This window comes from Ixodes scapularis, unplaced genomic scaffold (genome assembly GCF_016920785.2).
Source record: "Ixodes scapularis isolate PalLabHiFi unplaced genomic scaffold, ASM1692078v2 PGA_scaffold6__148_contigs__length_123643588, whole genome shotgun sequence".
NCBI lineage: Eukaryota > Metazoa > Arthropoda > Arachnida > Ixodida > Ixodidae > Ixodes > Ixodes scapularis.
The window spans coordinates 12,031,991-12,176,169 of NW_024609881.1; positions in this window are offsets into that span (position 1 = coordinate 12,031,991).

The window sequence follows — 144,179 nt, forward strand, 5'->3', positions numbered from 1 at the left end:
CTTAGACCTAGAGGAGATTCCTTAAAATTAATTATAGACTGCTGAGTGTCGCCATTGATGGTACAATTGACGGCACCTATGCCCAAAATCGCAGGGAACGCCCCCTTTTTTGGCTGATTCTCACGTCTGGGGCAAATTTTGGAGAGCGATAACTAAATAAATTCTGGGCCGCTTCAAAAGCACTCGGGCATATGCGTCACAGACCTAGAGGAGATTAATTATAATAAATAATAGTCTGCTCAGTGTCGCCATTGATGGTACAATTGACGGCGCCTATGCCCAAAGTCGTAGTAAACGCCCCCTTTTTGGCTGATTCTCACGTCTGGGGCAAATTTTGGAGAGCGATAACTAAATAAATGCTGGGCCGCTTCAAAAGCACTCGGGCTCATGCGTCATAGACCTAGAGAAGATTCCTTATAATTAATTATAGACTGCTGAGTGTCACCACTGATGGTACAATTGACGGCGCGTATGACCAAATTTGTTGGAGACGCCCCCTTTTTGGCTGATTTTGGCGTCTGAGGCAACATTTGGAGAGCGATAACTAAATAAATTCAGGGCCGCTTCAAAAGCACTCGGACATATGCGTCATAGACCTAGAGGAGATTCCTTAAAATTAATTATAGACTGCTGAGTGTCGCCATTGATGGTACAATTGACGGCGCCTATGCCCAAATTTGTGGGAAACGCCCCCTTTTTGGCTGATTCCCACGTCTGGGGCAAAATTTGGAGAGCGATAACTAAATAAATTATGGGCCGCTTCAAAAGCACTCGGGCATATGAGTCACAGACCTAGAGGAGATTAATTATAATAAATAATAGACTGCGCAGTGTCGCCATTGAGGTACAATTGACGGCGCGTATGCCCAAATTTGTGGGAAACGCCCCCCTTTTTGGCTGATTCTCACGTCTGGGGCAAAATTTGGAGAGCGATAAATAAATAAATTCTGGGCCGCTTCAAAAGCAATCGGGCAGATGCGTCACAGACCTAGAGGAGATTAATTGTAATAAATAATAGACTGCTCAGTGCCGCCATTGATGGTACAATTGACGGCGCCTATGCCCAAATTCGTAGGAAACGCCCCCTTTTTGGCTGATTCTCACGTCCGAGGCAAACTTTGGAAAGCGATAACTAAATAAATTCTGGACCGCTTCAAAAGCACTCGGGCATATGCATCATAGACCTAGAGGAGATTCCTTAAAATTAATTATAGACTGCTGAGTGTCGCCATTGATGGTACAATTGACGGCGCCTATGCCCAAATTTGTGGGAAACGCCCCCTTTTTGGCTGATTCCCACGTCTGGGGCAAAATTTGGAGAGCGATAACTAAATAAATTATGGGCCGCTTCAAAAGCACTCGGGCATATGAGTCACAGACCTAGAGGAGATTAATTATAATAAATAATAGACTGCGCAGTGTCGCCATTGAGGTACAATTGACGGCGCGTATGCCCAAATTTGTGGGAAACGCCCCCCTTTTTGGCTGATTCTCACGTCTGGGGCAAAATTTGGAGAGCGATAAATAAATAAATTCTGGGCCGCTTCAAAAGCAATCGGGCAGATGCGTCACAGACCTAGAGGAGATTAATTGTAATAAATAATAGACTGCTCAGTGCCGCCATTGATGGTACAATTGACGGCGCCTATGCCCAAATTCGTAGGAAACGCCCCCTTTTTGGCTGATTCTCACGTCCGAGGCAAACTTTGGAAAGCGATAACTAAATAAATTCTGGACCGCTTCAAAAGCACTCGGGCATATGCATCATAGACCTAGAGGAGATTCCTTAAAATTAATTATAGACTGCTGAGTGTCGCCACTGATGGTACAATTGACGGCGCGTATGCCGAAATTTGTGGGAAACGCCCCTTTTTGGTTGATTCTCACGTCTGAGGCAACATTTGGAGAGCGATAACTAAAGAAATTCTGGGCCGCTTTAAAAGCACTCGGACATATGCGTCATAGACCTAGAGCACAGGAAGCTACGCACAGCCGTGAGTTGACTGGAATGTTCGCCGGACGAGATACTCTTGTCGTCTTTTATTGTGCGGTTCAGTAAAGAGCGTGCTCTCATTAAAGGTGGGATCGGTCAGTTCTGCGTGCAGATCAGTTGCAAATGGCCTCCTCGGTTCCGCCGAACTTGCACGCCTGTCACACCCAATTTTTTGCTTTCAAGTGCAGTGAAGTATTAAGCATTGAACACCACGACTGAGGCCGGACAGGACGAACGTACACAGATATCTGGGAATATGCCTGTGTATTTGAGTGTTTCTCTGTCTTGGGATATATGATTCGCCTTCACTGGCTCATTGGCACATTTCATCGAGCATACTGGATAAAAAATGCTTCAAACAAGTGTGTTGTCATCCAAGGTGTAGTACTTTGAAGGGGATTAGGATTTCAGGCCTCTCGGCACGCGTTCCTTTTACCTATATAGAGGATTCCAAGTAAATTTCCAAAAAGTAAGTGGTTGGCAAACATACACGTGCTATATGGATTAGATTTTTTTTAGAAAAAGTACTGCTGGGAGAAGCCAGCAGGTGCAGCGCAGAGAACTATATTCTCGGCGTTCTTTGATACTTGAGGCCGGTTCAGACACCTGAGTTTGAATGCGTTTGACAGCGTTGCATCGAGAACCAAAAGCGACTCCGGCACATGTGTGCTTCGTATGAAGCGTGGAATCCAATTCAAGGAATCGTCTTGGCACGCGATATAAGCAGCAGGGATGTGCTGGTTTCTCGCTGCCGCAACGCAGTCAAACGCAACTGTCTGAACCAGGCTTCAGATAATTTGGCACACGTATTTCGCGTTCGCTGTAGGTGAAGGCACGGGCCCGAAAACGGCAATTCTGCACTGTCCTCTTGGCGCGAGCGCGAGCGCATAGAACACATATTTGAAAGACACGCGCTTGAGCAGAAACAATTTGGCGAAAAAAAGAAAACTGAAACGACACTTCGGGGAGGACCGGCGGACGGGCTTCGCTATAAAATAAACTGCGCGCGCTCAGTGTACTCAACATTTACTCAACAGCCGCTGAAGTCATTCGGATATGTAAAAAGAGAAAAGAAAATGCATTAGCGTGTTCAGAAAGTTGGGATTGCAGAAATTGGTTTGGATAATTAATACAATTAATTAAACAGGCTTCTGTATACTTGAAGTGTAGGCAAGCGAGAAAACAAAACTGATCAAAACGTGGCGTGTAGCGACTATTCAATTTGATTTATAAGCTGCAGTTCTCTTTTTCAATGGATAACATAAGAGATACGAGCGCTTTCGTTAGGGCAGTAGAGGAAAATAATATATACGAATAAATCTTGCACAGTCTTTTCGCATTGATGCAAAATATGACAGTGTTCACCATCCTAATCGGTCACGGAAAATACAGCAGTATATAAGCTGGTGCTGTCGACTAGTCGTGTATATAGGAATGTAGAGTGTCACTATATCATGTTGTACCTTGTGCCACGGTGGAAAAAATACATTTAGGTGATGACTCTCTGTCTCGCGCGGCGACCACATTGTGTTCGACGCACCGAGCGCGCTTCACTCGTACGGGAATAGATGGCGCGCAAGTAAGAGGGGCTTGTGAAGGCTTGAATCGAGGGCTTGTGAAGGAAATCATGCATTCTTTACTCGGTCCCTGTGTACTGTGTAGTGAAATGATGGATTTATGTTGGCGCACTGGCAGTGATTGCCTTTTCCCCCGTGCGGTTCCTGTTTTTTTTTTGTTTTTTTTTCCAAACGAGAATATTTTGATGATGATTCAACGTGAAAAAAATACTCGTATAAATATAAAACTTCCCGGCATAATCTACTGGGCATTCAATAATTTAGAGTAATTTAGAGTAAACACCAGGGTCGTGCTCGCATGTTTTGTCAAACGACATGTTTGGTAACAGTTCCGTAAATTGTTTACACACATTGCGTGGCTTTATATAAGTTTTTCCACCCTGCTCCTGCCTTATTGAAAAACATAATTCTAATAATGTTACATACTGGGGCCTAGATAGTTGTTTACATGCGCATAAAGGTTTCAGCATTACAAATGGTTTATACATACAATGTCAACTTGTACTGTGAAACATGCAAACCTTGTGAGCAGAAAAAAAAAATTCCTATTTATGATCACATAGTGACTGAAACGATTCCACAGTGTGATGACATACTGACTTACATTTGACACAGTGACTGAAAGTCAAACAATAGTAGCGGTTATGAGACATAAATCACTTTTCATCTATATACTCTCACAATATGGTGTCACCCCGTCTTAGAGGTAAAAAAATACCTGACAAATATTTTTGCTTTAAAATATACATAAAAGCTGAATTCACTGCATAGTACCAAAGAACGCCATCTCCTACATCCTGTGTGTCTCGCCCATGCCCTTAAACAAAGACGAGCGCTGCTTTGCTCATTTCTTTATTTCTTGAGCTTGTTTGTTCCTACTCATCGTAATATGCTTACAGTGTTGTCGCACGCGCATGCTAAAGTAGTAGTGGAGCAACTGGGCAATTGTTTCTTCTTTGTGTTCAACGTATGGAAACGTTATTGTGCATGTGTCAAGAACACTGTCGATTGCGTCCAAGTAGACAGTCTGGTAGCTTTTATTTTTCATGAAGAACTGTTTTGCTTTCGTCAGTAGCTGGAAAAGGTTCTTGGTGAGGTGTATAAGGCCTCCTCTGTTCTTCACGTTTGTCAGAGCTGCTTCAGTCGAAGTGTTCTTGTCGATGCTGAAAGCGTATCGGCATGCAGGGCAGCGTGTAGCTTTTTTTTTATTTTCACGCTCATAAACCCAGTTACATAATATAGCATGCAGTCCAGAACCTTGGTTTCTTGAGCCTTTTTTGCCCAGACATCTTCGCATTCCCAGTTTTCGACAGAAATTAGACTGTCAAGCCTGGTCTTCACTTGGTCAACGAGACGAGGAGACTAGGTAGTAACTTTAGAGTGACCACCAGTCCCGCGACTCGCGGGACTGCCCCGCATTGAGGGTTCGTGTCCCGAGTTTCACAAGAAATACCAAAATCTTTAAAATATCCCGCATTTTGCATTGTTGTAGCATTCGACCACGCAAATTATGGCGCTTCCAAAGAACGGGCCATGGGGTTGCGCGGAGGTCGCTGATAAACGTGCGAATCTTGGTGGTATGCTATTTTCTATACAAGCCCTGCGGGAAGCGACCGCTGTTCCTGCAAGAGTTGGACGCGCATGTGCCGTTGTGGCTCTACCTTTAATGGCAAAATATTGCGAGCGAAAATTGCTCTCTAAAAGTTGAAAAATGAACTATTGTAATTATTTGCAAATCATATAGTGTCGTGCGAAAGGGTTGTTATGGAAAGCATTTTTTTAGTGAAGACAGCCACACAAGGCGAAAAACCTGCAACTCATACGGGTCGTAAAAACAACAACATAAGGTTCTAATTTTGTGCAAGAGCATGTTAGTATAAGATTATATATTAGTATATATATATAGTTAGTATATATCGACAGGAAACAATAAGTCGAAAATGATATATTGTTTCTTATTTTCCTTTCATGTATTGGGGTCTGCTGCAGTCGATTTATATGTTTTCAAGTTAGGCACTCATAATAAAATATTTACCGTTACAATTGCACAAAAATATATCACTGTGATTGAAAATTATTTTAGCTTAATTGCCGCCACACAATTTTCAGGTGTATAATATGCTTTCGGACTGCACAGGATATGGGGTGTGCGGGATGGTTAATTTTTTGAATACTCATTTCTTGAGTCGTGAAAATACCCTCCTCCCCTATTCCACCCTACCCTCCCTCCCCGGTCACTGTGTCCCGCACTTCGCCTTCAGGAATGTGGTCTCCCTAAGTAACTTGCGATCTGCCCTCGGGATCGCATGGCACAACTGCTCCAGGCGAGCGTCATTCAATGGAGCTTTAAACAAGGACACTCGCTGTGCGCAGTTCCGGTACCCCGAATTGCAGTTCGGAACGAAGCACGTTTTTCCCATCCCTATAGCATAACTTCTTCTTTGGGTTAAGGCTCATCTTCGTGCACGATGGTGGCACCGGTGATTGACACAGCACCAAAGCAAAACATGAGGCCAGCCACTGACCGCACACCACGACCACACCGCGAAAAAGGCGAGCAAGCTACGCCCCCGACACCGTGGCCACCGAGGAGAGAACTCATACCCACGGTGCTCACACCTCAGCGCCCTCCGCGGCGGCGCAGAGCAACTACAATACGTTTCACCTTATGTTGTACCGCAGCGAAAGCTAGAAGCGCGAGGTCATGGCGTTGGCAGCTGCTCTTAAGTCACGAGAGCTTGTGCCGCCGGAATGTGCCTCAGAGCAAGGAGCTCGCGCTAGTAGCCTTTCCTGCGGTACATCATGAGGTGAAACAGAGTATACTCCTGAGTCTAGCTCCGAACACGATCTGGTCGCTCGCTCCCCGTGGGAAGAGCGGCCAGAGTCAAAACCTAAATGTATTTCTTCCACCGTGCTTGTGCTGTTTGTGAACGCGTTCATGTATAATATTGTATGGTGTCTGTATGTCGCGTATCTGTCAAGTGTAGTGTGGAATATGTAGGACGTGCATGTCAGGCGAGGCGCTCAGAGCAAAGACTGTTGGTTTCTTTTTTCTTAGTTTGAGCGCTGTCCGTTAGGTGGCGCGTGTCGCCGCCCAATTTAAGGAGTCGCGCGTTTATGTGTCTACTTATATGAGTGAAAAACATGGAGGCGCTCCATAGCTCCACGGAGCAGCCACAAAGGGTTCCGTTCTCGGCCTCTCGTCCCAGTGGGATCAGTGGATCAGTCCCATAGCCAGTTGAAAGGGTGTTCTTCGCGGTGAATAGTGCGTGCACAGACGCGGCGGGGATTACCAGGGACTTGAAAGTGGATAACGAATGCTAACAGGTGTGCTGGAGCGTTGAACGATCGGAACCGAAGCCGCTTGAATCGGTGATGCCTCGCCTCGCCGCTGTCACCCGAAAACGCCGGATCACTTGCGGCAAGCACAGCAAGCAGATTCTCTGTTCAATAAAGACATCATTTCATTTGTCGCTATACGATTCCTTCTTTGAATGTTTTGTGGCCGCAAAGTAAATGCAGCCGGCCGCGCCAAAAGCAGTCCCGGACAAACCCCTCGAATGCCCCCCTCACATCGCCGCCCCTACTCGTAATAGGTGCGGTGCCTGTGCATCGAGACGCGTTTCGGAGTGTTTTAGGGCACACGGAAGGCAGCGAACGGGCATGCGCACTTGAGAGTCGTATTTTAGCAAAAAGCAGTCCAGCTCGCTAGGCCTTACTCGTATTGCTCCATTGTCGCTTGCCAACCGCCATGTTGCTTTTGGGGGTGCTCACTGTGACTACCTGTTGATTTCATGCCGCGTGACTACGCATGGGGTTGTTAGTATTACTAATAGGGGTAGCGATATCTGTGACGGCTTCTGACTACCCCAAATGTAGTAGCCTACGACTACCTTTTTGTTGAGAGTGTACGGGACGCATCCGGGAGCGAGAGTTGGGAAGAATTTTAATTTATGCTTTGCTTAAGACCACAAAAGTAAGTTAATTGCTTAGTATGTTTACATATTTTGTGTTTATAAAGAAGCATTAGAACATAACATACATGTTGCGATTTCAGAAACGAACGTAGCTCGTACTTTTTCTTTAAACGTAAATTAGCCGGCAATATAGCCGTTATCGCCCATTCTGTATCCATTTCAAGCCCTTCCGAGTTTGTTGTTCTAACGCCGCCGCCACCGCTCCATCACTTCCTGTTTCAATTCCTTCTGTTGCTTTTTTTGTTATTACTTGCCGTCCTGTTTTTGTTCCTTTACAGTTTTCATTTCTATAGCGTGTAATGGACGAGGCCAAGGCACCCGCTGCGCAGTTCCAAAACACGAAAAGTCAATACTCACGGAACATTTATTGGCATACAAAAAAATCATCGATGGCAAAAAGACCGACGGATTGTCGTTAAACAGAAAAAAGAGAAGTTGGATTCGACTCTGCAAAGAATATAACTGTAACTACGGGGTATGTCGACGGGACGTTAAACAGCTCAAAATATGGTGGGAAATGTGAAGGCCAAAGCGAAGAACGACCATTCCAAAAAAAAAAAGAAAACAAGGCTACAAAACACGCAAGTCTGTCGTTCAGGTTTCTCATGGCACTGAAAGTGCCTCGAAGTGAATGATGGGCCATATTTGTAGCCCGAGCTGTCGGTCACAAGTTCGCCCTTGTTTCGGACTGGTGCTTCTGGAATACCTGTCATGAGGGATGGAGCTTGAACATGCGCAAGGAAGTCGTTCATGCCACCAAATTCTGTCAGTTAAATTAGCCACCTGACAATGAATGAGCAATAAAACCGCAGGACAATATAGTACTAACGTTAAATTAGTAATTTTACTTGCAATTTTTGCGGCGGACCTGTAAAGTAGATCACAACTCACCACTTCCAGATGCTCAATTTTTCACTGCATTACGGATGGGGCAGAAGGAATGAACATTGCCTATGAGCAAATGCATGCCTATGTAAATTGGGGTATATTTAAAGGGGAAAACAGACCTTAGATAACATTTAAACTTCGAGTTCCTAGAATAACTATTGTTTGCTTGTTTAGGAGGGGGACCACCTGGCAAGCCAATGAGCGCCACCTTCATGCTGGTCGGGGTGGTGACCTTACACGTGTTCCACAGGCAGGAGAACATGGGGGGCAGCGATTGGACACCCTATCTGCCCCCCGTTTGCAGCCTCTCAGTTCTCCAACCACTGCAGCCGATACTGGACGGCGTGGAGGAGCCTTTTGATGTCGACTTGGGTAGAGCACTTGAACCGTTTTCATGTCTTGACCTGTACTTTCTAAACTGGTACCCCTTCATCTTGACCCACTAATCTTCTCATGGATACGCGTGCAAAACGGTTACAGATTATCATGAGTCTGCCTTAACAAGCGTTTCGTCTAGTGTTCCTCAGGGGCCTTCCGGCCACCATCTCATCAAATATTCGTCTGTTTGCAGATAACTGTGTCGCCTATAACAAAGTAGAAAGTGTGCATGACAACATTCAATTAAGTAAACATTACCAAATGGTGCGAACAGCGTAGTGTACTGCATATGTATTATTTACTTACAAAGTAACATGCATTATTGCAGGGCTGGGTTCCATACAGCTTCAAAACAGTACATGGCAACTACTGCAGATTTACAATGACCATACTCCCTTGACAAAAAACAAAGCACAGGGTATTAAAATAGTCATAGCATGATTTCTGTCAAGGAATATCAATACCAAGCACTCCAAAAAGTGGCAACGGCTAAGCCATCCAGTGATCTAGTTGCATAGTCTCAAGTTCAAAGTGAATGAAAGCATTGTTTCACATTAGATCAGCAATACAAAGGCATCAAATATTTCAAACTGAAACGGCAGGCAAAACAAAAATACAATCTCAAACTTTCAAAAACCTGGAAGGCTTTTTACTTTGCGCAATAAAACCTCAGCGAGGTTTGGAACGTTTGAAAACTTTTTGTATCTCCCATTGTTCACTTCATAACTTCTTCATGTCTTTACCACTGCAGAGAAGCCCGGTTCACCAGCTGGGCCGGCCTCAGACGTCGGTGCAGCACCGTCACCAACTGCTGCTGAGTACCGAGACATGTGCTGCAGGGTCACCAGCTCCTACAGCTGCGGCTGCTGCAGCGTGCAACATTGGTGCTGCGGCAGCAGCTGTAGGCAGTGGTGCCCGCCAGTTTGGACGACGCATGGCGCTCCTTAAAAGGAGCCTAGCAGATGAAAATGATGTGAGAATGGCGTTCGTACACAAGGAGCACACCCTGCGCTGCAACTTCCTTGGGCAGGATCACCGCGATGCACTCAGCAGGAGCGCTGCACTGCATGAAATGGAAATTATGCTGCGCGAAAACGAGCTGTAAAAGAAAAATTCAGTTCACAAAATGGAGATGAAGCTCCTGAGTATCAAGGAAAAAATACTGCTGGAGGAGCTGAGCCAGAGGGCTGCGCAACAAATCATGTTCAAACTGCTAGCCTGCTTTACTGATGGTTGCCTTACAAAGTCAAACCGAAATCGTATCACACACTTCAAAGTATGACTCCTCACTTTCCTGACATGTGTGATGGTCCTCTTGAGCCTACTTGCATTGCTCCGCTCTGCTCGGTGAAAATGGTTTGTAATCTAAAGCTCGAGCTTGCACCAAGCCTCGTCGAAACCAGTGTTGTACGAAACGGCGTTCCAAGGAACGACATTCATGGAACGAGTTCATTTTAGGAGGAACGAAGGAACGGCGCCGTTCCACTTTTCATCGGTGGAACTCGGACGGGAACCGTTACATTATTACGGGAACGGAAGAAGGAATGGTGTTCTTTTTTCTTCTTTAAGCGGGAAAATTTTTATTTCATATCTAAGAGGAGAGTTCTAAAAAGGGTATAAAAACAATATATTTATAAAGAGCAGGATCTCTTTAACGTTTTTGTTACTTCAGCTTTATTTGGTGGGGTCCTCGCTTGGTAACAGTCGGCGGCAGGAGAGATAGTGGGCATTGATTCGGTTTTCAGTGCCCAAGACTGCGGTAGAGAAACGAACACATTTAGTCGAAGGAAAAGACAAAAAGGGACATGTCAAATTCAGCTGCTTTATTTGCTTCCACGAATCTTCATACACCCAGAAATCTAAGGTCGACTACAGCCAGCACTAAACTTTCACAAAGAGACCTACAGTTACCATAAAAAAAAACAGGTTAACAGATATCGAACGCACCATTTTATCCAAAACATTAGCCAGATGCGCGAAAATCAACCACTATCCTCTTTCCTCGTTTCCCACTTTCAAACTGAACAACAAATGCAACCTTCACGGAGAACTTGTAGTTTTCAAGACTGGCCTTCAAAATTCAAGACCTACCCTCTTTTCCACTTGCTTGTATCGTGGACAGCAACATCGAGGAGCAACTGTTATTAAGTTCGAACAAGGGACTTTGTTAAATTAGAACACGTGAGCTTCTTGTAAAGTGCTCGTGCAATGTACATTTGGGTCGTCTGCATTGCCTGCCACAAGCATGATTATGACAAAACGCTGAGATTTTTAAAAGTTAATATACGTACAAATAAAATCTTTCCGCTCGTTTTTTTCTCTTGGTGTCGTTCCATTAGAGCATTCAAAATCGTATGTTGCTATTTGATGGAATAAAAGATAATAATAAAAAAAAACTTAGTTTGATTGCACCAAATATGGTGATTTGGAAAATGCAGAGGGAACGTCTATGTAACGATATGTTCCTTTTTCAAATTGTAAGGGTAACGAGTTCCTTTCTCACAGGTGGAATATTTAACGGGAGCGCGTTTCAAAAACTAAAAGGAACGAGGAACGAGCTTCCGTTCCTTTTTCTGAGGAACGTGAACAACAGTGGTCGAAACCACCAACAGTTCGGCAAGCTAGGAAAGCACATTGGATATCAACAAAGTTATTTGCCATGAAGCGTTTGAAGAACTGGTTGCCACCGGCAATGACTGTCTGCTATTACAGACATTAGTTATTTTGTCAGTGCAATACCGAAACAGATCTTATACTTCTGCCGATGATTTGGCTTACCTGCCTCCGGGACTATTGTCGCTCCAGGGTTTGCGAGCAGGGTCATGAGGAAAGGGAGACAGGCATAGCCCATATCCCCCAGCAGGACGCCGGGCACTCGGCTCTCCTCTTAAAGGGCCCGTGCACGATTGCCATCAGAGATGCGGCTCTCGTGCACAGATTTTGGCCAAATTGACAAAACATTAAAGAACTGTAGCTGTGGACCGGTGATTGCCTGCAGGTAGATAACATAGCATTAATACGGCAATTTGGGCCAGTTGGTTCATGGTCGAAGACAGGTGCCGAAAAAACACAAGGACAAGAAGAGACGTACACACGGCATCAGTGTTAACGTTTCTTGTCCTTGTGTTTTTTCGCCGCCTGCCTTCGATAGATAACATCGATTTGTAAAACCAGTGATCTATACAAGCCCTAGAACGCACCTGCTAAATGCAAGGGAGTACATGAAACCTACAGTACCATTCGTAACTCACCCAGTTTCAACCTCAAGAATTTGTAGCACCTGCCGGATTGACGCTTCTTGTCCATCCCTCGTTTATTAGATAGCTGGCAAGCGTCGCCATTGCTGGGAACTGACGGTTATTTCTACTTACTGGTTTCTTCGAAGTAAAACTTCTGCGGTGTGAAACTAACACGGCGAAACGAACACTCGCGACCCATCAAATACTGCCAAGGTCAGTAAATAACGTCACATGCGAGCTATGTATACACTGCGCAATGATTATTTCGAATGAGCCCAGAGGTGCACGGTGAGCAGCACCCACACAGTTCATGAAAGGGTTTCCTTATAATTTACCATATTCGGGTTGAACAGCTGCAATTGTGTTGCGTGAGTATTACCCATGCTTGCCAGTCTGGCAGTTTAGACGGCAAGCTACGCCCATAAAGGGGACATAAGAAATATGGACTCACCTGGACGTTTATGAGAAGACCACTTTTCAATTGCGGTAAACTTCGGCATCATCTCCACCTGGCTCCTGATGCGCACGTGGGTGCAGTCGATGCAGCCCGTGACGCCAGGAAACCGCTCCATTGCGTGGAAGTCGCGCACAACGCCGTGGTACTCCGACGCCGCCGGGAAGTTCACCAGCCTTCTGAAGATAACCCTCACGATGAGCGTCGTTACCGTCCTGACTGTGCGGCAGACCTTCGGCTGGGAGACATGCTCCAGGTCTCTTGTTACCATCTGGAAGGTGCCGGCGCTGTAAAAGCGAAGAATGACAAGCAACTAAAGGGGGGGTGAGCGGCAGTCCTCGGTTGTTGCCGCTTTACTAGAGAGACAGCAGTGTCATCAGTTCCGTCATCGTCGGCTTCGTAAAGCGATATCTCGAGATGAACTGGCGGTCATTGTACAGCTCCATCGGGTTCAGGCGGTCCGACAGATTCCGCCGCGGCACCGATGGACCGAGCGGGCACATAACGCCGAACACAAGGTAGCACGCACGAGTCGTGAACTCAAAAGACGCGATCCTGTGAACGGCATCGCTCTGGTGACCCGGGTGACCCGCCATCATTTGCGATGAAGGGAGCTCGACGCGTTCAACGCGAGTTGAAGGGCGGCGCCACCGCTCACTTGAATTTTTTGGAGAAAAGTTCGAGTGAAGTGCGAGGCGAGGGAGAGTTTCGACGGAAGGGGGATTTATGCAACGTAATGACACCCACTTAAGGTCGTTGGAAGTGAAGTTCGAGTGAAGTGTGATCTATGCATTTGGCGTTTAGTGTTTTTGGGGGGAAATGCTTTTCCACAACCATTAGAGACCAGGCGACTAACGGGGATCGAAGCAACGTTTGCGTCTCTTCCGTTAGTACCTCATAATTGAACCCCAAGGGCAAACCTTTGCACCCTTGTATTTAGATCACTAGGGCTATATTTTGCTCCTTTACATATAGACCGCCTAGTCCGGTTTTCTTGTCTCGCGGCTGCGGCCGCAGCCAGGAAGGATTTTTACGTTGCGCGACCAGCTCCATGGGGTCATGGAACTTTCTCGCGTCCTTGCTTAATTACAGAAATCCGCATAATTTCAAGCTCAAATGTTCGATTTCGCTTGCAGACACTTAGCATAAAGGCCTGCGATTTGAATCCAAGTAACCCCAGCCTTACACTTTAGAAGCGGCAGGTAAAACTTCAGCCGGGAAAGGGATATTCGAGCCAAAATAAAAAGGAAATAACTCGAGATAAAAGCAGTGTCGTTACCGGAAGCTCTGCGCCAGCGACGGAGCTTCCGGTAATTTGAGTCCCCTTTCATTTGTATATTTTTTGTATGCAACAGGTTTTTGTTCTAATATATGGCATCTTTTTTGTAGTGTGTACCTATTATGCAAACAAATGTTATGTTGGAAATATAAAAAATAGATATATTTTTATTTGACTGGTACAGAGCCTAAACTTTGCGCAGCGTGGAAGTTGGGTGCTCAAATCGCGCCATGACAGCATCTTTTTATGAATTTATATTTTGCGTTATCTCTCACTTTTTAACTGTGATAATAGACAGTTTTAGTGTAGCGTTGCCGGCTCTAACGTACGCTATATGCAATAGTATAGCGTACGCTAAAAACGACCTGCTCGGACCGACTTTAGTTCTGCGTTACGTTTCCGAGTGAACACCTCGCATGATCTTGGTTAAATTTGGAAGAGCCTTAGAATTCCGCGTGCCTATAGCGTCACCATGCTCCTGAAAAGAAATATTGAAAATTAGACCGTGTCTAATCATTTTGTTTCAAATCAAGCCAAGCCGCAGCTGCCTCGCCAAGCGCGCTTTTCTGCGGGGTACAGAGGCTACGAGTACGAGAGCGTAGCCAAATTCGACCACGGAGCCTCCGTCAGTCGTCCCGTAGAAAGGGCACCTTTCATGAATGCTATCGCGGAATCAAACCTATGACCCGGTGATGTCCAGTGCATAGCGATAACTTCGGCGATTTCTAGAAGAGTCGTTCGTCCGTCGGCGATCAACTGTGCGAATAGGCTTCTGCGTTGAGATCGCAGATCGCAGCGTTGACGCACATTGCGAGCGGTGAACATTTTCACTGTGCACTCCTTCAGCTGCACAGCGATCTGATTTGACCGCGGTAGATCCCGGAAAGAATTACCGAGCTGAACACCACGCAATTTCACGTAACACAAAACTTCTAGAACACCACGGCACCCTTGCTGCCCCCTGTCGCGGTAACCGCCTTATTGAAACTGGCGCTCTTGTTTGGCCCGAGATTTTTCAAGAACGTCCCGCAAAGCCCGCTAGCCGGCAACGCGAAATCACCAGCGTTGTGTGCGTACGCAATACGCTAGCCCTTCTATTTCGTTCTGCGCATGCGCACTCACGACCCGCAATTTCCTTGCGTACGCAAAGGTACAGCGTACGGTCCACTAAAACGGTCTAATTTTTAGAGCGCAGCTCTTAGGGGCCCGTTTCCAGCCTGAGCGGTGTCGGCGTCGGCGTCGGCGTAGTCGCGCCCCTCCCCCTCCTTCTCCTCCTCCCCCTCCTTCTCCTCCTCCTCCCCTCATTTAGTATGGTCCGGGGGGGTCACGTGACCTCGGGGGAGGGGGTCACATGACCTTGGGGGGGGGCGAGGAGGAGGGGGTAGAGGTCCGGGGGGTCACGTGACCTCGATGGGAGCGGGTCACGTAACCTTGGGCGGGGCGTCACGTGACTTCGGCGGAGGGAGGCGAGTCACCCCCCGGGGTCACGTGACCTCGAGGGCAGGGGGTCACATGACTTCAGCGGGAGGTCACGTGGCCTCGGGAGGGTCACGTGACTACCCCCTCCCCTCCCCCTCCCCCCCGAGATCACGTGGCCCCCTGCGAGGGGAAGAGGAAAACGCAGCGGAGTTCCGCATGACGGAACTCAAAAGTTCCGTCATGAAACCATCGAAGCAGTACTTATCCCTGTTCTTCTCAGCGAAGACTCACAAACCGGAATTACCCTTCCGCTCCATTGTTTCGGAAGGCGGAAGCTGGCAGAAGCCCCTTGCGCTTTTTCTCCAAAAACACCTCTCCCTGCTCACCCCTTCCCAGCCGTTTCGAATTCGTAACTCTAACGAGCTAATTACGGTTTTGACCCCCCTACATAACTCGCCCGTTCCACTGTCAGTGTTTTCTTTCGACATCGAGGATATGTAGTATAGTTTAGACATTCCTTTCCTAATTAAGTGCGTTGATGATGCCATCAATGAGTTCGGCCTATGCAGGTTTCAAAACGCTTCAGGCATTCCACTATCCGGGTTTATCCAGTGCTCCAGCTTTACCTCCGCTCTACAATGATTTAGCAGAACGGAGAAGTGTTTATTCAAAAATCAGGTGTATGCATTGGGTCCTGCCTGGCACCAGTGCTGAGTGAAATCTATCTTTCCTTCGTTGATAGAATAATCGACGAGGAACTACGGAGCATCGTGCCCGGATGTCAGGTAGTGCGCTATGTGGATGACTATCTTGTAATTCACCCCACAGGGACCCCGGTCCATTCTATTTCGCCTTGTTTTCTCAGCGCGGCAGGCAGCCTCAACTTTAAGAGAGAGGACCCCACGGAGGAGGGACTGCAGTACTTAGACATCAGGTTGCATACGACAGCGACGGGTATCTGCTGGGCGTTTTGGCAACGTTCGGAGAAACCAGTTCTTCCCTTTTCCAGCTCCCATTCCAGTTCCGTAAGACGGGGGTGGTCACTTCGTTGATCTCCTCTGCACGCAGTAGGCCATGCAGTCACCACTCAACCTCGAGTGTGAAAACACAATGTAACCGCCTTCTCCAAGGCAGTTTACCTGATGAACCTACTCAGTTCTGCCACGCAGAGGCTCATCGTAAATCGAACTCCCCGCACTTCACGAGCTGCTCCGGGCGGGGGGATTGCCTGCATTCCCTACATGCATAATGTGGCGCACCGCGTCAAGGCTCTCGCGTCCCGCTTTGGCATCAAAGTCATTTTCAATTGCAGGTTCAAACTGGGTTCCATGTGCAAACTGGTTAACAACGCCAGTTCCTCCCCCAGCATGTGCAAAAAAACACGGCTCTTAATTCGTTCGATGCGCAAAAGAAAAAAGTCTACTCGGTTTCCTTAACCTGCGGTGCGGAATATATCAGCCAAACAGGCCGATGCATAAATGATCGCCTCCGAGAACACCACACTGAATGCGCGTCACAGCCAGAGGGGTCATTGCATCCTATTATAGTTCACGGTAAGGAGTGCCAAGCTTGCACGCCTTTCTTCAACGAGACCAAAGTGGTTGGGGGGCACCGGGAGCGCTATGGGAGGGAGAGAATAGGGAGTTTTCGTAGACCGTGCTACCCCCTCCGCTAAGCGTTCCGCTACGAAGAAGTCGCTACTGCGCCTGCGCGCCGATAGCCTTGACTGTGGACTTCCCGCTATCGTAGCGGATTGCGGAGGGCCTTGCGGGACGGCGAAAACGATCTACGAAAACTCCCTAATGGACCTTTTTCCAGTAAGCGTCTGCGCACGCGCACACCCTTTTCCCTTGACCTTGACCGCCCTTTCGCCATTCTTGGGGGGCACTGTTTTCTTGCGACACTAATCTGTTCCTATGGGAGAAGGCGAGTCCGGTTGCCCTCCATTTGTAGTAGGCGGCGAAACCGTCATGAGGCACTCCTTACAGGAAAAAGGTCCATTGAAGCTGATAGGATGACTACCACCAAGAAAAACATAGCTTCCCCATCCCTCTCGTTGACAAAACCAGAACTGGTGTTTCTGAGGCCGGCGTTTTCTCGGACTTCAATTGCACAACCTTGAACAACAAGACCCCCCTTCGGCCAACGGCAGTCAATCCGCTTCGTATGCGGAAACGCTGTCTTCCCTTCCCTCCCCCTTTTCTTCGCTCTCAACCTTCTCCCCCTTCTTTTCTCCCTCTTGCTCGTTCCCTCCTTCCCCACCGACGGTTGTTGGTGCAGACTTCGCTGGCGTCAAATATATGTTGTTGTAAACTGAAAGATTGTACATGTGTTTTCGTCCCTCTGTTTGTTTTGTGCTTTCTTACTGTTGCAGAAAGTTAAAAGCCTGATTTTCGGTACGAAAATTCGAAAACGTAGCGAACTGTTTCGTACCTCCTTCCCTTTGTAAGCTCTCTGCCTTTTCACAGTGATACATCCGCGGACCCCGCAGCGCGTCGCCGGGCCCAAACGCAGGTCAGACGGCACCGGACCTCACTTAATTCCTTCACCCCTAAGCTGACATTGTGGTGGAAGCTACGCGGTTGCCGGACCAATCAGCCGCCTCCCTTTCATCACCTGACCTCATTCTCTGCGCGTGGGTATGCGCGAGAGAGCGTGATCGCGCGACAAAAGTGTGGCTGGTGCAACGAGCACATAGCTCCAACAGCACTGTCAGCTTCGGGTTTAACGAGGTGGGGAAAGCAACTTTTGTCTGAATTTTGAGCCACGGGCTAATCTTCTAGGAGGGCAATGGCTGTGTCCGGCAACAGAAACGAGATTGCGAGCAAGAGGGGACTCCCCCCTTTCCGTCTTCTTGAACTCTTTGAAAGCATGCGCGATTTATGAGTTGAGGAGGAAAGCTAAACAGGAAAAAGTTGGAAAGGCGTTTTTTTGCATAATTCGAGACCGCTAACAATAACCAGATTAGTCGGTCTGGAGCGCAGTCATGGACTTGTCCTTCCGTTCCCCTTCGAGGGATTGGACACCGACGTGATATTTTCCTTCTTAGAATGGAAAGACGAATTCCTCACAGACATGCTCCTCAATCTGTCTAAAGAGTCATTTGGGTGGCGAAAGTGCCTTACCAAACATATTGAGCCGTGTTATTTATGTGTACGTCCAGCTTTACGGGAGACATACTCGTTGGTTTAGTTTGTTTTAAGTTTATTTATTTCTCTTCATTGCCCTGACATCCGGTTTGATATTAAGCGGATTGTAGTGAGAAGTAAGAAAATTACGGGGGTTCAGTCAAAAGTAGGAATAGGTTTTGTAGTGGTTTGGGGGATGTGTCCTTTCTGGGCATTTGCGTGCCCACTTTCCGTCTAAGTGGCGTGGTGAACCTAAGAGAGGATTAACCAGCCGGACTACCGCCTGTAAACGCTCTGAGCTTTGGGACGTGTTTTTTTTTTTTTACCTTTTGCCGGAATGTGTATTCACAATAAAACTTTGGTTGGGGCTAGTTGGTTCATTCCTATTAAAAGGTTAAAAGGCGCGAACAAACAGGACGAAAAAAGACACACGTACGACTTGTACAGGCGCCACCTTCGAACTGATTTATTGAAATATGAATCATCGTCAAACTTGATCCCAATCGCACCTCTCGCAGCCGCTGTGTGTATACACATTTGTGTATTTGTATTTGTGTATCTGTATACACAAAGCGGCTGACAGATGCCTAGGCATACCATCTCTTTGTCTGCTAACTCAAAGAAATTGCGTTTCTTGAAGCATGTATGTAATTAGCGATAAGAATTTTTTATCAGTTGCATATGTTTAGGCAATTGAGATCGAGTTTGACGATGATTCGTACTTCAATAAATCAGTTGGAAGTTGGCGCCTGTCCGTGTCGTACTCGTACGTGTATCTTTTTTCGTCCTGTTTGTTCGCGCATTTTAACCTTTTAATGCGTATCCACTCACACTTGGTGGTGAATAAACCCCCAGCTGCGTTTGCCTTGACCGTTTTTGTTTTAATTTCTCATCTCGAGTTTCATCGTAGTGTAGGCGAAACACGTTCGCAGCGTCAGAAGGCGGGTGCTCTTTAAATAAAATGAGAGGCCGCGAACTCATAGCGACCGCAACACGCTGGCAGTTCACGGCCAGCGATATTACAGAGTTTAGTGGGCCATTATCTAGAGCTTTGCGTACGCAAGGAAATTGCGGGTCATGAGCGCGGATGCGCAGAACGCAATAGAAGAGCTAGCGTATTGCGTACGCACGCAACGCTGGGGATCTAGCGTTGGGGGCTAGCGGGCTTTGCGGGAAGCTCTCGAGAAATCTCGGGCCCAACGAGAGCAGCAGGTTCAAGATGGCAGTTACCTCGACTGGTGCAGCAAGGGCGACAGGGAATTCGGGAAGTACAGGGTTACGTTTAATTGTGTGGTGTTCAGCTCGGCAATGCATTCCGGGACCTACCGCGGTCGAATCAGATCGCCGTGCAGCTGAAGGAGTGCACAGTGAATATGTTCAACGCTCGCGATGTGCGTCAACGCTGCGATCTGCTCAACGCTAAACCTATTCGCGCAGTTCATCGCCGACGGACGAACTTCAAGGAATCGCCGAAGTGGTCGCGATGCACTGGACATCAGTAGGTCATTGATTTCATTCCGCAACAGCATTGATGAAAGGTGCCGTTTCCACGGGACGAATGACGGAAACTCCGTGATCGAATTTGGCTACGCACTCGTACTCGTAGCCTCTGTACCCCGGAAAAAAGCTCGCTTGACGAGGCAGCTGCGGCTTGGTTTAATTTGAAATGAAATGAGGTCCCACGTTAACATTTTCATTTTTTGAGGAGCATGGTGGCTTTATAAGCACGCGGAATTCTACGGCTCAGGCGAATTTAACCAAGGTCACGCGAGTTGTTCACTCGGAAACGTAACGCACAACTAAATTCGGTCCGAGCAGGTCGTTTAGCGCACGCTACATTATTGCGTATTGCCTACGTAAGAGCCAGCAACGCTATACTAAAACTGGATATAGTTAGGAAATGTCAACTACAGCGCTATCGCTATCCTCTTGTACCATTTGAGCGTGTTGGTGCATTTTAAACATTTAGAAAGTGGAGACACATAAGGGACGATGCAGACAAGACAAACTTTCAACTTCAACAACATTTAATTTTCCCCTTCAAGCTCAAAGCCCTACCGCTCCGTGGGGGTGCGGGAAAGAGAAATCTTGGGGGAAGGCGACGAGGTGGAAGAAGTGAGGAGGTTGCCAAACCAGGACGGGAGAGGAGGGCAGGAGGCTCAATTATTTCTCTTTTTGAGAGAAATAATTGAGGCCCATCAGATGGCGACAAGCCCGAAAACAATAAGCACCCCTTCATCTCGCTCTCAAGAAAGGAGATTATCTTTCTGAGGCCCACAATGGAAGCCGAACGCTGACAGACAAGACGAGGCCACAAGGTCACCGGCAGAAGCGCCCATCCTTTCTTTCCGTTATCCCGCACATCCAGTCTCCGAGCCCCCTTCCCTGCTCTCCCTTCCTCGTTTCGCAACCTCCTCACTTCCTCCACTACCTCTCCTTCCCCCAAGATTTACCTTTCCCGCACTCCCACGGAGCGTGCGGGCTTTGAGCTTGAAGGCGAAAATTAAATGTTGTTGAAGATTAAAGTTTGTCCTCCCTGTATCGCTCTCCTCTGTTTTTTGTTTGTTTTTTTTCCCCCACGTTTGCGGGTCTGCTCGTTAAGACCAGTTTCATGGCCGAGTGTTCCAACTACCCCTCACAAGGCAACTGTATCCATAGTAAAGAAAAGATTGAGCCGCCATCTTGGCACCTCGTGCCTGGGTGTTTCGGACTCTGGGAACGTTCAGCGACAAGCAGATAGCCATATGAAGCTACTTTCATGTTTCAACTCGACGCTCAAGGGTGGAACTCCTATCGTGCTTAGTATAATTCCTCCTCTCCCTGCGTTTTACTCCTTTCCATCAAAAGTTATCCTCCTTGCTCTCCTTCCGCGCTACGCCCCCCACCGCCATGTCTGGGAGAGGCCCACAAGGCGCTGCGCCTGCGTGCCGGGTCGTACTTGTTTGCTATTGCAAATGACGGACTAGAGTTTTTTTTTTCTTTTTTTTTTAATATGAAGACAGTTCTGTTTTCTAACGTGAAGGAACTAGCGTTTGTGCACATTTATTGGAGCTCTAAAGCACGTGAAGAAGTCTAGATCAGCAAATATAATAACACGAGCAGAGTTGGAATCGCTTTCTTTCTCCGAGCTTTCTACGATTCCGCTAAATACAAAACATAAAAAAATGCCAATGTAGTCTTGAATATTTTGGAACATCGGCATGCACTGCAAAAATATATTTTGTTTGCCCGTTTATTGCAGCAAGAGGTGAGAGCATGCACACGATAGACTGCACCTCTCCCTGAGTGTAAAGAGGTTCGTAGGAGGACTGCGTTGGCTGGCGGGAGCTCGTGCCGTCGCTTTGAGCATGGATTGGCACGCGCCCGCAACGCTCGCAGTCCGTAACGTACGTTCTGCAAAAACTTTTCATTTTCTTGAACAAAGTACATTTGTATACTCGGCATCACTCGAGTTAGGCAAATAAAAGACACCACAACGCGCGCAAAACCAGGGCTTTTAGGTAATTTTAAGCGATACCGCTCGTTTTGCCATTCCAGCAGCTTGATTTACTTCGTACTCATTTTATAAACGTCGAATACTACCTAAGACTGTGCACGTGCGACGACTGCTATTTATGCGCCTCGTGCATATAACTGCTCACCAAATACACTCACTTGTATCACCTCGGTTAAAAAAAATAGCGTGATCGGTTCCCTTGGCAGTGGGTTTCTCATTTCGCCCATTTATTAGTGAGGCTCTTTTCATCCTTAAGGGCCCGACACATGGACGGCAGAATCGTCCGATCCGACAGACCGAACGCCGCTACCAATTGAGACACACGCTTCCGACCTTGCAAGCGACACGACGATCCGTTCGGCTCAGCTCAGGAGATCCAACTTCCAAGCACTCCAGCGGAGGTCCGCCTTCATAGATCTCTTGTCCCAAATTGACGGTTTAGCTCGCACAAGCGAAGTTAGAAGCTTGTTCTCGCTAGCGCGTGCATTCTTTGCCGGGGTCACCTTTTTTGAATGGGTCAGCGGGATCCACGCGTCCGGCTCTCCGTCGCCCGTCCCGTTTTCTTGTTCGACCCGCCAGACCCAGTATCTCAACGTGACATCCACGCTAGCTGTGCTGTTACTGGCTGGACGCTTCCGACAGTCCGTACGCCTTGCGAAACTATCTGGCACGTTGCACGTACGCCGGATCGCCGATTAGACATCTGAAGCGACCACATTTTTTCGGATTAGGCAGTCGTATTGCGAGATCGGGGTTCGGATCGGATGGATATTTCGCGCATGTGTCTCGCGCTTTACTCTGTTTCGAGGTATTGTTTTGACGTCATCACGCGCAAGGTACACCCTTGAGTTCACTTGCAAGGCATATAAGCTTTGCCGTACACGTGCGGGTGTGCCTTACTGCATGAGTTTCCTTCTCTCCTGCCATCCTTTCCTCCCTTCACCGCTTTCCGCCATCTGTTTACCGCCCTCCCCCGAGGAGCCAACACGGAGAATGGATTAGGAGACGCCTCCGTTAAATCCGGCTTAACCCGCCGAAGAGGGGGCCTACTGCTTGACTAAAAATTATTTCGCTGCTAAAAAAAAATAAAAAAAAATAAAAAAAACGTTGCCGGCAGCGAGCGAATGCGCTTTGCCGGATGCGCAACGCTCCGTCCGCCTTGAACAAGCTTGTATGCATTGGACTAGCATTTTTCAAAGCGCGGCAGGTTTAGTGGAGATCCTGTCATATGGTCCAACAAGACCTCCCTGTCCGCCACAAGCTAGCGAATAATTCAAGGACATAACGACGGCAGCGTATTCAAACAGTGTAAAATAAAATGCATATAATATTTATAAGAACACCATTGCCTTCACTGCTTGGCTTTCAAATTTTCAGCGCTGCAATTAATCGTAATCGAAATATTTTTATTATTGAAGACCCCTCGTCGTGCATCGAACCCAAGATTACGCTTACGTGAAACATGATTCGGCGCAGGAGTGGCTCGAGTCACCGTAAACTTTTCTTTTTTTTTTTTCAACGTGGATTTTGTTTTTTAATCTAGCTGAGTTACCACTGGCAGAACACGAATCGCATACTTGGAAGGTATATACCGTTCTATTTGCGACTCCAACTAGCTCTATTTGGCGCCACTAATTTTCCAAAATGGCGGTTATAGTGAGAGTCGGAGATGCGTGCCGCTGTTGGGCCTGTCTAGTGTGCTGGCTTCACTGAGCGACACAAATTATTTCTGGCAATACGAGGAAGCTAGGGTGTTATCAGCGCAGGTCACCTTCTTACCCTGAAAAAGAAGAACGGTGTTTAGTGTAATATTTACGCAAGGATATGCATTTTAATTCTGGAGCTAAACGAAAACTATAGTCTCTATTTTGGGTTTAATTTCTTGATATAGGTCTTAATTTCGGATTCTTTCATAACTCAAGATGTGTCTCACATCGTAATTACTTAGAGACGTTGTTCGCGAAAACTTTATTTTGTGACATACATGTTCGATCCAGGCTGGTATGTGTAGTTGTTGGAGTTGTTGGAAACATCAGAGCTTATATTTGCGCGTTCTCGCTGCCTTTGCTAGCTCAGATAATTGTCATGGGAAATTATGAACTGCGGGCTTTTTAATGGGTTTTTGGGTACGTAGATGATTAACTGGTTTAACATTATTCCCAGCACAAGAATAAGAGAATGATTCAAATTTTTACAATATGTCCACAACACGTATAAAGTAACAAACACTGTCCTCACTGCAACAACCCAAAGATTGAATCCATGCCAGACAGCTGAAACGTGTGTATGTGTGTTTGTGTTTTTATAGCAACGCGTGACGGATATGACTTCATAGTAAGTACATCCAGTGTTTGATTGTTTGTCTATCTTGATAACGATGTCAGAGTTTTTTCATATGCTCAAAAAATATATACCTTTCTGCAAAGACTATTATGGTTAAATGGCGTTTTTTTTTTGTGATCTTGGCATATATTGCTGCGATTTGTATTATAATAATATTAAAATTAAGAGCTTTAATCTAATTCTTTTTTTGATCTAATTTCAAAAGCGCGAACACATGACAATCAAAAGTGCGCTGATAATCATCACTGGTGCCAATTGCAGCATTTAAGTATTAAGTAATAATATAAAAATAATCTAAAATCAATTAAAACATTATAGCTAATGTGGAAAATCCATGTAAACTTACATTAATTGTGGGTAAAGTATATTTTCCTATCAAAGTCGCGAGTTTTATCAATGGGCAAAAGTCCAAAATCGGCGCCAATATTCAACCAGACAAAATGCCCCCCAAAAAATAAATGAAGTGTTTTAATTACCAATTTTTTCATAACGTTTAGGTACTTTCATTTTTAAGCTCCGTCGTCTTGACAATCTCAGCCTTTCCAGTTCGAACGAACGCCTGCGTGTTTGCACCTCGGTTCACTGCAGCACCACGTGTTTTGTTGGCGTTGGAAGCCGGTCAAACAGTAGTAAGTTTTAGTATTGCGTATACGAGCGAACGCAAGCGCTGGGTGTTTACGTTAGCTTTGCGTGTTCTACACTGCGCGTGCGCGGAGTCCAAAACTACGGTCTTGGATGGCGCATGGTGATGAGGCGCACACACAACGTGGGGCACACAACTCTAACGCAACCACATACTCCTTGCGTTTGCTTCTACGCGCAATACTAAAACTCTCCAGTAAGGTACAATCCCATACCGGCTTCAGCACTACGTTAGGACAGCGAAGAGTGTTGTTTTCATTCAGAAATGACAATTCGCAAGCCATGATCGCGAGCAGCTCCACCATGCCCGCTGAGCCGGAGAATCGGGAGACCCTCACTAGAGAGCTTCCCGTTTCCGCCGCGGGAGGGCGAGCGTCGAGCTGGAGACGCGAATACTTTATCTGAAAACTCATATAGCTGGTTGGGTGAATGCAATACTGTCGCATTCGTTGAAGCTCAATTTGTTGATTTGAACTTCAACCAAATCACACGCACCCATTCGCCCTATTCCTGTTTACTTAGTCATAGTCGTTCCCTCACGATGCAATACGAGTACAAGTAACGGCAGTTTATGCAATGTTGACGTTGCACAGCCGTGATCGCACGGTTTTTAGAAGCGCTATAGAACGAGCACAAGCGTCGAATTTCGGTATACACTGATTGATTTCCCCGCAGGCGGCACCTGTGAAAGCAGGTGTTTGGAGAGTGGCGTCTCCACGGACCCCGAGCCATGCGGGTTCGCCCGCCCACGTATGGCTGTGCGCGGCTTACCCGTGTCCGGGGAAAAGGGCATCCTGGTGGTTGAGCCGAACCCGGGGTAGGTTTGGACCCTTCGGGGCCCCCCGGGTGAGGCAATACACCACTTCGGCCCCTGCTTCTCGTAGACGGGAGTCCTGATAAGGCCCGGCCAGGATGATTCAGTCAGTCGCCACTCCTACTATCCCCTCTCTACTTTCACCCTTGTCTTCTCCTCCTTTTCACTCTTCTCATTTCTCTTCTTTCCTTTTCAATTCTTTTGGCGGCAAGGGCTAACCTTGGGTGGCAACAGACACCTTGTCCAGAACCACACTTGGTTATAGAGACTGGGCAGCACTAATAGAGTAACGTCTTCAGCCAAACCATACTTGTTATGGAGCGTAACCTATTCCCTTGTTGGGCTCGGTGGTGGGCGGTGCACCACAGTTTCTGAAAACCCTCCCCCTTTATATGGGTTCCAAACTTAAACCTTTTGATCGGCCCCCCAAAAGGGGCCGCACCGAAGCTCAAGTCACTCCCGAGACATCCAAAGTACTCGAAAATTTTCCAAAAGTCCTGGTCTTACACTCTGAAGAAGAAAAACCACTTGCTAAACTGTCCCCTTTCTTAGTCGCCAAGGTACTGGAAGGAATCGTTGGGAAAGATTACTCTGCCGAAAATATGCCATCCGGTGACCTTCTTGTTGAGATCAGCACCAAAAAGCAAAGTGATGCCCTTCTTTCTCTCAACGCTGTGTCTGAATACAAAGTAAACGTTACTCCACACCGCAGACTTAATACAGTTCAAGGAGTTATCTCGGAGGACGACCTAATGGACTCGTCTGAGGATGAGCTCGTTGAAGGCCTTTCAGACCAAGGAGTTGTTGCCGCTCGTCGCATCACCCTTCGTCGTGAGGGTGTAGAACGTAAAACGAGACACATTATACTGACCTTCGACACCACCACTCTCCCAGAGGCTATAAAGGCAGGCTACCTCCGGTGCCGTGTTCGCCCCTATGTGCCGAATCCCCAGCGGTGCTTTAAGTGCCAAAGGTTCGGCCATGGGTCACGGAGCTGCCGGGGAAGCGACACTTGCGCGAAGTGCTCCAGTAAGGAGCATGTTGCTGACAGTTGCGAGAGTGAATCGAAATGTGCCAACTGTGATGGCCGTCACCCAGCATACTCGCGCTCTTGTCCAAAATGGAAAGAAGAAAAAGAAATACTTACTTTGAAAACCACAGAAAACATCTCCTACCATGAGGCGAAAAAACGTTTCTCCTTCCTATCGAAAGGAGGGTATGCCGAGGTCGTGCGCAGGGGACCCGCACGACCTGTGATGGCATCGGCGGGAACACAGACCCCTCCAGGGGGGGTGTGTCTCCCACCAGTGTCCCCTTTGAAACCCGCGGGTGCAGTGCCAGCTGCACTGCACTCCAACCACACGGTGGACGCTGTTCCTTCAACGTCCACCCTGAAGCAGGGGGCGGCACCTCCCGCCGCCCCTACCTCCCTGCCTCCTCGAGGCCGGGCACAACCCCGCGTCTCGACCCAGCAGAGACCTAGTGAGCCGTTAAGGCTACCAACCCCACCGGGTCTTCCTCCGGCTCCCCCTGAAGAGCCTATGGACGAGGGTGGACCCAAGTCCGGCGAGGAAAGTTTCCTCGCTGGATCTGACTCCTCTCTTTCTGCCACCAGTGACTCTACTGGCCAGCAGAAAGAGGCTGTAAAAAAAAAATGCCCCGCGCAAAAAAAAATAGATTTTAAGCCATAGTCACCTAATTTTACTTTTTTACCAGTTTTTATATTCACTTTTGCACTGGCTAAGCATATAGGCATTATGCAGGGGAACTGTCGCGGCCTTCTACGTAACATAGATGACATATTCATTTTTTGATGAGCTCCGTCCTGTTGCTATTTGCCTACAGGAGACGTACCTGACTGATTCGCACATGCAGGTATTGCGTCATCAACAAGTTTTTAGGAAGGACCGCCATTCCTCAAACCCTTCGGGTGGTGTAGCAGTGGTGGTTCAAAGTGGAGTGGCATGTGCTGAAGTTCCTTTACAAACTTCATTCAAGGCAGTTGCAGTTCGCATCCTTCTTAACCGCCTTATCACTCTAGTATCACTCTACTTACCACCTAATGTTCCGCTGCATCTTCACGAACTTCAAGCACTCATCAAGCAACTTCCCAAACCTTTTTTTAATTCTTGGTGATTTTAATGCCCACCATCCTTTGTGGGGAAGCTCTCGTCAAGACTCTCGAGGTGGAGTTATTGAAAGGCTTTTATTATCAACTGGAATCTGCCTGCTCAATAAGAAAGAACCAACATTTTTTAGTGCTGCCCACAACACTTTTACATCAATTGACCTATCATTATCATCACCATCTTTACTTTCATGCTTTTCATGCAACGTTTTAAACAATCCTTTTGGAAGCGACCATCTACCCATAATTTTAGAGAGCGTTTTACCAGTTTCATCGATACCAACCCGCCTTCCACGATGGAAGTTGGAAAAGGCCGACTGGTCTATTTTTGGTCTAGAAGCTACACTTGATCCCTCCATGTTTCTTCATATGCCTCCTGAGGATGCAACGCTTTACGTTACAGAATGCACTATAAATGCTGCTTCTGCTTCAATTCCACAGACCTCAGGAAATCTTCCCCGGAGGTGCAAGCCCTGGTGGAATGAGGAATGTACTTCCACTCGGAAAAGCCAGAACAAGGCGTGGGGAACTTTTCGTTGCTATCCAACTTTCCGTAATTTGATAGAGTTTAGGAAAAAAGAGCACAAGCTCGGTGGACGCGAAGACGGGCGAAGTGGGCTTTATGGACAAAGTATGTTTCATCCTTAAATAGTTTTGTTACTGGTGAAGAAGTATGGGATCGTCTCAAAAAAGTTCGTGGGCAGTACCACGCGTTCAGGATTCCACTTTTTCCTTCAATCTCAGCATCGCTAACAGGACAAGCAGACTTCCTCGCAGAACATTTTCAGCATGTCTGCAGCTCTTCCAATTACAGTACGGAGTTTTTAAAGTACCGGTCTACCGCTGAGAAGCAGAAAATCGCTATGTCAGGCTTCAACTCTGCTGCATACAATAGACCGTTCACAATGTGTGAACTGGAAGTTGCTCTCAGCCTAAAAAAGCAATCTGCACCTGGGCCAGACAGAATTCACTACGAGATGCTTAAGCACCTGTCTCATGAATCTTTGTCCCACCTGTTGTCCTTTTTCAACTACCTATGGGAAGCTGCTGCTTTCCCACATTCTTGGAGAAGTGCCGATGTTATACCTTTGCTGAAACCTGGAAAATATCACTCTCTGGCTACCAGCTACCGCCCCATAGCACTTACAAGCTGCTTGGGGAAAACTTATGAAAGGCTTATAAATCGCCGCCTTATGTTCCTTTTGGAAGAGAAAAACTTTTTTGACACTAAGCAGTGTGGCTTTCGTGCTGGACATTCCACCATGGACCATCTGGTCCGACTTGAGACCGTCATACGTGAAGCCTTTCTACACCGGCAGCATTGCGTGTCGGTGTTTTTTGATCTAGAGAAGGCATATGACACTACCTGGAGGTATGGTATCCTTCAAGATCTATACAACTGTGGAGTGCGTGGCCGTATGCTTCGTTGCTTGCAGAATTTTTTAAGTGAGCGTACATTTCAAGTCCGATTAGCCTCGACTTTATCCAATGTCTTCTTGCAAGAAAATGGTGCCCCCCAAAACGCAGTCTTAAGTGCCACCTTATGTGCAGTTAAGACAAACAGTCTGGCTTAAGTTATACCGTCATCTGTTTCATACTCGCTCTACGTGGATGATGTGCAAATATCTTTTTCGTCCTGCAACCTCTCTAGTTGTGAACGGCAACTGCAGCTCACAATAAACAGAATGACCAAGTGGGCAAATGAAAATGGTTTTAAGTTTTCCGCAGAGAAAACTGTGTGTGTGCCGTTTTCCCTGCGACGAGGTTTGACTTTGGACCCAATCTTACAATTGAATAACATAGAAATATTATTGAAGCAGGAACATAATTTTTTAGGCTTCGTCTTCGATAAAAAGCTTACATTCAAATCTCATTTCAAGGAAGTAAAGCAAAACTGCTTGCGATCCTCAAACATCCTTAAGGTTCGGTCACAAATATCTTGGGGGTCTGACAGGCGATGCCTCCTACGTTTGTACAATGCTTTAGTTCGGTCACGTCTGGATTATGGAGCAGTTGTTTATGGTTCGGCACGACCTTCCACTCTAAAGATGTTAAATCCGGGTCATCACCTCGGACTCCGGCTAGCCACTGGGGCATTTCGCACGTCACCCGTATTAAGCTTGTATGTGGACACGCATCAGATGTCTCTGGAAAAACGCCGACAGTACTTGAGCCTGTGTTATTATTACAAAGTGCTTTCGGATCCGAAAAATCCTGCTTATAGTGTTTTACGAATTCCTCAGTTCTGTAATTTGTTTGAAAACAAGCCAACAATTGTGCGCCCCCTAGGTTTTCGAGTTCAAAGTGTTTGTAGCTCTCTCAACCTCCCTGTCCCTTCCACAAGTGGTGTTAACTTGCTAAATCTATGGAGAGAATTGCCCCTCGGAATGAGCTACCCGTATGTTGTGACTGGTCTTTCACCAAATACAGTAAGAAGACCGTGGCTCCACAGTTTCTTCAGCAAGAGTTTCTATATTTGCAAGAAAGGATATCTAGCGGTTGCGCCGAATACTACACCGACGGATCGAAACCTTTACGTTCCGTTGGTTTCGCAGTTTATTTTAGTGGCTTTCGAAGAGCTGTGCAGCTTGACTCAATGGCAAGCATCTTCACTGCAGAGCTCTGTGGTATTTTATTAGCCACTGAGCATATTCTGGATAACAGTGTATTGAATGCAGTCATTTTTGTCGATTCACAATGCGTCTTAGCTGCTATCTCTTTCAGACTTTCCACAAAGAATGTACTTACACAACATGTTCGTTTTAAAGTAAACAGAGCTCTGCGCCGTGGAAGTAATATCAAATTTTGCTGGGTACTAAGTCACGTGGGAATTGCAGGGAATGAGAGTGCGGATCGCTTGGCTGCATCTGCCACAGATTTAATAGCATCTTTTGGCCTGCCCTATCAGGATTTTAAACCACTTTTAAAGAAATCTCTTTTAAAGACTTGGCAGCTAGAATGGGACACTGAAACCAACAACAATCTCCACGTGATTAAACCAATGATAGGCATCTGGGAAAGTTCATTTCACAGAAACCGTCGTCTCGAGGTTATGCTTTGTCGCTTAAGAATCAGCCACTCACGTCTGACACATATGTACCTCCTCTGTGGCGAAGAAGTTGCACTTTGTGCCCATTGTGGGGAATTACTTACAATTTTACACAATCTATGGGAGTGTAGGTTTTATCATCAACTGCGCGTATCATGTTTTCCTGAACTTTTTAAAGACTATCTACCCTTTCATCCCATGTTTTTACTTGGTGACAGTGCTTTAGTACCACATAGACGAGTTTTTAATTTTCTTAACAAAACTGGTTATCTACGCAAGTTATAAAAATCTTCTCTAGTCTAGCATCTGTTTTGCTGAGTTTTAATAAACATTTTGTTTGGCGCATTATGGCCTCCGTTGCTGCTGCGCCATTAAAACCTTAATCTTACTTACTTACTTACTGATTGATTTCTGTCTCCCCACCGTGACGCCACACGAGAAAAGCGATTTCGTTCTGTCTGTGATATCAGGAACACAGAAATCAAGATATAATCCCGGTAATAAAATAAAGCGAAATGAATCTCTGCAGCCAATACCCTACCGTTTGCGAGGTGACTAGGCAAAAGCATATATTACCTCCGTGCCTTAACCCTCTGCACACCACAAGAGAGAGTCATACAAACTCCTTTGCGCTATTATCAACCTGATTGCGTTTGCGAGCCGGTAGTTTGACTCGGCTGGGATTCATCCCTTCTGGCTTTCATAGCTCTCTATGAAACCAGAAAGGTAGGATACTTTTCTATATTGGGTGGGTTTGCCCGGAGCCGCAGTTATTTACGGCCAAAATCACACTGGAACCGCTTCAGCAATGTTCACTCTGGTCGACACACGTGCTCTCTAAAAATGCCTGTCGTCTACCTTCCCAAAAGATACTTGAAGAGACAATCATAGAGATCGACGGATAACGAGACCGGAATTATGCTTATACCTAAAAACAATATATATATATATATATAACACACATTCGGCCTCGTCATTCCCAAACTGGTTGCCGGACGAAATTCTCTATGCGAATTGCAAGCCAGGGTTGGTAATAGTAACATAAGCTACGTACGGCAGAATTCCCTGCCATAAATAAAATGGTTTGGCCAACGCCAAAGTAACGCGAAATAGGTGCAATGAGTTTGCGAAAGAGAGCGTAAACCAAAAAGAAAAAAAAGACAAAAGAAAAGGAGAAATAAGAAAAAATATCTCTGGTGACGTGGCCGAAAAGATGTCTGTTCTTGTGACTTTTCTTGTCACGTCACTGAACAAAAAAAAAATAAACGAAATAAAAGGGAACACGAGAAAAAAACCATCCCCTGCCCGGTTTTGAAGCTAGGCCCTCATGATCGCGAAACTAGCGCGATATCCGTTGCGCCAACATAACTTTTTTTTTTATTTCTTTGTTGTAAGTTGCGACAACATAACTCTGCCTGTAATGCTCACGCATTCTGACATCATAGGCGAAAGCTTAGGTGCCTTCGTAGTTTTTCATGCATGTGTTATTTGTATTTGTGGCAAGAGTTCACGTACCAGAATGATTTTAGAGTTTTGGAGCGAAACGCGTTTTCTTCAACCGAGTCATCTTCTAGAGCCAGTAGACCGCACTGGGTCGTCCAGCTAATCAAGCAGCTATTTTCAAATTCACTGACGTGCCCGTCCTCGCATCTGAGGTCGCCGTTTGACAAGCTTATCTTTCGTCCACCTGGAAGCCGGAACCCCCACGGCAGCTTTGTTCCGTCCCCACTCCCTTTCGAGAGGATGGCTCACCCCGAGACTAATCCCATTCTCTAGACGCTCTTTCCATCTAACGCTGGCCCTCTCCCTCCCCGTCCCCCAGCTTCGGGAGAGAAGGTTCTCCCCTGCAGAATGTCCCGTTTGTACAGCGGCCTTTAAAAACACAATAGCATTTTTTTTAATTGTGAATAAAGAATGTTTTATTAATCACAGATGAAAAATTACAAATATGGAGACAAGAAAATATATATTGTTACAAGGTAAAATATTGCACGTTCGGAAGAGGTCGTTGTGAAAAAATGGAAGAATTTGTAAATGGCTTGAGCTTCCTGAGGCCAGTCTTTGCCAAGATCACTGGCTCAAACTGATCGTTCGTGAAGTGAACCCGAAAAATAAATGCAGCATAGCATATTTTAGTTGCCACTTGTGAAGTATCGATCGCGGAAACACGTTGCACAACAAAAGTGCGAGTTACTCGATCGTTGGTGACTCTTCTTTCACTGACACAATATGGTCCTGGTAACACTAGAAGCCTCTTTATTTTAGTGGCACTTCAGTCTCTCATGTATTGTTAATTCGGCCGACTCAGTGCAAGCCAGGGAGTTCGCCTTCATTATCAAATACGCGGGAAAAGACGTGCCAAAGTTCTTTGTGCCGGTAATTTTGTTCCGTGTTTATCTCGTCTCAAGCTCTTATTAGTCGATCTTCAATGGCGAGACCGAAAGAGACGGGTAATACGATTCAGAGTTTTATAATGACTTACCTAGCAAAGTCCCCCTCCGGAGGCAGTGAAAACGTTTCCGGCCGATCCGGTTGAGCCATTCGAGTGTTTTAGTATATCGTTCAAGGCCCGTTCACACATGCAGCGGAGCGCTACAAGCATAGCGCTAACCTCGCGCTTTGCGCGTGCTGACGGCAAAGTTAACCAGGTTTGTATCGCACCGTCAAAACTGTTGCTCATGGCCATACCTCGGCAAACCTCACTCAAGAGGGCCCTCACTCACCCTCAACTCCACAGGTGAGGTGAGGGTGAGTGAGTTTCTGAACCAGGAAAATTTATGAGTGTGAGGGTGAGTGAGGGCTGTGAGGGCGGTGAGGGCCGTGAGGGCTGTGAGGGTCGTGAGGGCGGTGAGGGCCGTGAGGGCCGTGAGGGCCATGAGGGAAATGAGGGCGGTGAGGGCGGTAAGGGGTATGAGGGCCATGAGTGCGTGAGGGGCGTGAGGGCGGTGAGTGACGTGAGGGCCATGAGTGCGTGAGTGGTGTGAGGGCGGTGAGTGCGTGAGGGGTGTGAGGGCCATGAGTGCGTGAGGGCAGTGAGTCACATGAGAGGCGTGAGGGGCGTGAGGGCCGTGAGGGCGGTGATTGCATGAGGCGGTGTGAGGGCCATGAGAGCGTGAGGGCGGTGAGTGCGTGAGGCCCTCTTCAGATCGAGCATCTTTCTCAGCAATATTGGTGTTAATGGCGTTTTGCTCTCTAGCTTTCCCTAAATGGACACGAATTGCTGAGATCGGGTCCGGCTCGAAAAAAGAAAGCATCTCGGAGCAATGCGAATACTTTTGAAGCTGCTGCATCCAATCAGGGACGCAAAATTTTCACGTGATACCTCGTGCCGATGATGATGGCACCGAAAGACTTGGTTCTAGTTTGAAATCGATCGTTTTTTGGAAATAAACTGTTTCAGAAAGGTGCATTAGTATGCTTAACGAGATTTAAATGCATAAAACACGTTTATAACGCGTAATTGCGTCTAAATAGTGCAAGAAAAATAAAATTTTATGATCACGATGGCAAATTGCAGCAATTGGTTGCTGCGTGTGTTCGCGGGTGGCCCGTGTTGCTGGTGTTGCGACGTAAAGTTTCTGGGCGAAATCGCCGTATCTGAAGCTGGCCTGAGTGGCGTGAGGGCCATCAGTGCGTGAGGGGCGTGAGGGGTGTGAGGGCCGCAAGGGCGGTAAGGGGCGTGAGGGTGGTGAGTGGCGTGAGGGCAGTGAGTGGCGTGAGGGCGGTGAGTGGCGTGAGGGCGGCGAGTGGCGTGAGGGCGGTGAGGGCCGTGAGGGCCGTGAGGGCGGTGAGGGCCGTGAGGGCGATGAGTGGCGTGAGGGCGGTGAGTGGCGTGAGGGCGGTGAGTGGCGTGAGGGCCGTGAGGGCGGTGAGGGCCGTGAGGGCGGTGAGGGCCGTGAGGGCGGTGAGCGCGGTGAGTGGCGTGAGGGCTATGGGTGTGTGAGGGCCATGAGGGCGGTGAGGGCCGTGAGGGCGGTGAGGGCGGTGAGGGCCGTGAGGGCGGTGAGGCCCATGAGGGCGGTGAGTAGCGTGAGGGCCATGAGTGAGGGAGCGGCGTGAGGGCCGTGAGGGTGGTGAGGGGCGTGAGGGCCGTGAGGGGCGTGAGGGCCGTGAGGGCGTGAGGGCCCTGAGGGCCGTGAGGTTCAGTGAGGGTGAGTGAAGGGTTGAAGGTGAGTGTGACTGTGAGGGTGAGGGTGAGTGAGGGGCTGAAGGTGAGTGTAGCTGTGAGGGTGAGGGTGAGTGAGGGGCTTAGGTGAGTGTGGCTGTGAGGGTGACGGTGAGTGAGGGCGACCTAAAATGCCGACCTCTGCTCATGGCAGACGATAAGTAGCTGATGACACGTGAAGAGCGCTACATCAGCGCTTCGCTGCATGTGAGAACCGGCCTTTAGTCACCCCCGCCGCGCTATCCGCTAGCTGCTACGATCTCCGCTCCATGTAGCGTAGCGGAGCCACCATTTTAAGTTTTAGCAGAACGTACGCAACCCTCTACGAACTACAGCGTTACGAGAGCTAACGCAACGCCACTAGCGGCTCTTTCATACACTAGACTCTTGTAAAACAGTATTCTAAAGCAATTCTTCGCAATAATCTTGTTAACATTTTCTTAATAGAATATTTTGTTTTTTATTGAATAACGTGTTAATCGTGGCTTTTTTTGTAAGTAAATGACAATTATGTTTGTAATTGAATACAACTGGAGGGCAAAGTTGTCGAAGCTATACCGAGATCAGTCAAGCGCCGAGCCACCGAGAAAAATCTCCATAAAAAAATGACAATTACCGTGGCTCTCTTGTTGCGTTGTTCACCGAAAATGAAACGCCAAGGAAATCCCTCAAATCCTCCTTCTCGCTCGCTTCCTTGGTCAGTATTGTCCTCACGACAAAGCGGCCGAGCAGGAGGCCGCGCCCTTCGCTCGCAACACCACAAACTGCAAAGTTTTTCCCCGCAGGGGGCACCTGTGAAAGCAGGTGTTTGGAGAGTGGCGTCTCCACGGACCCCGAGCCATGCGGGTTCGCCCGCCCACGTCTGGCTGTGCGTGGCTTTCCCGTGTCCGGGGAAAAGGGCATCCTGGTGGTTGAGCCGAGCCCGGGGTAGGTTTGGACCCTTCGGGGCCCCCCGGGCGAGGCAATACACCACTTCGGCCCCCGCTTCCCGTAGACGGGAGTTCTGGCTTGGCCCGACCAGGATGATTCAGCCTAGTCGCCACTTCTACTATCCCCTCCTTTCTTTCACCCTTGTCTTCTTCTTCTTTTCACTCTTCTCATTTCCCTTCTTTCCTTTTTCAACTCCTTTGGCGGCAAGGGCTAACCTTGGGTGGTGACAGATACTCTCGTCCAGATCCACACTTGGTTATAGTTTCTGGGTAGCGCTAATAGAGTAATGCTTCCAGCAAAGCCATATTTGTTATGGGGTGTTACCTATTCCCTCGTTGGGCTCCGTGGTGGGCGGCGCGCCACAAATTCCGAACACTCCTTGCCCTCTTATGGCGCCCCTCTCTTCCAAACCCCGTTCGGGGCAAGCCGTTAAAAGGCGCTGCCCTGAACACAAGACTATTGAAAAAGAAGTAGAGGTAGAAAACTTCACAAAGTTTTTCGTTGTTCATTCTCTCGATGAACAGAAACCTGTTTCAAAGCTTTCACCGTTTGTCGTCGCCAAAGTACTTGAACACCTTGTAGGGTTTTCCTACAAGGCTAAAAAAACTCCACTCAGGAGACCTCCTTGTTGAGATAAATAATAAAAAGCAAAGTGAAGCGCTTCTCAAGCTGAACACCATACTTGATGTGAAAGTGTCGGTGAGCCCTCACCGCACACTGAACACCATCCGTGGAGTCCTCTCTGAAAACGACTTCCTTCACACCTTTGAGGAAGAACTCCTCGAGGGACTCCAAGGTGCCGGCGTTGTCGCCGTAAAACGGATTATGTTCAAAAAAGATGGTGAAGAAATCCCTTCAAAACACGTCATCCTTACATTTGAACGACACACACTGCCACAAACAATCAAGGCTGGATACCTGAACTGCCACATCCGCCCTTTTGTCCCGAACCCCCAGCGGTGTTTCCGTTGCCAGCGTTTTGGTCACGGAACACGCAGCTGTCGAGGGAAGGCGACTTGTGCAAAGTGTGGCAGTCAGGATCACATCTCTGACAATTGCGAGAATGTGGCCCACTGCGTTAATTGCGATGGACCACACCCTACCTACTGTCGTGGCTGTCCCCTATGGAAGCAAGAGAGGGAAATCATTGCCATTAAAGCCAAAGAAAATATCAGCTATAGCGAAGCGAAGAAAAGGTATTCCTTCATGTCGAAGGGATCGTACGCCGACGTGGCACGGAGGGGTCTTGTGCCACGCTCGGAGTCTAGGGCTACCCAGGTCTCACCTGAGGTTCTGGAGGCAGCCTTCAGGGCCCCAACCCCCCAGCCGGGGCAGCAGTGCCCCCCTTTCATGGAGGAAGTGCACATGCTGGTTCACTGGTTCTAGACAGGCCGGCAGATCCCGCACCTGTCCGCACTTCGCGGTCTTCTCCCGGGGAGAGGGGGCGAAACTCCCGCCCGACCTCCTCAGAGAGGACCTCCTCTTCGAAAGAGCGGCACAACCCTCGTGCCGCTCCCCCAGTACCCAAGGGGCCGGAGGAGGCAGAGTTGAAAGACACTCTGCCCAGCACCTCCGGTGCCTCTTCGGCTGGTCATGGCCGGGGCAAGCCACCCCGCACAACGAGCCAGCCAAAACCTTCAGGTAAAGGCTCGCCTCCAGAAATAGAGGCGATGGATGATACCGCTGAGTCACCCACTCCTGCATCCAACGAGGGTGACATGGAGTGGCAGACTTTGAAGTCTAAAGGGAAAAAACCAGTGGTCCCTCCCATATAACCATTAATTTCATACTCTCAATTTCTTCATTTCCTCTCTCTTTTTAATTTTACACTTCACCTTTTTAGATAAATGAAGAATTTGCATTTTATGCAGTGGAACTGTCATGGTCTTTTACCCAATATTGATGACGTTAACTATTTTATGGATGATCTTCGGCCTATTGCCCTCTCTTTACAAGAAACTCATCTTCAAACACATCATACACAGATTTTACGACGTTATCAAGTGTTCCGCAAAGATCGTCTGAGTTCCAGTTCTGGTGGCGTAGCAGTGGTCGTGCAGAGCGGGGTTGCCTGCTCTGAGGTCCCTCTCTGCACACCGCTCCAAGCTGTAGCGGTACGCCTTCTTTTAGACCGCCTCATTACAATTGTGTCCATTTATTTGCCACCAAACGTTCCATTGCAACTTCACGAACTTCAGGGTCTTGTAGGACAGCTTCCTCAACCCTTCTTAATTTTAGGAGATTTTAATGCCCATCACCCCATGTGGGGCAGTACTCGCCTCGATTCTCGAGGCCGAGTAATTGAGCGGTTTTTATTATCATCTAACTTGTGTATTTTTAACGGGAGAGAGCCTACTTTTTTTAGTTCTGCTCACAACTCATTTACATCTTTTGACCTTTCTATTACTTCACCTTCATTACTTCCATGCTTTTCATGGAAGGTTTTTAATAATCCCTTTGGGAGCGATCACTTCCCGATTGTTTTAGAGAGTACTGTCTCTCTTCCGACTCTATTAACACGAATGCCCCGATGGAAACTAGATAAGGCAGATTGGTCCATTTTTCAATTAGAGGCACTGATTGATTCTTCTATAATCTCAAACATGAATCCAGATGAAGCAACGCTGTATGTCACAGAGGTTATAATACATGCTGCCACACGGAGTATCCCTCAAACGTCTGGTCGTCTTCCTAAGAGATGCAAGCCATGGTGGAATGATGACTGTAAAACAACACGAAAGTCCCAGAACAAAGCTTGGTGCATCTTTCGTCGATATCCAACTTCTAGCAACTTACTTGAGTTTAAGAAAACGAGAGCTAAAGCTCGCTGGACAAGACGCCAGGCGAAGGGAAGCTCCTGGAGAAAGTATTTGACGTCCTTGAGTAGTTTTGTATCTACTAAAGAAGCGTGGGATCGGCTTAGAAAGGTTAGGGGCGACTACGTACCTTTCAGAACTCCTCTCTTCCCTGCATCATCTTCAACATCTCTGAAAGATCAAGCGAATGTTCTTGGGAAACATTTTCAGGATGTTTCTAGTTTACGCAACTGCAGTGAAGCCTTTAAAAAGTTCAGTTCGACAGCAGAGAAACAACCAATCATTTTGTCTGGTGCTTGTGACGCTCCGTACAACAGGCCTTTTACACTCTCTGAGCTCAAAGTGGCTCTTAGTGTAAAGAAACAGTCTGCTCCTGGACCAGATAATGTTCATTATGAGATGTTAAGGCACCTGTCACCTGATTCTCTAGGCAGTTTGTTGATTTTTTATAACTCATTGTGGCATCGCTCTGCATCCCCGAGGTTTGGAAAAGAGCTCATGTAATCGCTCTTCTGAAGCCTGGCAAAGATGCTTCTCAACCAACTAGCTACCGACCCATTGCTCTCACAAGTTGCTTGGGAAAAACCTACGAAAGAATGATTAACCGACGTCTCATTCATTTCTTGGAGAGTGAGAATGTGCTTGACATTGATCAGTGTGGTTTTAGAGCTGGACGTTCCACCCTGGACCACTTAGTCCGCCTTGAAACCTCTATTCGTGAGGCGTTTGTACACCGCCAGGTCTGTCTCTCTGTGTTTTTTGATCTGCAAAAGGCGTACGATACAACGTGGGGCTATGGGATCCTGCGGGATCTTTATGCTTACGGTGTTCGGGGTCGCATGTTGCGATGCATACAAAGCTTCTTAATGGGACGTACTTTCCAAGTCCGTCTGGGCTCCACCTTATCAGATGTGTTTTCTCAAGAAAGTGGTGTCCCTCAGGGAGGGGTGCTTAGTGTCACACTTTTTGCAGTTAAAATCAATAGCCAGGCTCAGGTGATACCACCGACAGTATCTTATTCTTTGTATGTGGATGATGTGCAAATTTAAGTTTCTTCTTGCAATCTGCATAGTTGTGAACGTCAACTGCAACTGACAATCAACAGGATGAGCAAGTGGGCAGCCGAAATTGGGTTTCGCTTCTCCCCCGACAAAACCGTATTTGTTCTTTTTTCGCTGCGTCGAGGGTTGTCACCGGATCCTACCTTGCATGTGAATAACGTTACCATTACTGTTAAGGAGGCGCACAAGTTTCTAGGCGTGATATTCGACAAGAATCTCACATTCGTACCCCATTTGAAAGAACTAAAACGAAAATGCCTACGATCTTCCAATATTCTTAAAGTGCTGTCGCACACAACTTGGGGGTCTGACAGACGATGTCTGCTGCGAATTTATAACTCTCTAGTGCGGTCCCGGTTGGATTATGGTGCACCGGTATATGCGTCGGCACGACCATCTGCTTTGAAGATGTTAGACCCAATCCATCACCTTGGCCTGCGTCTAGCCACAATTGCTTTTCGCACGTCGCCCGTGCCGAGTCTGTATGCTGAAACACATCAGATGTCCCTTGAGCGACGCAGACAATATCTTAGTCTCTGCTATGCCTACAAAGTTTATAGTGATCCACACCACCCTGCATTCTCTGCTCTGCAGACCTCTGCATCATTGCGCCTTTTTGAGAATAAGCCCAGTATTGTTCGGCCCTTGAGCCTTCGGGCTGAGAGCATGGCAAGGTCGCTGCACCTTTGTTTTGATGAGCCTCCTTTGTTGAGAAAGGCCTATAGGGTTGCTCCTTGGGATTTGGTGCCAATCTCTTGTGATTGGTCACTTTCGAAGTACAGCAAAAAGGTTGTTCCTCGTCTTGTTCTCTTGCGGAAGTTCGCAGAGCTAGAGAAGAAATATAGTGACTATCTCCACTTTTACACTGATGGCTCGAAAACATTGAATTGCGTAGGCTGTGCAGTTTATTCTCTCGCTTTCAGTGAAGTGAGGCAACTCAACCCTCTAGCAACTATCTTTACTGCTGAACTGTATGGTATCCTGATGGCTATTGAATATATTCTAGAAAATAACATTAACAAAGCAGTTCTGTTTGTTGATTCCCAAAGTGCTCTCTTAGCTATTTCATCTTTAGCAGACAGCAAGAATGCTCTTGTGCAACAGGTTCGTTTTCAGATAAACAAAGCTTTCCATCTAGGACAATTTATAAACTTTTGCTGGGTGCCCAGTCATGTGGGCATTCCCGGTAAAGAGAATGCAGACCATCTTGCACTTTCTGTAAAAAATTACACGGAAACGTCTTTTGGCCTGCCGCACCAAGACCTCAAGCCAGCCTTAAACAAGTCAATTATTAAGTTATGGCAACAGGATTGGGACACACAGAGAGATAACAAACTTCACATTATTAAGCCCAACTTCGAAGTGTGGGAGAGTTCCTCCCATAAGGACCGCCGTTCGGAAGTTCTTTTATGCCGCTTGAGAATTGGTCATTCTCGATTGACTTACCTGCACTTGCTCTGCGGTGAAGATGTAAAGCTCTGTGAAAAGTGTGGGAAAATGTTAACCGTCCTTCACATCCTGTGGAATTGTAGATTTTTGGATCGTCAACGTCGAAGATATTTTCCAGAACTTTTCAGAAACCACCTTCCATTTCATCCTTATTTTTTGCTTGGTGATAGACCTTTGGTACCATTTGCTCGCGTTTTAAGTTTCCTACATGCAATTGGCCTTTTGCACTTGATATAGATAAGTAAAGTTAGATGTAAATGCAAGGCTCCTTAAATTAACTTTCTTGGCGCAATATGGCCGTAGTCGCTCTTGCGCCATTAAACCCCAATCATCATCAACTGCAAAGTTTTTTCTTTTTTTTTTTTCTGTGGCCGTATTTAGCATGTTTGCCAAGGAGATTAGAAGTGGAGGAGGGGGAAGGGGCATGACGTCAGCCGTGTAGCCTCCACAATCCATGCTCATTTTCCTCCTTACCCTTCACTTATCGGGCGAACTTGACAACAGCACGTGACCATCGCCTTGTTGAAGGCTGCGGGTAGCAGGGAGCGTGGTGCTGGAGGGTTTTATTTATCAATCATCACAACTAGAAACTCTGGCCCGCGCCCACCGACGCTGTCTACGGCTGTTGCGCTTCGTTATGTACCCTCAACTGTAAAGTAAATGCATTCTATTTTCTACGGAGCGTTACCATCCTGGAAACGATAGTATTCAACTAGAACGCCAGCGCTGTAACAATTGCCCGTTTGTGTGTTTTGGGTAATGTACAGTGCATCTGCGGGGAGTATTCTTTTTGATCTCCTGGCCACTAATTAATACAGTGGCCAAAAAAAAATTATATATGATTGCGTAACTATGTCGACCCGACAGGTTGGACCAGGGCCGTACACAGAAAATATCTTTGGGGGGGGGGGGAGGGGGAGGGTTTACGGAACACGGTGGCGATCTTGAATGGCCGTTTTTTATATTTACTTAAAAAAAAACAGAAGTAAATGATCGGCCTATAATTAACAATTGCGAGCAGCTAAATGTTTCACATGCACCATGGTCTAGACTGATTATACCCTAGTTAGACGGGCGCTCTCAAGTGCCATTGAGTCAACGACAGTTCACTCAATCGCGATCGGCCGGAGTTATACGGCGGCGCCAACTGTCATCGAGCAACTAATGACAGTTGAGTTCAACTGAGCTTACCTACCTCAGTTCAACTGAACGGACTTCCCCAACGGAGGTAAAATGGCCCCGGTCCGCGGGACCGCTGCCGCCGGCCATCAGTTGCAAGGCACTTACTGTTCCGGAATGCAGGGAAAGGCCTCTAAAAAGAATCGTAGCAGCAAAATATTGGGGAAGGAATAGGTTTAGGCGCCCGAGCTGTCCTTAAAACGATCTCGGCTAGCCGGTAAGCCACCAAACGAGCGAAGATGGATGCGGGACCAGCTGTGCAAATGGACAAATAGTAATGGGTGCACCCACTGTAGCGGGCGGTAGCTTGCACCACCTAGCCTAAAATTTGCGCAACTTAGCCCTGAATCTGCTTTGGTACTCGTGTAAACGCCGGTAAAAAGTAACAAAGTATTGAACATAATGTACAATATAGTTATAAAAAATAAAAAGTGTGTCGCCGAGTAAATTACTTTAGCAATTAGACTGATCCCGTGGCACAAGAACTAGTTTCGTTTTGGCTTCAATTGGGTTCTAGAGAGCCGTGTAGCAACATCTCAGGTCAGTTAAGTTCAGTCAGAGTTGAGGCTGATAACTTGAATTTAACTCAACTACGGTTCAAAGCGCCCGTGTAACTAGGGTATTTTGTCTCGTCCTCTCCCGCAGTATGTAGGGTTGCCGCCTCGCTAGACCAAGAGGAGGTAAAAAGAGGAGGCCAGAGAGCAAACAAAATGGTCTAGCACGCTGGCTGCACACCAGGCGATCGGCCTGCAGCGTGTCACTCGACACATACACATCGTTGGGTGCGCTGTCATGGCTAGGGGTGGGGGCTGTCTTGGGAGCTCCGTGGGGAACGTTGAGGAAGGAAAGAAGGGTACAGGGAGAAAAGGAACGAAGTAAGAGCAGGGGTCTCCGGGTTGTGAATGGAAGAATAATATAGGGGGCCTACGACACATATATATACACACACACACACGCTCAAACGCACGCATACACAAACACAACAAAACATGCTTTCAGCTTAGGAAAAATTTATTTATTCTCCCAAACTTCACCCCAGTAAACATGAATTTGGTGAGAGGGAACCGGGGGTAAGAGAATAAGAAAAATATATACAGCCATACTTGACCCAAATCCCTAACAGCAGCCCTGCGCATCCTCTGCAGGGCCCGGCGACACTCAGAACCCACAGCTCGGAACGAATCTTCGTCATTATCTTTCCATCCTCTTTCACCGCGCGAAACACCTCCTACCGACATCTTGTAAACCTTGAGATGGGGAACAATAAAAAAACGGACGAACACAACAAAATCTCAAACGCAGCTGAATTTTATTAATATGAGCATACCAATAAATAGACCTTCAGACAAAAGGAAAGGAAAAAAAGCAAAAAGACCTCAAACGCATAAATAAGACGGGCAACCAGTTCGACCCAGACAGCCTGAGCCACTCCCCGGCTCCAACATTTTCCGACTTTCCGAAAGGGAGCCGACCACCCGAACAACAGCCCCAAGGTCAACGGACAAGGCGACTTCCAAAACGCTAATGCCTAATCTCCATTTGCTACTTCCAAGCAAACGCTTCCCGGTTTTCTTCCTTCCCTCCCCAACCCTCCCCCCCCCCCTTTCACAGTTTACAAAGCCCCCCTCAAACAAGCAAGAACTCTTTCATCCGATCACTGATAACCAAGGACGGCTGGCTCACACAATTCTCCCGCTCACGAATGCACAGTCTCCTTAATTAGCCTTCTAAACAATTATTTTTCGTTACACAGAACGGAAGTTCCATCCCAAAGAGGGGGAAACAATTACAAGAACTAATATGATTTGCCAATTCAGAATTCTGCGCCATATTCTTTACACACTTTTTATGTTCCACAAGACGGTCATTCAAACAACGCCCTGTCTGACCAACATAACACAACCCGCAGTCAAAGGGGACCTTGTGGCGACTAACGGCCGCAGTCAAAGGGGGTCACCTCTGCAACACAGGAGGCTGAGGGATCTCTGTGTTCTTTCTCGCAACATCCCTCACGTCTGAAGGTGAACGGGGTGAGCTTGTCTAAACTAAAGTCCGTCTTAAAAACCACATTAACGTTAAATTTCGCACCCAAGGCTTTTAGGCTATGAGAAAACCCATGAAAATAAGGAATCACTGCAAAGGTTCTACCTTGAACCCCCTCAGCGGTCACCGAGGCGAGTACAAGCAGTCTACGTGCACTAGAAACGATAAAATCTAAACTATAACCCGTCGACAGTAAACTATAACTCCCGGGCCTCTTTCGAAATTGCTCCTCCCTCACCCAGCCAACAGTGAAAGCGGGGGGGGGGGGGGGGGGGGGGCGGCTCCAATATATTTCGGGGGGGGGGAGGTTCCAACCCTGAAACCCTCCCCCCCCGGTGGAAAATTTTGAAGATGAAAAGATGTAGGAAAAGGCCCATACAAGCGTAACCGTAATATGGGACATCCTATACAAGCAAAAAGGCAGCTCCAGTATAGTGGATTAAGGCGGAACGATACAGGTACGCGGCACCATACAAGCGTGTCGTATTATGGGACATCCTATACCGGCGTAGTGGATTATTGCGGGACCATGTAGGCGGACGGAACCATACATGCATGGTTATATACATACATACAGCATAATATGGGACATCATATACCAGCGAAAAGGCGATACCGCCATAATGGAGCCATATGGCTCCAACACGCTGGTTTCGCCTTTTCAGTGTTGTACAGGGCGATTTAGTTTCAAGCTTTATATATATGTTTAGAAAGGTCGTGAAAGCTAAATTAATGCGATTTGTGCATTCGAATTATACGGCCAGGCGTACATAGTATAGGGACCTAGTCGTAACGATCAGTCAGATAATTAAATACAATTTGTTAATTAACTTTTTAATTAGTAAAAATGAAAATATGGTTTCTATTAGAAACTTGTTGAGTCACTGAAAACCACAAAATCAACTCTTTTTAGAAAAAAATGAAAATATGGTTTCTATTAGAAACTTGTTGAGTCACTGAAAAACACAAAATCAACTCTTTTTAGAAAGATATAATGAAGGGGTAGCACTTTACACGTTCTGTAAAAATGCTTTATTTGGACGAGTTTCTAGGTTTCAGTTTCTTATCAGAGCTCATCTTTGCGCCCACGGTCATGTTCCCCAGGGGCTTAGACGCGCAACACACGTGCGCCTTGCTTCCCTCCATCCTACGAGGGAGGCGAGGGGGCGGCTTCGCACTGCGGCCACCGGGCAGCAGGACCGCAGGTGCAAAGATGCGCTCTGGTAAGAAACCGAAGTCTGGAAACACGTCCAAATTGACCATTTTTTTAGAACACCATAAAATGCTGCTCTTGTGTTATATCTTTACAAAGAAAATTGATTTAGTGTGTTTTGATGATGCTTAGAAGTTTCTAATTGGAACCATGGGTCTCTTTTCACTGATTAAAAATTTCAGGAACATACTATACTTAGAGAGAGGCTGAAGCGGTTTTGTATTTGAGAAAACACTTTTAAATCTTCTTTATTTGACCTCCAGAATCTCAAATATCAAAATTATTTGCTAATTTAATTAATCGAGGCTGCATAGAGTCATTTTTAAAGCGCTGTGAAAGCACTTCCATAGAGAGCGACATAACAAGAGCAGCTTTCAAAATCTTTGTTCACGCATCTTCAGCGCCTATCAAAGCTATGCACACATATGCTATTTTTTAAAAGGGCAGAAAAATGTGTCACGACTGGCGCCAATGCGGGAGAATATACCTAGAAAACTTGCGATTGGACGCGCGGCCTTTAAGCTACACACGCTTGGCGGCCGAAGGATCTTCTTACGATGTCAATCTTGGTAGGATGTTTTTTCGTGTTTTCTTACGTTTAGTTATATCTTTGTGAAAAACGAAAGGGATATTCAGATTCGTGGGATAAAACTACGCTAGAATGAAGCTCCATCTAGTTTTCTGAAAGAAGTCTGGCACATCTCTGTAATAAGCCGACTGATCATTATGAATTAGCCTTTTACACTATGCCGCCCTGGCTTATAACTCACGTGCACAGACTGCGTAAATGTAGCTTTTACGGTTTTAAAAAAAACCTGTAAAACATACAAAAAAAAACACTCTGTAGAATGTCCCCCAATACGATACGATTGTATGGTTCCTTTCCCGCTTGCATTGTTCAAGAAAGACTTGTGGATATCCAGCGTTTCATTGGAATGCTGGATGTCAGCGAGTCTACATCAGTGAGTGGTTTCAAACAAGCATGACGTTTGCACACCAGTAAGCTCTTATCCGAGGCTCACCAGGAGCACCAAGAGCAGAGGCAAAATGTCGTGACCTGGTAAATTTGGTTGCAGGTATTTATTTTTAGAACTGCATGCAGCAAAGCTTAACTTTGCTTAAAAGAAGATTATTAAAAATTCAATACTGAACAATGGTGTCCCTTGAGCTGTCAGACCAAACTCCCACTCTTGCCACTCAGGAGTTCCTAACTTGTGCAAAGAGGATCAGCACAACCCAGATTTGTGCTGCGAGCGTACCTGCAATATAAAAGTTGAATAAACATGAGATGAAATATGAGACGTTTACAATTCTCTGTAACGTGAAATTAGAGCACAGATCTTGAAGAGGAGGATGGGAGGGTATGCCCCTCCTCCCCCTCCCCTCCTCCTCTTCTGCTCCCTCCCATCTAGCGGGAAATTTCCCTGAATTTAGCGGGAAAATTTCCCCACTAAACTTAGCTGGTTAAGTTTCCCACTAAATTTAGCGCAGAAATTGATGTCACATGACCTCAACACAAATGCAGTTTTTCCGCTAAAAGTAGCGGGGAAAATGACGTCGCATGACCGTGTCACGTCATCCATAAAAAAATTCAGTTTCTCAACTAGACTTAGCGGAAATATTAACGTCACATGACCACAACATTAATTCAATTTCCTGCCAAGTTTAGTTGGGCGGTTACGCCGACAGCGACGCCGCGAAACGCGGAAACGGGTGCTAAGAGCTGCGCTAAAAACTAAATGCATCAGGTGAAATAAAGTGAACATTAGAGATACTGTAAGAAAAAGAAGAGAATCTAAGATACCGTTCTTAGATCCTTCCTTTTGTTCGTTCTCAAATGTTTTGATTTCAAGAAATGTTTATCTCTTTATTCATACCCAGATAACCCCTCCCAGTTTCAGCATGAATGCAATAAATCAATGCAGACTAGACCTTGTAAACTATAATGCACATGAAAATGAATGTTTGCCACATAGTCATGTATGAGTCAGTGGCTCAGATCTCTAAATACATTTGTACTGAGGAACATTCATGAATAAAACTTCTGGGCTTCGAATTCAACAGTTTGTACTTCCATAAGGAACACTGTATGGCACTGATTTTTTTTGTGACACATCAGACACAGCACAGCACTGTCATCCTTGCATACCTAACAACAATTTGTATTTTTTTTAGCATGGCATGTGCTATTCTAATGCCCATACAGCCTCCTTTAACAAAATTTACTTTGTATAGCTTTATTATTGGTTCTTATTTAGCTCGCACGACAGATTCGGTACCTTGAATTCTCACTCGGCATCAACAGTTTTATATATTAATGTAATAACGAAAGACAAGATGTATGGACTTGAGTACGGTTCAACAAGCACAGATGTTGAGAAAAGTACTGAGGAAAACTCAAATGTCAAAATAAAAATAAGCTGGAATGTGGATACAATTATGGACATGGTCATGAATACAGTTAGCAGATTCAATATAAAGAATATGTGTTAGACGCACGCTCAAAGAAACCTGTTGCATCATTATTCATTCAAATTACTTTGCAGAACCCAGCGCTGCAGTCTCAGGTGGAAGTTCGCTGGATGAGTGTACTGAAAATGAGTGTAGACTGAAAAATCAGTTCGATCTGCGATAATGAGCATTACATAAGTGACATGTCATTATTACTGTTACAGTGCCGAATGTTCCAAACTGTCAGTCGCATCATTCTGTGAATTCCCTCCGTACATTACAGGGTTTGGCTCTTTCGAATGCTTTGCGAGAAAAATGATGAACTGGAAATATCTAGAGTAGTTCTAGAAAAACTATTTCCAGAATCTTATCTCAGCATCGCAAAGAATATAAAAAGTTTCTAAAGACAAGGTTAGTGCAGGAGTTGAATAAACTAAATACTTTGTTTTTCGAAACCATCTTGCCGTAGTAAACGTATGAAGTTCCCCTAGGTAGAGCTAGTCATTACGGATGATTGTGCCCATTGCGTACCACGAAAATTTAATTTGCGACCTACAATATTTACAAACTGAATTAACTTTGAATAAGTGGACCACTTGGCATTAAAGTTTGGCCTCACCATGACTGTCTGCCAACATCTACATAATAGTTTCCATGAACCTATGTATTTGAAGAAAATATTTGGTGCGAGCTGCTTAAACACAATAGCACTTTTTAACAAGTGCTGATTGTTGGGCAAGTTGGTACGGTACGTTAGAAAACATGATTGCGCTTTGAAGACGGGGACATAGGAAAGACACACACCACAGAGTGCTAACTTTCAACTGATTTAATTCAAGAACCTCAGCGTAGAAACACACTGCGTCACCGCACCACATCTCAACCAATCCGTGGCCCTGCAACGGACCGCAAGTATGCCAACTCCTTATCCGCCAAGTCAATTGACACCACACTGACACAACACGTGCCGGAACTATTTATAGCATCAGCCTCCATAATCTCTCTAACAGTCATGTCTTTGTGCCTAGCAATAACAGTAGACGAAGCAACTAATGGTTTGCACTCGCAGTCAACATCTGTCGTGTCACTGTCATGACTGCGGGTGCAAACCATTATTTGCTTCGTCTACTGTTCTTGAGAGGCACAAAGATAGGACAGTTAGCGAGATTATGGAGGCTGACACTATAAATAGTTCCGGCACAAGTTGTGTCAGCGTGGCGTCAATTGACTTGGCGGATAAGGAGTTGGCGTACTTGCGGTCCGTGGCAGGGCCACGGATTGGTTGAGATGTGGTGCGGTGACACAGTCCGTTTCTACGCTGAGGTTCTTGAATTAAATCAGTTGAACGTTAGCGCTCTGTTGTGTCTGTCCTTCCTATGTCCCCGTCTTCAAAGCGCAATCATGTTTTCTAACGCACTTTTTAACACTAATAGAAAGCCTGTAGTGGGCCACAACTTAAGCAGTTTTCACTTCATTATGAAGAGCAATTACACATATGTGAACCATGAATATAAGCCTGCACTGAATTTTTTTCTTAAGCTGAACGTCCTATGCTCTGTTTAATATATAAATCTTTGCAGAGCTGACAATGTGCAAGTTCCTGTTTTTTTATATTTCACATGTCCCAACTGCTGGGTGTGTTAGGGACATAAGATTGATGACACCAACGAAACACAATGATTATTTTAAGAATTTGTTTGGGTATAGCACGAGCAAGGCGATCTGCGGAAAGTTATTTTTTGTGACACCGTCGAACCTACATCCGCGGGCTTTAAGTTCACATGTTAATCATGTCTGCAGTCTTCTTTTTGTAATTGGAACTCCAACCAACCCAAGATTTGAATGCGTTTTTTTTTTTTTGCATTTTAGGCTTAGTAGTGCTTTTGCTGTTCTATTAATAGGTAAGAAAAATGCTTATTTCAAGTGGCATACCTAACACCTGGTGGCACGAGGACTCCCCTGTCGTTACGATGATCGCAAGTCGCTGGCAGGGAGATAGTGCGATGCTCTTGTTGCTGGGATTACCTCCCCCATAGTCCTGGCCAGACCACAGAAAAAAATTTAGTCCAAGCTTGTGGCCACCAGGATCTCCAGATCTTGAGGCACCCAAGCAGCTGAAAATAAAAACAAATCACAATCAAGTACTTGGCAGAGCTACATTAGAATGGCTAGCATATTCTTTCGTGATCAGCACATAGATCCTCTTATTTTAGTCATAGTCACCCCCCAGGACAAGGCCACGTAGGCGTTAAAATGATGGGTACGGAATTAAGGTGAATGATCAAATGCATTCATTTAACCCTCTTTCGCCCCAACCTGAGAGACTTCTGTCAAATATTCACATTCAACTGTAAAGACTATAAATAAAACTACTACTGCAATGCAGAGCCGTATAGTGGGAGAGTTTAGCCAGTGGGTGTGGCAACGAAGGCGCCGGAGAGGAGGAAAGGGAGAAGAACGCCGAAGGAGGGATAGAGAAGGCAGCAAAGAGACAAAAAGGAGATTACCGCCATTTTGACGCAAAGCTGTCGGCACGGAGCACTGTTGAGGCTATGCGTCGTCTGCTACGGGCTTATCTATTTTTTTTTGCCTAAATAAAAGTGCGTTCAAACACGGAGGAACTTCTTTCTTTAGGTTTTTAAGCCACCGAGGAATAACACTTTATCATTTTATTGTCAGAGCCTGCCAAATAAAAGGAAAGAACCGAAATTTGAATATTGATCAGATGCCGGGCGAATGAATGAAAATGGCGGTCCTCCCGCTGAGCTGGGAGCAGCCTAGAGTTCACGCGCATGCGCTCACGCCTCTTGCTCTGTGCCGCGGGCTAATCAGCTCACTCGGAAGGGAGACGTTATGGCAGCGAAATCATAGACTGCCAGACTCTCCCCATATATGGCTCTGCTGCAATGGAAAGATTTTCCTACCCTCGTGCTCAGCGAGTGTCGACTGTGGATACAGCTCCAGTTCATACACTCGCTGAACATGAGGGTAGAGTGTACCAGCAGAGGGCAGGGGTCTGGATACAAAGAGTTTAGTTGGCACACCAAGAGGCTGACGAATAAGAATGGGTACTAATCTGAGCGAAATGCTAAAAAAGCGTGGATTTCGGCTTGACACTAACAGCGGCATACAGTATCTATTTTACTGACAAAGGGGTACTAAATCATTATTTTTAGCTACCTAACTAAACCAAATATTCTTCCCGGCTTGCTTTTTCGGAAAATCTCTAAATTTACAAGAACTACTAAGACAACGGCTAAGAAAAAAAAAAGCAATGGCAAGACCAGCATTCGAATTCGCCTGCTCTCCAGTAGCACGACATCTAAGGCAGGCAGACCTACAGAATGAGCAAGCAGTCTAAAAAACAGAGTATATCCTATGTATAATTCTTTTTTTATGCTGCAAAGCAAGCGCTGGAAGGAGGATTCACGGCATTAACGAAATTTCTTGCAATCAGTTGAGAACAAATTAGAGCAGTGAACTTGTCCTTGCTTCTGGCATAACGTTTTAGTGTTGCCCATGGAAACTCACATAAATTTGTAAATAAAAACAAAAAAGACTAACCTTCATAAAAAAATCTGTAACTTTCGAAAAGAAAAGTTACCTTGAACAAAATATGTACAATACAGTTGTACAGCGTCCATTTGTGTGCTTAACCAATTTTGAGGCAAATCGGCGACAATGAAAAGAAGACGTTTGAGTACAATTAAGGGAAAGACAGAAAGGATGCATACCTACAACAACAACAAAAAAAATTTAGAATGACCACGAGCAGGAAACTCTGGTGAGGCTCTCAGAGCGAATCCCTGCAATGGGCCTGCGCAGACCACAGAACAAGATCAGTCAGAGCTTGCAGCCATAAGGTGCTTCATACCATGAAGTTACAGAAGCGGGTGCAATTGGAAGCAAAGTGTATTTCATTTATCTGAAAAACGAAGAGTTTAATAGCTAGTATGCATTTATAAGGTGATACAGTCATGAATGCACAGACTTTTCAATGCAGCGCTATATCACCAACTTGTTAACCATGCCGGGCAACACTAAAAACTGAGAGCATTATTTTAAACTATCTCAGCTTAAAGTTAACCACGACAAAAGCTTCAAGCCATCCTTGCAAATTCAGTGCACAAAGCAAGCCATGTGACCTTCTAGTTGGACGCCATGATACGTCCAGCTTATAATCATGTGTCATGCTGTTTTAGCTGCAATGGCTTGTAGTGTCAAAAGTGGTCCAGCTTAAAGAGACTAAAAGTATAGACGTTTATGAGTGGGGCCCTCACCTACATTGCGAAATAGGACGTTCCAACCGGGATGTTTGCTGCCTGTAACCACACGACCAGCATGTGCCCAGCGATTGTTCGAGCTGAATACATGTCCTTGACAGTGCCATTATTTGACAAGCATTTCTATGAATGTTAAACATGACTGACTTACTGAGAGACTCCACCTCAACGACTTATGACTTGGGATACCTAACTGAATACTGTTATATCAACTAAATGCAAAACAATTACCTGGCTAGCATTAAATTTTTCAAGAGGCTGGGTCGACTTTACATTAAGTTGAAGGAGACGATGCGTAATAGGACAATACAAACAAAAATATGCCTTAGAATTCCTTTTGCACCCCCAAAATGATGTGTTTTTGAAGGTAAGGTACTGTCGTGAGCAAAAGTCTGGATAACACGGGAGCGCCGACCGAATAACATCGCCGCGCTCCCTGACGGCGCGGCGCCTGGTGCCGAGACCCGCGCAATGCGCACGCGCGTCCTTTCTTATCTGCTGGCCCACTGGTTCGCTCGCTTCAACAGCTTCAACGCGATGCGCTCCTGAGCGATTAAATGGGCGCTAGGAGCCGCCCCGGGAACCAAGATTCCGAGAGCCTCGCTCACCGCTCGGGACGAGCTCGCGTGCTCCGCGGCACGCGTAGTTCGCGCATATTTTTCCCGCGACTCGGCGACGCGTTAAAAACTGTCGGTTCCCTCCTTTCGTTATTTTTAAGCTTCCCCCTATATTTACCCCGGCTACAATGCAAACAGCTGCTGCTCAATTTATTATGCACGCGTTGTAAAGGGTCAAGAAGTCAAGAAAACAACGAGAAAAAAAAAACATGGTACTGGCCACAAGTTCTCAGCATGGCTGCTCGCGAAGCGACCTTAAAATGTTCAGTCCGACATCAGCTAATGACTTGCACCGGAAGTCATAAAACAAAGCGGCTATGCAACGATTTCCGGACAATGGCCAAATAATTCTAGGAGTTGTTCTCCGACATTTCTAAAGTAAAGAACAGAAAAGCGATTTTGTCTGTGTGCCTTAATTATAATTTTAAACAATAGCAAAGATTCAAGTTTCCGGCACCCCTCAAGTCTCTAAATGACGTGCTCAGTGACGTCGACGTGGGAATGCACCGGTTTGCGTGCGCTCTCCTCAAGGATGTTTACTCTTTCTCTCTCTACTGCTCTTTGTGAGGCGTTGAGCTGCAGCGATCCCCGCGTCACCGTTTCGGCGCGTTTCCCATTGCCGCCGCGCACGGCTGCAGCGGGGGAAATATTTTTATTTCTGCTTTGCGATTACACAACAGAATTCCAACATTTTGCAGGAAGGTGATGTTTTTTCGATTCTTTCTGACGCTATCAACAATATAAAAATTACAAGCCACCCAAATTGAACCTGCGCCTCTTTTCCCTCCCGTTTTGTTTCTTGTTTTTTCTTGGGAGGGGGGTTGAATAAATATTTTTTTTTTTGTAATTTGGCGTTTTCTTTTTGCTCGTCATTCACCACTTTACCGCCCGTGCATGATTACTCGGAAGGAAGCCCAAGGCTGTCTCAAGTGCGCGAATACAAGTTCTACAATTCATTGCGGCTGCCTCAACATAAGCGACAGTTTTTAACGCGTCGCCGAGTCGCGGAAAAGATATGCACGAACGGCGCGTGCCGCGGAGCACGGAAGCTCGTCCCGAGCGGTGAGCGAGGCTCTCGGGATCTTGGTTCCCGGGGCGGCAGCTAGCGCCCATTTAATCGCTCAGGAGCGCATCGCGTTGAAGCGAGCGAACGAGTGGGCCAGCAGATAAGAAATGACGCGCGTGCGCATTGCGCGGGTTTCGGCACCAGGCGCTGCGCCGTCAGGGAGCGCGGCGATGCAATTCGGTCGGCGCTCCCGTGTTATCCAGACTTTTGCTCACGACAGTGCACAATGTTCTTGATTTAGAAAGTGCCTCAGCTGTACAAATGCATATGCAATAAGGGCACTTGCCAAGCCTATTCTACTCAGCTCTGACAGGTTAAGCTAAGTTAGAATATAGAAGTACACGCTCACTGACACCATCAGCAAGGCAGGGAGAAGTCTCCGTTGTTCCACCTCCAGCCCGTCTGCTACCTTCGATGACGTTTCAGCGCCTGATGAGCCTGGAGCGAGCACATCTGTCCAAAGCGGGGTGAAAAGCACAAGAACGTGCTGGAGGACGCCCAGCCATTCTCTTTTTGTCATCGGCTATACTACATATTTTTAGTAAGACATATTTTTAAGTGAGAAAAAGTACTGCAAATATGCAGTCCACCTTAAAAATAACAACAGCTGCCATTCACCATTTTCTAAATAAGTGCTGCCACCTATCGGAACATCTACACATGTGGTGCGTGAGTAGGTTCAGGACTGAGATGCTAGAAAACGAAGCACTCACAAAGCTTGTCTGGCCCTTCCAACCATGCGGGTACATTCGTTGCAAGTTCCCGATTTGTAGACAAAATGATTTAGAATGAGCAAATCTTGTCTACGCCCGAGGTAAAACATTGAATTGCGATTCCCCCATATAGTGCGAACCATCCCTCAAACTGCGGTACCACCTGCAAATGAACTATGTTGGGCTGCGGCACGCGTCCATGCTGCCTGCTTCAGAGAAAACCACTGCTCGTGTTGAAGACGACATCCCACAGTGTACAGGCAACAATGTTTAACGAACTAAAACAAAATTGATATCATTCAATAGACAGAGATAGGCTCACAAAGTGTCGACACCATGATTGTTGTTGTTGGTTTTACTCTTGCATACAAACAAAAGTGACTTCCTCTCTCCTCCGATGTACAGTAAAACCCCCTTATCTTGGTGGCCCCTATTTCTTCTCGAATCGGTCACAGAGGACATAATCGCAGCCACTGAATTCCGCAAAATTAAAGGCCGCGAAAATTAAAGGTTCGCCAACATTAAGGGGTTTACTGTTCTTCTGAGTGTCACATGTTGTTAACATTTCAAGGAGGCTGAAGGTATTGGTTTAAGAAAAATTGACCTATGAAAAAAAATGCCCTTCTCCAGGTTAGGCACGCGAGGTTCTTTTGCACTACCTATAAGGCGGCAAGTTTGTTTCGGCAGAGCGTTTTGTAAAACGGAGTCACAAAAGCAGCTATGAACCAACTGGCCCAACTCACCATTTTGTTGCAGCTATACTTGGCGTCAACTATTTGTGCTGCATTATTAAGCTAGAATAAATTCCACAGTGTTTCGGCACAGCACTGTTTGTTGCGAGAGCATATGTGGTTTATTTTTTTATTTATTTATTTATTTATAATACCCTCAGGGCCACAAGTGGCGTTACATAGGGGAGTGGGTTTACATGAAGTAGTTGGTGATGGCGTCCCGAAATCTTCCACTGTCGGTGATGCCGATGAGGTTCTCGGGGAGGTCATTCCAGTCCACAATCGCAGATGGTAAGAGCGCCTTCTGGTGTGCGAGGGTGAAGCATTGTGGGCGGGCGATCTTACAAGGATGGTCAATTCTAGCCGAGATGTATGATGGGGGGTTTAAGAGAGATTGTTTAAAGATGGGCGTATAAAATACCTTGTGAAGAAGACAAAGGCGAGAGATCCTACGACGTGAAGATAATAGTGGAAGGTCAAGGTGAGCTTTCATTAACGAGACACTCGAAAAACCGGAATAATCAGAAAAAATGAAGCGTGCAGCACGGCTCTGAACAGATTCAATTAAATCAGTTAGCGTTGATTGATGAGGATGCCAAATTGAAGACGCATATTCTAATTTGGGACGGACAGGAGTAACGGACAGGAGGCGCTTAAGGTTATTGGGAACAGATCTAAATTTCGACGGATGTAGCCTAAACTTCGATTAGCAGATTGTACAATGTTGTTAATATGAGTATTCCAAGAGAGGTAAGGTGAAAGATGCACGCCGAGGTATTTATAGTGGTCTGTATATTCAAGTATAGTCCCATCCAAAAGGAGAGTACGATTAGTTTCTGCTAATGAATTAGAAAAACGCATGCACTTACATTTGTTAGTATTGAGAGACATTTTCCAATTCTGGCACCAGTCGGTTATTTTGAGAAGGTCAGCTTGCAAAATTAGAAGGTCATCTTGAGTAGTAATCTTACGGTAAACAACGCAATCGTCAGCAAACAGGCGAAAACAGAGGTGATACGCAATGGGAGGTCGTTAATATAAATGAGAAAAAGTAGCAATCCAAGCACGGTGCCTTGAGGAACACCAGAAGAAACAGCAGAGACGTGAGACGAGGCGTTGTTAGCGTAGACGTATTGACGGCGTTGAGAAAGAAATGATTCAATCCAGATTAGTACATGAGCGTCAATATTTAGCGTGGAAAGTTTGAGAAGTAGATGTTTATGAGGTACTTTTTCAAATGCTTTTGCGAAATCGAGCAGTACAGCGATAGTGGGGTATCCGGATTCGAGATTCAAGAACAAGACATTAATCAGATGAAGAAGCTGTGTTTCACAAGAAAAATTACGGCAAAAACCGTGCTGCACGTCACTGAAGAAAGAGTTAGAATCCAGGAATGAAACCAAATGCTTGAAGATGATGTGTTCCATTATTTTAGACGAGATGCAGGTAAGAGATATCGGTCTATAGTTGGCTGGTGATGACCTACTACCGCTCTTGTGAACCGGAATGACCTTCCCAAACTTCCAGTCCTCAAGCACCACTCCCGTCTCCAGAGATTGACGAAAGATTTTTGTTAAAAAAAGGCTAGACGTTAGATTAGTGTTACGGAGAATCTTGGAATTTATGCTGTCAATTCCACATGACGAAGACACTTTTAAGGATTTAATAATGTTTACGATTCCATCGTAATCAATAAGAATAGGATCCATTGGGAACGATATACTGGAGACGGGAGGGGAAACAGTAATGAGGTCTGAACGGTAGAACACTTTAGAAAAGACATCATTCAGCACATTAGCGCACAAGTTCACTGGAACAGGGTCCTCTGAATGTGAAACAAGTTCTAACGAACACTCGTCTTTTGGGCGAACAACATTCCAAAAACGCTGCGGATTGGCAATCAATAATGATGGCAAAGTCGTACGATAAAAAATGTCTTTACATCTATTCAACTCAATTTTGTAAATCTTAGCGCAGTCCTCATAGCTCTGCCATGATTCGGGCGTACCGGCTCGACGGGCAACTCGAAAGAGCCTTTGCTTTTTATTGCGTAGCGATTTGAGGCTGCGATTAAACCATGGATTCGAAGACTTCGTTGTTATATCAATACAAGGTATATATTTTTCCACTAAATCACATAATTTATCTTTAAAGAGACACCAGTTTACGTCCACACTTCTACTCTCAAAATTAGTATTAAAAGACACAAAATATTTGGACAGAATGTTGCAGAGCTGCTCATAATTCCCTTTCTCATACAGCCGTATGCTCTTTTGAACGCGCAACGGTTTCTGGATTTCCACGCATATAGGGCAGTACATTACCCGATGATCGCTGACGCCATCAAAACAGCTTAGAGGTGATTCTACAAAACCCGGATGAGTAGTTAGCACGAGATCTAAAATACTAGAACAGGAATCCATCACCCTAGTAGGGACGGACACAAGTTGAACAAGATTAAAATCCAAACACATGTCAAGGAAGTCCTTGCACAAATCATTCCCTTTAGGACAAACGGGGACCGCAGAGTTCCAATTAACGCATGGAAAATTAAAGTCACCGAATAAAAAAACAGGGTGCGCCGGATAGAGAGCAAACAGGGTAGACAAGTCGTCGTGCAGACGGCTGGTGAACGAATGGGATTCCGAAGGAGGTCGATAACAAACGCCTACCAAAATAGGTTTGAAACTGCATTGTATTCGTACCCAGACCATTTCGAGGCACGAAGCAGTCGGGACAAGGGTGCTTTCATTACTTTCATCGACCCCGATAAGGACACCGCCTCCACGTTGATCATCCCTGTCACGCCGGTAAATAACCAGATTAGGGTGCTCAGGAAATATCTCACTCTCTTCAATTCCAGGTGATAGCCATGTCTCAGTTAAGACGATGACGTTAGCATTACACGAAAAAATAAGAGAACATATATCGTCACGTTTATTCAGGATACTACGTGCGTTCGTGTACAATGCATTAATACCGCAACTTGATTTTTGGTTATGAAGAAAGCCACCCCCCGGCGCGTCCTATCTGGGGATTTCTTTTACGGACAGAGACTGAGAATCATAACTGTAAGTCCTGGAACCAATGTGCAACTTGTCGAAACGAAGCTTAAATGATACGTTCTGCGCCCTGGCAAAGTCGAGAAGAAACTTCCGCGCAGTTCGAACATTCGGCGAGTAGTCCTCCAACAACGAGTAGGGGGAGCCCTTCAACTTATGGCCACAAAGAAGCAACTGGTTTTTTAATTTAAATGAGGCGAATTTCACAATTACTGGCCTAATTTTTCCTTCCCGATTGTTTATTGTTGCAACCCATTTGCATGATCTAGAGAAACTAGCGCTGACAGAGTCGGAGCACTCCAAATATTAACAGCCGACTGTAGAAGCATTGAGAGAGGCACAGATGCGAACTGTGCATTTCTTAAAGGTGGATTCGAGCAAAGGTAAAAACAATATGTATACTTACGGCGGCCATACTTGCCATTCCCAAGCACGACCACTTTTCCCTCGGTTGCACCATCCAGTAAGAAGCACCAGCAACACGCCCATGAGACGCCGCCGACTCCTGGATTGAATGACGACCCGCCTGAGGTCTTGGAAGGAGATCCAATACACTGCTTTAGGTCAGATGTTGTATCTGATGGGGCAGGGACTAAAAGTAAAAATTAACAAATTTACTGGAAGCGCTACATTCCTATAGGATGGCAGTATTTCTTTTAGGCCAGTGATGCGCTTTAATGAAACACAAATGGTTGGTTTATATAATGAACCAGCAGCCCCTATTTTGCTTAAGTGTAACGCATTGTCTAACGTTACGTCCGACGGAAAACAAAATAAAAATTAGTTACGCCTAACGTAACTGTCAAGCATTCGAGTTACGTCCGACGTAACCCAAAATTAAAAAAAATAAAGTTACCGTATTTACTCGAAAATAGGTCGAACCCCATTTGTTGGACCCACCGAAAATTAGAAAAAAATAATTCAAATATAGGTCAACCTTTTTCTTCTTATTTTTAAGAACAGGGGAAATTTTGGGCAAAAGAAACAAACCTTTATTTACATCACTCTCAGCTAAATCACGGGGCGGTGCCAAAAACTTAAGCACCGTCAGAACTCCTGGACATGTCATCGTCGTCCGAAGCTTCGTCAGCTGGGTAGACATCCTCGCAAATTCGCAGCAATACTTCACTGACACCGTTGTAAAATGACAAGAAACGAAAGGAGGTGCGAAGCGACGAAAGAGAAACTACAAAGACGCAAGTAAAGCCGCCGTGTCGCCATGAGCAAGACGCAAGCCGAGCCGCCTCAAGCAACTAACAAAAGTAACATTTTTTTTTCTTTTTTTGTGCGCGTTTGCGAGGATGGAGGGCAAAGTGCATGGCGCATTGCGTCCCTCTCCTTCCCCATTGCCCAGCAAGGGGAACGCTAGAGGCGCGATGGCGAAATCCAACGCCCGAGAAGTGCGCGCAATAGCGGCACCGGCTACCGCGGTTGTTTTCGGTTATTTACCAAAAGCTTTTTGAAACAAGAAGCGGCGCCGCTCTACGGCAACGCCGGCTCGGTGACTCGATAGCTCCATGCCTCCGGTAGGGTCGCAAAATTTGGTCGCGAAAGTAGGTCGAAATTCTTTAATCGCAATTTCCAAAGAAAAAGAAAAAAAAAAAAAAAGCTCGACTTATATTCGAATAAGCACGGTAGTCAGCCGCGCGACCAGACACACATTATGAAAGCGATTGGTGCGAGCGACCAAGGCGATGAGCGACGTTTTCTAGAAGCCCAAGAACCGAGCGGCGCAAGCAGCGAGAGTGAGAAATCTTCGTCGCTCGGCGCCGGCACTTGTAGCTTCTCGCCGTCGCTCGTCCCGCTGATCGCTATACTGCCTACACGCCGTTCAGAAAGGCGCTCTAAGTGCTTGGGACCAGCCTCACATCAAACCGTAACCAGTCTTGGCTTTTTTTTTTTTTTTTTTTTTTAGCCGCCCAGGTAGAAGTTAACATCGTACATACACCGTTTTCAAGCATGGCTCCTTGTTCATTGCTCGATTTACATTTTCGGCAAATGACCGCAATGAAGCACAATTATTCTAGTTCAAAATTGTCACGAACACTTGGCACGCATGCTTATACTGTAGCGCACCTAACGTAATTTAAAAGTAAAACGAAAACGGGATGAGATTCGCTTACCGTTTCACGGAGACAGACGCCTTCGGATCCCAGGCCTAAAGAACTCGGAAGTCGCCGGCAGTCCGGCGATCGGACGAGGCGAGCTGACCGCGCTGACCCAGGCCGACCACACCTGGTTGAACTATGAGAGACGCCGTCGAGTTTAGAACCAGAGACGCAGTAGAAACGGAGCGCAAAACATCTGTCCTGTAACCGTAAACGAGCCAACGAACTACACCGCTCTATCTTCGCCATTGTTCGCCATCTCCGTGACGACCGGAAGTGGAATCCGCGAAGTTAGAAAAGCCGCGGCAGCGGAAGCCACTGGGCGGAAGCTTTACGTTTCGGTTTCGCTTTTCTCCAACGCCGGCTACGGTCGCTACGGTATCGGGCTGGTGGGTTTTTTGGCTGGTTGCGACTACGCGAGGGGCCACGAAAGGACGCCGAGTTTGCCGAGTACGAGTCACGGCCCACGATACGAGCAACGGGCCGTTTGCCGCTGTCGACCGGCGATGCGGTATCCGCGGCTTGGTGTTACGATCGGTTTGTTGCCATGCACGTTCACTCAAAGCTCGAAGTTACGCAGTTCTCTCTCGGCACCAGCCGCACCACGTTTTCCGGTGCATCGCACGTGGAGGCCTTTCGACGCATTCAATGAAAGTAAAGATCGCGTCCGCTGTCTTTGGTGCTGTGGAAGAAGTTGCGAGACGGAATAAGCATCAGAACGAAGGCGTTTAGGACTCCAGGCCGGGCCGCCGGTTCACTCTGAACGAGAGACGACGTGTGTGCGCACGCTTTAAGGAAGCCTCCGCGTTTCGCCGCGCCAGACCTCACCGATCGCGACCGGACCAACCGGACTCCGAGTTCGAGAGGCTCTTGCGCTGCCAGGAACGGCACCGAGGTAGGAGCTGCTCGTTCTGCGCTACCATGCAGTGCTCTACAGTGCTCGGAGCACTCGGTGTCATTCGTGCTGGCACTGAAGCCTTTGTGACCCCTTCGGACGCGCAAGTCGTACTTCGCAAAGGTTTTGACGGGGCCGCCCTCACCGAGCAGCTCCGCTATATTCCGCTTACTTATGATCGCAATAAAAGCCTGCGCTTGTTCTCGGGAAAAAAGATTGCGGGACCGCTCTCCGCGCCGCCGACGAGGTTGGTCGCCGCCATGTTATCAGCTGTTCACTCGCTCAAGCAGCGAGGGCCTTGCGATTATCCTCCCCGTTCCAAAATGCAATGCGCTTTGCGCATTCTGCCGTTTACGTGACCGCATATTGAATGCGGCAACTGGATTCAAAGCGACTAAGTCGCATTCATGTAAACGCGGCTTATGTTCTTTTTCGACATACGTGGTGTATGCAACGATACCGGTGGTGAACGATGGATGTTTTTGTTGGAAGATGGCGGTCGTCTTTCTGCATGTATCATTTAGTTATACCGGTGGTCCTGTGGTATAAGCGTTTTGGTGGAAATATGGTGGTCGCCTACGTCATCGGACGCAAAAATCATACCACCCACATCGAATCATATCGGCAAGCAAACTGGCTGCCACTATAGACAGACCCGGAGCCATAGCGGTGCCGGTATCTCCAGTTATGCAGAACGCCAAACCAAACAAGCTGCTAATAACTAGAAATTATGGTGGTGTTATACCAGAACTATACAAGCAGCAGGTTTGTTTCTTGTACGTTTTTCCAATAGGGCCTGGGTACGGCCCTGCCCAATTCCTACGCATTCTAACAGTGATGACTTCCGCTTTCGCCTGCGAATGTTAGCTGCGCTCTCATCGCTCTCATGTTATATCACACTACAATACGTTTGGCTTTTTCTTTTCGTTGCGGCCGCTGTACAGGTCGTTCACTGAGGCGTTTTACTGCGGTCGTGACAAATCGGACCAGCTGAATTTGACTCGAGGTTGGGAGATGTTTTATTGACTATTAGGAGTACACGGAGCACATCACGCTCCATTTTGATGGGGTCCAGCCACCGCCGCGACTAACGGCCAAAATGCGTCGTTTTCGCAGTTCGGCAACCGTTGGAAATCTAAGAGAATTGTTGACCGATTCCTGTTACCGTAAAACTATCTGTGTGTAATGCGTCCAGGGCTTACCGGTGAAAGGTATCCCCCGCTGAAGAAAAGCCAGCCCGAATGCGGCAGCCAACCACGCTGCAAGCGCCCATCCTGTAGCCGGCGGAAATAAGTGTCCCGACGACGTGAGGCCTTCGTTTTCTCCTTTGCGATTGCGGCGATTCCCCTGATCGTCCCGCGCACAGGTCCCATGTACCAGCAGCGGTGTGTCGTCTGCTCGTGATCCGCCTCAACCACTTGTTTGCTTGCTTGCTTGCTTCACTCTAGCCTTTGATATGATAAAACCTACCGGACGGAGCGCGCGCAAGCCTGCAAGGAATACTGCTAGAATCAACCATCCATCTCGCACGTGACATGTCACGCGCACCAATTGCCAAAGAGATCGATGGTCACGTTGGCCACAAAATCGTTTCAAGTTTCTATGACTAGGCTTCACAAATATTGCAACGTGTCCCCTCCTCTTATTTAGACTCGACGTTAGCCATAAATTGCTACCTGCTGCAGTCGTGGAACAGATTTGTCGCGGCTATTTCTCGCAGCTGCAAGATGTAACCCACCCCTCAGAACCACGATCGCGAAGGACACAGACCGGACTGGCGCGGCGTGGCGGCCATCTTCAATTGCCTCCCTCGCTGGCTTTCCCAGCCCTTATCCCGCCAAGACTCGTCCCACGAGACCCACGCTAGCACCCCGCGCTACGCACCTCGCTGTTTTGCTCTGATAGCGCGCCTCTGCTAGCCTCCGCGGCTCCGCAGTGTTTCCGCTAGCAGCGCGCATTCGCTGTAGCGTCGTCGCTTTAGCGTATAGCGTAGCGGGAGAGCGAAAACGATTTACTAAAACATGATATCTCCGTCGCTGAACATTTTCTTTTCCCGTCGGGACGCCAAAAAACGGGCTTCTTTCGCAATGCTGTTTGTGCAATCTTTAGCACTGCATGATGGCATCGCGTTGTCGTCGAGGTCTTGGTAAAAAAGAAAATAAAAGAAAAAAAGAAAACGGCCGGACCGTAAGCAAAGGAGCCACCGCTACGCCTAACCCAGTGATGGCGTTGGTTTCTAGCAGACGTGGGAATCGCGCGGGGTCATAAGAATGCAACGGTCACGTGTCGCGCCCGATCCAATTGAAGCGAGGGAAAAGAGAAATTTTGAGGTGGAGAGGGCACGGGTTAGGAGAAAGTTCTCTTCCCCATTTCAGACAATGGTTTACGTTATCTTTCAGTCTCGGTGGACTCTAGCGGCCCAGGTTTCAAGAGTGAGTTTCCCAACCCCAGAAGGCAACGCGCTGCCTTTCCTCGCCTCCATCTTTTCTTCGGCTACATCATGACACAAGAGAGCAAGGAATCTCAATCCGTCCGTCGTTTCCCACAGCGTGTCCCATAATGCCTCTCCGCGCCTGTCTGCTCCCGCAGGCGGTCGTTGATACACCTGCCAGTCCGGCCTATGCATTCTCCGCCGCAGGTGAACGGGATAGAGTAGACCCTCCCTTGTTTACATTGGACGAACTGATGCTCGCACATCTTAAAGCAGGTCTTATTTAAGGGAGTGCAATTAACCATTTTGTTAACTGGGTTTGAATTTGCAGCGGAACGCCACCCCTACTTCGAATCTGGACGCGAGCGCTTTTAGCCGATGCGCTGTGTTGTGTATATAAGCAATGACGGCCAGTTTTCCCTTCCCTTGTCTGGGTGCCGGTGTCGGAGTAGGAGGGGCGAAAATTAGCCTATTGAGCGAGTTGTCCAGCAAGTCGTCGGGAAAGCCGGCCTTCCTCAAACTCCGCGTCTGCAGCGGGACACTATTCTCCGCATAACGGGGGCAGGATCTAGAACGCGCTGACGTCATAAGGGACTTGACAAGCCCTGGTTTAATTAACGGTCTTGGAGTGAGCGCTAGCGAAATCCAGAACTGGCTTCTTCCATCCTTTGCCTAAACTCCCAGCAGATTCCCCCGGGATGGGTCGCCAAACGAAGGTCTAAGAATCAGAGAGTTCCGTCGGAGGTGTCCTCCTTTTTAAAGACGAGGCCCGCGGGACCCGACGAGAAGGCCTGCAGGGTAGTCTCAGGGTCTGTCTGCTCTTCATGCATGATTAGGTCTTCATGTACATAACGGTACGGCCAGCAGCCCGGCGCGGATTCATTCAGTCGCTCCCTGATTGCCCTATTTACGTACGTGAGAAATAAATTGAGAATAGTTGCAGACTGCAGACATGGGGGGGGGGGGGTAACGAACAAAAGACAAAACACTGAACAAAACAGACGAGGTCGTAAACAAAAAAAAATTGGCTTGCTCTGTACTGTTTATACAGCCTTGAGCTGAGACGGGTAAGCCCTAGTGTGCCTACATGTTTTTGCTCCGCTTTAGAGTGGCGCCCGGTTCTTGTTACCGTTTCCCAGATACTCTCCCACCGCCAATTTTTTCCACTTCTTTTTTCGCTAAACGTAAACAACGTTGAATTCCTGTGGTCTCAAAACACCGGCAACGCTTTGAGACCACCTCCGTTTCCGTTCACGAGAGGAGTCGGAGACTCAGCAGGATGGCGGTCGTGGTGGCTGTCAATCTCTTTATTCGGGTGTTTCATATTTCGAAGTTGGGAGCAGGAAGTGTGCGTTGCTTTTAAAGAAACGCGAGTTCCCGCCACAAAGTAAAACGCATCTGACCGGCATCGGACGCCGGAGCCTCGCCGTTGGAACTGGAGCGGTGGGCGCTCCCTAGAGCTGACGACAATTAGCGGCGTAGTTCGAGCACAGGACCGGCGAGTGTAACAAAATGGTCGACGAAAACAGCGCAGGTTTTCATGGTGACGAGGTAGGCAACACCGGATTGTCGGAAACAGGTATCACAAACGTTGTCGCCACCCTAAACAGCGGAGCGGCGGAAACATGTAGGCACCCTAGTTAGCCCACTCGGCCACTTCCTCAGGTAAAAACTTCATTTCACAGAACAAACTTATATGTCACTCGCTACCCTTTGTCCCCCTCTTTTTTTCTTCATTTTCCCAAAAGCCCTACCCCCTTCCCTCTTCCTTTCTTCAGGCCCCCGGACATCTCAGACAACGATAAGCTCAGACGGCGTAAGCTCAAAGTTGCCAAACGGTCTCCTGTCAACACACATACACCGCGACATCGCGTGGACCCCCCGGTTCTCCCAAATCAATCACAAAGCCGCCGACCGATCCCGTGTAATGATGGAAGCACGGCGGAAAGTAGATTGCTGGAAATAGATGTCTATATTCTATTGCCCTGGTGCGAAAAAGTATTGCGCATTTTTGTCTTATTTCCGTGCCAAAATAAAAACAGCGTTTAGAAACCGAACACTGTGCGTTTAGAGGAGCGCCGAAAGGACGTAAAAAACCGGAACTCAGCTAGTCCTAGTTTTTGTTTTTCAGGAGCCTTTCAAAAGTGGATAAAAAATTATGAGCTGTCGGACCCGACTTACCACAGTAGAGGAGTTAATTTTCATTACGATAGGCTCTCTTCAAGTGTCTTGCATAGTTCAGCTTGTATGGGTCCGGTTTTTTTTTTCGGTTCCATTCAAAAAGTGAGCTCTAAGCCACTGGACCAATCTACCACATTCATAATTTGCGGAAGCAGCGAAATGGAAATGCGACAAAAGGAAAGATTCATCCTCGTTATTTGAGGCCTATAGAAAAGCGGACCGGATGGGAGGGGCCGAGATCTTTTTTTAAGAAACACACAATCTTCCCTACAGTTCTGTCTAACAATTTTATATGAAGGTATACTTGGACACCGGCATTATTCGTTTAGAAATCAAGCGACACTTTGTATCGGATAATTATACATCTACGTCCACTCCCATTTTGATGATTATCGTGCTTTAGACTCCGTACACAGGGTGGTTTTCAGCGGTGGATTTTTAATCTGACCGCCCGCCAGAGCGCGAGCCAGAACGCACTACGGCCGCGAGCCGTCGCGCTCTTCTCTAACAATTTGATATGAAGGTATATTTGGACGCCGGCATTATTCGTTTAGGAATCAAGCGAAACTTTGTATCGGATAATTATACGTCTACGTCCACTCCCATTTGATGATTATCGTGCTTTAGACTCCGTACACAGGGTGGTTTTCAGCGGTGGATTTTTAATTTGACTGCCCGCCAGAGCGCGAGCCAGAACGCACTACGGCCGCGAGCCGTCGCGCTCTTCTCTAACAATTTGATATGAAGGTATATTTGGACGCCGGAATTATTCGTTTAGGAATCAAGCGAAACTTTGTATCGGATAGTTATACGTCTACGTCCACTCCCATTTGATGATTATCGTGCTTTAGACTCCGTACACAGGGTGGTTTTCAGCGGTGGATTTTTAATTTGTCTGCCCGCCAGAGCGCGAGCCAGAACGCACTACGGCCGCGAGCCGTCGCGCTCTTCTCTAACAATTTGATATGAAGGTATATTTGGACGCCGGCATTATTCGTTTAGGAATCAAGCGAAACTTTGTATCGGATAATTATACGTCTACGTCCACTCCCATTTGATGATTATCGTGCTTTAGACTCCGTACACAGGGTGGTTTTCAGCGGTGGATTTTTAATTTGACTGCCTGCCAGAGCGCGAGCCAGAACGCACTACGGCCGCGAGCCGTCGCGCTCTTCTCTAACAATTTGATATGAAGGTATATTTGGACGCCGGCATTATTCGTTTAGGAATCAAGCGAAACTTTGTATCGGATAATTATACGTCTACGTCCACTCCCATTTGATGATTATCGTGCTTTAGACTCCGTACACAGGGTGGTTTTCAGCGGTGGATTTTTAATTTGACTGCCCGCCAGAGCGCGAGCCAGAACGCACTACGGCCGCGAGCCGTCGCGCTCTTTAACGATTTGATATGAAGGTATATTTGGACGCCGGCATTATTCGTTTAGGAATCAAGCGAAACTTTGTATCGGATAATTATACGTCTACGTCCACTCCCATTTGATGATTATCGTGCTTTAGACTCCGTACACAGGGTGGTTTTCAGCAGTGGATTTTTAATTTGACTGCCCGCCAGAGCACGAGCCAGAACGCACTACGGCCGCGAGCCGTCGCGCTCTTCCCCTTCTCCGTATCAATAAACAGTCAAATACCTGGGCGGAGCCGTCAATCGTGCTGATATCGGGAACCAGTAACCGCTCATTCAAACTGGAAGCGGATCCGTGTTCGCAAAGCGGTTGCGAACGCGGTTGTAAAAAGTTTCAGTACAATCGCACACGCGCGTGATGTCATCGAGTGCGCGTGCAATATACTGCATCTTTTTAGAACCGCGTTCGTAACCGCCTTGCGAGCACGGATCCGCTTACAATTTGAATGAGCGGTAAGTGTGACCCTTGAAATGCAGGCGTGACGCAAAACCCAGAGGCGTCTCGTTCGCCCACTTACGTTCTTCCCAGGCGGTGGGGACTGTCGTTTACAGGGGAATATCTTCTGAACAGATACAAGTTACTCGAGCAAGCTCGCATTCAACATCAATTTCTTTTCATTCTTTCTGGGTCACAGTGTTAGAACTAACGCGTTGCAAGTAACAGCGTTACTGGTAACGCGTAAGTTCTTTTTAGTAACGTACTATCGTACACGTTAGAATACCAAATGAGTAACGAATAAAGTGATGTCATTATTATTTTACGGCATCTGCTATCAAATTATGTTACCCATTACTCGTTACTTCTGATTAAAAATAGCAGCATGGTGGTTCGAAAGCAAAATAATTTTCATTCTGCGCACTACAAAAAATGGCAAAGAAACCCCAACAAAGCTATGTATAAACGACTTCATTTCAAACTCCCTCGGAAGACACTTTCAACGTTCCCCCAACCGGGACTAAAAGGCGTGTGATTATCGCTTTGTCGAATTCTTGAGCGTCCTTGGTGCAGTCTTTTTTGTATCGAAGCTACTAAGGCCACCGTCGCCATGCCTTGAAGAAGCAGCCGTCTCGCTGGAAAGAAACATCCGCTCAGAAGGCAACTGACGCCGCTCGAAGGATTCTGCCGAATCGTCCATAGCTACTCCAGCCGGTCAAGACTTTCGCTTCAAAATAAATATATCCTCTTTCTCTCAAAAACAGAAAGGATAAACTCTAAATTTGGAAGCATTGACTTTCCCACGCTTTGAACCAAAATAAGTGGCAAGGTTATCGCAGGATTGAAAGGCGTCCGTCAACAGAAAGGCGTCACCATCAGTTAAAATCCCTGCCGCCGTGGTACAAAGGTGCGGTCGCTCGCTGGGTAACAACTTCCGTTTAGAAGGTCGCCTCCCACTAAATCCTCTGGTCATCCTTTCTCCCATAGCGCCCCGAAAATTAGACAAAATACTACATAACCACCACGTACGGCACCTTCTTTGTATCGGAGTTAGTTCCCAACTCCCTGGCATTCAAAGACCGAATTATGCTGGACGCTGCGCCCGCGTAATCCTTCTCGCAGTTCCTGGTTGCGTGTCGAGGCTACTATACCATTTCTCTAAAAAGACACATTCGTAGCAGTAATAGTGATGGCTTTCGTCTGCTTAAGGGGTGTCCAAACAGGACACTACAAAACGCACGACTCCGACAAATCGTAAAAATTGAAGCGGGCGCGTCCGCTTCAATTTTCACGATTTTTCGGAGTCATGCGTTTTGTAGTGTCCTGTTTGGACACCCCTTTAGCCCTTACTTTGCCGCTACCGGCGTGAAAAAAAAAAGTTTTTGAACACGAAAGACAAACTTAGGGTAAAGAGCTTATAAACGCTCGTCACCTTTTTTAATCATATATGTGATGCGTGTGATTAGGGATCGAGATGGGCTCCGCTCAAACGTCTGTGTTTATTGTCCGAGCGAACATCTCCGACTACTTGAGGAGGGGAGAGGCGGCCGGGAACCCCGGTCTGAGACGAGGGGGATTGAATCGGGCGCCGGTCTTGAAGAGAGGAGAAGAAGGAGGGCTCTAATCAAGAGGCAAGTGGAATCTCTTCTCCAGCAAAACTTGATTCGCCCGTCCTTGTCACCTTAAGCCGCACCTGTAGTACTAGCAACCAAGAAAGATGAAGGTCGTACTAGACTTTGCGTCGACTACCACAAGCTAAATGCCGTCACCGAGCCCGATTATCATCCCATCCCAAGAATTGATGATCTGATTGATTCAGTTGGCACCTCAAAGTATTTCACCACATTAGACGTAACCTCTGGCTACTGGCATGTCGGCATGAAGCAAAACGACATCCCCAAAACCGCATCTGTAACTCACAGTGGTCATTACGAATGGCTGTTGATGTCTTTTGGTCTCAAGAACGCTCCAGCGACATTTAAACGCGTCGTCAAATGCATCCTTGAAAAACACAAGCTCAAAAATGTCCTAAACTACTTTGACGAGATAATCATCCACTTTGAGACACTGGGCGAGCACATAAAGCAACTTGACGCAGTTCTGACTGCTCTCCGGGCTGAGAACGTGAAACTCATACTCAGGAAGTGCCAGTTGGTTTGCAAAACAATCGAATTTCTTGGACACGCTCTCAGCCAGGGTAGCATGCATCCTGTAAAAAAAATGAAAACGTAGAAGCTATACTGCAATATCTTCGCCCGAACAACATCAAGAACGTGCAAACATTTCTTGGCGCCACAAACGTCTGCCGCCGTTATGTGGACCAGTACACAGACATCACGCTCTCATTGACCATCCCCTTGAAGAAGGGCGCAGAGTGGGGATGGACAACATTGTGTGAGACTTCGTTCACTAAACTCAAGCATGTAATGTCCAAAAGACCCATCCTTGCAATATTCGACCCAGGAAAGCTGTGCACCCTCTACTGTGACGCATCACAAGAAGGAATCTGAGCTGTCCTGAAACAAACTGATGGTGTGGGTATCGAGCACCCCGTTGCCTACTATTCCCGGAAGCTGCTGTATCATGAGCGTAACTACTCCACCACAGAGCTGGAATGCCTTGCGATTGTGGATGCCGTCGACAAGTGGCACTGCAATCTGCATGGTCAACAGCTCACTGTCATTACGGATCACGCTGACCTCAAGTGGCTCAAAACCATCAAGAACCCTTCCGGACGTCTATTTAGATGGTCACTCAAGCTTTCTATGTACGCCTACACCATCAGACACCTAAAAAGCACCGACAACGTAGAAGGAGATGCCCTCTCAAGATCACCGATCGTCGGCTTCATTGATATCGAGGACATTCGACGAGCGCAACCTGATCTACCACCAGATCACCTAAACTGCTGCAAGGAAGCGGCACCTTCGTCATGAGAAGAAAAGGACTACGGAAAGTCTTCGTTCCGCACTCGCTTCGCCAACAAGCCATCAAAAAAGCCCACGAAGATTAAGGCCATGTTGACGTAAAGAAGATGCTAGGTCTACTGTCTCCACAGTACTACTGGCCCGACATCATAAAAGACGTCTCCGCTTACGTCCAGCTTTGCGACATTTGCCAGAAATGCAAGAATTCCAAGCAAAAGAGGTTCGGACTCCTCGAATCTCTGCCGCCCGCCGAGGTGCCCTTTGACTTGCTCGCAATGGACACCGTTGGAGGACTAACCGGATACAACTCCGCCAAACGTTTCATCCACGTTGCCGTCGACCACACAACCCGCTTCGTTCGGGCATTCGCACACAAACGCGAAACGTCAGACGCGTACGTGTCATGCCTCCAGCAAATCCTCACCACCGGAAGTCGAAAGAAATTCCTTTCCGATCGCGGATCCGGCTTTATTGGCAACAAATTCAAAAGGTTCATGAAAAATCATGGAAATCATCACGTCATGACGTCCACTCAACGCCCACAATGCAATGGAATGAATGAGGGAACGAATCAAACAATCGTCACAAGACTCAAATTCAAGATTAATGAGCATCCAAAAACACCGTCGCCAAAGCTTCTTCGAGAAGTCGTCGAGGAATACAACACGCCTCACAAAGTAACCGGATTTTCGCCAGCTTTTGTTATGTTCTGTTCCCAGCCCAACGCCTTGGTGGTTGCGATTCTCGTCCCGACTTTTGAAGACGCAAGAAAAGAAGCCGTTAAAAATTCCGAAAAACATCACCTAAAAAACAAAATCATCTACGACAAAAAGTTTGTTGCAGCCGACCTTCTCCCGGGCGAGCTGCTTCTTCTTGAAATTGCCTGGCATCCTAACAAGAGGAAGCTGGCTCCCGTATTCGAGGGTCTCTACGCGATTCTCCAAAAAGTGTCTGCTGTCAACTACGAGATCGACCGTGCTGTGCGCACACTAAACAGACAGACGGATATTGTGCACGCCAGCGAGCTCCCGCGATACCGCCTCCCCTCTGACTTTCAAGTGGAGGGGGGAGGGCCTGTAACGTAAACTTCCTAACTAGAGCCGTGCGGACCGTCCGCGGGAAGTTGCCCCGTACCCCGAAAACCGCAGCGCATCCGGTCAGCCCCTCGGGCCAACCGGGAACTCGTTGTATCTTTACGTGTATATATGTGATATATATACACGTAAAGATACTACGAGTACGCATGGAATAACAACCAAAGAATGGCCGGCGCTATACTTCGTTTATAATCATCGATAATCTTCTTTGGTTATTATTATGGGTTATCCTAAGGCTTAAGCGATCGGTGTCCTGTTTTCTTTGCTTGTGTAGCCTAAACCGGACTGTAACTAAAACCGATGTGGCTATAAGGTACGCTGTTTGTGAGCAGTCCGTGTACTGTACACTTGCCTTTGTCATGCAACTCCTGCCTCTAACCAACAAGGCCGTTTTGGAACGCTTGTTATAAAAGCCCTTTTTACTGCCATCTCGCACTCACTTTTTGTGCGAGATGGCAACGACCACCGAAACTTTGTTATTATTGCCCGGGCTAAAGGCTAAACTCCATGGAGCGAGTTGTGCGACGAATAACTGACGAACGGCGCCCGAGGGCACGCTCGCTTGGCGCGTGACGCAGCAGCAAATGTGCTGATGCCCCGCGCAGAGCAAAAGCCGCCGGGCTAAATCCGTCGATTTTGGCAAAACGAAGTCAGACAATTGGCAGTTTAAATGTCTGCCCTGTATGCCGAAACTCAAGCTGCTGGGCACATCCAGGACGTCGAACCCTAATTTGAAAAAGCACATTAAGAGTTATTCTTCAATGTCACTTACCCTTTTCCGTTAAAATGTCGTCGTTAAGCCTTCTTAGCCAAAAGAATCCACCTTTCTTTCGAGATCGTTTTGTTAGTCGCAGTTTTTCAGCTGCATCTCTCGATGAGCATTAATGTAACCTAGCGAAAAAGCCTTCGAAAACGCCTTAGTTTAGTTACTTGTATAATTCAGAAGGAAAATAAATGGATCATAGAAGTTATATATAAACACGCCTATGCGATATATGTTTAAGGTGGCGGTTTATTTAGAGTTTTTTTTTGTCTATACTAATTCGTGATGCAGTTTATTTAGTTAATCTTTCGTTGTTCCACACGACCGATAGCTAGAAATAAACAGCGGTGCTTTGCACCAGTCCTAGTTGTTTTTCTTTTCCGCCAGTCCCTCTCTCCGCAGAAGCTGACAGGGTTCGCGGTAATTTCAGAGAAAGGAAAGACCGAAGCTACAACTTACTTTCCCAACACACCCTTGAGGAAGCAGAGGAAGATCGACCGTATACATCAAACTCACGTCTCTCAAGAAGTGTTCGACAATTTTATAGGCACGTTTGTGGTTGAGACTCTACAGTCATATACTAACAGCTGTCATATACTAACAGTGAAACCCAAAGTAACGACAAAATAACGTAAAAGTAACGTCCGTTAGTCATGACAAGTAACGACACCGGTATTTGGTTACATTTACAAAACTGAAATGGAGCTCTGTAACGCGTTAGCTTTTTTCCAAGCTAACGAGTAACGCTATTTCGTTGATTGTTTTGTGCGTCCGGACATTTCATCAAATGCCGTTTCATCAAATGCCGTTTCATCGAAGCCGTTTCATCGAACACCGTTTCATCGAACGCCGTTTCCTCGAACGCCGTTCCATAAAAGCTATTTCATTGAACGCCTTTTCATCGAACAACGTTACAGTCTGTAATATTTTGGAATTTACTTTTATTTTTACACACAACTTCATCTAATTCTCTCGGTTTTTTTTCTTTTGTTTCTGTGTTCATATCACTGTGTGCCGTGACGAGATAAGTTCCGTCATGAAAATATCCTGCTTCCAGAAGAAAGCATCCATGAAACAATGACCCCTCTCCATGTCACACGAAACAATGAAAAATTAGACAAAAACAGAGAGCACAGACATTTAAAAGTGTTTTAAGTTTCTGTCCTTTATTTGCAGTGTCGTGGTTTCAGTCATGTATGTACACGAGTAAAGCTTTTCAGTAAGTCGCATACCCAATTGTTTTTATTTTTTTTATTGCAATGGTTTTTATTTTTAGTATTTGACACAGCCTTCAAAACAATTTTACAAGTGACTACAATAGTCTTGACAAATGCAAGGTGAAATATCTATAAAGCACATTTATGCCCCAAAATTCGGTACAGAGCCATAACAGAGAAATTCGATGAAACAGCCCTTAGCGATTCAATGAAACGGCGTTCGATGAAACGGCGTTCGATGAAATGTCCATCCATTCGATGAAACGGCTTTCGATGAAATGACGTTTGACGAAATGTCCGCTACCCATTTTCGGTAACGGGCACAACACTGCTGGGAGACATTTCCGGTGTCAAAAGGATCGGAGATACGAATTCGAAAACATGATAATCATCGAATGGTAGTGGATGTACACGTAGAATGACACGGTGCAAAGTTTCGCTTTATTTTCTAAACGAATCATGCAGGCGTCCGAGCATCCCTTCATATCAAATTGTTAGACAAAACTGTAGAGAACATTGTGTGTTTCTTGTAAAAGATTTTGGGCACATTGCATCCGGTCCGCTTTTCTATAGGCCTCAAATAACGCGGGCGAATCTTTCCTTTTGTCGCATTTCCACTTCTTCGCTTCCGCAAACTATGAATGTGGTAGATTGGTCCGGTGCCTTAGAGCTAACTTTTTGAAAGGAACCGAAAATAAAAACGGACCAGTGCCAAGCTGAACCCAGGACGTTTGAAGAGAGCCTGGCGTAATGAAAATGAACTGCTCTAATGTGGTAAGTCGGGTCAGTCGGTTCATAATTTTTCATCCACCTTTGAAAGGTTCCGGAAAAACAAGAAACCAGGACCGGCTGAGTGCCGAAAGGCGCCTCGTATTGCTGAGGTTGTCCCGGTTCTTTATATCCTCTCGGCGCTCCTCAAATCTCAAAATGTTCGGTTTCTAAACGCTGTTTTTATTTTCGCACAGAAATAAGACTAAAATACATAATAATTTTTCACACCAGTGCAATTCAATGGACTTCTATTTCCGGCAAGCTGCTTTTTGCCATGCTTCCATGTGATCCTCCAGGCCGAGAATGTTTGTGTACAAAGATTAAACTATTTACATGTAAATTTACATGCACTATAAATCTCGCACTCTCTCTTAGAAGCAGCATGTTAGTGCGCATGAATTCCGCCAGCGTCTTGCCTTCTAATCGCGTTTAAGGAAAATGGAATTATCCCGGGCATGATTTGTGCAATAGGCTAGATTCAACAGTCGCCTATTATTTCTACAACCCCCCTGACAGATTCACTACCATATACCGAGCCCTTTCTCCAAGAAGCGAGGTTTTGGCAGAAATTCGTTGCTGGGCCTCTTTTCTTTGTAGTGGCGCGGGGAAAAAAATGAAAAGAGAGAGAGAGAGAAAGCGGCCCGGGGGGGGGGGGGGGGGGGGGAGGGGGGAGGCAACAATCTTTGCAAGCTAATATCTGTTTTTTCTTTGCGACAATTGCGACATTTTTTTGCGGGTAGGTATGCCTTTGTTTAGAGTGCTACAATATATGTTGTAAACAATTTTACGCACTTCCCACAAATGTTTCATTGTCAATGGCAGTTTGTAAAGTATTACGCACTGCCTCGGGTGCTTTGACCTTGCGCACTGGAGCGTCACAGGAGCGAGTATTTCCGCAAAATAAATACGAGGATCTGTTTCTCCCTTTGAAATATGAATCAACCACCTCTGTGGGATCACGACGAACATACTTTCACCATAAAATCATAACAAATAATAATTGATGATGAAATTGATTGGGCCCTAACAATAGAGCCACATTATTTAGATTGCAAATAATTGGGCGATGTTCATGCGATGTTTTTACTTCCAAGTTCGAATGTGTTGAGAAGGAGTAGCAAAAATCTCTGTGTACAGGCTGCTTCCTGAAGTGGCCTGATATCTCCCCAATTCGGGGAAGGGGGGGGGGGGGGAGGGAGGAGAGAGAAAGGTGTGGTTGTTGTGGGGAGATGATAATATTTATTCTCACTCAGGAGAGCCACCGGTCATTCAATAGTCGACTTGCTCATAACGGGAAAGCCTGTGGGGCCACATCTATAGTAACTATGAGTATAATGTGGTACACACCTATGTCACGGAAAAATTATGATCGTGCAAACGATGGGGCGTTGTGGATATAGGTGAAGCAAAGACTTATTTCACTACTGCGCCGTCTTAATTAGAAGCCACAATTGCGGCTTACTTCTTCCAGACTCCTGATGCCAGTCTTGTTCAATATTTGATTAATTCGGTAAAGCGTTGATCGCGGAAACCCGCGCCAATATTTAAAGGTCTTGATCAAATTGTAAAACAAACATCGAGCAGAGGTAAGGACGAATAAATTCGCAAAATAATTCAAAATGGGATGAACAACCTATGAGGGAAATCTATGTTTCGACCAGTAATGACGAGATTAGGGAAAGTCGCTTGATTTATATGTCTCGAAAAGAAATGTATTATCGACGACCTGAACCCTTTATTGCGCAAGGCAATCCTTGTGCAGACACGGGAAAGGTTCCAGCAGCCACGCGATGCCAGAGGGCGGCCATCGCGTGTTGAGAATTCTAATATCTGGCAACGCTGATAACGCGCGGCCGGCGGTGCTTGGCTTTGTCTGCATGCGGGTGCTTTGCGAATTTCGCTCCCTCTCGTCCCGCTTTCCACCTTTGCTGGCACGCCAGAATCGAAGCCCGCTAACTGTGTTCATCATTATCAACCAGTTATTAAAGGGACCATGAAATGACCTTTTTACTTTTTCCAGATAACATTTACATTAAACCGTCAATGTTCACTGAATGCCGAACAGGCATCCGTTTTTGTCTCGGTTAATTAACTTCTACACATAAAATTAATGAAATATCGACTTTTTCTTTCTCTCCAACTGACCGCAAAACAAGCCGTTTCCGGAACCGGAAGTTCTCTCGGCAGTAGGAGAATGGGAGCGTTAGCGGCGACGAGTTGGGTTGCGCCGGTAGGTTTTACTGCGCTGATGTCATCGACGTATTTTCTCAATCGGCGCCTCTCATCGCCGCATCGCAGCTGAGCGAAATTAAATGAGATATGTTGCGCTACAGCGACAGCATGGGACTAGTCCCATACACCGTTATGCCTGTTGGGAAGTGCAGCGAGTCTTCCGGTGAAGACTCCAGAAGTCAACCCAACTGTCATTGTTGGTAAAAGGCGGCCCGTGTCAGTCGTTTGCAAAGCGACGTAGATGGAAACAAATTGCCGTGGCGTTTTTCGCGGCCTCGGAGATGCAGGAGCGAGCCGACGTTAAAAAAGATACGTTTGAACTATGAGTGTCAGCAAGAGCCACATAAATACCTGTTCACACTCGGAGCGGACGCGCGCGTTTGATGGAAGTGCTGTATTCGCGCTATTGGTAAGCGCTTCGGGACCGATCTTTTACGATTGCAACTCGATACTGACGCGACATTCGGCAAAGAAAGGTTGGACGGGCATTGCACGTATACCTCCCACGAACTGTTATAGCTCGACAGGGATGTGCAGTCTGTCAGGATAAAAATGGCACACCAATAACAAAGTGTACATACCGTGTTACGAAGGTAATCCATACGGCGTTTATTTCAGCTCTATATCACACAAAACAAGAAAGTAGAATCGACGAGAGTCCCTTTTCAAACAAGTGTTCGTCAACACTGCCTCGGAAACAAGGGGAAGAGATTGGCCTAACCCCTTAATCTAAAATTGAGGTCAGCGATCAACCTATAATACGGGAAGGGTCCACAAGGGTAGCGCGAGCATATTCTATTCAGCACGCCAGCCGGTCGTAGGCAGACGGTCTTGCGACGAAGCAACGCTGCGCCGAGTCGGAGTGCCTGCTAGGCCTATATTCTGAGCAGCTCGCTCCGTCGGAGTCGGTGGATTTGTGGCCAGCGTTCTTGTTCGTCGTGGTCTGTTTTAAGTACTTTTTTTCTTGCTGCTTGAAGTCGGCACGCGCGAGAAGAACACGTAGAAAAATAAACATTCAGTCAGTCAGAGTTTTGAGAGGAAGGAAATCAAAGGAAATAAACGTTCGTCGGACGTCGCGACCCAAGTAACTGAAGTCGGCCCTGCCCTACTGCGTTTACCACACGATAGATGGCGCTTGGCTCTCAGCATTATTAAATTTGGCAATTGTCGCCACACATCTCTAATTATGCTACAAAAGGTGGATCTGAATATTATTTAACAAAACTTTTAGAAAACATTTGCCGGCTATTTATTGTTTACGATCGCGGTGCTGATGAGGTAGGGTCTTACCCAATAGGCGGCGTGGATTCGGCTGACGTGCACCGTCTCCGCGGATGCATCGTAGTGAAAAGGCGAAGGAAAGAAGGCGCAAAAGAGACCAGTTTTCTTTTAAAAGTTCTATAGCAAATAATTTTTTTTGGCTCCCTATTTCGTGTTTCTGTGTTTCGTTTCACACCTTTTACGACGTGCGGTGGATGAAATGAAAATGAAATGAAAAGAAATGAAAGTCATTTCTTGGTCCCATTAAAAACGGAAGGTGACTACGTCTCTGCTGAGAGGCGTCAAAATTATTTTTTCCGAAAGATAGCTCCTTGTGAAACAACCTTCAAAACATGGTGGCTTTTCCAACTGGCGACTAAAAATTTTCGCAAAAACACGTTCTCAACATATTTACTGCGGATGTCATAGCTGGTTTGATATGAATCATCGTCGTGCAAGCTTAAGTCCGTGTGACCCTCTTCAAATTTTAAGTTGTCCTGCAATGACCAAATTGTCCATCTAGCGTATATTATACAGTCTCAAGCGGAGACAGAAGCCGCTTCATACTATGGCAGACGGAACCCACGTTTGCAAGTGGAATAAACGCTATCATCATCATTACTTCAGTTTAGCATCGAACAGTACATTGCGGCAATGCTGCAGTGCCCTTTCTCTCAAATGCTTTCAAACCCGGGTGCGACACTGCAATTCGCTGGCAAGTATGGCGTCGGAGATGGACGACAGCGTATTCTACATGGTGAAAGTTTGTTGGACATGTGAAATCATTGATTGAAAATTGAATACAACGGCCAATCTCCTGTTGTCATCTCCGGCCGTTGGTTGATAGAGATCGGGATATTTTTGGCTGTGGCGTTCTCCCCCATGTCGCAATGGTAAACGAGCACGAATTAGCAGAAAAGATCCATAACCCGTGCGGTGGTAATACATCCAAGCCCTGCAAGTGTAAGTAGTTATAGCGCGCCATCCACTAGTTAAATTTGAAACCACAATTGTGTACAGCCCGGCGACTCGTCGGCTTTGGCAATTAGGTCTCTGCAGGCGCGACCGGGGATGCGCAAGGTTTGGTAGCGAATGGACTAGCGAGCGTTGTACCTTCAGCCATTTTCCGTATTTTACTACACGGCAACGTTGCCAGAACACTCAGACGGGAAACTCACCGCTGAAACGTGTACCACTGGCGTCCACCGAGACCGAGCTTAATATGACAATAGCGCCACTCTGAATCTTCTTTTTTCCTTCTTTTTTTTGCTGTGGTCACCTTCAGCTTGCAGAAAGCATGTTTTTGCGTAAGAACAAACAGAACAAGCTTGTTTTCTTGTAAATTCTATTGGAGTTTAGTACCAAATGACGTGCGCGTGATCTTTTATAATATCCTTAGCTTCAAGGTTTTGCAGCACAATTAATATTGTTTTTATACAACCTTGCCTCAGCGGTGATTTCAGGGAGCGCGTGCCGACCTGGGTGCATCGCATCCTAACAGAGTGGTTACATAGTAACGTTGGTACACGGTTCCCTAGGCAACATGGAGCTTGAAGCAGTGCAGGCCCATTCACACCGGCGGTTGAGTCGCGTTTGCGGAGTCGTTTGCTTAAAGATTCAGTGCAATTGCTCGCGATTCGATGACGAAAACGGGCGGATCCGCTAAGCTTTTGCGTTTCGATAGCCAGTGTGAAATCATTGATTGATCACAGCTTAAATCTGCTCCGGATTTAAGCTGTGTCTTTGTCGTATCGATCAAAGTTGCATCAGAAACAAATTGGAGACAGCTCACTACACAACGTTGCGATGTTTCTGTTTGTACTAAAGTAAAACCACGTTGCATAAGAAACATGTCGTGCGCTGCAGTTGCGCAGCATTTAAATTACGCTGCCTAGCAAACGTTGAACCTTCAACCTTTTTCCGACTTTCTTTTTCCGGCACACGGTTTCATAGGCAGCATGAAATTGGAAAGAGTAGCCTTGCGCTGTGCCTTTGTCGTGCCGATCAATGTTGCGTCAGAAACAGATTGGTAACAGTTCACTACACAACGTGGCGATTTTCACGTCTGTACTACGGTAATACCAAGTTGCATAAGAAACATGTCGTGCGCTGCAGTTGCGCAACATTTAGATTATGCCGCCTAGCAATCGTTCTACCTTCAACCTTTTTCCGACTTTTAGCACACGGTTTCCTAGGCAGCATGGAATTCGAAACAGTAGCCTAACGCTGTGCCTTTGTCGTGCCGATCAATGTTGCGTCATAAACAGATTGAAACAGTTAACAACACAACGTTACGATTTTCACGTTTGTACTACACTGATAACACGTTGCTTAAACAACATGTCACGCGCTGCAGTTGCGCAACATTTAAATTATGCCGCCTAGCAAACATTGTACCTTCAACCTTTTTCCGACTTTTAATACACAGTTCCCGAGGCAGTCTGGCGTTCGAAACAGTAGCGTAACGCAGCATGTTTGTCGTGCCAATCAATGTAGCGTCAGAGACAGATTGGAAACAGTTCACTACACAACGGTCCGATGTTTGCGTCTGTACTACAGTAATACCACGTTGCATAAGAAACATCGCGTGCGCTGCAGTTGCGAAACATTCAAGTTATGCCGCCTTGCAAACGCTGTACACTCTAAAAAAGGGTAGTTATGTGTGACTACCTTTGGGGTGGTAAAAAGTTGTCCCAAATATAACGACACCTAGGGTAAAAATGACGACTTCACATGTAGTCAAAAAGCATGTAGTCAAATTTGACTACCCCCAAAAGCAACATGGTGGACGGTTAGCGAGGCTCGGATTGCCCGGTAAGGCCTAGCGAACAGCACGGCTTTTCGGCCGAGTTAGGGAATAGGGCGCATACGCCTATTCGACGTCTTCCAAGCGTCATCAGACACTCTAAACATCCGTCTTTAGACACCGGTACCGCACCAATTAGCCGGGAAGACGCCAGCGTGTTTGCCGGAATCGCCGCGATTGCACCCGACGGCATCTCGCTAGATTGACTGTATTTTTACCGAAAAAGAAATCATAACGCGAGTAATGGGCACGCTGACTTTATTTAGGACAACGTATGCTTGCTGTTTGCGGCGATGAATCGCTGGGGACCTTCGTCGACACCGACCGGAGGCGTTTAACTCGCACCAACGCCCCGAAATCTTTCATTCTTTCTTTTTTTTTTCCTATCTCTTCTTGTTTGTACCTACCTCAACCGACGTGGTTATCCATTGCTGCCTGCACTTCGCAGCTCTTCGACACAGAACAATAATTTAGGTGGCCGAGTGACACAATTATTACGATTGCTTTCAATCTGTGAGGCACGTAGGGAACCCGGTAGACCGCAAAGCCTGGACGGCTGGACCGTATTCCATCTGTTTGTAATCAATAGCTACAGGACTGCACAACACTTCGCTTATTGAATTAGGCGGCAGCTTGCACCACCTAGGAGGTGTAGTAGTAGCCGCTGGATGCACTAAAAAAATGCTCATTCACTAACTCTCCTGAGGCTCCTGAACTACGTACGTACTGCACCTATGACAACTCATGCGCCAACACACACCAACCACGATGCCGAACACATACATATATCAACAGTACAACAACCCTATTGAAAAAATGTCTGTGAGGCCCACTAGGATTTTGTGTGAGAGTCTGAGAGGCCCTTTAGGATATCCTGAAAGGTCTGATGGGCCCACCAGGCTCCTCTAGTAGGTCTGTGGGGCCCATCAAGATATCTTTCTGAGAGGTCTGCGTTCCTTCAGGATCGTCCTAAAAGGTCTGTGTGGCCTTTCAGGGGAGTTCTAAAGGGTCTGTGAAGCTCACCAGACATTATCGGAAGGACCTCGTAGAATTCATCCGAAGACGGTAGTGCGTAAACGTGCTGTGTTCATTGGCAGACCGCTTCGGTGACGCGAGTGCGTAAACCTATTGTCTCGCTCTTTATATTGGTTCATTATGTAGACGGAGTTGCAAGGGAATGTTGCTTTGATCAAACCTATTTGAGTGCAAACGATGCACACATATTGCCGCCCATTGAGAACAGATAGAAGTCTATCGAGCTAGTTTTATCGTACGATCTCGCCCCAAGAATTCGGCGGTGCGAGTGGGCCACCCTGCGGCCCAGCCGCCCGCCCAACAAAAGTAAGCCAAGCCGGTCCGAAATGTCTGACATATGCAACGGACAGCAGACGGACTTATACCTATTGCCTATTTTTACTAACACTTCCTAGCACCGTCTGCGTGTATACAACGTTTCAATATTTACGAATTCAAGGCCCACCAGCGCTTGGTTGTTGCTTCAGAAACGGAGTGTTGAAAATGCGATTCATTGAGAAGTTGCCGGCATTTTAGCCGGCGTAAGATCGCGGCTTCCAAGCGTGTCTTCCGGCTGCTGAAGCAAATCCCGGCCGCACCGCCGCACTGCGAAAATCTCTCCTTCTCTTTGGGAGAGGGTGTTTGACCACGCAGACCGAGGCATCCGGAATGTGGAGTGCCCCGAAAGCAAAGTAGTCTGCTGTTACCACCGCCCGACTGGGAGGGGCGACTTGAAATTAGAAATCAGTGCAATAAAACAGAAACAGCACGTTCATTGAAATGTATATTTTATTGAACACCATTCAAATTAGTTGCAGTATTCCAAGCACGTATTTACAAACTCCGTCGGCAGTCCACCGCCGCTTAGGCGGAACCAAGAACTGTAATAGGCAGTAAACGTTATCAAATATGTAAAAAACAAGTTAACTACTTTAGTGTACAAACTATCAGAACAGCACTTATAATCGATTTATGTAAATGCGTATATAAACAACTCCTACAAACAAAAATGCTGAATACCCAAACAAACTCCGATATAAAGCAGGCTTGCATTTTAAGTTAATTAATGCAGGGTTGCAGGCGAGCTCCATAAGAATAAACGATAAATAAACCATAAAACAAACTCGCTATATGGCAACGCAAAGAAAAAAAAATCTTCTGGAGTGACTATATATCTGACCGTGGGAGCTTTTAGGTACTCTATCCTAGAAGCTGTCAAATTAACTAAAGACTCTGACAGCAACTCACTTGGAGGAACCAGTCTTTGCAGCAACGGATTCATAACAAGAACGGTGAGGCACGCGTTTTTCCGCAAACGAATCTTCCTACATTTTGCAAACGCGGTTGCACCGGCGTGCTCGCTGCACAGACGACACGGACACAGCTTGCTCACCGGCAGGCTTCCAAAGTCCTGGCGCTTTGCATACGCAATCCATTTCGATGCTGTAATGGAAAGATTGAGAGATCATATATTTCAATGCTTCCAGTTTCGAACGTTGACAAAAAAGTTTGATATAAAGGCTCACCCGCCGTTTGTTGGAAACCGGAAGAATAAGCACTCCGAGTTCTTTTGAAGAACTGTTACACCACTTGGCCGCGCAGTAGACTCCGTAATACGCCTTCATGAGGCACGCAACCCGCTCGGCAGAATCTCTGTCAAACTAGAGACGTCTCTAATCCCTCTAATCATTTTCTGAGCGCAGACGCGCAGCTCCGTACTCCGTAAAATGTACACTTTCGATTTCAACACGCGCGGAACGGTTTGAAAGCTTGGAGTGACGAGCTCAAGCAAAAAGAGAAGAGAAAAACGGTCGTTTGCCCTCACACTGAAGGTTGGTGATTGGTCGGAAGAGCCCAGAGTGCTTCCGTTTTGGTAGCGAAGATCCTATTCACGACGCCAGCGCTCAAAAGCACAGCGGCGAAACAGTCTGGCGTGAGACTGTTGGCTAGACCAACGAATCTGCTCTTTGGGTGGACGTACGAGAGAGAAGCCAGCGACGCGGCGCCCCTATCGGCCCAACCGGAAACTCCGTTAGCTGCATTCGGCTGGGTCGGCGGGAAAGTCTTTGTTCGTGTTAGCTATTGACGCTCGGTGAGTTCGTGTGAAGGCGCTGTTTGTGCGAACGAAGTCTGTGCATTCCTGCGGCGTCTTTCCTCGGCAGGTTTTTCGGGAGTGTGGTCGGCACGGGGCTGTTTTCGATATCTGGGTGGTACACAACGATGGCCCTACTCACCAGGAGCCGTCCGTCCGAGAAGCCGCCAAGCGATCCGGCTTCTCATTCCCTCGAATGCCGCAGTGGGCCGACAGCCGCTGGGAGATATTTTTACATTCTTGGTGCTGCAACATGATCGCCGCATTCGCCAACTCTCCGGTTAGCGGTGGTGCACGCTGCAGGTTGGCGAGCTGGGTCAGTGCCGCCTTCGAGTCGCTCGGGATTACCAGGCGGTTAGGCGCACTCTCTGCTTCAGCCAAGGACAGTGGCCGGCGAAGCGCCGCCAGCTCGGCGGTCACCGAGCGTGCAAAGAGGTGGCGCTCCGCTGCTTGTGCTCCGAAGTTTCTCGACACCGTGCTGCGGCTGTTACTGTGCGTGCGTCGTGGTCCACGGACTCGTCAGTGTAGCATCGCGCCCATCCCTTGAAGCGCTCTTTGCGTTTTGGGCCCTCGAGGTTGGTTTTGACGGACCCGTCCGTGTAGCATCGCGCCGATCCCTTGAAGCGCTCTTAGTGTTTCGGGCCCTCGAGGTCGACGTTGAGTTCGAGCGGTGCATCTGTTCGGTTTTACTAGTTGAACTTCCATACGTCTCAGGAATTTACCGAGCGGCATTGTGAGTACCTCGAAATATATATATATCGTTTTTTTATGCGAAAAACAACTCGGTTGTCCTTATTTGGTTTGATCACTTGTCTCGAGCTGCTTGCGCGCGGGTTTGAGTAAACGCTTTACATACGTTTTGATGATGTCGTGGCTTTCCGGAAAGCTGCATTTCTAAGGTATGTTGGCTAACGGGTTAGGCCGAAGGGCTAAAGTCTGGAGTTTGAAATCTTGAAGTTTGGAGTCTTGAAGTCTGAAGTCTTGAAGTTTGAAGTCTTGAAGTCTGAAGGGCTAAAGTTTGAAGTGCTGAAGTCTTGAATGTCTAGTAGGGTCCCATAACACATTAGGGCTGAAAGGTCTTTTTTCAATAGGGAAGGCACAAGCAACTGCAACGCAACAGCACCGCGACTCTCTACTCTGACCACCCTACCGACCCGATTCGTATATATGCCCTACCCGGTTCTGACAAGGATTAGGCAAGTGACTGCCGCTGATTAGTTGATGAATACAAAGAGTATCTGCAAGTATTATTAGTATGCAATTATTCTGAGTATTTAGATTGGCCGGCTAGACACCTCTCTTAATCTAACGCTTTGAAAGGCAACATGATATGAAAGTAATCGGCTAAAGTAACACCACATGGCATGCTCCCGATCAGTTTCGGTTTCAGATTCATGCAGTGATAAGCTTACTAATGCCATGTTGCCCCATGCTCGTTCCGCGCGTGTAATAGCAGCAAAGGTTACAATAATATCTTCATTCCTTGTCAGTAATCGGCTAAAGGTAACATAATTCTTAGTCTTGTGTTGTTAAATACCCCACAAAGCCGAGCGTATCGTATTTGCTACGTGGAGTTCGATAACTCAAAAAGTGGCAATAAATCGCGTGAAGCTGAGACCATAGAGTTAATATTGTAATAACTCTATGGCTAACACCAAAGCCCGCAGTATCGGTTTTTATCCGCTGACAGAGTTTTCCGATTTGGGTAGTTCAGCAAGGCCCCGCCAGGCTGCCGCTGGCAGCTAGAGCAAGATTGCCGCACGCGGCAGCTCGCTTGAAGGCATACCGTCGGCGTCATTTTACTCGAAAAACAGTAAGCCGTCCTATATTCGGCACTTTTTGTTTTTGCTCAGAAAGTGTTGCGGAAACACATTATTCCGTTCGCTGTTGTTTTTGAGTCCTGTCCGCTTAGTAACATCGCTTCAAGTTTCTGTGTATCATTTTCGATACAGTGGGTTGTAATTGATGGCACAATTTTTGTACCGATTCTGATACGTTTTCTTGGTAATGCCTTGAATGGTACACGTTTTAACCGTTTTTTTATTGGTTTTTTCTTCTAATTTTAGGTTCCTAAGTTAGGAATATATTGAACGACATCGTCGCCGGCGAAAATGTCAGCGATTTTAGTGACCTGTCGGAAAGTGACGAAAATTAGTCCCCCCGCCGCGGCTGAGCCCTCTGAGACAAGTGATGAAGAAGAAACCGTAGAAAATTCCTTCGGATCATCTGTAGCTTCGTCTTCTCGTCCATACAACAAATGGCGAAAGGAATTGCTCCAAAGCAGGCATGCTGAATTTTCCAAAGTATTCTCTGAGCCGGAGGCCATAGATTCACCATTGTTCCTTTTCCGCCAGTTTCTAAGTACTGATATGCTCACTATGCTAGTGGAGCAAACAAATGTGTACAGTACGCAGAAATACGGCAGCTCCGTGACACAACTCTGCAAGAGCTGGAGCAATATATTAGAATATATCTGAAAACGGGGCTTACAAAATGCCGAATGTCATGTGCTACTGGGAGAATGGGACAAGGTGTTCTCCTATTGCTGACAAGAGTTCGAGAAATCGTTTCTTGAAGCTGATGCAATGCATGCATGTTGTAAACAACATGGAAACCACCGAAGAAGCGAAGGAGGACAAGTTGTGAAAGATTCGTCCTTGGATTTCATTATTCCAGCACAACCTCTAGACTCTAGAGCATTGAACAAGAAGAGTTCAATGCGGTGGATGAGATAATGGTGTTATTTACAGGAAGGAGCTCGCTAAAACAGTACATCCCAAACAAACCGACGCCGTGGGGTTTCAAGCTTTGGGGATGGGCAGGCACAACCGGTGTCCTTTACCAGTTCGAGGTATACCAGGGCCACTCCAAAGAAAACTACATTTTTGGACTTGGAGGTGTTACTGTCCTGAGCATCTGCTCTGAAATACCTTCAAATGAAGACTTCAAGTTTGCAGCTGACAATTTTTTAGCTCGTTGAACCTTGTTGAAGAGTTAACGAGACGAATACAGTACGTTGGAACTCTGAGGCAAAATCGGCTGAGAGACTGCAAACTCCAGGATGAGAAGACTCTGAGAAAAGTTGGCGAAGGCTCACATGATTACAGAGTTGACAATGACAAAGGAATTGTGGTAGTTCTCTGGTTTGACAGGAAAGCTGTCACCCTAGTGTCAAACTTCGTCTCTGTCGAGTCAATTCAGCAAGTCAAACGGTATGACCGGAAGGCCACACTCCACATTGATATCACACACCTGGCAATTGTTGGTATGTAAAACAGTTTTAGGGGGGGGGGGGGGGAATCGACCAGCATAATTATCAGGTGTCGCTGTACAAATACACCATTCGGTCGAGGCGCTGTTACACGTACCTCATATATCATGCTATCTTCATCTGCGTCGTGAATGCGTGGAATATTCACAGGCGCCAAAGCCATCAGCTGAAGGAGCGGCCACTCGAGCTGAGAACCTTCATTGCCAGTTTATCAGAAAGCCCGATCTCTACTGGAAAAGCACCAAGAGAACGGCCGGTCAGTCTGCCTTCGCCTCCGATGAAGAAGAGGAAGTTCACGCCAAGTCATCCCCAAGATGACGTTCGAAAAGACGGGGTTGGGTATCTTCCAACTGTGGCGAGCAACCGACTTCAATCCAGGAACTGTGTTCCCAGTGTGAACACGTTTAGCACAGTTGTGTGCGCGAAATGCATTGTAACTCCGAGTCTGAGCAAGCGACGCAACTGTTTCTTTGAATACCACAAGCCACGAGACTGCAGCTGGCAAGGACGTAGCAGAAAAGCCCAGTGTATCATATTTGATACGTTCAATAATTTTTTACTGGTTTGAAATTTCACCGTTCTTTTTGTATGAATGTACTCACCTTAGCCATAAATAAAGGCACACAAGTTTCTACAATTTTAATTTGCCTAGAAATATGTTTGGGCTTAAATTTCTCAAGCACTTAAAATTAGTGCTTGAGAATAGGTGACAATTGTAGCGGGCAAACGCTGGCGGCACGCTTTCCCGTGTTGATCGAGTGACCGATGAGTCGCTCTACTCGCTCCACTTTAGAATCCCCTCAATTATACTCATGTGAAAAAAAGGGATTAGGGTACCTGTACAAGAAACAAAAACAACTAGCACAGCCGAGGTTTCTTTTTTTTTGTGCTGCGTTCGGAGAACATGTACATCGATATCAAATTATTTTAACTCTAAGTTTTCTGTTTACAACAAAAGTTTGGCACTTTTCAAGTATGGAGACACTTGATATAAACAGTGTATTGGGTTCAAAACATTAGGGCATTACAACCCAAAATATACTGTATATATATATATATAAAGTGGCTATAATGAAGACAAAGTGCTCACTTGGCAATTGTTTGTATTCTTTTATTTTCCAAACCTGATTATACAATTTTATATTGAAAATATTTTCATCTAAAAATAAATAAAACTCCTAAAACAACCTTGTAGGTACTTTTGACAAATTGTGGCAATGGAAATCTGAAAAGGAGTCTTTTTCCAGCACCAGACTATCGAACTATAATAGTTATAGTAATGATACTTTCAAAAGCCAGAACCAACCCTTTGAATATGAAACAAAACAAAAAACGTACATGGAAACAGGAAACGTTTAACCAAAAAACAATGTTATGTATGGATTACAAACATTAAATCATCAAAATATGCTGCATCAGAGTCAGTTCACCATTCTAAAAAAAAAATACCTGGAAATATGTATAACACAAAAAGGGATATGATTTACACCAAGCAAGATACTGGGCCATAGAACCAAAGTTTCAACAATAAAAAAAGTATGAGTGGGTACCCAAAAATAACCGAAATGAATTTCAGGAGGCCAGGCATTCGTAGTACCAGCAACCACCTCTTCCAGCACCCTTACCAAGTTAGTTTGCCGACCGGCGTCGTCTCCTAAGGATCTAGCGGTATGTTGTAAATTTTTTCCCCAAGCGCTTCAAAATCATTCCTTGTTTTTTGCAATGTCTCACTTGAAGACCTTTTACATCCATAAAATGATTTCCTTTCAAGACTTTTCATACGGGTGAACAGAAAAAAGTCACACGGGGCGAGGTCCTGAGAATACGGGAGGTTGAGAAGCGGTGTCATGCCAGGACAGTGTCTGCTGGGGCGTTGTTGTGATGGAATTATCATTCCCCCTTTTTATCATATCGGGGCATTTCTGCCTTACTGAGTTTCGCAAGTGTCGCAAAATTCCCCTGTAAAACACCTGATTAACAGATTCACCAAGAGGAACAAACTCGGAGTGATCAATGCCCAAATTTGTTTGTGTTCTTCTTCAGTCGAGGAGGTTAAAGGTCGCCAAGAACGAGGTTGGTCTTCGATAAAAAAATCACCAGTCTTAAAGCGAGAAAACCACTTGCAATTTCTTATTAGGCATCTTCCTTGTAAGCTCTCTGAAGCATTACAAGAGTTTCTGGCAGAGTTTTACCTAAAGCAATATTTCACAGCCCCATGTTGTTCTTTCATATCAGACATTGCAAAAAAAAAAAAAACATTTTGAAGTGCTTGGAAAAAATATTTATAGCAGACAATGCCAGTCGGCAAACTCGCTCGGAAAGGGTGCTGAAAAGCGCTGCTAGCGGAAGCTGGTACTACAAACAGCCCGCCTCTCAGAAATTCATTCCGGTTACTTTTGCATCCAACCTGGAACGAATCACTGCACCAAAAGCTTTTGATATTTGCCATGTTAAAAAAAAAAGATGGCAACCAGTCAAAGAGGCTCAATAGACCTTATCAAAAATTGTTTGGTGATCTGTCAACACTAAGACCGTCGCCATTTTAATGTTGACAAGCGCCGTCGGTACCAAAGCACGGTGGAGGCATCAGAGAGAGCCGTACAGGCAGTGTACGATAGCGCAGCAGCTGTTTTTTGCCTTCTGACCATGAAATGTGGACAAACAGTTTAAACAACCTATTGCAACTCTCTGATGAAGCTCTAGGAGGCCTGTGCACGCTGGCAACAACCTCGTCGAAGCAGCGGAGCAAGTCCTACGCCTTTGTTGTACAAGCTAATACACTGCGGGTTAACGCCAGCGTGTGCACAGGCCTCCGAAAGTTTCATACAGACAGTTGCGGTAGGTTGTTTAAACTGTTCGTCCCCGTTCCATGGTCAGAAGGCGTAAAACACAGCTGCCGCGCCATCACACACTGCCCTCCACCGTGCTTCAGTACCGACAACGCTCGCTAACATTAAAACAGTGACGCTCTCAGTGTTGTCAGACTACCAAGCAATTTCGCATAAGGTTAATTGAGATGAGGCAATTTTCTCTGTAACATCAAGCAACATCGGCCACAGTGTATGCCCAAATAATGGCAGACTTCGATAACTGGTGCTGCAGCTACCATTCTCCGTTTACCTCTAAGCTGAGACTGTGGTGGAAGCTACGTCCTCGTTAGTACAGCCATACGCCTCTCTTTTGCCGCATCATCACGCTCCCGGCCATACCCGCGCTCAAAGAGTTGGGTCAGGTTATAAAAGCAGTGATGTGATTGGTCATAGCCATTTTGGAGCAGCTGTTTGAGCAGCCTAAAGTTCATTTTGGAGAAGCAAAAAGAGCTTTTGGAGCACAACCCCACACTTCATTTTCATTTATATCGCTGCAAATGTGAGGAGAGATGGCAAATATTAGGAGAACAAACACCAGCTGTTTAGTTGCTTGTGGAAGCACCAGACACGGCAACATGAAGACGACTGATGAAGAACAGCGCAAACTGCTGTGAATGATTATTTTAGGTACGAAATCCCACTGAAAAAATGTTCAAATACAATCATTTTGAGCACCTAGATTTATGTGTCCTTGAAGTTCTAAGGGGGGTTGTAACAAAACTGCAACTCTTAATTCAGACAAAAAAAAAAGCATAAAAAATAAACCTACACGAGTCCATATATACCTTCTTGCACCCCGTCTCGCTCTGGAGGAGTACCTTTCCCCTTACTACGCAGGTGTGCTGTGGCGAAGCAAGACACGTAACATAGCGACGCCAAATTTGCAATTGTTGCTTCACTGCATTACACTACTATGCGGTGAGAAGCGCACTCAACAAAGCTAACTAACGCACCAGAACAGACCACAGACACGAGACTTGTTGCGAAACTTCTGAGTACTGTCAGTGCTTGGTGCGAAATCAAATCGGATAATATGTTATTTGAGACAATTATCGAAGTCCTAAATACCCGCACGAGCCTACACTAACGATTCGCCCCGGCAGCAAGGCCTGCAGCTGTTATATTTTCAGTATTATTTAACTGAACTTAAGTTCTGGTGCAATGTTGGTGCAAATTCCTCACATTTTGATCAAATGTAGAAAGTGTAGCAGAATAAGCACTTAGACACAGTTTGGCACAATTCGCGCAACAATCACATCACTGGGTGATAAGAGGGAGGCGGCTGATTGGTCCGGCAGGGTGAACATAAAATATCTGGTGCATACTTTTGAAAAGGGTCTATTCAAGGGTAGCTGACAAGCTGTTGGTGGCTGCAGTACAAATAGCAGAAGCGCATACTGCAATGTTCAATCGTCTCCTATGATTTTTATATAGCCTTTATTCTTCTCATGGGCAACACTAGATCCCACCGCTGCCGGCATGTCGTGGTCGAGACAGGTTAACGACGACCACTGATTCATTGCATACAATACGGGGTTGTGTGGGTTATCGGGCTGGTGGCATCTATTACATGGTGGGCCTTGTCTGCTAACCCTCTTTCACATCTTTTTGCTGGTGCTTGCCACATGAGGTGCTGTGCTCGGCTGCGGGCACTGGTGTTTCCCACAACAGTTCTAAATCACTATGTGAAAAAAAGCAAAAAAAAAAGAAAAACAGAGTGACAAACCTGTAACAATGTAGCACACAGAGATGTTTTAGGCTGGCTTCACACGAAAAATCTTTTTCAACATTCTGACGTTGCAAGGCAAACAGAATTCTGGAAGTTTCACGATCTAAACCAACAAGCACGCCCCCCAAAAGGATTGAGGATCCATTCCACCGCCTGGCCATGGTCTGACGAGCAGCTGAAAGCTCGTTACATCTTGAAGTAGCAATAGCTGCAATTCCAGTCTCCTGAGTTTACGAGCAGCAACCGCTGAAATAGCAACGCGCTATTTCTGGTATGATCACTATCCAAAAATAAAATTAGTTCATGCTATATAAACCCAAACTTTCGCAGTTATCACTTGGAACTATGCCTATGTGTTTTGCTGATGCGCCTAGAACCATAAATTACAAAACTAGAAAAAAATAAAGCAATCAAATTTTGTTGTCAATTAAGTTTCTGACCCTGCAGTGATAATGCAATTAAACTTTGTTTAATATCTACATTGAGTGAATTGCTATATTTTTATTGTAAATGTCCCATTCTTGCAAGCACATCTAACGCAGTCATTGAAATGTGACAGAGACATCTTGGGACATTTGGGATACGAGTCACCTTACCGCGGCCATTGCTAGCCTGGCTGCAAGCATGCCAGTTGACAGTGTCACCAAATACTTTACCAGGAAAAATACATTTGTCTCCATTCATTTACGCCAGCACACCCACACTCCCAAATGTTGCTCTCCTAACGGTGTAGACACTACCGATCTGAGAGAATGCATGAGGATCACACCGTCCACACTTTACAGCAGTCATGCCGCACCAAGGGAGAGGGCTGCCATGGACACGCAGAGATACCGGGTTTGCCGAGACAGCAGAGGCAGCTTTCTCTACTAGTGCTCCAGGTGTCCACAACCATAGACGGGAACAGTCATCTATTGTTGCCATCAACTGTCCCAATAGGCAGATCTCACTAAGCGTTCCACGCATGCGTGATGCCGCCATAACTTTAGTTCACAGGAGGCAGTGCACGAGACGGCTCGTTTCATCTCGTCACGTGCAAAGCTCCAGCGGGGTTCTCCCACATGCAAAAAGACTTAAGTTTTTTTGATGCATTGTGGCAGCGGCGGCTTAATGAAACTGGCTGGTGAAATTGGTCTGTTCAAAGGCAAAAACCCTGAGGCTGCTGCACATCCAGTCGTTCCAACCATGCAAAGCCTCTTTGTGTCCAGGCCATTGGATTCTCATGGGGTGAGATATTTTTATAGTGAAGTATCTGGTGTCGTCATGTCACACCCTGGTGGTTTTCAACACCCATGGGCTATATAATTCCTTTTCACTTTCAAAGAATTCTGTTACATCAGAAAGATGAGAGGTTGAAAACAGGGATGGAGAAGAACGTCAGAGGAAAGGAGTGGTGAAGCAAAGCGACTGACCAAATCGTCCTAGGCGAGCCAACGCAGGACACCTGTTTGTGCAGGGCGTGGGCTGGGGTGGTGTGCTGCCTAACCTGGGGGGCCCTTGAAGGAAACCTAGCCCGGGCTTGGCTCAACTGTCGAGACCCCAGTTTCATTAGAAACGGGTACACCTAGCACAGCCATTCCTGGGGGGGGGGGGGTCTGAACCCATGCTGGGCTCGGGGCTCATGGTGGTTGGTGACACCCCTCACGAAACACCCACAAGCGCACAAGTCTACTGCGGCAACGCAACCCTGTAAAAAGGCATTCAGTACATGAAGTAGATACTGATAAAGCCAAGTGAGAGATACACTTCCACTGAAAAAAAATGAAGGCTCAGCTCAGACATATGATAGATGCCCAAGTGCGGTTGTCTGTCAAAACCTGGAGCATGTATTTTACATGCTCCAAGTGAACTAATAGTTATCATAGATAAACTCAAAGCTACAAAGCAAAATGTACCCAAAATACTGAAAGCTGAGCTAAAGTATGCACAGCTTTCTTAACCAAAATATATAAAAATGCTTTTCTTTCACCTGTCTTTCTAATTAAGTGACACCTCTTTTTCAGCTACAAATAGAATGTGCTCATGTGAAACCTATAACTTCATGCTAAATCTGGGTCATTCCTCCTCTCCAGTGCCGCGCGCGCTCGCCAAGTAGGCAGCGCGCGCGTGGCCTAATGGTTATCGCGCCTGCCTCCCACACGAAAAGCTAGGGTTCGAATCCTGGAGCGACATGTCTTTTGTTTATTCCTCTAATTTTGTGTTCTGGAGAATTCGAGAATCATGTTGCTTGTTCCAGGCCCGAATGTTCCACGCGTCGAAGTTTCTTCGCCGATTATTCCAGAAGACCACGCATGTACATAAGGGGCTCCGCGTGGCGAGCCGCAGTCAGTTTCGCCCCAGCGCTCGACTGTGCTGCTACGCCGACTTCGACGCCCGCGACGCTCTGTTATTATCTTTGTACCCTTTTAGTTTTTGGCACAAGTTCGCCACATTAAACGTTTCTTTCTTTCTGTTTATTTAGTGTTTCTTTGGTCACCACCCGTGACATTTTGGTGGAGGTGCGGGGTAACCGCATGCCCGTGCAGCGCTCCCCTCCGAGTTCTCGGAGTGCAAGTCCGAACACAAGCCCCCAAGAACCCAACGAGGACCAGACCGAGATCCGATTAAGTCGCCGGAACCTTGGCCTACCCCCGGAGTTAGGACCCTTGCCACCCAGGACCAGGCAAACAAGGAGGACGACGATGGCCAACCAGTCGGAGACCCCGGCCGCTCCAGCCGTCGTTTACCTGCCCGTCGTACCGCGGACGGCTGCTCCATTCCACGGCGAGCAATACGAAGACGTCGAAGACTGGATTGACCAGTATGAACGCGTTGCCCGCCACAATTGCTGGACCGACGAGCAGCGCCTGAACAACGTCTATTTTTCGCTTGAGGGTACCGCCAAGCACTGGTACGAGAATCATGAGTCCTCTTTGACGTCGTGGGACATGTTCAAGACCGATCTCAAGGCTACGTTCAGCAACCACCACCGCCGAGAGAGAGCCGAGGACCTACTGCGAACCAGAACCCAGGGCCCCAACGAGAGCGTCACCGGCTTCGTCGAGGATGTTCTTCGCCTGAGCGCCCGCGCCGATCCTCAGGCTACAGAGGAGAAGAAGCTGCGACACCTGATGAGGGGTGTGAAAAGCGAGATATTCGGAGGTCTCATTCGCAATCCCCCGACAACTGTGGACGGGTTCGTCACGGAGGCGACGAATATGGAACGTGCCCTACTAGCACGCGCCAGGCACTACGAGCGACACCCTGGCGTGACTACTCTGGCGACATCCGGATACAACCTTGGTACCGACCTCCCAGGCATCCGTGACATCATCCGTGAAGTCGTCCGGGAAGAAATCCGCAAGATGCTCCCCGCTATGGATCGCCCGTCCTCCCTGTCGCTCGCCGAGGTCGTGCGAGATGAAGTTCATCGGGCCTTCCAACCTGAGGTTCCGACCAACATGACGACGCCAGAGGAGCCGACTTTGAGCTACGCCGCCATGGCCCGACGACCGCCGCAAGCTAACCGCCAGGCCACGGCGCCACCCCGACGAGACCCTCCGATGCCACAGTATCCTCGACGCCAGGAAGGGCAAGTCCAGGACGTCCGCCCGGAGCAACCCTCGTCGAGGAAGACCGACGTGTGGCGAACGGCCGACCGACGCCCGCTCTGCTACCACTGCGGGGAACCCGACCATGTGTACCGCCGATGCCCATACCGACGACTCGGGCTGCGCGGGTTCCACCCAAACGACCCGCGCCCCCGGTATGGTGAACGCCCTCGGGAGATCGACGAGTACCTGCGACGACCCCAGTCCCCCGAGCCTGCGTCCCGCCGAGAGTTCCGGTCGCCATCGCCGCGACGTCCAGCTTCGCCGATGCACCGACCCCGACGTGAAAGCCTGTCACCCCTCGCTCCTCGCCGGGGAAACTAGGCGCGGCAACCCCTGGAGGTGGAGTTGCCGAAGACGACCGACGTAAAGAGCCTCCAAGAACGACGGAGCGCTCCCACTCCCCCGACGCCACGCATCGCTACGACGCCCCTGCAACGGTGTCCAACAACCTAAACGTCGTCATTGACGGCCACGACGCATCGGCACTCGTGGACACCGGAGCAGACTACTCAGTCTTGAGTGGGAGGCTCTCCCGCCGCCTTCGAAAAGTCATGACGCCGTGGGAAGGACCCCAAATACGAACCGCCGGAGGACATCTCATTACACCAGTCGGGAGATGCACTGCTCGCGTCGAGATCCACGGTGAAACGTGCCCTGTCAGGTTCGTCATTCTACAAGACTGTTCGAGGGACGTTATCCTCGGAATGGACTTTCTCTGCGAGTATGGCGCCGTCATCGACCTCGGAACAAACCGGCTGACGCTACGAAAACCTGCTCCACCATCGAAGGAACCCCAAGCGACGTCACCCACGGTCCGAGTCCTCGCAAACCACGTAAACCTACCACCGCGGTCGAGTGTTTTCGTACTTGTCGGGATCGATGAAGCTTCCTATGGTGAAGTTCTTCTCGAGGGAAACCTCCAATTGCTCCTGGGAAGAGGCATAGGCGTCGCAAGGGGAGTAGCTGAACTTAAGGATGGGCGGACTGTGGCCCTCGTGACGAACTTCCGAAACGAAACGCAACACCTCACGAAAGGTGCAGCCGTGGGCCACGTCGAGGAACTCCGAAACCCCGCCGAAATCACCGCGATTACTGACGAATTCTCGCCGTCCCAGCAAGACAGTACGTCGCCAGCGCAGCTCGACATTGACCCTAAGCTTCCGGACCCTAAACGACGTCAGCTGGTTAACCTCCTCGCCGAATACCGCGACTGCTTTGCGACGTCGTCGAAGGTGCGCCAGACCGCGGTTGCCAAGCACCGCATCGTTACCGAGGACGACGCGCGCCCTGTGCATCGATCACCGTACAGAGTCTCCGCGAAGGAAAGGGAGGTGATCCAGCAGCAAGTTCAAGAGATGCTGAATGACGACATAATCCAACCTTCAAGCAGTCCATGGGCCTCTCCAGTCGTGCTGGTTAAGAAGAAGGACGGAACTCTTCGGTTCTGCGTGGACTACCGGCAGCTCAACACGGTTACGAAGAAAGACGTCTACCCACTGCCCCGCATCGACGACACTCTAGACCGGCTGCGCCACTCTCGATACTTTTCATCGATGGACCTGAAGAGCGGCTACTGGCAAATCGAGGTCGACGAACGGGACCGAGAGAAGACAGCCTTCGTCACGCCGGATGGACTCTACGAGTTCAAGGTGATGCCCTTCGGACTATGCACGGCGCCAGCAACTTTCCAGCGTGTCATGGACACCGTACTGGCAGGGCTGAAGTGGCAGAGCTGTCTCGTCTACCTGGACGACGTCGTAGTATTTTCAGCTGACTTCGACGAGCACTTGCGACGACTCCGCACGGTTCTCCATGCCATACAGACCGCCGGGCTCACTCTCAAGCCGTCAAAGTGCCGGTTCGCCTATGACGAACTGAAGTTCTTAGGTCACGTGGTTAGTAACGAAGGCATTCATCCAGACCCAGAGAAGACTCGCGCGGTCGCAGCATTTCCAGTGCCAAGAGACAAGAAGGCCGTGCGAAGGTTCCTTGGGCTATGTGCCTACTATCGGCGCTTCGTTCGAGATTTCGCAAGGATTTCCGCACCGCTCACAAACCTCACGAAGGACGCCGAGAAGTTCGAATGGGCCGAGGAGCAGCAGCAGGCATTCGACGAGCTGAAGCGACGACTGCAGACGCCTCCTGTTCTTGGACATTTCGACCAGGATGCGGAAACCGAGATTCACACGGACGCAAGTAACGCAGGACTTGGCGCGGTACTGGTTCAAGTTCAAGAAGGCACCCAGCGAGTCATCGCCTACGCAAGTCGGACAATGTCCAAGGCGGAGCGAAATTACTCCACGACTGAAAAAGAATGCCTTGCGGTCGTCTGGGCAATCACGAAGTTCCGCCCGTACTTGTACGGGAGCCCGTTCCGTGTAGTCACGGACCACCATTCGCTCTGCTGGCTTGCTAACCTGAAGGACCCGTCAGGACGTCTTGCTCGATGGAGCCTCCGACTACAAGAGTTTAACATGACAGTGGTCTACAAGTCCGGCCGGAAGCACAGCGACGCCGACTGCTTGTCCAGAGCCCCCGTCGAAACCCCTTCCGGCTGCAGCGACGACAATGACGACGAGAGCTTCCTAGGAGCTGTAAACGCCGACGACATGGCACGACGTCAACGGGACGATCCTGAGCTGCGCGCATTAATCGAGCACCTGGAAGGGGGTGGGGGTACCGTGCCACGTGTCTTCGCACGAGTATTGCCGACCTTCGCCATTCGACAAGGTGTACTCTACAAAGAGAACTTCGGCGACAACAGCACACCGTGGTTGCTGGTAATCCCGACCGACCTTCGGGAGGAGATCTTTCAAGCATGTCACGACGACCCGACGTCGGGACACCTCGGTTACAGCCGAACACTGGCCCGTATTCGTGAAAAGTATTACTGGCCAAAGCTCCCCAAAGCCGTCCACCTCTACACCCGATCGTGCCACGAGTGCCAGCGACGTAAGAAACCGCCAACGAAACCGGCCGGTCTCCTGCAGCCGATTGCTCCCCCGACCGCACCGTTCCAGCAGATCGGAATGGACCTACTTGGCCCCTTTCCGCCGTCAACATCGGGAAACCGCTGGATAATCGTCGCCACAGATTATCTCACGCGGTACGCCGAAACGAAAGCCCTCCCTTCAGGGACTGCTGTGGAAGTCGCCAAGTTTTTCATCGAGTCCATCGTCCTCCGGCATGGCGCCCCCGAAGTCCTGATCACAGACCGAGGGTCATCGTTCATGGCACAGCTGACCCAAGAAATCCTGCGTCTCAGCCACACCAGCCATCGTCGCACCACGGCGTACCACCCGCAGACCAACGGGCTCACGGAAAGACTCAACAAGACCATCGCCGACATGATTTCCATGTACGTCGACGTGGAGCACAAGACATGGGACGAGGTGCTGCCGTACGTCACCTTTGCCTACAACACGGCCGTACAAGAGACCACCGGAGTGACACCCTTTCAACTGGTGCATGGGCGCAGGGTAACGACAATGCTGGACGCGATGTTACCCCACGAACCGGCTCTCGACGGAAGCGACGACGCCCAGGTGGTTGCCCAACGGGCAGAAGAAGTCCGTCAGCTCGCCAGACACCGTATTCAAGCCCAACAACGTGTCGACGCTGGCCGCTACAACCTTCGTCGTCGGGACGTCCACTTCCAGCCCGGAGACAGGGTGTGGGTGTGGACACCGATCCGCCGCCGTGGTCTCAGTGAGAAACTTCTAAAGCGCTACTTCGGACCCTACAAAGTACTTCGTCGACTCGGTGATCTGAACTACGAGGTGATGCCCGATGGAACACGGACTTCATCACGCCGCCCTCCACGACCAGAAGTCGTCCACGTCGTGCGCATGAAGCCGTACTACGCTCGATAGGACAGTGGACCTTACGTATTCCAAATGACTCTTTAGTTTACCGTTCTTTTTGTTTGCTTTTTGTTTTGTGCTGCATCGGGGCGATGCACTTTTTAAAGGGGGGAGTAATGCCGCGCGCGCTCGCCAAGTAGGCAGCGCGCGCGTGGCCTAATGGTTATCGCGCCTGCCTCCCACACGAAAAGCTAGGGTTCGAATCCTGGAGCGACATGTCTTTTGTTTATTCCTCTAATTTTGTGTTCTGGAGAATTCGAGAATCATGTTGCTTGTTCCAGGCCCGAATGTTCCACGCGTCGAAGTTTCTTCGCCGATTATTCCAGAAGACCACGCATGTACATAAGGGGCTCCGCGTGGCGAGCCGCAGTCAGTTTCGCCCCAGCGCTCGACTGTGCTGCTACGCCGACTTCGACGCCCGCGACGCTCTGTTATTATCTTTGTACCCTTTTAGTTTTTGGCACAAGTTCGCCACATTAAACGTTTCTTTCTTTCTGTTTATTTAGTGTTTCTTTGGTCACCACCCGTGACAGCTCAGCTCAGACATATGATAGATGCCCAAGTGCGGTTGTCTGTCAAAACCTGGAGCATGTATTTTACATGCTCCAAGTGAACTAATAGTTATCATAGATAAACTCAAAGCTACAAAGCAAAATGTACCCAAAATACTGAAAGCTGAGCTAAAGTATGCACAGCTTTCTTAACCAAAATATATAAAAATGCTTTTCTTTCACCTGTCTTTCTAATTAAGTGACACCTCTTTTTCAGCTACAAATAGAATGTGCTCATGTGAAACCTATAACTTCATGCTAAATCTGGGTCATTCCTCCTCTCCAGTGTGCTGGCTTGCTCAAAATAAAATCAGATGGCCTTATCTTGGTCTCAACAAAAAAAAATTGTCAAGGCTAGTGCTGCCTTAGCAAAGCTTTTTCTTGAGGCTTCCTTAGATAGACCGACTGAGTTACTTTCGAACAAACCAGCCAATACATAGATTATGTACAAACAGAATCAAGGTTACAAATTCCACTGAAACGAGTAGCCAAGTAAAATCACCAATTAGCTGTATGCTCAGGCGGTTGTAACCTGTCAACTCAGTAGCCTTCAACAAAAACTCTTTTCATTGCATCAGTTGGCAAAGTAGATGTGAAACACGTGCACGAGACAGGCATTGTATGATGGTTCCCACATCAATCGTAGCTGGCGTCCTATGACACTATGACATGGCACGTCCCGATGTCGCATTTTTCATTTCATTTCATTTCATTTCATTTATTGGTACCCTCAGGGCCCGAAGGCATTACAGAGGGGGTGGGATTATTACGTACAAGTTAATGGAACACTCAAATCACAATCAACTTCTAGTAGTATTGATACAGCTTTTTTAAAATCAACAGGATTAACAATTGTGGCGATGGATGTGGAAAGGTGATTCCAGTCAGCAGACGTACGAGGTATGAATGATCTGTAGTAGGTATTAGTGTGGCACTGTGGAATTTCGACTTTATGTATGTGATCATTGCGTGATGATATGTAGGATGGCTCCAGTAGGAGTTCAGTCTTAAGTAAAGGGTTGTGAAAAAATATTTTCTGAAATAAACTTAGTCGATAAAAGTTTCAGCGTAAAGAAAGAGCTGGCAAGGATAGGCATTTTTTCATAGGGGTTACGCTTGATGTACGATGGTAATTAGAAAGAATGAAACGCACAGATCTATTTTGGACAGCCTCCAAGGCGCCGACGAGGCTCTCAGTGTTAGGATCCCAAACAGCAGAAGCGTACTCAAGTTTTGGCCGGACTAGTTTTTTATAGAAAAAGAGTTTCAAAGTCGGAGGAGTCTGGAAAAAATTACGTTTTAGATAGCCAAGCATGCGGTTGGCATTGGAAATGACGTGGTTAACATGCGATTCCCATGACAGGTTAGATGTGATGTAAACGCCCAGATAGTTGTAAGTGTCAACCCGCTCTAAAGTCATATTATTAAGGATATAGGAAGGAGGATCGTTAACTCGCCTGGAAATTATCATGTGTTTACACTTGTCGACATTTAATGACATGTGCCAAGAGTCACACCAACTTGAGATGGAATCGAGATCATTTTGAAGAAGTATGATGTCGGAACTGTTAACAATTTCGCGGTATACAACACAATCATCTGCAAATAAACAAATAAAAGATGTTACATTCAATGGTAAGTCATTAATGTAAATGAGAAAGAGAAGAGGGCCAAGCACAGATCCCTGAGGTACTCCGGACGTTACTGAAACTTTGGACGAGTCGGTATTATTTCAACTTACAAACTGTGAACGATTAGTTAGAAATGCGCGAATCCACGAAAGTACATGCGGTTCAATGTTAAGTTTGTGAAGCTTAAGAAGAAGAAGGTTATGAGAGACCCTGTCAAACGCCTTGGAGAAGTCAAGAAAAACACTGTCAATTCGTGAACCACGATCTAGAACGCGATGGAAATCATTTGTTAGTCTTACAAGTTGTGTCTCGCATAAAAAAAATTTCCTAAAACCGTGTTGGTTAACGTTGAAGAATGAATTAGATTCAAGAAAATTAACCAGATTAAAATAAATTATATGTTCCATCGTTTTACAACAAATACTTGTGAGTGAAATGGGTCTAAAGTTAGAAGGGGAATGTTTGTCTCCAGTCTTGTGCAGTGGAATCACCCTTCCAGTTTTCCAGTCGCCTGGAAGCTGACCTAGTGAAAGAGATTGCTCAAACAGTTTAGACAAAATGATTGATGTATATTCTTTTGTATTCTTTAGAAACTTTGTGTTAATATTGTCAACACCAGATGACGATGACTGTTTAGTTGACTCTATAATCTTTAAAATGCCATACTCATCAATGACAATTGGATTCATGGGAAAAAAGTCATGTGAAGGATATGATGGACAAAATGAATCAGTAACATTATTAAATACACTAGAAAACATGTGTGGGGAGCTGGCCGACGCAAGCAGAAATTGCAACCGCATATTATGGTCATTTCACTGCAGTGTCAGGTGCAAGCTGTTTGAATGTTTTCGTGTTCTGCGAAGCTACTGCAAGCACCATGAGTGACAAGGAAGGTGTTGTGACATCACCATCTCAACTACAGACAAACAAAGTATTGCAACAACGACAATGATGCCGAGAAGCGGTGCTAAAATGCTGAAAGGTAGTGCATGCTTTGGTTTTGCTGCATAATTGGTTTTGTTTTAAAGTTCAGAAGGTGAAGAGGAATTGCAACAGCCAGGGTCCTCTGGGGTAACAACCGCTACGAAGTCGCATAAGCACTGTGGAAGGTGTTAGCTATGCCAGGGCTCACGTTTCGTAATGACGCACTGTGCCTGTTGTCGGGCGCCCGTCACTATATACCTCGAGCAGTGCGAGAAAGATGTGCGTAGGTAAGCAGTAACAGACAGTCAAGCAGCACCAAAACAGGACCTGGAAGGGTACATGGGCTCATCCAGCTTTGACACCAGAGAGGTCTGAGCCAAGCTGGGCTTTGAGTGGAACCTCAGCAGAATCCACGAAGGAGGACCAGACAAGCCTTCCTTCATTTACTTCACAAAAAGGTGCCCACCACACACTATTAAAGGAGCGATGCAACAATTTTTGTACTTTGCGCAAATACCGCTTAAAACGGATCCCTAACGTTAATGACCTATGAAACACGCGTTCGTTTTTCACCCCACGCAATAGAAGTCCCAGAAAAAAATTAAAGAAAAACGAGCAGCGTTCACCCCCTCAACTTGCAGCCAGAACAAGCGGCCACGTGATCTGGAGCCGATTATATGCCGCCAGTGTTGATCATAGCCACGCGCTGGGGTTGGCAAAGCGCAGGACACGCGGTAAGTTCCAGACATTGTTATGGCTCGGCTGTTGTCGTCGTTGCAGCGATTGGACACGGGTAACTACCCGAATGCTCCTCGAGCTAGCAATTATCACAAGCCCAAGTCGAGTGCCCACGCAATACTCGGGTCCAATCTATGAACCGCATTCAAATATCTTCACTTGGGTGTACTGCGATCACCACGTTACGTCATCAAATTTTGCAAAGGAGAGATTGAATGGAAATGATCACTTTTGTCCTTGAAATTACACCGCAACAAAGGAGTTTCTTTGCCAGTGGCGTTGCGTGTGAGTATCCTTGAGTCCTAGGTGTGCCACTAAGCTCGTGTCAAGTGAAAAACATTCCAATTGAATATCGTTGCACAGGTCCTTTAAGTATATAGGAGGTCGAATTTGGGACGCAGTCTTCCCTCAAAATAAGCTTTAGTCACTTTCCATGATCCCGGGTGTTGCTTGGGGTCTCGTGAAATGACAGCACAGCAAGTTCTTGCCCACAGGTACCACGACAAATGCTAAAAACAGCACCAAGAATACAAGAACGCACGAGAGGCTTATTTTCATTCACATTTTCTGCCTTGCATAGGAAGGCGACACACCCTTGTAGTGATAGCTGGCAACTGGCAATTGAGCAGGCATTATCAGTATACAGGAGGCTATGCTCCATGACGCCTATCCTGGGGCCCTATGTTGCGCTTTTTGGACTCCCACGGCGACTAGGGAGAAGGAAGTGACATCAAACACGCAACAAACGCAGATTGGATGTTGATTGGTGAGAGTTGCTGATGTCGAATTTCCGCAGAAGAAAACAAAGAAAAAGTGAGCTTTGTTTTCTTCTGCGGAAATTCGTCATCAGCGACTTTCACTAATCAACACTTCATCTGTGCTTGCTGCGTTGTTGACGTCACTTTTTTTGTTCCTAGTCGCCATGGGAGCCCACAACGCGTGACATAGGGCCCCAGGCAGGTCAGTCATGAAGAGCTTGGCACAAACCATCTTTTGGTACCCCGGTGTTGACAAAGACATTTAAGACCATGTAAGAAGGTGCGAAACATGTGCCCAGTCGTGTTAAATGTCCCTGGTGCAGGTTCGGGTCAGCTCATTGGATACCAAGCAACGCTGAACATGGGTTATATTATGCCGTACAGCTGGAGAGTTACGTGATACTGATAGACACAAATCAGATCAAAGCATCGGTCGAGACCAGAGTGGAAGCCCAGTGCGACATCTTTGATCGATTTGGACAGCCAAGGACACTTGTGCTTGATGACAACGAACCCAGATTAATAGTACTGTTTTCAAACAGTTTTTACAACAGTCATGTACATCACCCCTCCACCCCTTTGTATCACCCGCAGTTCATCAGGTTATTCGAACATGCGATACGTGGAAACAAGGGGGAATTTATAAGGTTCAACCACACAGTCTTGGAACCAGGCTTGCAAGCACTTCCCCGCTGTTGTTGAAGTTCCACTGCTGCAGAACCTCAGCAAAAGATAGGAAGTATTCTTTTTAACTGTTATTTGGCTACCACATCAGGTCCCCGATTGATTTTTGTCTATATGCATTTGGACTCGTCCCTGCACATGGGAGGCAACCATCTTTTTGGTGTGGGACAGATTGTGTTGGCGCGCAGTTTAGGCCTATGGCGGATTCCTGAAAATGTCTGCTCACTTTATAGTATACGAATGACAACAGTAGGTACCTCAAGAGGACAGCACCAACACCAGGCAGATCAGCTCTGGACAAAGCTTCCCCACAAGTGGGCCAGCCTACCTGTAGTAGTTTCTTGACGGAGAGGCAACAATGTTGGAGGTTCGGTGCTTCAATTATCAGGCTGCTCCTTGGGAGCAGGAGACATCCAAAAAGCGCTGGTAGAGCGGCCAGGTGATAGGGTACCCTGATGGGAGACGAGTAGTGGCGGGGTTCACAGTCAACGCGAACCCTGCCGGCAACAAAGCAGAGGTGATTGACTTTTAGGTCTTGATTTCATTAATTATAGAGCAGAACATCAGAACTGAAGAACATAAATGGCAAAGAGGTGCAGGCTCGGACTCGAACTTGCACTCATAATAGTGTAAATAGTGTCTGTGACCATGTAACAAACTAGTAAAAGCCAATTATTAGATTCTCCTTTCCTTACATTTTTTTTAAACAAAACCCCGAGGAAGATATTAAGGGGGTACAGAATCAAAACTTGGAATATTCCAGAAACACTTTGAAATAAGTGAAATATGATTTACGATATCCGTAAATGATAATGGCACGCTTGTATTTTTAGCAGATGGCTATATTTTTTGTTCCAACCGACAGATTCTGGCGAGCGCTTCAAAAACAGCCATCGAGTCGGCACGCAAATCTCGGGATATTTAGCCGTGACGTCACTCTCGCAACGTCACGGGCCCATACGAGGCCAAGGGTATAGTGAATACGATCGCCGTCACTAGGTGGCGCCAGCTTTATCGTCAGCGCGTTACAATTCTGACAAGTCGGAATGCCCGAGGTACGGTGTACTAGACCTGAGACGTGCGCCAAGCGTTGCTCGCTCCCGCACGCCTCCATCGGACACGCCACACCGTGGCGTAGCTCCTGATGGGCCCGGCACGTGAGACATTCCAACAAAGCTCAGACCACAACTACCAGGTGGTATTAGGACATTTTTTTATTTGTTTTAAAAGTGCTTTTCTTGCATTTATAGACAAAAGACTGCTGTTTGTGAGCTGCTGTCATGAAGCCGACCATGTCTACACAAAGAAGTAGGCGCTAAAATGTTGCTTCCGTACCCCATTAAAGCAGAACAAAAAACTACTGATCTTCCATTCTTAATATTTTTTTTAACAGTAGCTATAGGGAGACTACAATAATAAAAATACCAGAACACAACACTTATCTGCTAATACACACAAGTGGTCAATGAGAAATGATATTGAAAAAACTTCATATCCGAGGAGAGTTTGTCATATTTGAGATAATCGCAATCAGAGGAAAATGTTGACATAATGGTGGCGGTTGTGGTCACAGGCATTTATGATAAATTGTTTTCTTAGAAAAAAAATCGAAAGAGAAAAAAATAATTTTACAGCACTGCGATTCGCCGAAAGCACCCGTCTAGAACGGAGGAGATGCCAGCTCGTCCGCGTACGGGCAGCCATCGATAAAGCTTCGTGTCGCATGCTGGTGCACGCTCGTTCTTCGGCATACGGTTTCGAGCGAGGAGGCAAATGAAGACAGCGGCCGTCTTGTAAACACCAACTTCTTGGGAGGCCGGGGCTGGGTGGCCATCCTGCGCGCTGACTATATTCCATTCATCCCTAAGCTGAACCTGCGGTGAAAGCTACGTCCTCAATGAACCAGTCATACATCCCTCTTTCGCCACGTGATCACGCTCCCGCTCATATCCACAGACCGAGGACTGGGTCAGGTGATGAAAGGGAGGTGGCTGATTAGTTCGGCGGGGAAGTAGTTCCCACGGCAGTCTCAGCTCAGAGCCGTGTTTAGAGAGTGTTTGGTCAGTGCTAGGCGCAGGCAGAGCCTGGGTGTGCACCAGAAGCAGAAAGTGGGCTTGATATTCTCTTTTGGCCAACCAGAAGCCTAAAAAAATTCCTAGCAGTAGTAGCGAGAAACTGTAATAATCATAGGTATATGTTTGTGTATGGCTTTAATAAGCACGTAAGTGTGAAGTGTAGTTACCCTTCATGGTTTAAAATAGGGTGCACAGGGTTTTACAATCATGATCATGCAGAAAGATGTAAGAAACAAATGTGCCGTTCAACTCTGTTTTGCTCGGGGAGAGTGTGACCGCTCAGACGGTAGATTCCCGGTCTTCGGCGCACGGATTATGTCGATCGTTCCGCCGGTCGCACTCTGTCACCATAAGTTCGGATGACCGTGATTGAAACATCACATGCACCACATTTTCAGTCACCGAGAGTTACTCCAACGCACTTATGAATTTTGGTTCTCGCAAACACCGCCAGGGTATTATTTCCGGCTTCTGATTGGCCACATTCGAATTTCTGAAGACGCCCTGGAACACACCCAGCCTGCTTTCGGCCAATTACACTTCCTCATTTGTTTCCTATACTTCCGAACGAATGGCCAAACTTTCAACATATATGGCTCTGTCTCAGCTTAGGGGTGAAGGGAGTATAGGGCAGCATGTCTCAATGTAATGAAATTTCGTAAAGTCCAAAACCGGCCAAGGGTCTTGCAAGGCAGACTGGTAAACTGAAAAATCGCGAGCGTTGGAACACTGTGAAGAACATCAGGGGCTTATTTACTGTCCTAAAAGAACTGAAGGAACACAAGTGTTGGAACACTGCAAAGAACCTCAAAAGCTTGCATACTGCCCTAAAAAAAATATTAACGAGCACGAGCGAAAGAACGTTCTGAAAAACCGCGGGTTTTTTCACAACGTTCTTGCGCAGTTGAAGAAACGGGACGGGCCGCCAGGCTCGGCCGACGCACCAAAATATAGCGGTAGCTGACGCGCCGAAATATAATGGTAGCTGACGCACCAACATGTAGTGATCCTCTAATGGAGAGGCGACGATGATGGTGGTTCCACGATCCGGCTGCTACTTGGCAGCAGGAGACATCCAGGAAGGGCCGGTAGAGCGGCAGCGCTATGGGGTGTCCTGATGGGTGACGAGGCAGAGGCGATTGACCTTTAGATTTAGGTTTAATAAATCATAAAGCAGAACGTCAAACCAGAAGAACGCAAACGGCGAAAGAGGCGCAAGTTCGGGCTCGCGCTGGCGCTTGTAAAAGCACAAATAGCGCCCGTGACGACACAACAATCTAGTAAAAGCCAGTTACTACGCTACCACTGAATTTCAACCTGCTACTGAATTGGAAAGTTCGCGCACTACGTACGTACAGCCAGGAGATCACAACCACGACGGGTGCAGCTCAGAAATTCAACCAGTCTGAGATTGATGAAAACAGTACGGGCGACACAGTCACATACCTCTGAGCGTGTTTACCCTGCCGATCCTCGGTCCCAGTGTTCATCTTGGTTTTAAAAGCGCTTTTAAAACCAAGATGAATAACTATCAACTAGCCCAACTTTCCACCCTACTCCAGTGTTCAATGGTTCAACACGATCAGATATACAACTAATCATTTTTTTTAAAATATACTTTGCAATAAAATAGGGCAGAAAGATATCCTCACCTCAGTTCGGCAAACACCCACGCCGTGTGTTGTTGTTATGTTGCCACAGCAGTCCACGGCTGTCGAGACCAGTGTTGCTGCTCGCGCTGACAAAATGTTTATTCCACCAATTTGCGCGAATTGCACAACATATGTGATCTTGGCGGATCTTAAAAGATCGCGAAAACTAAGGAAGCATATCATTTATAGTCTTCCAGTAGTTATCCAAGTTACTAATATCATTTACGACTGCCTGCACGTGAATATCGGATTCGAAAGTAACCACACCCCGTCGTCACCTGCAGAGAGGCGGTCATTCCACACCGGTTTCGGGTCGTCACTTTGCCCAAAGGCTAGTAACTCTCCTTTTGGGGTAGTCAAAGCCTCCAAAGCGCCATTTGACTACCCAGGGGAGTCATTTTTTCTTAGAGTGTACCTTCAACCTTTTTTACCTTTAGTACACGGTTTCGCAGGCAGCATGAAACTCGAAACAGTAGCCTAACGCTGTGCCTTGTTGTGCCGATCAATATTGCACCAGAAACATATTGGAAACAGTTCACTACACAACGTTGCGATTTTCGTATCTGTACTACACTGATACCACATTGCTTAAGCAACATGTCGCGCGCTACAGGTGCTTAACAATTAAATTATGCCGCCTAGCAAACGTTGTACCTTCAGCCTTTTCCGACTTTTAATACACAGTTCCCCAGGCGGCATGGCGTTCGAAACAGTGGCGTAACCCTGCGTGTTTGTCGTGCCAATCACTGTTGTGTGAGAAACATATTGGGGACTGTTGCGCAACATCTCCCAACACTCCTACAACATTCGGAACATTCTCGCAACATATCTACAACATATCAATGTTACTTGGGTAAGTTACTGTGCAAATACAATTGTTGTCAAGTGTTCGCTAAAATGAAGCCAAGATGACAACATCGCTTTGACTTGCGTACAAACGGGCCCGAAACAGATATCCTTTCCCAAGCAACAAAATTTTTGTGTTTTTGGATCTACAAGGCGCTTGCTCTGACTCTTTTTGAGGTGGCATTGTACAGTTTTCCGCACACAAAGAAATGAAGTAGGCTGTTGTTGTTGTTGAAAACTTTACTGGACGTAACAGGAAAGATTGGGAAGGGAAGGGGGAGTTAAAGAGATAGAGAGTGGGTGTATGCCCTCATTCCAGGGCTCCAATTGCGGTTTGGGCATGCAGCGCGCGGGTCACCAGCAGCTTTTGCACATCGATGACTTCACTCTGCAGCCCCGCTTCCCACTCTTGAGTAGAAGCCTCCACCAGTGGATCCAGTCCAGGGATCTTACACTTCCAAGTAATGTGATGCACGTCCGCCCAGGGGTCACCACAGAAGGGGCAGGCTCCCGTAGTGTACCGGTCGGGGTACCACTGGTGCAACTTGGAGGGGGTCACAAGAGTGCCCGTCTGGAACCTTCTCCAAGTCCATTCTTCTTCCTTTCCAAGCCCCCCGCACGGGCTCCGGAATACGCGCCTGTCGAGTTTCTTCATTTTGAGTGCCTCGTTAAACGAGAGGTCCGTGTCCACTTGACCGCCCGACTGGGACGAGTCCCGGAGAATACAGCCTCGGGCCGCAGCATTTGCTGCCTCATTCCCAGTGTTCCCCATGTGGCCAGGGGACCAGATCAGATGCACCCCCTGCACTTCCGTCTTACGTAGTATTCTATCAGTGACTGCGCACACCATCCCGCGAGCGAAATTTCCACATGCTTTCTGGGAGTCAGAGATGACAGTCGCCCTGGGGTTGGAAACAACCGCCAACGCAATCGCCGCTTCCTCAGCCTGCCCAGCCGACTCTACTCTGACCGAAGCTAATCTTAACACCCGACCCTGGGCGTTAGCCACTGCGATTGTGGCAACTCCGTTTACTGGGCCGCCACAGTCAACATATAGCGTTCCCTCTCTGTGATCCCATGTCTTAGACAGGGCCTCAGATCTGGCCTTTCTTCTGCCGTCGTCCTTTCCTGGTTGCATATTCCTCGGGATACGACTCACCACTATTTTCTTCCGTATTTCTGCTGACAGCTCGTGGTCGGGGACAGTACCCGTATGCGTTCCTCCCGGAACCGCCATCCCGAGTTTGTCCATGAGCCACGCCCCGTTCTTCGTGGACGCCAACCTCTTTAGCTGAGCCACGAGATGTGCTTCGTGAAGCTCATCTATCGTGTTGTGGACCCCTCACTTTAGTAATTTGTCGGTCGCTGTCCTCTCGGGAAGCCCTAGCGCACTTTTGTAAGCTCTTCTTATCAAAACATCAATTTTTTGCCGTTCCGCTTTACTCAAGACGAAGTACGGTGTGGCGTAAGTGATTCTGGAGATAATAAAGGCCTGAACGAGTTGCATTGCTTCTTTCTCTTTTATGCCCCTCCTACGATTTCTTATCCTTCGAAGCATGCGACAGACCTGGGTGGTCATGGTGTCAAGTTTATCGATAGTCGACTTGTTGCCCCTGCCTTGTCGAATGAGCTGGCCGAGGATACGAATCTCCGTGGGTTTAGAGACCCGTTTCCCGCTCACTCAAGCCTCAATCTGTTCCGACACACGTTCATAAGGGTTCCGCAAGACAAGTAATTCGGACTTCTCTGGTGCACACTTTAGACCGCACTCCTCAGCGTAGTCTTCTACAATTTTGGCAGCCGCCTGTAGTCTTTCTTCAATCTCCGCGTCGCTTCCCTCCCAACACCACAGGGTAATGTCGTCGGCGTAGATGGCGTGTTCCACACCGGGAACCACCCCCAGCGCCTCCGGCAAACCCCGCAGAGCCAGATTGAAAAGAAGCGGAGATAAAAAAGCCCCTTGAGGCGTCCCCTATGAGCCGAGCTCGAAGCTATTGGATTTCATGCTCCCTAAGGTTAGAGTAGCCTTCCTGTCCGTTAAGAAACTCCGTACGTATTCGAACGTTCTCTGTCCGCAGTGGATCTCGTTCAGGCCTCTGAGTACGCAGACATGCGAAACGTTATCAAAAGCCCCCTTTAAATCAAGAGCGAGAATACACCGTGTTTGTCCCCTGGAAGGGTTCTCCAAAAGATCTTTGTATATCCACAGGAGGATGTCCTGTGTTGAGGTACGAGGTCTAAACCCAAATTGAGTATGGGGCATGAGATTTTCCTTCTCCAAGTACCTCATGAGCCTATAGTGTTTAGTGCCCTCTCAAAAGCTTTACCCACGCATGAGGTAAGTGAGATGGGTCTAAGATTTTTTAGATTTAAGTTCTTTTGGGGCTTGGGAATAAAGCGAATGTCAGCGGTTTTCCAGCAAGCTGGCGTCACCCCCCTAGCCCAGTAGTGCTCGTTAAAATGATTAACTAGCTTCCCGAGTTCGCCTTCTTCCAAGTTATAAAGGAGTTTTGCCGTGATGGTGTCGGGCGCCGGCGCGGTGCCCTTTTTCATGGCCCCGAGCTCGTACTCGAATTGTGCCACCGATACCGGCCTATCCAGTTCGGAGTTTTCGTGTCCTAGATATTCTAGAGTTTCCTCCGCGCGTTCAAGACACAAATATCTGCGCGCGAGTTGGTCCATGATTTGCTCTGTATCGTTGGGTAACTCGTATATGAGTTCAGCTATTCTACTGTCCGTAACCGACTTAGTCTTAGTTGGATCTATGAGTGCCCTAACGAGACGCCACGACCGTGCCGTACCAAGGCTGCCGCGTATAGAGTCACAAATCCCATACCAGTTGTTCCTAGCGAGGTCGACCGCATGGTCCTCCGCGTCCTTAGTTAGTTCTTGGATCTTAGTACGAATCTTCTTGTTGTGTCGCTGACGTTTCCACCTCTTGGTCAGACCACGCCGGGCCTCCCAAAGGTGGAGGAGTCTTGCATCCACAGCCGGGGTCTTCTCCGAAAGCTCAACCTCCGTGACAAAAGGGCGCAGGCTCGTGGTCACGTCCGCAGCCCACTCCTCAATGTCCGCCAGGTGCACTTAATCTTTTCTCTTTTCTTCCTCCATTTGTCCCAGTCCGTGATCTTTGCGGTTCCAGTTTTTCTCTTGTATCCTGCCTCTCTTAGTGTCGTTTCAAGGATACAGTGGTCGCTTCCAAGTTGTTCTTCCAGGTTCTTTCAGACGGCGCTCCCCACGTTCTTCACCAGCGTGAGGTCCGGGCACGTATCTCTGCACGTGCTAGTCCCCGTCCTGGTAGGCTGGTCAGGTTCCGTGAGGAGCGTGAGGCGTTCCTGGTTGATTCCTTCGAAAAGTTTGCGCCCTTTCGGCGTGACGTATTTGTAACCCCATCCCGGGTGCGGGGCATTAAAGTCCCCCGCGATGACGAGAGGTTCCTTGCCGGCCGCCCTCACCGCGTTTCCCAGGAGAGTTCTGTAGTCAACCTTGTGAAGCTTGGGGTTCCCGTACAGATTCACTATGTGGACACCCCGGTCCCCCTTCTTCACCGGGACGATCACCACATACCCACACTCCACACCGCCCCCGTCCAGGTGCCTCTCCGTGGCCGCGAATGTCCTGTGGACGAGGGTCGAGAAGTATTGGGTTCCGCCGACCGTCCGGTAGTCCTTAATCTTTACGGGCTTCTTTCCAGGTTCCTGCAGAAGTATTACCCCAGGGGGATCGGTTTCAAGCGACAACCGAAGGCTGAGACTGGCCTGCTTCCGACCCATCCCCCTGCAGTTCCATTGCCATATTTTCAGATATGATTGTTTTAGACGACACATGGTTATTCGTGTATTCTACTGATTCCACTTCACGTCGTGCATCAGTCGGCGATCTTCTCTTCGCCCCTAGCTCCTGGAGCAGGGAACTTCTTTTTCGTTCCAAGAATGTCGATTTTTTCCCGCTTGTCCCAAGTTGCTTGAGCATGGACTCCCGGTTTCGCTCCAACGCTACCACTTTGTTGGAAAGCTGCGTGATTTTTTCCATTAAAAGCTGCGTGGCAGACTGCACCGCCTGTTTCACCGCAGCCTCCACGATTTTTCGAAATTGGTCCGTAGTGATCCCGGGGGTCCCAGAGCAAATGCTCTTCATTTCCACATCTTCCACTCCTTTACTCGGGGCATCCTGCCTGAGGACTTGTGTATGCTGGCTACTCCCGCTTGACCTCGGTGGCGGGTTATTCTTGGTCACATTGATATGGTTATCAGTTTTCTGCAGCTCGGGCCATTTCTCCTGGTCCCCCAGGTCCAAGTTCTGCCCGTCCCGCGTCATAGATCTTTGATTCCAATTTTGCTTCTTCCAGCCTTTACGACTTTTCCTCTTCCTTTTCTTTTCGAAAAGAGGCGCCGGGCGTGACGAGTTTCTCTTGCAGCTTGCTGATCTGCTGCGAGAGCGAGCACGCGGCCTTGAGCCACTCCGCTCCTTCGACAGCCAGCGCACCTGCTGTTCTCCGTTGCGGTACCTCGAGCGGCTCCGTCAGGTTCTCTCAATTTGTCTCTTCTCCTTGAAAAACTTCTCAGGACAGTGACTGTCGTATGTTTTGTGCGCCCCTCCACACAGTGCGCACTTCGGGACACATGGGTGTCCCTCCATCGCTTGCGGGGCCCCGCACATCGCACACGCGTAACCCGTCGGTTTGCTGCACACATCCGTCCAATGGCCGGCCTCTCCGCAGTTAAGGCAGGCTGCCTTTGTCTTCTTGTATAGAAAGCAGGGCGTTTCCAGCCAGTTGAAAGTGACCGTGAACGGAACTTTGGTCCCGGCGAAAGTGATGAGCGCCGATTTGGACCTTCCGAGCCTCCTAGCGTCGAGTATTTCGTGTCCTGGGGCCCTGATTTTCTCTCTGATCTTTGCATTAGACAGCTCCGGCCGAACCCCATGAATGACGCCACGGCATGCCTCTTCCCTCGGGGAGACGTGGTAGGCCTCAACGTCGAGTGATCCGGACGGGAATATCAAACTTCTAAGCTTCTCCAACGCTTCGGCATCGTCCCTTCTAAGCTTCTCCAACGCTTCGGCTTCGTCAAGGGCGACCGTGACCGAGTACGTTCAAATGAACAAGCGTATTCCACCCGTGCTCGTAAAAATCAGGCAGCGACATCTTCGAATTCGCAGACACTGTCAGAAGCGTCATAGCTACGTGCTGGAAGTGGTGGCGAACATGTTACTTTCTTTCCATCTGTTTCAGTTACGTTTACTAACATAAGAAGTGTTATGAATAAACGAGATCAGCTTAACTCTGTTGTCAGCTCAACGAACGCAGACCTAATCCTTCTTACGGAAACATGGCTTAGTAAACATGTCTGCAGCTCTGAAATTTTCCAAGGAGATAAAACATATAATGTATATTGTTTTGACAGAGATGGTAGACATGGGGGTGGCACACTCATAGCCGTATCACAGAGCATACCTTCATTTTGCGTAGATGTTCCTTCCAATCTAGAAATTGTTTGGGCTTGTATCACTTTAAATAACACAAGAATTTTATTGGGCGTCTGCTACCGCCCCCCAAACAGCGCAGTGACATTTATTGATGATTTACATGACGTTATGAATTCTATTGTTTGTCAGTATCCCAGTTCTCCTATTTTTTTATTAGGAGATTTTAATTTTCCTGATATCATGTGGTCTGACCCACCTTCTTTTCAACGTGTTTCAACTCAGAGTCAACTTTTTTTGGATCTGTGTGCGTGTTTTAATTTGACACAGCTGGTAATGAAACCAACAAGGTATGTCAATGATACAGCGAACACACTTGATTTAATTCTGTCCACACACCCTGACCTTCTATCTTCCCTTACGTATCTTCCAGGCTTAAGTGATCACTCGTTGTTAAATTTTGATCTCAAAGTTGCTCCCCCAATCAATAGTAAAAAAGTAAAGCTTATTTCTGATTACAATAAAGCCAATTTTGATCTTATTAATGAAAAACTGTGCAGCTATCTGGACACATATCTGCCAGAATTTGATCAGCGAAGCGTGCAGGAAAATTGGAGATTATTTTGTTTAAAAGTAAACGAACTGATTGATGCGCATGTACCCGTCAGGCGTATTCAATCTGATGCTAAAGCACCTTGGTATACTAACACCCTAAAACGTCTTTCCAATAAAAAACAGTGACTTTTTCGTTCAGCTAAACAACGTAACACGATTGATAGGTGGGAAGCATACTTTGCAGCTGAGGTCGAATATTCCCGAGCTGTATCTGACGTCAAAGAGAATTTTTTTAAGAACACTTTACCGGGTCTATTGTTGAATGACTCCAAAAAGTTCTGGAAGACTGTTAATATAAATGACGACGGCTTAATTTCTCTTAGCGATGAGTCTGGGGCGTTAATCCCTCCAGCAGAATATCCATCAGTGTTTAATAATGTTTTTTCAAATAGTTTTTCTGTAGCTGATGAAAATGTATCGTATGACGTTCCACGTTGTGAGTTTAGCCCTAGGTTTCCAATTTCCATGGAACCTACTGGAATTGTAAAGTTAATTGATTCTTTGAAAGTATCATCGTCATGTGGAAGCGATAATATTAACTCAAAATTTCTAAGACAAACTAAAATGTACTCATCCTTTTTTTTGGCCAAAATTTTCCAGCAATCTCTTGAGTGTGGAACGCTCCCAATAGAATGGAAAACTGCGAAGGTGGTTCCACTGCATAAGTCCGGTAACAAGCATTCTCCATTAAATTATCGACCCATTTCACTAACAAGTATTCCTTGTAAAATAATGGAGCACATTTTGTACTCTCATATTTTCAATTACTTAGAATCCAATTCATTTTTCGCTCCTGCTCAACATGGTTTCCGTCGCTCATTTTCTTGTGAAACGCAGCTGCTTCATTTCACCCATTGTTTGCATGCTATACTGGACAAAAACCATCAGGCTGACTGTATTTTTCTCGATTTTTCTAAAGCATTCGACAAGGTTAATCATAAGTTACTAATGCTTAAACTTTCTTCATTAAGCCTAGATCCTAACTTGTTAACCTGGCTGGAATGCTTTCTAACCAACCGCTCACAATATGTAACTCTAAATGGCGTTAATTCATCCCTGACTGATGTTGTATCGGGCGTACCCCAAGGTTCAGTTTTAGGCCCGCTTCTTTTTCTAATATTCATTAATGATTTACCAAGTTGTGTTTCTTCCTCCATGCATTTATATGCAGATGACTGTGTAATTTATCGGGAAGTTCATGATGATGATGACGTACGCATTTTGCAATCTGATTTAAATAATATTACTCTTTGGTGCAAAAAATGGCGTATGGAATTAAACCCTAACAAATGCAAACTAATGCGCGTTTCCCGGCAAGGCGCACGCCCTTCAAAATATACACTAACCGACATTCAACTTGAATCTGTAAACTCATACCGTTATCTGGGTGTTACTATATCGTCGACATTAACCTGGAAGCCTCATATTGATATAATAATCGCCAACGCTAACCGCATGTTAGGATACTTACGACGAAACTTCAGAACGGCCCCAGTTAACTTAAAACTTCTTCTTTATAACACTCTTGTACGGTCAAAATTGGAATACGCAGCCTCTATTTGGGATCCTAACCACACGTTTCTGCATAAAGCTCTCGAACTAGTTCAAAATAACGCCGTTTGTTTCATTCTGTCTAATTATAATCGAACAGCTAGCATATCATCAATGAAATCCAGTTTATTGTTACCCTCTTTGTCATTGCGCAGAAAGTTTTTTCGACTTTGCCTGTTTCATAAAGTGTATCATCATCAGTCGCCGCGAGACCATTTCTTTACATTGCCTAGCTATTACTCTTCCCGTCTGGACCATCGGAATAAAGTTGGATTAACACGTTGCCAAACAAACACTTTTTTTTATTCATTTATCCCGCATACATCAAACGACTGGAACCACCTTCCAGCAGATATCGCAACTATACCTGATTATTCTCTTTTTCGCCAATCTTTGTCTACATTTCTGTTTGGTGAGCCAACATGAGTCATTTTATTTTGTTTATTTTTTTCCGTAAAATATATTGCTTGCCGCTTTTGCCAATGGCTGTGTGTTTTTGATATTTCAATTTCTTGTTGTTTGTTTTTTATTGTTTTGTCAGTTTGTTTTATTTTGCTTTGCCCCTCCCCTCTACAATGCTTCGGCGTTTGAGGGTATGTACAATAAATAAATAAATATGTCCGTGCAGATCATAATGGTGTTTTGCTCTTCTAACAACCGGACGATTGAATTCTCCGCAAGACACCTGGGGAGCGAGTTCTGCACCACTTCGCCGATCTGGTCCCGGCAGCTTTTCAAGTCGACCGCCGTCTTCCGTGGCTTCACAATGATCTTGTGCTGAATTCCTTGAGGCTGGGAAGCCGAAACGGTCTCTTCGTCTCTTTCTTCTTGACCTCCGTTGCTCTACCGGTAGGTCCTCGGTCTTCTTTCCGCTGGTCATGGACTTCTTTCTTCTGGGTCTTCTTTCTATGCAGAACTTGTACCCAGCTATTGCCGGGTAGCGTGCCTACTTGCTCCTCTGAGGCGGTTTTCTGAATTCCATCCGTATAAAGGGGCCGCGCCGCTGGATTTATGGAGTCAAAAGCCACCTTGTGCGGATCGTATCCGGTCCTGGGGCTGAGCACGAGAGCTTCCGTCGATATTACTTCCATCTTGCGTTTTCCACCGCCGCCGCGGCGGTTCCACGTGGTGACGCTTAGCTGGTTAGGGCCAGTAGGGCGGCCGCACCGAGCGAACTCGGCTCATCGCCCTAGTCGAGCAAGGCCCAACGAGGCTTAGCGAGGTTCCTCGTGGGTTCAAAACAAAATGCCTCTAAAATCAAAATATTCCGCTCACCAGCTTGAGGAAGGTATCCACGTGAACTGGGTCACTAACGTTGTCTATCCAAGACTTCTTCTCGCTCGGAAATCAAGAATTTCAGCACGAAACATCGGTTTTTCGCGGAGCCTTAATGAGCATGCGTCCGCTCGCCGCAACCTTCTTCTTCTTCTCCCAAGTAGGCTGAGTAAGTGCTGCAACGGTTAATGTAAAACATGCAATCTACTGGCTGCGGACCACCGCAATGTTTTAGTAGACCGTACACTGCGGGCTACAGACCCAGCGGGCACGTACTCAGTAAATGTTTTCAAGTTCTTGCACCAGTTCTCCCTAGCACCGCGAAAGTCTAGTGTACGGTGAAATAAAAGTATCTGAATAGACGAGCGGCACCTGTCAGGGTCTGCAAAACACAAAAAAGGCATCAATAGATGTGGCGTTATGCTCATTTTTATGAGGGAACCGCATCCGATTAAATATTCACGTCTCTGCTATAAAATAAAATTAGCACCCATGATGCCGCAGAGTATAGAGCATGGCGCCCACTTTCGAAGTTTGAGAACACGCTGAAAGTGAAAACTTTCTGAAGCAGAATAAATAGACCATAAACAGAACTATTGGGTGTTTCCGAGAGAAAATAAACCGTGTTTTTCGGCCCGGCCAAATAAACTCTGCATCGCAGAGAGCTCGAACTAAGTAAGAATCTGACGCTAGCGGTTCGGAAAATGCAAAAGTCTGACAATACAAAGTTATCTTGGTCAAAAGATAATCAAGAAAAGCGAAATCCTTCTAGGCCGACGTCCACTTAAGCCTAATATTGCCAAAACGAGAAATGACATTTTGGCCGCCTGCAGTGTATCATCTATTACAGCAAAAATATGGGTAAGTGCATAGGTGCACTTTGCTGCATACATTTCCGAAGAACTACGTGTAGGTGCCAAACAAAATGAGGGGGGCGGGCGGGTATGTTAGCGTTTCGCCGAGTCGCGCTTAAAGGTCGCGTGAACAACCCGTTTCGCAGAAAACGCGAGCTCGGCCGCTGTCCAGAGCACTGAGCAAAGCTTTTGGAATCGGCTGCATGAGCGGCGGTTATCGCAGTTTGAATCAGGCAGGAGCGCGTCGTGTTGAACCGAGGAAACGAGCAAGCCAGGAGATTAAAAATATTCCTACAAAAACAACTATTGTGGGTTTTCTATGAATTGCAATCGACTTTGTTTAGGACTGTGGTTCTCAATTGTGGGTCAACGGATCCTTTGGTTTGCGCGAAGTCCAGCCTCATCAGTCATACACGACAATAAAGCTTGATTTTTCTCTGATTGAGCAAAGAAGTTTAAACTTTCGGGCGAGTTTTCTCGTGTATATGTAAACAATAGAAGTTTACTGTGCACTACTATTTAGCTATATTCATTTATTAAGTTATAATCATGAATAAACTATACCTTTCCCCTCCCCTCACCACGAACGGGGTCCTTCATCATCTCCGCCAATTCACAATGGGTCCGCAAAATATCAATGATTGGGAACCCCTGGTCTAGAAAAACCTCAATTATGACGTCTAAGACTACGTCGAGGACGACGTTCCAGAGGACGACATCAAGGACGACGTCTAGGACGACCTCTAGAACGACCTCTAGGGTGATCTCAAGGACGACATCTAGGGTGACATCGATAGAGACTTCTAGAACGACATCTAGGCGATCTTAAAACGACCTAAAGGACAACGTCGAAGATGACGTCCTAGAGGAGGGCGTCAAAGACGACATCCAGGAAGACCTCGAGGACGACGTCCAGGACGACCTCTAGGACGAGCTCATGGACAACTTCTGGGACGCCGCCGAGGTCAACGTCCAGGACGGCCTCTTGGACGTCGCCGAGGACGACGTCGAAGTTGTCAGATACTTAAGGTGCAACCCCACCCTTCGTTAGTGTGATTCTGAGCCAACAGATGGCGCTGGGATCGCCTTTAGGCCTGTACATCAATGCGAAAACTCGTGTGTGGTGGCGCTTCGATACAGTGGGGAAATTTTCTTTATCCTAAATTTGACATTCCTGGTCCTTCGCTTGTTTTTCTTTGCATGAGCTTTCTTTGGAACGCGCACGGCTGCGCCAGTTCTCGTGCAAGGGGGCCAGTTGCCTACGCTCCGAGCTCACGTCTCCAGCAAATGTGGGCGGAACAAAACGCGAAAATAGTCCTGAGCGAAATGGCGAGACACACGCACAACAAAACAACCGACGCGTTGAAAAATATAAGATCGCCTGTGCGCCGCTAGCACACCGGATCATAATGACATGATAAGCGTAGTGTTCCGAAATTCTAGCTGTAAAAATTAATTTTCTAAAAATAGTTTTCTTTTGTTCAGGTGTCTCATTTAGGTCATTTAGGTGAATATTTTGACCAAAACCACGAGACACGGAAACAAAACAAAAAAGCCTCTAAGGTGTGGATATTGATCAAAATTAATTTTAGTCCGAGTACAGTGATAAATTAAACGATTGGCCAGTCAAAGCTTCTGTTTCTGTGCATAGCTATTTTTCAAAACGTTTAAGCAATATAAGTCTTAATTTGGGGATATGTGCATGCAAACAAGTGGTATGCAAGAAAATTGGAGAATATACAAAGGGTAGAGTGTGACGTATAAATATGCTGCAAGTACGCACATCGCACGCTGATGAACACTGAAACAGAGCTACGTTTTTTTACTAGCGTTGCGCACGTCGAAAGTTAAGGGTGCGTCGAAAGTTCACGTACTGCTCAGGCCGTTACGTTTGAATGGTCATATTACTACCTTAGTTCCTTGAGGCTTGGTGTAGCTGTCTCCTAATTGCTTACAATATAAAAAAGGAAACACTCTAATTCTGGGTCGATAGAAAAACTCGACTTGCTGACAGCTATTTATAATCTTGGCTCGCATGATGAGTATTCACTGGCTGCCAAGTGTTTGCAACTGAGCGCGTGATGACAGAGTGTTTTCTGCCTCGTGATTTCATACCGTCGCAGTTCTTCTCGAAGAACAACATTGTTTAAACAGACTACCGACCATGTGTGAAGTGCGCTGATTGTGACACGCGCGGCCACTACCATTAGTTTTTCTGCAATAAGCGAAATAGTTTGCTCCTGGGTACCTTGGTGTCTAATGCACGCCGCACACAAACGAGCATGAGCTGAATCGTAGTAGGACTACAAACGAAACAAGTAATAATAGAAATGCGTGCAGTCTCGAGAAAACTGAGGGCTTTGCACACATGAAGAAGGTAAGCTTTGTTTCACCAAATACACTGAAGCATTTGGTTTCAGGAGACGTGCGAGCGAAGCGGAACCCATAGATTCCGGTTCGCTCGCAGCATGTTCGTGCTTGTAAACAAGTACGACCATGCTGTCCTGAACTAATCTTCCAGTGGGCAAGCGCACGGGGTTGGTAGAGCTGTTCAAATCATGGAGCTTGCTTTTATGGCCTTTGGTACGCTCATACCTAAGGTAATTTAGGCGCAAACGTCTATTAAATTTAAAATACAATTGTCATAACCGCTCTTATTTTGTGTTTTTTTTTCATTAAAAGCGCCACATTTGTTTGTTTTGCGTTGGCGTGTTTATTTTTGGGTTATATAATATTTTCCCTGAACTCCGACAGCTATACTGTTTCATCATAAGTAAGAGCCGCCTAATCGAAGGTGTAAACCAAAACGAAAACGCGAACACGCGCGCACATTAAAATGCAATCTCACGGCGCATTCAAAATTAATCCTTATATTTTAGACACCAGGAATTTCGTACAGCTACATTGTTTGAGAACAATGTAGCTGTAGACGAGAAATTTAGCCAGTACAGGACGACTGCTAGCCGGGGGTCTGCAACGTGCATCACGTATACTCTGTCTCAAGAATTGTGTCCAGCAAAGGCCAAGGCACGGCGCGGGCGCATGGCTTTTACATTTGCTTGCCTTTCGCGAGTGCTCTTGAAAGGGAAGTAAATCTGAAAGCCACACACTCGCGCCTGTGCTTTTGCGTCTGCTGCACGCAACTCATTAGATAGAGTATAGAAGTGATACACGACCGCACGCCGGTGCGATGCTCATCCAGAGGGGGGATTGAACTCAGGGCTCGTGCAGGTTCTGCAGTGTCAGCTCCGTGCTTTGAACGGAGCTCGCGCTCGCGCATTTCTCCGCGTGCTTCGAGCTGCAGTGCGCCAAAACACTCGGCCACCGATCCCCCACTGCGCTTTCTTGAGCCCAATCGCAGAGGCACAAAAACGAACTGTATGACCTTTGGACTGCTTCATTGGCTTCATCAGCCATTAGCGTTAAATTCGCTCTGAACTAGGGTAAAACGGAGCAAATTATAAGATCTCAGAGGTTTACGAGCCAAACTAACGACGATCATCTGGCAGGCCCCAGCCAAACAATCGCGGGTTCGGACCCCTTTTGTCTTACAACCGAAATCTCAGATTGACCTCCGTCAAAACGCGGCCACTTCGGCCGGTATTCCAACCCGACAAATATAAATTCATTTGCCAACGCGTTTGCTAAGAGTCACCAAGACGGTTTAATGTTCCGTGTTCTGTTTTAACACCATTACCAGTTAAAAGCCACCGAGGTGGTTGTAAAACAAAATACAGGGTGTTTTTTTTTTCAAGCTTAACAGGTTTGTTTAAAAGAAGCCGTGAAAGCTTTGAAGAATAGATTTCCAGACTACCCGATGCAGGATGCGCGACATATGCAAGAAATTGAAAGCACAACGGCAGACTCAGAAGAAAAATAAAATACCCGGAAAAAGAACATCGTTATACTATACATCCACGGGATTACCCAAAAGATAAAAAAAAAGATCGCAGGAAGACCGAATATTCAAGTAATTTGCTCAGCACCAAACAACGCATACTCTATGTGTATGTTTCCAAAAAACCAAAGGAAAACATGCGACACTTCCCAAAGAACAAGAGCTGCCCGGTGCCAAATAGGAGTTGTCTATGACATTCCCCTTTTGTGCGGTAAATACCACATTGGACATACAGGCCGTTGCATAAACGACGGAATCTGAGAACGTTCAGCGTCTGTGAAGGGCACTGCAACAGGTCTTTTAGCAGCTCAAAGGTTTGCAATTGCAGTGCAGCATTCAGCAACATCACCATTCTGGCAACAAACAAGAATCCGTTTGCACATGAGATGCTCGAGGCACGAGCTATCAAAGATCACGGGGAAGAATGTGTTAGCACCTCGTCCATCTCTATCCATACCAAAAAAAAAAAAAAACAGCTGGATTTGCAGTGTGCAACTCCCAATTGGCTCTCCATACGAATGCACAGCAAAGGGAAACCATATTTGCGGTGTGCCACGCCCAGATAACTCCTAGGATAAGCGAGTAACAGTAAATTTAACATTTTTCTTTTGTAAATTTTAGTTAAATCTGATAGTTAATTTATGTATACAGGAACGCCCTATAAAAAAGACGATAGACCCTTTCCGGAATTCAGTCTGGCCACTTTGATCACTATCATCATCACCTGAAAACGGCATATGTGCTATACTAATGGCGGCCCTCTGTTTACTGATGAAGGAAGAAGTTGAAGATGCTCCTAGGCAGATGATTCGAGGCATATACATTCTAGATGTTAGCGCGGCGTGAAGCAGGAATTGGACGCAAGAGCTGCGTAAGCGTTCATTTCTAACTCGGTCCCAGTCAATCCGTTAGTAGCACTCACTCGGCTTCAAAGCCCCTTGATGTATAGAACTCTATCAAGACGTCTATGGTTGGCACTTCGTTCCGACTGGCTTCATTTGTTTCGCCACCGACACTAGAACAGATAGAAAAATAATTCTTGTGAAGTGCAGATTCTCGTTTACCATATACCTTTAAGTGACGGTGCCCCATTAAATACTGCAGACCACAAGTTCATTGCCGCAATTAGTATAGTAAAAGATAAACTGCCACTTGAGTCACCAGATGGCACTGAATTCCGGAAAGGGTCTATTGAGCATGCGAAGAAGAAGAGCGCTAAAGCAATGTTGTTAGTCAGCTGTTATCTGTTGTCCTGTCCTTTCTACGTCAATTTCTGTAAGTTCAAGCTAACGCATCACTAACACGTCTATTGAACCGCGGCAACGACAACGTAAAATGCTGATGGTCGACTTTTAGTTCAATCTTCGCACCAAGAACGATGAGAGCAAGGAAGCAAAAAAGGCACTGCCAGAAGCTTGCCGCTTCTGCAGCGAAAGCAAGCTCTACAGATATCGGGAGGTAAGACGTTTCGTTTAAGTAATATTAGAAAACTACGAAGTGCTGCAGTGTTAGAAAGCATCTGCGTCTTCCTCTGACGAAGGCAAAGTAATTCTACTTGAGAGAGTAGAACGCTGCACGGGCTCGGACCATACAGAAAGCCCGAGCACTGTCTGATCCGCGGTCCAGGCCCTGGTCGCGAAGTGCATGTTTCTCTCGGGTGGCCGGGCTCGGGACTGTTACAAAAATGTTTCGGGACAAGCTGACCCACCAAGCCGGGGCCAGCCAAGCCAACCTATCCGAGTCGGGCGTGCAAACGTTTTAAAATATATAAAACATGAATCGGCCCTTTTTTATATCGCCCCTGTCATGTCGTGGAGAAAAACTGAAACGGGATCACATCTACAAAACTTCATGTCCGGTCCGGCTTCGTGCTCAGATTTTAAAAGGCTGTCGGGCCCGAGCCGGATTCGGGCTCAAGAACTTATTGAGCCCGGGCCGGGCTCAGGCCGTGTACCCACCGACCCGGGTCGGCCGGGCCTGTGAATTCCCGCCAGTGCAGTGCTCTACTGTAGAGTTTGTCGCAAGCTTCTCCTTCTAGCACAAGGGTGGCCAAGCTGCGGCTCGCGAGCCGCATGCGGCTCTCCGCTCCCTGCCTTATGACTCCTCTCACCCCCCCCCCTTTCCCCCTTTCCGGAGCACTTCCCCTAAAAGAGATATGAAACGCGTTTTAAATCGAAACACATGTTGCGGTTTGGTAGTGTTGTGCTACTGCTGCCTCACGCACAATTGGACTGCTTTTCACTCGGATAGACCGAAATTAGTTCGAGTTTCGTTTATTGCTCTAAACGAAAATCCCCCCCCCCCCCCCCACCCCACGGCTCTTGAAAAGTTTATGATTTTGTTTGCGGCTTTTAGGCCGGGTCAACCTGGCCACCCCTGTTCTAGCAGTTGTTTACCAGAACGGCCATCTGGGCATGCAATGGGCCTCCTGCGTTGAAGCTTTGAACAAACTGCAGCGCCCTCATTTTGGGTAGTACAAGCTCACCGGATTGAGCCTTGCACTACTTATGGCACGTTGGTGCAGCTTTATTAATTGTATGGTGCTGAAGAACGAAAAAAACACCCTTGGACGCCAGAAATCGGCCAGACTCAACGTTGCAAGACAGTCGAAAGGGCCAAATTCATGGCACCACCGCTAGGTCACGCCTCTCTTATCTCTGGGTGGTGACGTCACAACACCTGTGTCTCGACGCTTTCATTTTTTTTTTCGTTTTCATGTCTACTTTGGAACGCGTGAAACGGCATCTCTTGGCTCATGCTCTTAGCGTCTTAGCTTTGACGTCGTTCAGATTTTTGTTGTTTCTTTGTATTCTCATCGTGATCTCGCGCTCCGCACCAGAGCAGGCACGCTTCTGCATGCGTGACAGTCTGAGACGATAAAATTTGTACTACCCAAAACAAGTCCTAACAGGTCCCTTTTCGCAGCACCCCCCCCCCCCCCCCCCGGGCAACGTAGGAGGCTCATGGTCTCCGACCATTGACCGAATTTCAACACTTAGACAAAATTAGTCTTATTCACCGCCAGCGAAACGATTATCAGACCGCGTTTTAAATCACACAATCGTCACTATATTTCAGATTGTTAACTTTCGACTGTTAAAATTGTGCGTGTTCAGATTTTCACATAATATGCTGGCAAAGAATTACGCTGTACGAGTATTTTAAGGTGCTTAAAGGGATGGCGAACCAAAATTTGGATTTAAAAAAAAACAATGCTGGAGATGTAGGCGGGACGTTACAATCCCTACAACACTACTGGTATGGCGATATCTCAAATGGACGGCCGTCCTTTTGGAAAAAGGAGTCGAGATTGAACCAGGCCGACGAGGCGCGTGATTGTCAAGATACCTTGTTTCCTCCTCCTCTTCGCTTCGTTCCCTCAAGGCGGCGAGGCGGAGAAGACGCGAGGCCATTCCCTCTCCTTCTCGGAGAAACATGACGTCAACATTCCTGCCAAATGCGCCTCTTTTTTTGAAAAATACGGTCATCCGTTCTAGATATCGCTGTATGAGTGATGTTTTGGTGTTTGTAGCATCCCGTTGCACTCTTTTACCGCGTGTTTTGGGGAGTCCAGATTTCGGTTCAGCATCCCTCGGCAAAGAGAATATTTGCATTGCGGAACTCGGGGATCTTGGGTTCGATCTCTGCACGTGCCCCTTTCGATGTCGATGAGCATCCCAGTGTGCCGGCTAAATATTTCTCTTGCAGATGTAACCATGCCGCAGTAATTGAGCACACCGACCTCACGGCTCTGAGGTAGTGCCGAGTTTGCTTTTGGTTTATTTTATAAGCTCGTCTATCTCAAAAAGAAAGACCATGTAATTTCCATTGACAGAAACAAAAAAATTCCTTAGGCTTTCTTTATTAATTACGGCATGATTTTTTTATTCCACCATTAAACATGACGTGAGATGTCGTGCGAGAACGAACAATAATAGGAGAATACATATTTTTTATTTGTTCAATGTGATGATGCTAAAATTAATATTAACTTAGTCTGCTAATGTTGCGTTTTCATTTCACAGTTACGTGTCAAATCGGACGACCTGTACTGAACCAGGACCAACGCCATCAGCAAGCTCATCAACCTCGAGTCAAGCCAATCTACCAAGTATGATCACCACGAATCCAAGCGATGGAAGCTCCACCTTTGTCTCGAACGATGAGCTACCATACACAGTTCAGATCTGCCCTCCTCCACTGGACGAAGTTCAAGTCGAAAGTAGAAGAATAGTTTCAGTTGGGCATTTCATTACCGAAATCCGTAAGCTTGAACGCCATGATTGCCCGAAGGACAGGTGTGGCACATTTCGATTTGTTCGCGAGGGAAGGCAGGGCTTATGCTCTTGGTTTACGTTTCTGTGCACACACTGCAATGAAGAACGGATAATTTCAACTGAACACTCAAAGCAAACCAACGTCAACGAGGCAGCTGCAGTGGGCACGTTATGCACCGGAAATGGGTTCAGCTCGATGGAAGAGATATTCTCTCTCCTGAACATTCCTTGCATGTCGCCGACAACATTCAGCAAATATGTAGACAGCGTAGGGCTACAGTGGGAAGACATTTTGCTTTCTGAAATGGTCGCAGCTGGAAAAGATGAGCACAGAATGGCATGCGAATCCGGAGACTACACTGAGGATGGAGTGCCGTATATAACTGTCGTCGTCGATGGTGGATGGGCCCACAGCAGTTACGGCCACCGATACACACCAAGCTCAGGCGTTGCAATCATAATTGGCTCACGAACAAAAAAAATCCTATACTTATCTGTTCGTAACAAGTATTGCAGTACTTGCAATTTCTACATGAGCAAGAACGAGACTCCACGAAATCACGCCTGCTTCAAAAACTGGGACGGGCCTTCAACTGCAATGGAGTCTGACATCATCGCCGAAGGATTCCGGAAAAGCCGCGAGATGCATGGCTTAGAGTACAGAAGAGTTGTGGGGGATGGAGACTCCAACGTCGAGAAGGCCCTCAAAACCAGCGTTGATTATGGAAGGATGATCGCAAAGATGGCTTGCGTCAACCATGTTATTAAGAACTACACCAAGTCACTCTACGCCATTAGGAGCTGAGGACAAAGTCACGCAAAGCATTTGACAAATGTAAAAATTGGAAGATTGGTAGCTGCGGCAAAAGGAGCTGTTTCTGCATCCCTTGCACTCAAGCAGACAACCCAAGAGCTCGCCAGCAGTCTGCGAAATGGACCAAGACATGTATTCGGAACGCATAACAACTGCTCTCCTCACTACTGTCAACAACGTCAGCAGCAAGCATCAACCGCATTTGAAGATCTCCCGTGCACGCTACAATCAGATCTGATGAGAACTTCCAATAATCTAGCAGACAAATCTTCTTCGCTTACTGAAAACTCAACCAGTAATCTGGCAGAAAACTACACGTCTGTAGTTTCAAAATTTTCTGGCGGAAAGCGCGTAAGTCACGAGCGAAGAGGATCGTACCAAAGACGGTGTGTTGGAGCAGCAATCTCATACAACGGTGGGAAAGAGTCAATGACGTCCTCTTCCGGCTACTCCTTCTACTTGAAACGGTACCTTCAAAAAGTTAAGAGAAAACGTCTGGCTGCCGCATCGTCCAAGGCATCACGCTCAACTTTTCGATGGAAATCCGAGGTGAAAGCGCCGCATGGGGACAGACATTACGGAGCCAATGCTGAACAGCCTCAACCAAATCTTTCTGAAGAAGAGAGGCAAGCACAGGTCCAAAGAAAACTTGCCATGCTTCAAGTCACCGGCGCTCAACAACATGAGCTCGAGAGAGCAACGGTCGGGCAGTCAGTGATTGAAAGGTGGGCTCTCGAACGAAGAGATCGCCTGACAGCGTCCATGTTCGGGAAGGTTTGCAAGCGCTTACCAACGACGCTTTGCGGCAAACTGGTCTATCGCCTTTTCTACGCGTCACCTGTTCAGACGCCCGCCATGAAGCGTGGTCAAGAAAATGAGCTCAAAGGAATTCGGGAGTACGAGGAAAAGACGAACAGCGTCGTAGAAAGGTGCGGTTTATTTGTGGACATAGAACATGGATATCTTGCGGCTTCTCCCGACGGCTTGATTGGAGACGATGGGCTCATTGAAGTGAAGTGCCCCGACAGCGACAAGACGTTGCTTGAATTGTCGGAAACACGCAAACAATTCTGCCTTCATTCTGGACCAAACTAAAAGCTGTGCCTCAAGAAGCGACACGATTTTTTTACCAGATTCAAGGACAACGGAACATTTCGAAGAGGAGCTACTGCGTTCTCGTAGTATGGACCTCAGGCGACACTCATATAGAAGTTGTCAAGCGGGATGAGAAATTCTGGAATAAACACATGCTTCCACAGTTGCTTTTCTTTTACAAGGAATGCCTGCTACCAGAGATTATCGACCCCCGTGTTCCCTATGGATTAGAAATACGGGAGCCACATCGTTTTCTCGAAGCAATAAAACAGAAAGGAGAAATATTGGGTAAAAGAAGCAAAAAAGGGCACATATCTACTCCCATTTTTGATTAGGAACCGCTGTGCAACATTCTGGACGAGAGTACACCGCCCTGAATATTTCACCTGAACTAAAATACCGTTGCATGTTTAGCGAAACGATGCCTGAAGTGAACGCCGAAGAAAGGAGCCATGGGCAGCGTGTCTGGTTTGCTAACAGACTGAACGTTTATTCGACGCTGCCGATTGCTTTTATCGACTCGGACGATCTTATTAATCCGCCTTGAAAAATTTATCAAGAAAACAAAACTGCTTCCGTCCGCTGTGTGATCCGCAGTGCAGCCGCAGCTTGTGCAGCATCACTCGCTCCATAACAGTCCTCTACTCTTGTAGAAGAGACGTGAGGGGGGCAGGCGACTTCGCGTTGATCGTCGTGGAGTTTGGGGCACTAGAGCCGGGAAATCGGATGTTGGAACGGCTTCGGATGGGTCAGCCTCGCAAGCGGGTGGTGGGGCGGACGGTTCAGGAGCTGTGTCACCGGGATCACGACGGCGGAGCTGGTCGGCGTGGCGCCGGTGGTCCTTGATATCGTCTGGGGACTGCACTTGTACCAGGCGGGAACCATTGGTCGACTTGACGATTCAGGGGCCCCAATTGTCGCCGGGACGGTAGTTTCGGAACCACGCTGGTCGTCTTGGACGAAAAAGATTACTGTTCGGTTGACTGCAAGGTGTAGGTAATGGAGGCAAGGCGGCGTCTAAACGTGAATATTTATCGTAGCCGAGTAAGCGCTGAGATGGAGAATGACCGTCTTTGCCGGGTGTGCGACGGTACTCATGCAGGAAGCGCGCTAGTCGAGTCACCATGCTGCCCTTGCTTAGCCGTTGGAGCCCTTTTTTTACCTGCGGACAGCTCGATCGACGATACCGTTTGATTGGGGGAAATGGGTAGGTGAGGAAAGGTGTCGAATATTGTTCCGCTCGCAGATTAGTTGGATAGTTGGAAGTCTGCGCTTACGAACTAGGGACCATTATTCGAAATAACAGTACGTGGTATTCCGAACTGGCTCAACACAGACCGTAACGCGTACTTGGTGGTTTCCCCTGTGGTGCACTTGAGTGGAACTGCTTCGATCCACTTACTGTGGAAGTCTACGACAACCAACGACATGAGCCCGTCTACTGGGCCGGCGAAGTCCAAGTGTATTCTGGGCCATTTCTTGTTTGTCTCCGGACACGGAACAGGATTTCCTGCCGGTGGGACTGGAGCAACTTGGGCACGTTTCGGGCATTGACTGACCATACGCTCCAAATCTTAGTCTCTAACGGGGTACCATATAATGGACCGAAATAACGTCTTCACGGCAATGGCGGCGCGGTGGCTTTCATGCAGGAGATCAAGTACAGTCTTCCGAGTCCTCTGTGGTAGCACAACTCGAGACCCCAAATACACCAACCCGTACGAAGTGGTCAGTGCAACGTCTTTCCACGTATGGCCTCAGGATTACTTCCTCGTTATGATCCTTCGAAGGCCAGGAGCCACTTTGAAACGATATCTTAATTGTTGTCCTCAATTGTCAGCTGCTGCAGGTCCGCCGTCGAAACGAAGTTTTCATCAAGCTGGTCCATCAGAAGGACGTATTCTGGCAGCTCCTCGGTTGACAAGTCCTCTTCTGCTGGGCACGGCAGCTGACTGAGAGCGTCCGCATTCAGGTCCTCGGTACCTTTTCGATACACGAGATCGGAAGAAAAAGCTCGTAGATACAACGAATATCATCGTATCCGAGCGGCGGCCATCGATGAAATTGGTCAATCTGAACGACATCCGGCGTCGGCTTCATGGCCGCGATGTTTACAGTAGCGGCTTCCGCAGCAAGCGCCATGTCTTCGGCCGCTTGTAGGGTTAAGTCTCTTTTAGTGAGCAGCAGTTTCCTGACTTCTGCGTTTGTGATTCCGCAGACAATGCGATCACAGAGTATACGTTCGCGAGTGTCGCCAAAGTTGCTGGTGTCTGGTAGGCGGCGAAGCGCAACGCAATATTCCTGTACGAACTCATCTGGCTTCTGATCCCTTTCGAAAAACTTGAAGCTCTCGGCGATTTCGATCAGTTTTGGTGCGTAGTCAGTGAATACCGCTAAACGACTTCGGCATACGTGACTTCGGCACTGTCGATGAGCGGTATGCTTCTAAAACTTCAACTGTCTTCGTACCCAGGCCTGACACTAGCAGCGCTCGTTACTTCACCACGTCGGTCACGGCATTTCCCTCGAGGAACGCCTCCAAGCGGCTAATAGGAGGTCCACTTATCTGTGCTTTCGTTGAACTGAGGAACTGCGAAGGCCATGGTGCGTGTGATGCGGGATGAGTTGACCGGTTTGAGGCGTTGGGTTCGGCCTCCTCGTCGCCATTGAGGTGAACGCTGAAGAAAAGAGCCATGGGCAGCGTGTCTGGTTTCCCAACACACTCAACGTTTATTCAATGCTGCCGATCTTTTATCGACAAGGACGATCTTGATTGATCGGCAGTGAAAAGTTTATAAAGAAAACAAAACTACTTCCGTCCGCCACATGAGCCGCAGTGCAGTGGCAGCGTGTGCAGCGTTATTCGCTCACCAGCAAGGTTACAGCTGTAAAGACAAAAACACTACGCGAAGTGGTTTTGCAGGACTATAACACTCCGTAGATGGTTTCATATCACCGCGAGATTCAGAGCTGCAACAATGGTGGAAACTACAAGATGCCGGTTGTTCACCGATTTAAAGCACTCGTCAACGGCCAATGAATGTTGGACTTCTGTACCTACGTCCTCATGTAGTGATCGCACCACGAGCGCGTTGGGTGAAAATGGTTGTCAGGTCGGGAATCTTTTTCTGCTGTCGGGTTGAATTGTTTTTAAAATTTAAGGTCGATTCCCTTGCGCTGGCATTGTTCAGCGAGTAAATCATCTTTATTAATCTTATGTGGGCTCTAGCATAACCTAAGACTCATGCCTTATTAACAAGTTCCGTCATTTTAGTAACCATTTGAAATGCAAATGCTGTGGCGATGAGATTTTCACCACGTGCTGCACCGTACTTTTTTGAACATCAGTTGCGTCATAACGTCATAATTTTTGTCTTCGTAATAACTGCTGACGTGTCAACAAGTAGGAGCCATTTCTGGGCGGCATGGTTTTTCGCAAGAGTTGTAAGATAATATATGAATATAACTTCTTTTTTGTCAGTGTTTATTGCCAGCTGTTGTCCTTTATTTGTAACACATGGTACAACATGACAGCCTTCTGTGTAGTTCACTGGGTGCGTATTGTGTCGTAGTTTTTGTATTATATGTGCAGTGGCGCATTGTAGCGCATTCTCTTCGCTTGGCTATAATGAAACGCTGGAATTAACTATGCTGTTTCATTCTGTTATGTGTTTTGTTTGTTATACCTCATAACCTTTTAACTATTTGCTAAAACTACAGACCATAAACCTAAACTTCCGATGTGTTCGGTTCCACGTTAACAAAATAAGGGCCATCATGCGCAATTGTGAAAAAAGTTTCAAGTGAAACTTAAAAAAAGGCATTAAACTCATTTAGCATAACATAAAAGAAACCGAAAAACATATTTCTTTAAACATAAAAAAGATATTTATTATTTTCCCACAAGTCCCACAACTATGTTTTATCATAAGTAAAAACCGCATAATGAAATCTGTACAAAAAAGAAAACGGGAACACGCAATAAAATTTAAATGTCACGGCGCATTCAAACTTAGTCGTTAAATTATTGGACAGCAGGACACGTTGTTACGACATTGTTACTCGTTGTATATTATAAAGTTAGTCAGTTCAGTAAAATCGTTAGCTCGGGGTCGCGCAGTAGTGATACACGATCGCACGCCTGTGCGATGCAGATGGGTGATTGAACTCATAGTCCCTGCAGGTTCTGCAGCATGAGCTCCGTGCTTTGAATGGAGCTCGCGCTCGCGCATTTCTCCACGTGCTCCGATCTGCGGTGCGCCGACATAAGGGCCGCCCACACTAGCGAGAAAACGCGCCCGGCGCGCCGATAAATCGGTTAAGCGGGAAGATAAAGGGCGTGTCTCTGCACGCGCTCGTGGCGCTGACTGTGCTTCGGCGACATTTTGTTACTTGCCGCGATCGGCGTGCCACGCGCGTTTTCTCGCTAGTGTGGGCGGCCCTATACTCGGCCAATGATCAGGGGGATCGGTAGTCGAGTGGGCTAGCGCACACTAGCGCATACCAGCTCGGAGCACGCGGAGCGAAAGCTCGCGCTGCAGAACCGAGGGATCCTATAGACAATTGCAAGCCTGGCGCCATGACTGGTGCCCCATGTGTGCAAGCACATGCAGCGTGCGCGTGATCATGAATTTGGCAAGCTTAAATTGCACTGGCTTTACCGCACGAGCGGAAACATGGCGGCGGCCAGATGCCTTGCTTGCAATCGTGTATAGGTTCAATTTCCACCTCTGCCAGTTTCGCTCTGGATGAGCATCGTACCGGCGTGCGGTCGTGTGCCACTACTGCGTGGTGCACGTTAAAAAACCCCAGGCTAGCGGTTGCACTGTACTGGCTAAATTTCTCACCTACAGCGAGTGGCTCGTCGCAACTTTGAAATGACTGACCAACTACACGCTGTCTAAATATTTACACAACCCCAATTATTCGGCCAACGATCGGGGGATCGGTGGCCGAGTGGGTTACGCACACCAGCTCCGAGCACGTGGAGTGAAAGCTCGCGCTGCAGAACCCAGGGATCCTGGGTTAAATCCCCACCCCTGCCCGTTTCAATCTGGATGAGCATCGTACCGGCGTGTGGTCGTGTGTCACTACTACGTGGTGCACGTTGAACCCCAGGCTATGGGTTTGTTGTGTATTTAATCTTTACATAATATATACATTACAGCATACAGCGGGCACAACCGACCGGGTTGGGGCCAGAGCACTCGAACGTCTCGTGCATGCGCGCGTGCACCAGTTCACCGGCAACCCTGGATATCCTCGGTTGCCAACACACAACATCCCTCCCCCCTAGGTCACATAGTCCTTTAGGTAGTCGGGACGTCGCCGTTGTCGCTGGGGACGATTTGACTGTTCTTGCGCAGGCGCTGAAGTTGGCAACACTGTTTGGTGCCTCGGTTCATGGGGTGAAGCAGGTGAACGTTGTGAGGAAGCTGGAGGTGTTGCCACTGGGGTTGACTCCTCAGGGAAGTCCGCTTTACTCGTAGATGGTGGGCACTCTTCCACCGATTCATTCCTAAGCGATGGCTCGCTTGGTAAGGAGAGCTGCTGAGGTGACAGCTCTGTCGCAGGCTCCTCCTCGTCCAGGTATGTGCTCCACTCCCGTCTCCGGATTTGGTCCACGTGCCGCTTCCAGAAACGACCGTCGATGGTGCGAACCTTGTAAGACACCGGACCGGTGATCTCAGTGATGATACCGGGTAGCCACTTGGGGCCTGCTAAATAATTGCGGATGAAGATGGTTCTCGCGGCTCGAATTCGCGTACACCTTGTCTTCCCCTCAGCGCCTGTTCCTCTTGCTTGTCCACCATCTCTGCTTGTAGGTCTGGGTGAAGCCGGTCCAGTGCAGTACGGAGTCTCCGACCCATCAACAATTCCGCCGGACTCTTTCCGGTCGTTGAGTGCGGGAGAATATGCTGACTCAAAAGAAATCGGGCCAACTTGGTGGCCATGTCGCCTCCTTCCATGCGCCTGAGGACTTGTTTAGTTTCTTGGACCATGCGCTCCACTTGGCCATTTGACGATGGATGATATGGCGCCACCTTAACGTGCCGGATCTGGTTTCTCTGCAAAAATTCTTCAAATTCTTGTGAGACGAACGCTGTCCCATTGTCCGAGACTATAGTGTCGGGAACACCGTGTGTTGCGAACAGCACTCGCAGCCTTTGACACACTGCTGCTGACGACATGGATGCTATCTGGATGACTTCCAGCCATTTCGAATGCGCATCCACCACCAGAAGAAAAACCTTTCCTTGGAAGGGTCCTGCAAAATCGATGTGGATTCGGGACCATGGGTTTCTGGCAAATTCCCACGGATGCAGTCTTGCACGTGCAGGTTGCGGCCTTGTCTCCTGGCAGGGCAGGCAGGTTCGGACCTTCCTTTCGATATCTTGGTCGATACCCGGCCACCAAACTGTGCTTCTGGCAAGCGCCTTCATGCGGACGATCCCGGGATGCGTGGTGTGCAGCAGCTCCAAAACCTGGTCTCTCGCTTGCTCTGGAATGATGACCCTACATCCCCACAGCAGGCATCCCCGATACTCCGACAACTCGTGCTGCCGTCGAACAAATGGCGTGAACTCGTCCGGCAGCCTGCCTTGAGGCGATCCAACCCCCGTCCAATGTCGAACTCTGGACAAGGTTGGGTCGTTCCGGGTGCATCGGGCAATCTTCTGGGCATCCCACGGAATCTCCGGCGCAGTCTCCAGCATCCGGACTTCAAAAAGTTTCTCGTCAGTTGAGCTGTCTTCCACAGTTAGGGGCAGTCGACTCAGTGCATCCGCGTTCCTGAGCTGATGAGCAGGCCTGTACTCCAGCTCGTAGTCGTAAGCCGACAACATTAACGACCATCGCAACATCCTCGGCGACAGCACTTGAGGCATCGGTTTTGCGTGATGCAAGAGTCCCAGTAGAGGTTTGTGATCGGTCACGATCCGAAAATGCCGACCGTAGATGAACTTGTGGAACTTTCGTATTCCAAAACCTATCGCCAGAGCTTCCCGGTCTATCTGTGCGTAGTTCCTTTCGGCAGCTGTCATAGTTCGAGAGCCATAGGCTACCGGTACCTCCCGGCCTTCGCTATCAACGTGGCTAAGTACCACCCCAAGTCCGTACGGAGAGGCATCACATGCCATGACTAGTGGCTGGTGGACACTGTAATGGGCAAGGACGTCCGAAGACTGCAGTAGCTGCTTGGCCCGCAGAAAAGCCTCTGCTTCCTGCGTAGTCCATCTCCACTTATGGCCGTTGTCGAGCAGCCTGTACAAGGGCTCCAAAGTGTGTGCCGCTCCCCGTAGGAACCTGTTGTAGAAGTTGAGTGCCCCTAGGAACGCTTGCAACTCCTTCTTGCATTTTGGCTCGGGTGCCCCATGGATAGCCTTGACCTTGTCGTCTGTCGGCTGTATTCCTGCCTTGCTGACCTTGTATCCTAGGAATACAACTTCATCCACTCCAAAAACGCACTTGTCCCTTTTTAGCCGGACACCGTCGTCTTGAATTCTTTGAAGCACAGCTTGCAGACGGGTGTTGTGCACGGCTTCATCTTTACCGCCTACCAGGATGTCATCGAGAAAAACTTTCACCCCTTCCAGCCCTTGCAGCAGCTCTTCCATGTACCTCTGAAAAATAGCGACTGCAACAGCTACTCCGAACTGTAGGCGCGTGACACGGAAAAGTCCACGGTGTGTGGTGATGGTGAGAAGGTAAGCTGTCTCACTGTCAACTGTCAGCTGCAGGTACGCTTGGTCTAAATCAAGCTTGGAAAACCTTGCACAGCCTGCCAGCTTCGCGAAAAGTTCCTCAGGTGTGGGTAGGGGGTAGCTTTCCCAACGGACCACAGGGTTTACCGTACTCTTGTAGTCGCCACAGATTCGCACTGTGCCATCCTTTTTTACCACAGGTACTATTGGAGTGGCCCAACTGGAATGTCGGACCGGTTCCAAAATGCCTTGCCTGATGAGCTTGTCCAAGGCTTCATCCACTTTTGGTAGTAAGGCAAAGGGAACTGGACGCGGTTTGAAAAACTTGGGCTGGGCAGTCGGTTTCACTTCGACTCGAACTGGTGGTCCCTTGCTCTTGCCTAGACCTGGTTGGAAAACGTCGGCGTGACGACTCAGCACTGCTGCGCTGGACGGGCTCTGATTGTTCGTTGCTTCTTCCAGCTGATTGACTCTCAGCTCAATCCCAAGAGCCTTGAACCAGTCTCGGCCAAGCAAGCCTACGCCTGCTCCCTTGATCACGACGAGACGCAGTCGTTTTTGACGCCCTTTATAGGTGACTTGGACCATCACGGAGCCTAGCACCTTCAATTCCTGCTGGTTGTACGTGCGAAGACGTAGTTCACACGGTTGCAGCTTGTGCTTGGACAACCGCAGCTGACGCATAGTTCTTTCGTTGATCACGGAGCACACCGCTCCTGAGTCGACTTCCATCTCGAGAGGGTTCCCGTTCACTTCTACGACCACGCGGATAGCAGGTTCCTCGGCAGTCATTTGGAAGATGCCGAAAACATCCGCTGTTTCACTGTCGCGCCGCCGGCCGTTCTGGCGGCTGCCACCTGTAGGCCTAGGCGTCGGTGAGGACTGTTTCGCTTTTCGTCGACAAACTTTCACGATATGACCCCGCTGCTTGCAAAAGTGGCACTGTGCGTGTCGAAAACGACACTCGTCTGGTGCGTGTGACCCTCCACAGCGAAAACACTTGCCAGCGTCTTGCTGTGACTTCGACGCAGTCCTTTCTCTTGCTGCCTCGGCATTAGGCTTAGCTCTCGGAGCCATTTGCTTACCAACACGACACACATCGCTGCTCTCTGCGGACGCCCCCCTGATCTTTTCTGTCTGGTGGTGGGCGTACTCTGCTGCTATTGCCTTCTCTTTGGCCACCGCGAAGGTTAGTTCCGGCTCGGAGAGAAGCCGTCGCTGAAGGGACTCTTCCCGGAGGCCGCAGACTAACCTGTCTCGGAGCATGTCGTCCAACGTTGGCCCGAAAGCGCAGTGCTCCGACAGCCGACGAAGCTTGGCGATGTAGTCGGCGATACTTTCTCCTCGACGCTGGTCGCGCTTCCCGAACTCGAAACGCTGAACAATGGCGGACGGCCTCGGGTTGAAGTGGGCCGCCAGTCGCGAGACGATGTCGTCGTAGCTCGTCTCGGAAGGTAGAGTCGGTGAGCAGAGTGAACGAATGATGGCGTACGTTGCCGCCCCGCAGACCGTACACAGGATTCCACGCTTCTTCTCGGCTGACTTGATCTCATTTGCGATAAAGTAGAACTCAAGTCTTTCGTGGTACAGTGGCCATGTTGCACCGGTGCTCGGTGCGAACTCTTCGATGCCGCCGAATGCCGGCGCCGCTGATGCCTTTGCTTCTGCCATGGCGCCGTGAACGGCGCTCTAGAAGGTCTGCCGCCGCAGGTTGACTCCACTTCGTCGCCAATGTTGTGTATTTAATCTTTACATAATATATACATTACAGCATACAGCGGGCACAACCGACCGGGTTGGGGCCAGAGCAGTCGAACGTCTCGTGCATGCGCGCGTGCACCAGTTCACCGGCATCCCTGGATATCCTCGGTTGCCAACACACAACAGGGTTGTACTGCACTGGCTGAATTTCTCACCAGCGAGTGACTCGTCGCAACTTTGAAATGACTGACACTCTACACGCTGTATAAATATCCCCACAAACACAATTATTATTGTTATCGGCCAATGATCCCCCACCGCACTTGGTTTAGCCTAGAGTCACTAAATGAAATACGATCAAACGTATCGGCACAACTTTCCTCGATATTGTTGTGGGCGCCGCCGTCTTCATGCTTTGTACAAATCAAACTCAACTGCCGATCGTCATGATTAAAAAGTGGGACTTCCCCCGAATTATTTCCGGTGTTTGGAAGCTCATGTAATATATTATTTTGCATTGTCGTGAACTTTTTAAACATTTGTGGAGGAAGGAAAACCGTTTCCTGTGATTTCAGTTACAGCTTCAGATAACTGACAACCATGAATTTAAGCACCAATATCCGTAAGTGACATTACTCTGAAGCGTGGCTTATTTAGTGGCTTTAGTTTAGCCCTACTAGACTATCATTCGGCATGTGTTGGGACGCACAGCAGAACGCGCGCAAAAGCAGCTGTGGTGCACCCGCAACCTCGCGCTTGTTGTTCTCACACGTCTGGCTCGCTTACTGCGGTCGTCCAAGCATCTGGCACTCTTGACATCTGGCGCTTTTTCTGTCTTTCACGTGGCGTTCTAAGCGGCACACGACGGAAAATGCACATCAAGTTATTCTTGAACACGTGTCGCCATCTGGATTTTATATTAAGAAACTGCAATTTGCCGTAACTGAATGGGAAAAGTTTGAAGTCCTATAACATTCTTAACGTGTAATATATCAATATGGAAGTTCTGGAAAATGTAATATCAAAGGATGCTTCGTAAGTTAATGTCTCGTCATTCTGATTAGTTCACGTGATTCCATTTTATAGCACCTTAAAATATTACCATTTCAAACTTTATTTTTTATTTCAAAGTATACATTATCTGTACCGTTTGTTGCTTACTTTTTCAATTAATTATATGCAATCGTACGCTCACGTAAAATATCGTGGACAATGGGGCGTTATAACTCGAGAAATAATTTTTCAATATTAGAAACTGTGGTCTATTAAAAGCTAAATAAATAAATCACGATTATATATAATTGTAATATTGAGACATTAATGTAATGCTCAAAACTAGCTATTTAATATGACATTAGTTTTATAGTTTTAAGTTCTTCAAAAAGAAAGTTATAGGCCGTCAAAAAAGCACCAAAACGTCCTGCTCGGTGGGGTTGCACCTTAAAAGAGGATGCGAATGTGACGGAGTGTGAGAATGTGAACTAAAATGGTCTACCACTGGCCATATCTACTGCTAATTAGGAGAATAGAAAGTACAAGAAATTTCGGGAAGGGGGGGTAGGTAAATATTACCATCGTATTAAAAGGACGCGCGGGCGCACTGCGCGGTTCCCGGCAGCAGGCACGGCGAGCCGCCAGGGAGCGTGGCGATGCAAATAGGTCGGCGCTCCGGTGGTATCTGTGTGACGTCACTTCCGTGACCAAGTTTTCGTGACATCGACCTCACAACTTTGCACCCCTTTCTAATCACGGAGACAGATGTAGTTCAACGTCAAAACTTGTTAACAAATAAGAAAAAAATATCCTCTTTCTTGCTGGCAAGTGTTTTCCAGTTATATGAATCCCACAATCGTCCATAATATCGAGTTCTGTGTTTCCGATATTCGGCTTAGGTGGACGTAAGCTCATAAAAAAATTTCCTGTTCCTCGCTTATCTTTTTAGCCAGATAAAGTCATGTTCTTCGAATTTCGCATTTTAACCCCCAGCGCTAACACAACATTCCCGCAGAGCCTGTTCTTTCTGAGATGTCTATTCACCCGGGCCGAAAACGCGGTTCTCATTTCACAGGAACTCCATGTACGTCGACATACATTTATCGAGTTTCCTTAGCACGTGATTTCAGACCTGGTCAAGTGCAGTGTTGCAGCACAGCAAATAAAAACCAGATCCCGCAATTCCGCCGATCCCACTTCGAGAGTGAAAAGGCGGCCAAAAGCAATAGACCAGCGCTGAATAGACCGATCTCACTAAGCGTTCCACGCATGCGTGACGCTGCCATATGTGTAGCCAAGCAGCATGGTGTGAATGGGCCATCGCTGGCAAGTGTACCATGGCCAACCATATTTTCGATGGCCCGAGGTTGGACAAAGTGATAGTCAATAGCAGTGTTTTGGTCCTCGCCTGGTTACTAGCCATCTACTTTAGGCCAGTCGCTAGCCATTCACGTTTGGCAAGTCACTGGCGATTCCATTTTGACCAGCCACTGGCCATTAACATTGGGCCTGCCACTGGCCAGTTACTTTCGGCCAGCCATTGGCCTTTCACTTTTAACCAGCCCCTGCCCATTCACGCTTCGCCAGCCAGTGGCCACTGACTTTCGGTCAGTCACTGGCCGCAAGTGGCTGTAGTTATACACGTTATATATAATATGTCACAGACTGCCAGGAAATTTGGGTGTTCCTCAAAAGACTGTCAAGAATTTCGGGATGCCAAGTTTGAGAGCTTAAAGGGATGCTGAACCGAACATTTCAGTGTCTATAACAAGAAGCACGCTATCTTTCCGCGAGTCAGAAGTCGCCGGTGTGCGCGAGCACAGGCAACGAAATTGACGTCATCATATCCCCCATTCAAGCTCATTAAGCGTGAATTGGGGATGTGATGACGTCAATTTTATTGCGTGTGCTCGTACTCACCAGGGGCTGCTGACTTATGAAAACGATAGTGCGCCGCTTATTATAGACACTGAAACGTTTGGTTGAGCATCCCGTTAACACCAGTAAAATTTGCATATTAATTACACGCGAAGTTGCTGTAAAGGTGCTCAATATTTATTTGACTTTTTTAGTACACAACCTGTACTCAAACGTACACTGTGAGTACACACTGCAACGATGTACAGTTGCGATGTTTTTAGGCTTCACACAAGCTTACTGGGACTAATGGGAAAGAGAAGCCCTAAGAACCTCCGGTACGGAGTCTGAGACTGCCGATATGTAGTGGAAGTGGGTGCGTCAAACTAAAACCAAATTGAAGAAACGTGAAAAAATTTCATCCTCAATATTCCCATTCGATGCTTGTCAATCTGTATAGCTTCCAAGCAGTGCACGTTCTCCATTTCAATAATAAAAATGACGCCAGTGCATTGACCAAATTTTTGTACTACTCCAAAATGAAACAATAAAAAATGTCGGTCAAGAAATGGTTTACTTCATTCTTACCAAAAAAAAAAACAAAAAAAAGCTTGATTTCTTTTCTTTTTTTTTCAACTGATACTGTTGATCTTTTTCAAGATCGTAGCGCAAGCAGTACAGCTTCCCGCAATATAAACTGGTACAGGACGATACTATCTATTACAGTAAAAATGCTATTATGGGAGCTCCTGGTGAATCACGGAGTTAGCGAGAATGTTGTAATGGACGGCTGTTTTCTCTTTTTGGAGCGCAGTTCTTAGGCGCCCGTTTTCAGTTTGAGCGGCGTCGCCGTCGCCGTCGGCGTAACCGCGTGGTGCATTATGGGTAAATTTCTCCACTAAATTTAGCGAAAAAATTTCCCCCTAAATTTAGCGGAAAAAATTTCCCCGTTAAATATAGCGGAAAAATTTCCCCACTTGATCTAGCGGAAACTTTTCCCCGCTAAATCTAGCGAAAAAATTTCCCCGCTAAATCAAGCGGAAAATATTTTCCGCTCCCGCTATATCTAGGGGAAAGATTTCCCCGCGCTAAACCTAGCGGAAATGTTTCCCCGCTAAATCTAGCGGAAAAATTTCCCCGCAAGATTTAGCGGAAAAATTTCCCCGCTAAATCTAGCGAGGAAATTCCACGCTAAATCTAGCGGAAAAATTTCCCCGCTAAATCTAGCGAGAAAATTTCCCCGCAAAATCTAGCAGAAAAATTTCCCCGCTAAATCTAGCGAAAAAATTTCCCCGCTAAATTCTGCGGAAAAACTTTCCCGCTAGATCTAGTGAAAACATTTCCCCGCTAAATCTAGCGGAAAAAACTTCTCAAGGGGGTCACGTGACCGCCAGGTCACGTGACCCCCCCTCCCCCCCCCCTCCCCCGAGGTCAAGTGACACCCCCAGGTCACGTGACCTCGGGGAGTGGGTCACGTGACCTCATGAGGGGTTATGTCAAATGAATAGTTTTACTTAAAAATAACTTCTAAAGGTCTCGTTTATGTATGCAAAATTATCCGCAAGCGGGTTGTCATTTAAAAAGAGTATGCCTGGACGTACACACGCATAACGATACCCGATACTCCGCCCCCGCCTCCCTTGCGCATGCATGGTATCGTTATCAAGGCGATCGGAGGTATCGGAACGATCTACTAACACTCTCTTTTGTTCGTAATTCAACTGTAGCGACGACTCCACCTATTTTCCGCGTAAGTTGACAATGTCCGTGGCTCAACATAAATTCACTCGTTTCTGTAGAATCAAGATGTTTTAAAGAAGATGAACTAGAAGTTATTTCGCAACCTCAGTCAAGTCGTCGTGATGTCAACGATGACTGGCCGCCATCAGCTCTTTCTGAATATTCTGAACTATGGAACTGAATATATCACGCACAACATATGAGAAGGCACGATCAAGCAACGATAGGCAGGGCTGGCTCACATGCTCTAGCAGAAGTACAGCCGGCGGCATTCCCTTCGATGACCGATGTTTGTTGAAATGAATCGCTCTCAAGCTAGCATCTGGCACCCGGGCAAGTTATTTGTTAACCCGAAATGGGTACCCTCTAGAAGGTTGGATATCTCAAACTTATTTAAGTTGTCCCGAACTGAATTAACATGTTTAAAACAGAAAGGAAACCCGTAAAAAATATTATCACACAGGTGTAACAGGCAGGAAAACAGACACAAAATATAAATTGCAAGTCTCTTAGAAGTTTATTGCACACACCATGTTTCGTAGACAAATACAAACGTGGAAATGATCTGGGAAATGTAAAAAGGTACTACTAAGCTTTTATACAGCTGAAAAGGTTGCAAACCAAACAACAAACGGGGTAATTCTAGGCTATATTGTCTACTGTTCCGGCAGCTGTTAAAATAATTTTCCCAAAAATACTACCGGCAGACACTAGCGTTGGTACTAGCAATCTGTTCATAGTACCACGTTTCAGGAACAGATTGTTTTACAGATAATTATGATTTGCTCTTTTTTTAACGAGTCACCCCAGATTGTTGCCGTAAATGTCTTGTAGGGAGGGCCACGTGGGTTAACGTTTTTGTATTGAGATGGCGCAGAATGGGTCGCCGCGGAGCTGCATGGACGGGTCTGCCGGCCAGTGACAGAAACGCGAAGAAATGTCATTGCAGCGTGTAA